We start from the raw sequence: 144,179 nt of genomic DNA on the forward strand, positions 1-144,179 counted from the left end.
CAGAAACCCAAGTTCCTGATAGCTTACAGACACTTTCAACCTGACAGTGATGCTGAGTACTAGCTACGGAAAACATCTGACATGAAAAGCAGCAAAAGGTCTTGAGCTACATGGGCAGAGGGTTGAGGGTTGCACAGGCAGAACAGGGCCACAAGAGCAGCGTCAGCTCTTGGGGGTTCTCCTCTCATCACATGGCCAATCCCACCACTTCAATGCACTGGCCAATGCTCGAGCAGTGGGATCAGTCGAGGATGGTTTCCTATAAGCTGTGAAGACAACATTCTCCTTGGGTGGCTCTGCTGTGACTGCTCTTAGACCCTCACTGCAGGCAGAATTAAAATTAGTTTGCAAAGTCAACCATAAATTAACATTTTTTCTATCTATCTATCTCAAATACATGTAGATGTCCGAGAGCATCTCCCTGTTACACTAGGCAGGTCTTGCTCACCTTCTGCAAATGGGGAAGCAACACCACTACCTACAAGGGGCTAAAACCCACCAGCAGCTTTGCCTGAAGAACAACAACAAACTTGTAAGTGCTCCAAAAAACAGCCTGGAGCTAATGTTCAGCCAGCAGCTCCATCCACCAGCCACTGCCTCTCCTAGGAGTGACGTTAAGGCAGCTAAGCCAAGCTCCAGGTTTTGTCGCCTTCAAACAGCTCGATATAAACCCTGAACTGTAGCTTCCAAGGGAGGCTAAGAACGGTTAAACGTACCCCATTAAATGCTGCAAGGGTGCAGAGTGCTGGGTTTTCCGCCTCCTGCTCTGGTTTTGGGAAGGATCCGTCAACCGCTCTTGCCAGCTATGGACACTCCCTCCTGCCTCCAAACCCACTCTGCGAAGTACATACGATTTCTGCAGGATATAAGATACTATAGTGCAAATGGGATTGACACTGATGGCTTGTGCTAGGAGCTGTCACACAAAGCAAGAGCAGGAGGACAAGAGAAAGGAGCATTAAGACTTTGCTTACTTGGTTGTATATTTTGGAATAACTTGCATCTACCCTGCCTCTGCCACGGGCTATGCTTTGGCCTCAGTATGAGGCTGGATGCACTCAGAGGTCATGAAAAGCTGAGAAATACAAGCCCATTTCCAGTACAGTCATCCCTTCGTTGGGTTAAAAATTTGAAGTGAATCAGAAACCAAAGACACTTATAAAAATGCTGTGATGTGAATTTCCTTATCTCTGCAAAGTTCCTACTAAAGGCAAGTAGAAGGTAAGTAGCTCTTTTTTTTTTTTTTATGTCACCCATTTAAAGTTTTGGTATCCAAATGGATACACAACTACGTCAAGTTTTGCAAGAAAAAGAGAGGGGAAAAAAGCCCGTATCAGCTCTCCTAGAGAAACAGATGACACACAGGAAAACCAGGATCCCCTTCCTTGTTTCCAGCCACAAAGTCCTTCTCTTCCCTCATTCTTCACAGACAACACCCCAGCTCTTTTATATCTTTAATAACTCTCAACTGAACCACCAGAAGTTGCTCCTACTGACACCAAAGACCTATGCAGCTCATCGGGTTGAAACTGGCTGGGTGGGACCAGCCTCTTACTGACTGGGATGTCTCCAGTTTGGTGCAGGTTCCATCCCCATCCAGCCACCACGTCCTGCCCCACTGCTGCTCACTCACACCACCGCACCATCCCAACAGCTCATTCCCGCAGCCGCCTCGCCAAAACTTCCTATTCAGAAGATAAACAACAATGGAGGTGTTCCTTTGGCATCTGCAGTTCAGCTGTTTGCTCCCCCCTCCCCTTTTTTATGGTTTTTTTTTGGATGTCAAATACAGGAGCAGATGCTCCAGGCTGATGGGAGCTGGCTGGGAGAGCCTTTCTGGCTGGAGGGAAGACAAGAGTGAGGCAGGACAAAGCTGATAACTATGGCCCCTCTCTATTAAGGATGAGCCTTTAATCCTTTTATTCACCCTCCTGCCACCTACAGCTTTTTCTGGCTGCTTCTAAAAAGACCTTTTTTTTTTTTTTCTTAAATAATAATCAGCTCATTTTAGGCAGTGGCACTTAGTCAGCCTAAAGCCCACCCAAGGACACTTTCATTGCAATTTTAAAAGAAAAGGGCAAAGCCACAAGCATAATTAGTGCCGTAATTTTGCTTCTTACATACAAATGAGAAAACAAAAAGCCCATCATAACATAGAAATGAGAACAGGAATAAGATGGGGCTAAAGGAAGGCGCTTGCTGCATCCACCTTCATCTTCGACAAAAAAAACCCCACCACCCTACATTCTGGAGGAGGCTGCAGCATGAAAAAACAAAGTTTCTCCTCTTCCAATTCTCAACATTGAAATTACTACTTTTCTTGGCCTATTACCCTGTTTTAAGCTGAAGGGGGACAGTTTGTACGAGTCCCTCTTTGGATCAAATCAGTTCAAGAAGAGCAAAGCATTTTCCATACCCTACACTAACGCAAGGTCTGGACTAACTCTTCCTGCAGTAACACCAGAGCCAAGGGTTTCAGTGGGAACTGGATGGGACCAGAGTGAAACACACCATTACCCACAAAACACGTAAGAAACTGCCAAGAGATTAGAAGAATATTAGAAATAGCCAACAACTCACAGAATACTGAGCCACCACGATGTCGTCACCAAACCATCGGCACCAAAATACTGCTAGAATAAATCCTACATTTCACATCCATTCAGATGACGTATTTTTACACCAATGCCATTAGTTAGTAAAAAGCATGACAATTTCAAAATAAGAAGGCAAATCATATATTATATATGTACATGTTTTAATTAATTTTAAAAATGGTCTACATTTAAGGATAGATTTCAAGGGTTCCCTTGTATTTTTTTCTGTTACATTAGATTATACCTGAATAATCTGCATAGTAACTTTAACATTTCCGTTTTCTTCCTTTTTTTTTGTTTCACTGTGAAAATATCAGTTGCAGGTAGCAATGTTAACATCTCAACGACAATCACAATACGTGCAGGATGTCCAGCCAGAAGCATTTCTCAGTTGACTTGCAGTAGCATGGCACTTTATAATTTGTATATCAATACTCTTTTATTGTTATTGTTTAAACTTTAATTCAGATGTGGCTCAAGAAGCAAAAACAAACTTTCTTTACTCAGTCTCAAGAGTGGGGTCAGCTCCTCAGCTGGCTACAATCTGCACCACTGGAGTTAGTCCAGTTTATACCAGCTTGAGGTTCTGGGCTCCCCCCCCAAACACACCTGTATTGCCTTCATGGTTTCCTTAACATGAGTGCAAGCTTCAGGAATGTGGTTTAAGTCCCTTAGTTAAAGGATCTTAATGATGTCTGTGCAACAGCTCTGTCCCCCAGCCCCGCTCCCTGCACAGACTTGAACACAGAGGGCTGAACGCTGCCAAGAACGGCACACTGAGGAGGTAAGAGTACCTTAGAGGGAGGAGGAAAAAAGGAAGAATAAAAAAAACCAGCTGATTTTGCCCCCAATATTAAATTTTGACATGTGAAGCATTTCTGTTTCCAGATGATCAGCCCAGGTGCTTAAGAAGGTATTCATATCACCTACTGCCACAGACAGACCCCTAAAGTCAGATGCTCCGAGTCCTCTTACAGAGACAGCTATATTAAAGCCTAACCTTAACGTGTGTGCCTCCATGTGCATCCACGATCAGGTGTTGTGAATACCATCTCTTGCCTCCCATAACCTTACCTCACCCTTAGAAAAAAAGTGCTTTTGCTTTTTCTACCTGATAGGTACTTGGGCTGCTCGATCCTGTCCCCTATCCCATATGCTTGTACTGAGATCTGTCCCGAGGAATTTGCACTTGGTTGGCTGTCAGCTTGTGGTGGATATGATAAACACAGAGGGTTATCACGATAACCAACCCCAGTATCAGGCCCAAAATTAGAGGCAGGGTTTCTTCTAACTGCTCCCTCTGGTCCACTGGGCACTTGTGTTCTGCAGGGAAAGAAAGACAAGGGAGAAAGAGAGAAATGAGTGAGACATTGAAAATCCGAACTCTTGCTGCAGTAGCAAACCAACTTCCCCGGAGTCACGGCTCTGCGCCGGGGGTCCCTGTGCAGCAAAAATAGCTGCAGCCGCAAGGAGAGACAGCAACTGTCATCGGAGTCCCGGACAGAAAATCAATTGCTTTGGAGGAAAGTGAAATCACAGTCACAACACGGGGTCTGGAGGGAGAAGTAACATCTACCAAACCAGCCAACGTGGTGGGAGAAAACTTTCATGCCCATAAGCTCCCCTTCAGGCCTCTGGCAGACCAACGGCCTTGTTGGGAATGGGACAAGCCAAAGTACAAGTTTCCTGACCATGGCTGAGCACCTGTTTTGTTTATTTAGTCACAGAGTCTACAAATATGGTATGACAAGACCTCAACATCAGTAAGTCTGCATCACACTTACCCTGCTCATCGTTAAAAGATTTTTCCCCCTCTATCTGCAAGTTGACAGAGATCTAACAGCATCTCTCTCTGTTCTCTCTCAGCTCCCCACAGGGAGTTTACCAGCACTGGCAGAGCACACATGTGTGTTTGATCAAACAGCATCCTGGCACTCCACATTTTTTGTCAAATATGGCAAAGGATGAGCAGAAGCAACATGAGCCTCTCCGGTGTTTTTTTCTCTGGCCTACAAGTCTCTTATCATAGTCTAATAAACCATTAGAAAATTAACAGCCACCACACAATGGGAAAACACTTTTCTATCCAGCTTGCAAAGGCACAGTCACCAAGATTAGGAAACACATTATGCTGGTAATACCGGCTCAGCTCCCTTACACTTCCAGAGTCTACTGCAGGCCTGAATGACAGGATCACAATTTACTTCTTCCCCCTCCACAGGACTGTTGCTTATCCATGCTGATGGACAGGCAGAGCTGATGCTGCCGAGATGGGGCTGTCAGACCAAAAAGAAGAAAAATGCCAACTCTGGGGAAAAAAAAAAAGGTTATGGGGTACAGGAAGGACAGTGCTCTGGCCCCTGGATCATCATCTTCACTACTAGAATTGTGCTGAAAACAATGAAAACAGCAATTACTTAAAACAACAACAACAAAAAAAAAAGGCTGCATGTTAGATGAGCAGATACAAAGGACACCGCTAATTCTTCCCATCGCTGAAGACTGTCCAGATGGGTTCCCCAGGCAGCTTGACTGCAAGACGCAGAGATCTGTAATAACCACAAATGGCAAACGCTCTGCAAATCTAATGGCATGTGGCAAAGAGCCGGAAAAACCCAGCGACCCCCCCAGGCCCAGGCAGGAGGTGACAGCAGGGACATATCTCCAGCAGTGCCAGCACCTCTGGGAGCTCCGTCGGGTCCCGGCGCAGAGCCATCCTCCCAGAACCAGGCTCACAGCAGTGCCATCAGGAAACATTTCAAGCTGTAAATGAAGTGAAACAAAAGAGAAAAAGTGAAATGTAGTCTTACAAACATGTCCTTTTCGGTTGCAGTTGCTCACCGTTTCACCAGAGGAGCGATTAATCACCAGGACTGTGTTACAGGCAATTCAGCAATTGCTGCAATGCAGGGGTTTTGTTTGTTTGTATTAAGGAGAAAGGGGGGAAAAAAACCCCACCCTAATTACTATTTAGCTCCCAAAATTGGGTTTCTAGAGCTTTATGAAATTCTTCCTGGTTTAGGATGCTAAGGCCTGACCCGACTCTCAGTGCCAAGGCAGAGACACAGCGGCAGGTTGGCATCCCCGGACCTGACTGCAGGAAAAATCCATGCATGGGGTAGTGCCAGGGGTGCTCTGACCCCTCGGCCCACTGCCCATGGGCCGGCACAAAGCAGCACCCCTCCTACAGGAAGGATCCGTGCTAGAGGAGCTCACCATGCAGCCGCGGACAGCCCGACGGGACAGGGCGTGCTGATGCGCCAAATAGCGTTTTAGTCCAGCCGCTGCAATCTCTTCCTGCGGGCACAAATTTTTACCTTGAAAGTCATTCAGCTTAAACCCTACAGAAAATGTAAACAAGTCTGCTGTAAACCCAGCGGAAGGCGTTCACCTCAAACTTGGCAGGTTTGCCCGCGCACCTTTCCTTACACAAGAATGTTGCCGTGTTTGTAGGGAATGGGGTGAAGGCAGAGCGGTTTGCAGCCAGCGAGGGCGGCAAAGCTAAAAGCCCCAGTGCTGCGATGCAGAGGACTAACCCAACTCTACAGCACTCGTTTGCAATATTTGAATTCCCAGCTTTTGCCAAAGCAAACTGGCTGCAGAGCACAAAATGTGCCAGAGGACATGGCCAAAGCTCTCTGGTGTCCACAAGGATTGAAGTGTCAGAGTCACAACTCAAAAAGGTGTCAATTCTTACAAGCAGCCAAGGAAGGTAGTTCTTTATCCTGACAATTTTAAAGAGGATAAAAAAAAAAAAAAATCAAAGCAAAGCTTGCAGTCTCCAGCAGCACACCTACAAACCCTGCTGCTCTCGCCAGCTGGACCCTGCCGCACTTCCCTGGGCAGAAAGCACTCTGCCTCTGCAGCAAAGGCACCCTTGCACAGCAGCCCCTCCGGCCTTAGCAACACCTTCTTCCCAGACACATCCATTTTCTCCTGTTGGAGCAGATCGCCAAAGTCTGGGCTCTTTGGAGAGCGTAGGGTGAATGGGAATGGGGCTGTGGGGGACCCAGCATGGAGGCACAGGCCAGTCCTAAGCACAAACACATCTGCAGCAGAACTAAGGCTCTCCAGATGCTGACTGCTAGGAGGCTGAAATTTTGTATTTTAACATTATACTAATGTTAAAAATTAATTAAAAATATAATGATAAATACATAATTTTACAACAAATAAAAATATTTTCACATTTATAACAACGTACGTTAACATTTATACAGCATTTTTCACCCCGAGTTCAAAGCACTGCATAGGTATTGACGTCCACAACACTATGAGGAGGTAGGTAACAGGTATCATTCCTGGTCTACCGGCAAAGGAAAATGCAAAGGGGGAGCGGGAGGGGAGAAGGGTTTGCATCAAGTCCACAACAGACGCAAATTCAGACACTCGACCCCATCAAGCACAGTGCAGGCAGGTGGGCTGGTTGATGCACAACAAATGAAACGCTATCACACTGGGAACTGCTATGTATTTCAAATCAATGCCTTCTGCAGGAGAACAGCCCTTTCCATCAAATTTTCCTGAGTATTTTGTTTCGGGTCACAGGCATCTCAGCATTTGCCCAAATCGCTGGGTTTTACCCTCAGTCCAGGAAAGCATAAAGGTCCCTGGCAAATTTTAACTATGTGAAAAGCTCAAGTGATGCCGGGAGTTTTCCTGCATCCCGCACGCAGTGGGGTGACCCCTCTGCCAGAGAGGTGCCACCCCGCAGCCCCAGTCCTGGCCTCGTCGAACAAAGACTGTGGGTGGATATAAAGGAGGCATTTAGGTACGATCCCCATTGTTCTTTTGTGCCTCCGACACTGCGCAGCACCCAAGCTCACGTACTGCCACGGTTTCTATGGTGAGTGCTCGTCCAATTTCAGTACTAGGCTACGAAACCACCCAACAGGCCCATTTTCTTGTTTCAGCATCTTTCTGCAGACCAAATAGCAGCGAGGCAAAAACACCAAAACAAACAAACAAAAAAGCCCCACCCACTTGTTTCCTACAGTCACGACCGCAAGCCTGAGGACCAGTTGGCAGGGACTGTTGGAAAGGATGGAAAGGATAGAAAAACAGCACAGTTGTCTGGCACAACAGGATCGATCTTTGAGATTTTGAGAAGAGTGTTTGTAAGTTAGCTTAAAAAAAAGAAAAAAAAGAAAAAAAAAGCCTGAATACCTTGCAAAGAGGAGCTACTTGGTGCCAAAGACCCTTAAGAAAATACGGCCCTTGCTTGGGGCTGCTCAGAGGGTGATGAGACGTCCCAGGATCCCGGTCCCTAATTCTCAGGTTTTGTATCCCTTTGTACTAGTATTCTGCATTATTGTGATTAAAAAAAAAAAAGACATTACAATTTCTTTGGGGGTCTTTATCCAATTTAAATGTTCTCCTCTCCCCTTCTTGATCCAGCTCTTTTTACTGATCTTTTAAGCCGAAAAACATACACACGCTTTCCTTATTAAAAAAAATTAAATTTCCCAAGCTCAGAATGAAAAAAATATTCTGCTGCTTCTGTACTGAAAAAGGTAAATATATATTTATTTATCGATCCATATGTATACGTAGGTAATTGTGAGGGCTGGAAGCAGTATCTTAAAAAAAAAGAAAAAAATATATATTCTAGCACATGAGTTTAAGCATTCAGAAAATAAAAGCAGCCCAATCACCCCTTACAAGCTTTTTAATCTATTCCAGACAGGACAGCGTTAGGACAAATGACAAAATCTTTCCCCCCATTTCTTTGTGGTAAAAGGGCCCTGACCCTCCCACGTCTCGGCAATTCTTCTGCTCTAGCAGGTCTCTTTCGCTATTCTAAAATATTTTAAAATGTTCTGTGGCTTGTTCATAATTAATACGAATTTTACCTAATGGGAAATTAATGAACCAAAAAGGAGAAGGCTAATTACTGTAATTTAAGATTGGCAGCGATTCTCAGACCCCACAAAGGATCATGTTTTGCCATGCATGTGCCGAGGACATGCTGGTCTGCAGGGCTGGTGGGGACATGCCGCTGGGAGAAGTGGCAGAGCCCCATGTGAAGCTTCCCTGACAAATACCTCACGGGCATTTATGACCATCCTCTCCAGGTGCTCTTTGCTAGTTTACTTCCAATGGAATTCAACAAAAAGACGTGTCATTGAATAATGACAGCAGCAACAAAAAAACCCAGAAAGCTTGACAAAGAAAGAAATGATGCTTTCCTCAGAAGAAAAAATTCCCCATGTATGTTTAAAGATTGCTAAACCTACCAGGGTCTCCTCACATCCTGGAGAAAAAAAAAACCCTGAACTACAACAACAAAGGAAAAAACCCAAAACCAACCAACCACATTTACTACCTGATATGAAAGAGCATATAATGAAAAGGTAAGTATTTCCCTTTGGCAATGAACCCCGAGTTTGGTTCTTTTAACTGTGAGCTCTTGGACTTGTCAAGTTTGGTATCCAGAGACAGAGCAGCTAAAACCGAGTCCAGACTAGCATAGTTTAAATACGCTTTTCTCAGCCTCCACGGTCTGCCCAGCCAAACCCCGAGTTCAGGAAGCTTAGATCCACAGGAGGAGAGAGAGGATGAAGAAAAGTGCCAACAAAAAAATGACAGGAAACTATTACATTCTACCTTTTTCTCCCTGTAACCTATGCAAAACATCATATTGCTTTGGGGGGGGGGGGGGGGCAAGATTTATTTGTGCCCACGGATAAAACCTACTCCATACTACACTGGCCTTGCCATGAGTAATTCAGCCACGCAGAGCTCTGCCAGAGCCAGCATACATAATAGCATATATTTACTACATCAGTTAGAGGACTGTGAGTCATGAGCGTAAGCGCTTGGCTCTGGAGTCAGTGCTGTTTTTTTGTTGTGTTCTAAAATATTTCCCACACACAAAATAAAGCCTGACATTTTTAATGCTAGGCTTGAAAATAACACCATCATTTTCTAGCTCGTTATTAAAAGATGTGGCTATTACAAATTTTATTTGCATCTTGTTATAATAATGGAGTTAACTAATTTGCTAAGATGGCACCATGAAACGGGGACTAGTCTCAAAGCCCTAATTCAGGTGAGCATGTTTACACTCCCTCACCCAACCGGATGGGAAAGGCAGGGGGAAGTCAGGGAAGATGAGCACCACGGGTTCCTCACGATGCAGGCAGGCAAAATCTGCAGGAATCCTGCCCCACGGCAGCATTGCTGCCGACTACAGTACAACCCTTTGATATGAACAGCATGCCTTAACTCCCATTTTCTTTTATCCACAATTAATGTTAAAAGACACCCAGGAAGAGGAACAGCGTCCCGTGTTTGGTGCACAAGGCGTCTCACTGAAGTCCCCGTTACGCTTCCTTCACTCTTGCAATGAGCGTTAATCAAACTGAAGCCGGCAACATGCGAGTATTTCCTCCCACTGCAGCCCCAAGATTTCCTCAATGCGCAGTGGCCCTAAAAAGCTCCTGGAGCTGTACTGAAGCACCTTCCATGCTGCAGAGGAGACACCTAAGCCTTGCAGGGCTCCCCAGGGAGCAGGCAGTTCTGGGGCTTGCTGGCAATCCAGACAGATGAGTCCTTAGAGAACTCATGTTGCCAACGTACATGCAACGACAGCCCATGTTCTGGCCAAATAACAGCTAGACTGAATTTGTGGAAGCTTTTGGGAGACCACACAGGGATGGGATGGGTTGGAGGGACTGCAGGGAGCATTAACAACCCGCTGGAGGGAGGGGAAGGTGCTCTGATAAAGGTGGGACCCAAATTCTTTCAGTACATTGCGACATCCCCAAAGGGCACGGCAGCGTCAGCATCTCAGCGATGCAGGACATGCCTTCGCCCTGCACCTTACCTTCACTGAAGACAAAATCCGCGGTGATGTCAAAGGGCTGGATGCGCACTTCCGACAGCAAGAGCTGCACAGATTTCTGGTGGTCGCTGGAGATGAGGGAGATGGTCTGCTGTGCCTGGCACTCGTAGGACCTCCCAGCCGGGGTGACCAGGGCAGATAGCTGGTGCGAGCTGGCCGTGTGCTTCCCGGCTGGCCAAGGTCAGAAACAGCAAAGATCAGGTCCTGTCTCTGGAGGACTGACGTGACTTTATTAACAAAGCTAATGAATGGAACACAAGGGTATGCAGGTGGTACGCGATGCGGCAGCCACACGCTCCGCTACTCTTAAAGCGGCATTTCCTCCTAGGGTGGGATCGTGCTTTTGGCACGACACCCCCACATAGCCAATTCTGTTCCCACGCTGGGGTCTCCTGACTGCGAGCAGGAACGGACGGCTGCAGCGCGGGGTCCTGCCGGCACAAAAGGGAGAGCTGGCTCTGCTGCTGCCAGCTACACTCATGTCACTTTGGACAAAAGTCCAAAAAGTCAGAGGAATGGTTTCCTTTGTTCCATCCTCAGACTGTGCTCTCATACTCCCCACGTTTGGGAAACAGCAATTCCTGAGGCTGCGCTTGGGCTCCAAATCCAGGTGGGAAGGAGCAATGAAGTCTGGGGATCTCACTACAAAGCAAAACAGGCCATAACACCCTTCCTGAAAATAGAACATGACCATTTCACTCAAGTATAGATTACAAGCAAATACCTTCCCACTGCACCAAGCTTGTTCTATACATGAATGCCAAATGAGGCTTAGCAAGGTGGAAGGAGGGATGCCTTCCACCTCCCGCTCTTCTGCAGCCCTTTGTTCCCCTCCAGCAGTACAGAAAGGCAATCACTGTTTTGCACGTGCAGAGGGTGACGAGGCATGGCCACCACTGTGTTTTGGGCACACAAACAGTAAAACTACCAGTGGGAAAAATAGCTCCGCATCCAGTGTGTCTTACGCCGCAAACTCTTAACGCACCATTCACCAGAGTTTGAAAATCTTGCGGAAGAACAACTTGCAAATGACAGTATTTCAATTTTCAATACAAGACAACTAATTTTTGAGCAGAAAGGAGATAAAAACAAACTGAAAGCCAAAAGAAAGGAAACACAGTGGAAAAAAAAGCAGGCTGTTGGCTACAGAGGCATGTAGGGGTATGGATTTTGATGCCTATCTCATCACTGTCTTGGGAAACCACTTAATTCAACCATCATCAGACCCGAGGAGATAATTAACTTTAAAAAACATCTCCCGCAGGAAAGGAGACAAGATTTTCCCGACCAGGCAGACCCCTGCCCCGCTGCCCACCCCCTCGGGCTCCTGGGTCCGCCGGGAGGGCCAGGGGCAGCACAGCAAAGGGGCAGAGGTTGGGCTCTCCCTCCCGCTGCAACTGCGGGGCATCAAAAACAAGATACGCGAATAAAAACGAAATAAATGAATACGCGGTTAAAACTGGCCCCTAGTTCCGGTTTTGTCGGGCGGGCTCGGGGTTTATTTTTTTCCTTGTTAAAGAGTATTTAGCCGCAGATCCTTATTTTCAAGGATCTGCTTGAAATCCCGTGCCCCCGGGGCGCTTACGGCTGACGGCGTCCTTGAAGTAGGTGCGCTCGGCGGTGTCGTAGGTGAACTGGATCCGGCTAAGCCTCCAAAAAGTCTCCTGCCCCCGGGAGGTGTTGTGCCCCTCCTGCCGAGACAGCGCCGGTCAGGACCCCAGCAATACCTCCGTGCACCCCCCAGCTCCCGGGAGTGCGGGGGCAGCCCCGTACCTTCAGGAAGAAGAGTTTGACGGTGTACGCCTCCTCCAGCCAGGAGACCTCCAGCTCCGACTCGTTAGTACCACACCTGCCCTTCACCTCGGCGCCCCGCGACAGCGGGATACCGGCTTGCTCCGTGATCAGCTGCAAACGGGGAGCGCGGGACTCAGAGGGGCGGCCCCGAGGCACCCCCGGGAGCCCACAGCCCACCCACCACCAGCCCCAGCTTAATATCCTCGGAGGGAGGAGAAAAACGACTTTCCAAAACTACCGGGGATTCCCCCCCGGCCCCCCTCCGCGTCCTGCCGTGACAACGTGCGGCGGCTCCGCGGCTGCAGCACTGCAAACGCCAGCTCCGGCCGCCCCCCGGGCCCGGACCCCCACTTACATCCACGTGGTTGCTAGCCCACACGTCGTAGGGGACGGTGAACTTGGCAGCGAATTCCGCCATGAGACAAGTCGTCCGGTTTTCCCGCACCACGAAAATGTCCTTTTCAGGGTTAGGCGAGAGCCCGGAGAGATTTTCAACTTCTTGCTCGGCAGCCAGGCGAGCCGCAGCGTCTGCGGGCAGAGAGGGGCTGAACGACGGCAGCGCCCAGACCGCTTCCCCACAGCCGCCCGCTTTGGCGCCCCTGAGCCTCCGCGGTGGGCTCCCCTGTCGCGACAGGGCGGGCGGCGGAGCCGGGGCAGCGAAGCAGGACCGGTACTCTTGGCAGCGCGGGCTTGGGCTCAGCGCCAGCCGCTGCCTCATCGCGATGGGGTTTCGTGTCGCGACTCGCGACTGCAGTACTCACGCAAGAGGAAAAGTAGTCCCGGGAGGCACCCCGCGGCCATACTCCCTGCTCGGCCCCGGCGTGTCCGCGGCTGCTGCTGCTCCGAAAGGGACCGCTCCGGCGGAGAGAAAGAAAAAAAAAGAAAAGAAAAAGAAATTAAAAAAAAAAAAAAGGCAAAAAAAAAAAAAAAAGCTGAAACACCTCCTTTCCCAGGAGCTGCACTGGCTGCAAAAGCACTCTGCTGCGGAGTGGCGGGGAGGAGGGACGGGGAAGAATGCGTGGGGGTGTGGGGAGGAGGAGAAGGAGGGGAGATGCCGGCAGAGCTGATGGAGGCGCCCACGCTGAGCGAGGGGGGCGTTCGCGGAGGCAGAGCGGGGAGGAGGGATGCCCCCTCCTCCGGCGCTGGGAGTCCTGCCGACCCCCGCGGAGGGTCTCTCGCGAATACCCTCAGAGGAGGGAGCTAGGGGAGCCCCTGGCCAGCCAGACAGCCCCGACGTGCCGCTGGAGCGGGACTGAACCCCAGCGAGCGGCCCCCGCTCCCCCGGGTGAGCCTTACACCGGCCTGGAGCCGGCTCCCCCTTCCCCCGGGGTCCTGCCACCCACCCTTCCCGCTCGGTGCCGCACCGGGCAGCCCTTCCCACGGGGCGAACGGAGCACCAAAACGGGACAGCGACGGGCGTGGAGGAGGGGTTATCTAGTCCAGCGCCGGCTGCTCACCGAGCGTCAGTAATTTCGGTACAGGCGAACAGCTGCTTCGTGTTTTAATTTAGAACGAAACGTGCAGCTATTTTTGTGTCGCAAGGTCAGAAGCAAACCCAGCACCCTTTTGTAAACGGCCATCAACACACCTGAGCTCTATTGTGACACACCATAAAAAGTACCATCACTTAGCAAGGGGAGCAATCCCGACGGCACCTAGCAGGTGTGTTAAAACAACCCAGGCTGTGCCTATGGGGAAGTGTTATTGGGGAGGATTGGGCACACCTGGGGATGTCTCAGATGTGCGAGACAGGTGCCGAGAAGAGTTTGTCCCTGCCAGGCTCGAGGCCATGGTGTGTGGAGGTGTCGCGGCCCATTGCCGAAGGAAGAAGGGGCTGCAACGCAGTGCGACCCTAAAATATTATTTCTGCCTCTCATTGGGAGCTTTTACGGTCCTTTAAAGTGCTGCCACCCGCACCCTGGTACAAAGAGCATAGCCGAGTATTTACAACTTCAAGATGTGAGTCCCAGGAGCGACAGGGAACAGAAACCTACCATCAAGGATTTTTGATTTTTTTTTTTTTAAAGCCAAAAGGGCAGTAGCTATTTGGAGCGTGTGGCTTTACAAGAGTTCGCTAGCGATTCACATTTCTAGTTCAGGAAAAGGAGGCTGGAGGGAAAGAGCCCAGGGTTTTTCGAAACAAGGTATTACAAGGCAAGTCTTGATTGTGGGCAGCTGCCCTTCTCTGCCAGGGCACACCTGTGGAGAGGGGGTTTCTTGCTGGGAATCAGCTCTTTAAAAATAAAACCCGATATTGAAGGAACATATAGATTTCTGTAACTATTCTGCTGAAATTCCTTTTTTTCTTGCTGTATGTGTTAAAAATTATATTCTGGCCATTTCCTCTCTCTCCTGTTTCATGATAAAGAGTCATTCCCGCCCCTCAAAATAGAGCCAGACCTGTGTCAGTCGTAATATAGGATTAACCTACAGATAACAGTTTCAAGGGACTAATACAAAGGGAAAAAAATATAATTTCTGTATGAGGCTCTTCGACTGCAACAGACTGTATCTCTGTGGTGATTTTAGTGCCCGGCTTCCTTAGGTTTTTCACTGATGACCTCAGTATTTAACTAGCCTCTATTTCCTCATCTAGCCCCCTATTTAATTTCCAATTTTTTTGAGGTTTCCAGGTAGCTTCTAAGCCTCTGAATAAATACATGATCCTGAGCAGCTGCCCTTGCATCCAGCCTGGGTACGAGGCTACCACAGAGAGGAGCTGCATTGGAGACCTGAGCAAAGCCTGACCCACAGCCGCCCGAGCCCCACGGCACTGAACTGTGCTCTCCCGGGCCCAACCAGCTGCACAGCACAACAAAAAAGCCTTTGGCTTCAGTCACAATCCCCCCTCCCAGCCTGCAGATCTGCATTTATCTCATTCTCCATGGCAAAAAAGGGAAAGCCCCAAAACACTGACAGAGCAGAAGGGTCTCACCTTGGGGAGCCAGTGCAGCATTAGCTGACCTGAAATTCTATGACCAGGGCCAATTTATGGTCACAGATTGGATCCCTCGGAACCAACCCTGCAACCTGCCCTTATCCCCAGCTGTGGAGACCACCTGTATATCTCTGAAGGCTGAAACTCCTTTTCTACCCCCTACCAGGCAGCAATAACTCTTACTGGCTTCCTCACAGGGAGCACGCAGCACGGCGACAGCGGGGCTCCAGTGCTGGGACCACTGCGGGTGCATCCCCGGCAGTGGGCTTTTCCGGCCGAGCGGCTGTGGGATGTGTCTGCCACTGGTAACCGGTTTTACAGGCAGTCTGTGGGCGATGACATGTGGAGCCTGCAAGGAAATCAGCCCCTGAGGGGTATTTTGGATCTCCACAATGCAATTTGACTGCAGCCAAGTGGGCGGGGTTACACAGACCCCCACTTGGAAACAGTCAAGACAATGACCAGCCCCCAAATTACTGGAAGTGAAAGAATAGCGGGCTGCCTGTGAGGCGAGGGTGTCATGACCTTCCCCATCACAGCTGTGCTGAATTTGTCTGAAGAGGTTCAGAGAGGGAGAATCTGCCACTTCCCTCGATGAAATTTCACTGAAGTGGAATCCATCACCCCGGCAGGGAGTGACATTTTAAACCGCTTTAACTCAGTATCAATGTTCAAATTGATCAGCCTATTTCATCTCAATGGAAATTCTCACCTCATTACATTAGCGGCCAAACTTCAAATAATTTTTGAATCAAATACTACTCAAACAGTATTTCAAAATACTTAGCTGACAAAATCCATCACTTAATTTCAAATTACTGTCTGTGTTTTATGCTAAATTGTCAATGGATGAAATACGTAACAGTTCTGGCAGCTGAGCCTGGAAGCTGAGGCTACCCAGCTCCACAGTTTCACAGAACCACATTTTCTCTCCGACTTGATAAACGTCTCGCTCCTGGCTGAGCAGCGAGCACAGGCTCCAAAGGAGGCTGTGGACAGTATTTTCTAGCCTTCCAAAACCTATTCCGTGATGCATAGGATACTCGCCAGGGAATTAAGAGAGGCAGGTTTGATTTTCCTCAGATAGGAACGTGAGCTGAACCCAAGTCCTCCATTTCCAGTTATTTCTTTAACAGATAGGGCAGTGGTTTCCAGCCAGGCTGTAAGTGGGCCTAAGAAAACTAGAGACATTCAATGCTTCACCATCTGGTTCCCTGTGTATCTGGTCTGTCATCTGCTTACTGGCTAGAAACCACTGCAGTAGGCAGCAGCAAAAAATTCCAGCTCACAGCACTGTCTCCACCAGCTGTGTTTTAGAAGACATTTTTAATTTAAAAAAAGAATAATAAAAAATCACTGCCTTGTTTGAGATGCCAGATCCTGTCCAGCATGCTCTGAAAACACTGCTGCTCCCAGCTCCCTCCGGCACTCAAGTCAAGCTTAGAAAGCAGGGAGAGCTGCTCCCAGTACACAACTTGTCTTTAAAACATGATGGATTATAAGAAGCAGGAGGTGCCTCCGTAAGTTAAGTGGCATCAGAATGGGAATTCTGTAATAGTCATCACAAGTTTGTTTAAATCCTGCCTTAAACCCCTAAAGACTTCACTGACCTCTGTCTCAGTTGCATTCTCAAGGTAGAGCTGCTACACTGTACTCAGGGTGCTGCATCTCAAGGTAGTGCTGCTACACTGTACTCGGGTAGTTCTGTAGTGCTGCAAGGACCAACGCTGCACAATTCTTCTATCACTTAAAAGAAATAAGACTCCTTTGAATAAATAAGCTGTGATAGAAATATATTTACACTATGCACATTTTTACAAGGAAATACAACTTACTAAAAATATGTAAGTAATAATACCACCAACCTACAATTCACTACAGTCAAAACTAAACATTTTGAATTTTTAAGTTTTTTATTAGAGAAGTTGAAAGTTTCATCTCAGGACTGACAATAACATAATTATCTCTTTTCATTTATTTTGTTTATAGGAATATGTAGAATTTGTTTGTACAAGCATATACAACAAAGTAATTGGTGCTTAGTACGTTGAAATCAGGAATCTGATTTGTTCTAAACTACCAGTTTCCATGCAGTCATCTTTGAATTGGCAGCATGGACAAATTCCAAGCGGAATGCTTACATGCATTGTTTTGCAATATAACTACAGCAAGCTCTGGAAACATGCAAATTATCACATTAGCAAATTGTTTTTGTATCTAATGGACATAAAAAGGTTATTCCTGATATGAAATTCTGAAAATCTGCATAAATACTTCTGTGTAAAATTAAATTAGTTATGTACTTTTCTTTTACTGTATCAAGAATGCCCACGTAATTAATATACACACGTATATATAGAGACCTTGTTATGCTAAAAGTCTTTGTAATTAATCAAACAATATTCTGTGCCATACATTTATTCAGTATTTACCAGCTAGTAGAATGACTGTGGTCATATAGTAGGCATTGCAGTCTTAGTAGCATTTGTATCACATGCAAACATACTCTTAGCATTTCTGTTTACTAACTTTATCACGTGGCAACATGTATGTGATTTTCTACAATGCTGTGATTCTGAAGTGTATAAATACTTTTTACATTTTCACAGTTACAAACTTTTTGCCAAAAGCCATTTAAACAATCTTTAAGTTACAATGAACTGTAGTATCTGGGATCTGCAGCAACAGGATCAAAATGCAATTTCTATACAAGCAATGTAGGATGTAAACTTTTCTTAAAGTGCCTAATACATAATTCCCTAAAGCACTGATCAGTTTTGGCACAAATACACTGTATTTCCCTCACGCTAACCACTGCAGTAACTTCTACAGGATATCAGCTTCTTTCAGACGTGATAAGAGTTGATATGGCACTTGTGAATGACATCACTGGACTGCAGAAATATCCTGTGAAGTTACTGTTACAGTTGATGAATTTGGTCGATGACTTTGTACATATTGTACTTTCGAATATACACAGTTACCTTTCAACTGCCTGCTGTCTCCCGCCTGAAAAACACTTTGAAATAGAATTTAAAATTGCCCAAACTCAGCTCCTTACTACACTGATTATTACGGTGACTTAGCAGAAGATTCAGTTCAGTAGGCTCCGTGACATCAGGTGCTGAGCATCTGACGAGTTGTTGCTTGTCGGGATCTGGCAGCATGGGGTTTCTACACAATATATCACACATGAGAACACAAATGGTAAATAACATGACTTGACTACAGTTTTGTTGCCACTTGAGATGATGTTAAAAATATCTGTTGTGTTTCAAGGCTTTGATTGTGTAATGCTGATGCAGGCAAGCTGCCTGTTGAGATACAGAAAGGAATACAGGACTGAGTTTAAAAAAAACTGTCTTCATCTTCCGGTTAGTGTTTTTCTGAACAAAGGAAAATGGAAATCCAACAAAGGAAATTCAGTGCCCAGTGTTAAAAAAGAAATAATGCAAACCTTAAGACTTGGTGGTCCGTAGCTACGCTTTATATATTAAAAACAAGAAAACACACAAACTGCCCCCAAACAAAACAAAATAAAATGAAACAAAACAAAGCCCACTTTTCAACCTCAGCAACGTTATTTTGAATTTTGCTCTCATTTTAAGGATGCTGTGTTCTCCAACTTCAATTTGCTTGTTGAGGCTTTAGACCACTGTTGCTGGCCTGCGATCCATCTCTGCTTCCAGCTTCACCATCTGCTGCATCTCCTTTGCCTGTAATCCAAAAGCACCGCATGAAGCATTGCGTTAGACCTTTTGTTCAAAATGAAGCACATGTTTTATATGATAGTGTCTGGGTGAAATACAGGCAGAACACACTGAAGATATATGTAATAACATTATGTTTACCCCCCCAGTGTCATTCTGTTTTCAAAATCAGATGTTTTTCTCATGTCTACAAATCTTTGGGAAATACTTTTGATCCTATTCCAAGACTCATGGATTGACTTTCTGAAGATGTGTATGGTAAAATGCAGAAGCTCCAATTTTGGAGGAGAAAATTAGGCAGATCCCGATTCGACTGTTTCTCCTGATAGGAAATGTCTTCGGGAATGTATGCTTCACCGCTGTTGTGTGAGTACTGCGATGTGTTACTTCCCGAAACGTTTAGAGAGTTCATCTATGATCTGGACTTGTTTCTTTCATAAAGACAAGGAATGACAAAAACCCACTGATATAACATCTTCCTTGCAGTAGGCAAGATTTTTAAGTACTAATTTCTTAAATAATAATTTTTAAAAAATAATCTCCATCTGACCAGGAGATTCTTACGATTATAGACATGGTGTTTTTCACCTCAGGATTAGACTACTGCTATATGCTCCATGGGATTATACACACGAATCCACCTGAAACTGTACCCAAATGCGCTGTGCAGAATACAGCAATGATCGTATGCCAGATCTCACTATAAACTCTGCAAGACTCGGGCTTTGCAAGCAGAGTTAAAGAACCATATATAAACGGTAGCTGGCCTGGGAATCCCCTCCTTAGAGGGAAATTCCCTTCCTCTCCTCTCCCCTCTCTCTCACACACAGATAAGCACAAACGTACACTTACTCCTCCTGTGGCTCAGTTACAGATTAGAAGTTCTGCTTTCGTTTGAAACTCTGCAGTTTAAAGGAACTGGGAGTCACCATCTCTTCATTTTCTCTGAGGGCTCTCAATCCGGGAAGTTATTTAAAGCCATAACCCAAAGGACTCGGAATAAATTGACCCAGAGGGCAAGCTAACCCATCTATGTTTACAACCAAGCTCCCGAGGATTAGGACAGGTTTAGGAAGAAACAAACCAAGCTAATATTTTCTTTGGTGTAACTGCTTTGTGTATGTCATGCAGGGAAGAATGGTTACTGGACTTGATTTACATGAACTATGTTCCTCAAAAAGTTGTAAACGTTGCTTAGACAGGGAACTTTGCTACACAAGCTCCTACTTAAGGAGTCACCTATTCTGGATGTGCAAACATGTATTTGCATATGTAAAAATGGGCAGATGTAGATCTAAAGTAATGAGATGCACAGCTAGTAATTTTGCAAGGTATATGTGGGTTTGTGCAGCTGTGATGTATGTGCCGCCTTGAAAAATCTAGCCCTGGACTTTCATAGTCATCATCATCATCTTGGGGAAAAAAGGAATTATGATAATGGCAAAGCAACTGTCATAAATATGATTAAAAATTAATCAATGCTCTCCATTTAAATGAGTTGAAAGCTTGAAAGTAATGAAGAAATAATTTTAACATGAAAATATGGAAACATAATAATAAATCAGTATGTACAACCTCTTCTGAAATGTTGGCTGGATTTTGCCTGTGTGTGAAATGAAATTCCAGATAAAACAAACCCCTGTGTTTCATTCTTAGTGACTCACGCATTTCACATTTTTAAGCTTGTGACTTAACTACTGGCACAGAGTGTCCTATAAATATTCTGCATGCCAATATATGGCGTACGGAATTATTTTAGTGATAACTTGGTTTCAAAGAACACATTAGCATAGGAACAGGACGCCCGTTTTTGCTAGTCTGAGGCTGGTTCAGACGGTGCATTCTGACGTGAACACACAAGCACGATACTCGAAGACGAGCCTTCTGGAAGGCAGTGTTGAAACTGCAGTGAATTCATGAAGTAAGTGGCAGCTAATGGACTCTGCTTTCAACATGCTTGCTCTCTAGTGAGATCTAAGACAGGCTAAGAACCATATACAGTAAAAGAAGAATAAAGGTATTTTCTTCCTAGCCTAATGAATGCTTTTTTTCCTCATTATATGTCCATAAATAAATGTTGTTAAAGCGGGTGCTGCCAGATTCACTGCAAGATACAAGTATGGTATCAATTCAAGAAAATAATTCTGATCAGGCAATGCTGTACAACTGGACGTTCAAGCCTAACACAACTACTTCCCTTGGTTAGACAGGGGTTAATAGACATTTCTTGAGAGTAACAATTACTTAAGGAAGCCACAGCAGCACAGCCATTTGGTAAGTATAATTACCATACCTTGTAATGTGTTGGATTTTGAAGTGAATTTTAAAGCGCTGGAAGCGTCTCTTCTTTAGACACTAAAAAGCTGTTTCTAACCATTTATTCTATATTTTGCTATTCTTAGCATGGAATTACTTATTTTATTACCATACTAATATATGTGGATAACCTTTGTCTGACTATCAGCACTAGCACTTAATCATATGTATGTTAACACTAAAAGAGTTTTCTTAGATCAATAGACACTTCCCACAGACAACAGTTTAGAACTCTAAGCGCACCTTTCAGTAACGACAGGTAACGTACAATACAAGTTACTCTCTAAATATTTCCTCTGCACATCACTGTTCATATGCATCTGACTTTGAGATGCTAAAGCACAAAAATATACTGTTAATATTGTGTCAGGCTCAAATATCTGTGTGCAAACAAGATTAACATTGTGTTCACTATGTCAATGGTACTTCCCAATGGTTGCATTTACAAGGAGGGCTCCAATGATAATGATTTAATTTAGAAGGAAAGCACACTGAAATAATAGTTGGCTTATTATACGTCCATCCTACCTTGTGTTTGAGACACTGCATGACAGGATTTCAAAAGCTGTTTGTACAAAAATAATAATGTCAAAATTGAGTAATACAACAAGAAGCAAATTAAATGAATGAAAACTGAAGTGAGATTGAAAAATTAATGCAAGAAAAACATACATAAACCAAAACAAATTTAAATTCATAACAGTTTGTATTGAAGGCTGTTTCCACCCATAATTCTGCTTTTCTACATTGTATATTTGTATGAAAAATCTCTTCTCTTGTTTGATCCGGAAAAAAAAAATCACGTTTTGAAATGCTCATTAAACAAATACCACCTTTATCTTGATCCAACTAGTTTTCATGCATCAACGTGTATAACAACAAAACCAGATCCAGCTGGGGGCTTGCACTGGTGCACTTTTGGGGCTAAAAAGGAAGTGGTCAAAACAGCAGGTATGAAAATATATGTTCTGATGGATCAAATCAGAGTGAATTAAAAAGCTGTTAAGAACTATCCCTCTGGTGGAGGCTACCACATGCCCACACAAAAGTGATAACCAGCACGTGAATGATCTTACTCCATTTAATCACTGATGATTTAAGCTGACTTAATCTCTGCACTGAAATGGAGTATGAGCAAGCTCATGTGGGCTGTAACCATCTCTCAGTGGCGGAAGGTGTAACCTCAGGTGAGGGAAGTTTCTAATTGCTGCAAAACGTGACTCCTTTAATGACTCACACTTATTTCCTAGCAACCTTGCTCTCTTATACATAACGTGTTTATTGCATTGTGGTTAAAAGCACAACTATAATAATTCCCTCTTGTCCTTATGTTTTTAAAAAATGGATCCAAAGCCCCCTGAAGCCACTGGAAAGAAACTACTGGTAACACCTATCTCTGGATCAAGCCCATCATTTTTTGTCAACTAGGGAGCATTCTGTCGCGCTCTCTACAGTGACGTTACAGATCTGCTGTAGCCCAGTTGCCTCCCCCGGGTGCCTGCCTCTCCTGCCTTTTGATTATATGCAGATATTGCTCAAGAACAGACTGACTGACAGATCCATTCACGCTGGATGATAGAGATGGCACCTACACAAACCCTGTGAGGGAACAGACTAGGAATTTTGGTTGTTGTCCAAAAGGGAGGTGGAGCAATCAGAAGTCAGAGCCATGGTGGCTGGGGCTTGGTGGTGCCAGCTGCCTGCGATCCTACATTGCTATCACTCCCCTAAAAGTTATCCAGGCTGCAGCTTTTGGGGCTGTAGGACTCTCTCCTGACAGTGGATTGCATGTACTTGATTTGCATGTACTCTTCACTTCACGCCGACTCTGCAAAATGGCTTTAATTCAGACTATAACATCTGCCACAGAGTTCAAGTCCTAAACATTTAATAATAAAGAAGTGAGTACATAACCCTTGAAAGTAATGGTTATTAAATGCACCCTTTCTCTCTCACCTCATTAAACGGCTGGGTATAGTCCCCTTGCAGTTCCCATTTGTGTAAGTGCAGTACTGCAAGGCCATGCAATAATTACAGCTCTGCTGGCTCAACCAAGGGAACTGCTCAAAACATAGCATTGCTTCTACCAGAAATAAGATTAGAATTTTCCTTTCCTTGCCAAGTAGTTTTTCAATTAAAAAAAAAAAAGAGCTTATAAACTAGAAGAAAATAATAAGGTATTTTAATTAGGAAAGGATGTACTTGTACAGATAAAACTCCCTCTGCTACAATACATCTCTACAATTCAGTCCAAACTGTCTCTTAGAGTTCAGAGATGCTCTGTGCACGTTTCACCTCTATTTTCCAACCAGCACTAGAAATGTAAGTTCCAAAATGAAACAAACAGATTCGCTTGAGGTACTTCTTGGGAGTAATTAAAATGGATATGCTGGGCCTTTTATGACTGTCATATCTAGCTAACAAGTATCAACGTGCCTGAACAGCTGAAAGGACAGACCCTGGCTAAGCAGTCAAGTTTTCACATGCTTATCTGAAACAAATCTGGTTCTGTATCATTATTTAATTCACCTCACCTCTTCATTTTAACTCCCCAAGTAGGTGAGTGACCGCAAAGAAAGTAATTTTCACACATTTGGTAATGACTTACATTTAGAAGCATTCTACTCAGCCTGATTCTGGTTATTGTTTTCACTAGCTTGCTTTTCTTTTAAGACTTTAAAATAAGATACCTGCTCATTCTGCTTCTCCAAGACTTCTAAATGCTCAAGTTGAACTTTTTTCAACTGATCCATTTCCTTTGACTGCTTCATTGCCAGCTGTAAGCAAGAGAAAATAATGGGGGGGGAAATGCAACACATTATTAACAAGCAAAATAAAAACTTACTTGAAACATATACGTGTATATATGCCACATTGCCCCACTTGGGTGGCACAATACATCACAGGAAGCCTATTACATCACCCAGCCTTAAGAAGAGCTATTACTACAATAATTACACAATATTACACATATTACATATATAATATATAACATAAAAGTAGAAAATACACAACAATGAATAGTAATTTTGTTAATTTAAAATAGCTTTCTCTTAAATTATGCTAGGTCTTTTATACTACAACTATGTAGAACAAAGCAAGGACCAACACCTGCTTGTTTACTAGAGCTAGAGTCTCAACACAGAAATGAAAATAAATATCCAGAAATAGTGCCCAGTGACTTTGTCAAGGTTATAGTTACCCGTTTTCTCTCTTCCAGGAACTTTTTTGTGTTGCTGCTGTTCAGTTCTCTGACTCGTCTAAAAAAAATGCAAATGTTGTCCATGAAGACTCATTGGAAAAAAAGAAACCCCAAAGCTACAATAGAGAGAATCACAAACTCGTAAGGTATTATTTTGGTTTCTGACTATCTGTAGCAAATTGTACACTCCTCTGGCTACATACCTGTACACTTAAAGTGACAGTATGATTGAAGACTTGGGAAAAAAAAAAGAGCAAGACTGTTGTGAATGAAGTTTGCTTTTTCCCTTACTCAAGAGTGGTGGACAGAACTTTAAAAAAATGTTTAATTCATTTGTGTATCCCTTACTGCACTCTGCTCTCAACTTATTTTGGTATATAAAATGTGCTACATCTCCTAACAGTGCTAATGGAAAAATCATCTGATGATCATAAGTAAAGTTATAGGTTATCAATGCTGTAAGGTTCTTAAAGCTGTTCTTTAAGCAAAAGGGTAAGTATTCAATTCATATTTACATAAAATACCTAACTGCAAAGTGTCTCTTCCTAAGATTTCCATCATGAAATATACCAAAAATAGTTCAAAGAGCCAAATCAGACTAACCGCAAAGCCTAAAAACCATAACTGCATTCAGAATGCTTTCAACTTTGAGAACAGATTTATCTCAAGAGCCATTAGTGGAGGTCTTGCATTAACTAAGCACACAGTTACCAAGGGGCCTGACAACTCATCCTCCTGATGAGCTAGGAGTCTGTAACACTCAAGTGACTTAGTTCAGTGGGAACAAGTTCAAGCCTTTTGACCAAAACAGCCCAGTGCCAAGGCGGGAATGTAAAAGAGGAAAGAATGATCCAGATGGCAAGCCCAAAGTGAAGGGGAAACCCCAAAGGCTTATGAGACATCATCATGTGGACTCTGTTTTTATCTATTTATTTGGAAACTTTTATGATAAATAAAAGAAACTTAAAATAGCCACAATGCAGATCAATCCTCCAAAAATTCTCAGCAGTCGGTACTGGCAAGTGTCTCTCTAGTCTCTCAAGTCAATTACGGCTGTCATCCCCAAACGTGCTGTGAATAACCCACTTTTGCAAGTGCAGCAGTGCCCTTGGTTTGCTGAGCCTGGATGCTGGCCAGGTCTCCAACACTAGCATGTAACGAGGCAGAAAGCTGCAGTTCAGTTCAGGAATGGAGAAGCAACATGTGTGCTGCTGGGGAGTACATCTGCTGCTTCTTCACTCCTGTCTTCCATTGCCCTCTCCGCCGATTATCATCACTTTTAGCACTCCTTCCTTCTGTTCCACCTCTCCGCCATGTTACCAGTAGATGAGGGAGAAAGGCTTTCACTGCCACCAGCTCCTGTGTTTTTAGTAATGCTGCCTCTCCAGTTACTCTAACTCCAGCTAGAACCAAACCTCAGACTCTCTTTTCAGTATAGCCCTCATTTCATTTAAGAAGCAACAACAAAAAAGTATAATGCATTTTAAGCACAATGATTAAAACTCTTACAGATGTGTTTCAAACTAATAGTGTGATTAGGCCTACAGCAGTCAGTCATAGCTGGTAAATATAAAGAACTTTTTATTTACCTAATCAGAGCATTACATTTATTAAAAGGATAAATATGAGAAAAGCAAAATTTTTCCTAAAATAGTAATATAAAATATATTCAGCACAATCATTAGACATTGTTTCCATACAAAAAAGCATGGTGTTAATAGAATTAATCCATGAGGTCACCTGTCAGCCTTCGACAGCGTTCGTCTCTTCTCAAGAAGGGAGATCTGATACTTACCTCTCTCTTTCAGCTTTATTTTTGATAGATTTGTCTTGGCTTATGGCTTTGCTGTTCTCCATAGATATTTTAGCCTGGTTGGCACGCATTTCCTTGCTTTCCCTAGGCAAAACCAAAGTTGTTAATGCCTAAGATGCAATTGTTGTTGAGGTTCATTTCCTTTACACTGTAGCTAATTTTGTCCTTGAAGCATTAAGGAAGAGGAAAGAACAAACCATATCAAAATTGTCTTCCTTTGGATAGACTTTATACAATTTGAGCAAGCATTCAGAAATCTCCATTTGTTCCAGAGAATATAATCTGAAAGATCAGTTTAATGCATTTTTACACTTTGAAAGTTACAAGAGGGTATACAATACTCTCTTTTCTCCCTAGTATATGAGTTGTCTGAGTATGAACTACTATCAGCCATTTAGAAAATTCGATTTTGTCTTTTAAAACTACCTAAAAAATTTACAAATCCTGCACTGAACATGACTGCAATATGAGTAGTAACAATATTTGCTAGCTGTGGTATGAGCTGACAGACTTCCTCTTAAGACTTCTACTTTGGGCCTGAAAAGAGTCCTGTGGTTCAGACCATGGTCAGACTTCTTTTTGGTTTCTCCTTCTTGCCCTATGAACCTTGTAGCCTTGTAGCTCTTCAGTGTTTCAGCCAGTGTAGTAGAAAAACAGAAAATAAGTAAATAAATATCCTGTTGTTTTAAAAAGATAACGATTGCGATTCTTTGTTGGGAGTAACAGCACAGATGCTGACTTTCAGCAATGGCTTATGAGGTGTGAGTGAGCGTAAGGCTTTTCGTCACTCTGGGTAAGCCAGCCAAGCTCCAAAAAGGCCGTCCCTGAAGGCTAGCTCTTGCTTTCCGCCTGCTCAGCATTCCAGCACTTGCACCTCCTGATCTTAGAGTGTTTAAATAAACACGAATTATATATGGAAATAAGGCAGCAAATAATGGATTGCAAAGTCCCCAGTAGTGCATAGAAATCTAAAAGTTACTCGTCACAAGCCAAGGCAATGCCTTAGTCTCTTTTTCTGAACGTGATCTTAAGCAGAGTGCTAGACAATTATTGTACTTATTAAGCCAAAATTCTAAGTATTCTGTATGCACAGAAGAGGAGGGGTGTGGCACATAACAGAGTGCTTAATTTAATGAAAAGTTGTCACTGAATCTTTTTTAGCTTGCTTTCATCTCTAAAGGACGTTAATCATTAAACGGCATGAAGAAACTTCGCTCCATGACTTAGATTTTCCACAGTTTAAAATTTTCATTAAAGAAATGCAATGCTTTTTTTTCCCCTCCAAGAGTTCATAAGGTGAAACATTTCCTGAATACAGATTTAAAAGCAGTGGTATCACAGCAAAAATTAGACTGGGTTCTAAAAAATGTTGTCTCGAGAGCACATTTATTTCCAACAGTCCTTTCTCCAAATAAAAGCTTTTATTTTCTATACTGAATTTGAAGCAATTTTCAAGCACACTATCTTAAGAGCAGTACTGAAATAATTTATTTTTATTCCTGTGCTCAAGGATATGAAAAAAAGGTAAGTGTAGGTGTTCAATTTGATTTAGCTTGTTTGCATCAGATATAATTTTAGCGTGAAAGAAGTTAAGAAGATTAGAGGACTACTGTGCATAACCGATGATTTAAAAATGAGACTTTGGCCATGGATATGGCTGAAAGAGCCAACACATCTATATGCAACTCTTTCTCTGTTCTGCAAACTATAATTAGCTTTGAGTTCTGCTGCTGCTGAGTCTTTCTAGGTGTGTTGGGTTTTCATTGCTTGCAAGAAATAAAAAGTGTTATTAACAGAAGAAATTAGAAAGCTCATCTTCCTTTTAAAATCGCCAAGAAGCACTTGTAGGGACCGTTCCTTGTTTCTAAAATAGTGCTTCTCAAAGATGGGGCCAAAGTTCTAATGTCCGTTTACTGCTCAACCGCCTGGCATGGCGCTTCACCTTGGGTCTCAAGTTCACCCCGTGCTGCCCTGGCTGGCAGCACTATGGCACCATTAAAGAACTCCCTCCTGCTCACAAGTGGCGGTGATGCCTGTAGCCAGAGTCAACTGGGAGAAGTAGATAGGGCAGGTTGGTAAAGAAAAGAAGGATTCTGAAAAACGTGGCACATGAACAGCAAGATTTAACTGCCGATTTCCTACTCTATCATACTGACTGCAACTCTGAAATTTATACAAACATGTCTTTTAAAGGGATACTTAATTTTTAGCATGTGACTCTACCCTTAGAATTTATACATATATTTAGATGACATTAAAGTGCATTAACATGTTATTTGATGTCACGAGTATTGTCTGAATGATGAGAAATCTCCTCTTCTATAAAAAAACCCCACAAACCCAAATACAGATAATTTTTCTTTGTCTCTCATCTTATTTTATCTGGAGCACATAATGCTTGTGAATAACAGCTTCACCTCCCCAGTTTCTGAAATGCTGCAAGCTCACTACATCCAAGTCAATAAAGCTAACCCAATCTGGGGAGGCAGGGGGCACAGCACGCCCCCGAGTTCAATAAGCTTCAAATTTTTAGGAGTATCTGCTGTCTTCTGCTTTGTTTTTAAATGAGCTCAAAGCTCAAACTGTAATTGCTTTTTATACTGCACATGGAGGGAAAGTATCTACGCTACAGCAGATAACTACATCACTTCAGATTACTGATCTTGCCTACTACCCCTGTGTCCTCTGTTGTGATAGCTAACTCATTACCTCAGCTCACAGAGAGGGAAGCGGAGAGAACAGCATGCAGACAGCATGATGCACCTCCCACACTGCTCTCAGATAGATTTTTTTTTTTTCCTCTGGTTACCTGAGTTGCCTCTTGCCTATTGCATACACCTATACAGATAAATGCATACATATTCCTACACACAATGTATTCTATAAAAAAGTTTACTAATGATTACAAGTGTAGAGTCCCTTTGGGGCACTATTATTCACATTTCAGCATTTCACATTCCAAATTCTTCTGAAATATTCATAGATTCAGACACAGTCTTAAATTTGTTTTAAACAGGAAAGTCCCCAGTCTGCACATCTGGGGGTTACACAAATTCCCAAAGAAGCAGAAACACACTAATTGCAAAGAATAAAGCAGAAAGAATTTTGAAGGTTGTCACTCGTAGGACAGCTGAGAAGAAAAAGTTCTCAGTATCTATCAGGACGTAGATTTTGAGGTCTGGTTCTTAGTAGCTCTGAAAATAGAATACATGGGGTTGAAAATAGAGCAATACATGGACTGAACACGAATGATTTCTAGTAAGAGAGCAAGATCCATTAATAAGAATATTAGAGCCATTTACAAGAAATTATATAGGGCTGTTTAAACAATGTAGAGATATAGAAAAGCTAAACCCAAAGGCAAAAACTATGAGAAAAAAAGCTTAAAAAACCCAAAACCTTGTCCTAGTGTAGATATAATAGCTGCCCACAATGACAGACTTTATCAAAGTTACAAGAATACGAAAATACGTACAGAAAAGTAACCAAAAACTTACTTTCAAAAAGATGAGGGGAAAAAAGTCGTACTCCACAAACAGGCTATACATTAGTAAATTATCTTCTAAGCACTGTAGTGAATTTCAAATAGGACAGAAAAGAGGACTCTTAAAAACAAAGTGATGAGATTTCTCTGGGCTGATGCAGTCAGGTATGATTTAGAGATACAGTACGAAGGACTGCACCTTCCTCTGGCTACTACCTTTTGAATGATGCATTTGTATTATAATTTAACAATCTTTGGACTTCATTTTTGACTGGGTATTTATTGCAGGACAGCTTGAATACATAAGTTAACACAGAGATTAACATAAAGATGAGCTCACTAAAAGCCTTTTGCTGGGACAATTCTCTGTTGGATGGAAAGCTTGCAGGTCACAGCATGTGCTCTCTGATGCAAAGATATGCTGTTTTTTCACTCAGGAATTTAAGAAATCATTTCAATTCCTTCTTCAAATGTGATTCATTTATTCCCTTTTCCCCATGCTTTTTATGTGAAAGATGCTGAAGACAATTACATATGAATATATATATATAAGTATGAACATATATATGTATGTACACACACATTTTGCATTCATATGCTTTTAGGCTGCTTTGCTTAATAGATCACAGCATTAAAAAAATCGTTACTCTACTTACTGTTATTTCTAACACTCTGGATACGTTGTGTATTTCATTTTATTTAATTTCAAATGGGCAGGATGGTTAATTACAAAAGCAACAAGACAGCAGTGCCATGCAGTATCTTCTGTATTCCCAGTGATTACAATAGGATATTGTAAGCAGATAATACATCAGTCTAATGTAGCTTATCCTGCTACCCGTTGTTTTTATGATCTCACTTTTCATGGATCTTATAACCACCAATGCCATAAATACACATGTCCGCAACTGCTAGCAACTCCAAAGGATATTTCCATATTTGATACTTCTCAGTTTCCAGCCTCTGAACTGAAGTTCCTGGGTAAAGTCTAAGCATTCACAGTTTTACAAACTATTACCACTTCATCGCATCTGCTACCTTTAATGAAGTTCAGATAATCTAAACCAGTTAATCCCATTCCTGCATCTATCTAAACCTTGTACGATCGCTTCTTTTACTTCTACCGTGCATACAGCCCAGGACCCTTGTCAGCAGACATAAACCAATCCTTATTATCAAGTAGCACTGCCCTGCTCACCTGTCATGTGAAAATTTTAGCTGCTGGGTTTGTTGTTCATGAGCGTTAATCAGCAGTTTCTTCAGTAGTTCACACTGTTGGTTCAAGTGTAAATCACGGATTTCTTGCTCTTCGGCACTGTGTGTATTGATCATCTCAGACCACTCTTTAGTGTGCTGTGCCACAATCTCTTTGACCTGTAGAAAAGTAACAACAACTTTGCTGGAAGTTCTCAGCTAGGCTAGGACACCAGCTGTTACTGCTACTGCAGATGATGTAAAGACAATCATAAAAAAGATTACAAAGAATGCAGCTAAATTGTGAAAAATTAAGTTAAACAAATGAAGTTGCTTCACAGAGTAACAAAGCCGCTGAGGACACTATGGTATATTACAAAAACAGATATAAAACAACCACTACTATTAGGACTCCATTATCTAAAGTGCTCTGAATAAATTGGCTGCATTTATGTTCTTAACCGTATTACTGTTATTTTAAAACCTTCTCTAACACTGAGTTCGTAATAAAATGGTTTCACATTTTTTGTTACCAAGAAAAAAAAATGTATTAAAAGCATTGAAATTAACAACAGAAAAAACCTAGCGAGTGGGATTTCTCTGAGGGCTTAAATACAGTCTTTGATTTTTGTGGAGACAGTTTTACAAACACAGTCAGTTTACAGAGAAATCCAGTATTTAATACAACATGAATGTGAAGATGGGCTATGTATCTTTGTTTTATATTCATTAAGTCAGCAGGGAATCTGACAAGTATTCTTCTCTTGCTTATCTCCCAAGACTCATAAGAATAATGAGATTAAAGTTTTGGAAAGCTCCCAAGAGACAATATAAGAAGTCTAAATCACCAGAGTTGTTATTGTAAGAATGTATTGCAGTCAATGATTTAGAAAAGAAGCTAATAGAAGGATGTATTTTATTATCCTTTAATAATTATCTTTGGCTATTTTGACAAGATATCCTACTTTTCCATAAATGGCATGCAAAATACATCTCACAATAAACCTATGTTCAAGTAGTCATTTCAACTGCTACTATGGTACCTAATAGCATCTGGGTCATCTTCTATGAAAGCCAAACCTTATTCTTCAAATAAAAAATTGCCACCATATTGCTCAGCAAGTGAGAGACTGATGCCAGTATTTTAGGTGTGGGCCCACGTGTGAGCTTTGCATAATGCGGAACAGACTCTCCCGCACAGACCGACGATGGTGAAAGGAGACCTTAACAGCCTCGGTCTCCGTCTGCCCTGGAGAGGCTCCTCTGAAGGCCCTCCTGCACAAAGCTCATGTTGTGTAATAAAGCTGGACTCCTAATGAAAAAAAAGAAGTGAGTAACTTTGTAACAGATGACTACCACTACCTGAAACCTAGACTTGCATTTAGCTTTAGTTAAATAATGGTCCCATATCAAAACAGGTAAGATTGCAGGCAGAAGCAGCTGATAGGGAGCTACCCGGAGTTTTCTGCAGCTGTCAGAAAAAAAAAAAGAGGCATTTTGAGGCAGGATATCGGTACGACTAATACAGGCCTAATTCATCAAGGTGTTTAAGTGTGAGTGTACTTCCAGCAAAACGAGCCATGCTTATTTTTGTGCATGTGGGTAAGTGCACTACTAAGCCAGAGCCTATCAACTATGAAATGATAAATACACTGAAGGATGTGGAGCAGTTAGTGGGTGTAGTATCTTTAACATGATGTCTGTAAGGCAGTACTGCTGTCAGAGCCAGAAAAACATGAGGATTCAGTTTTAAAATGGGTCAAAATAAATGCTTGGATGTTGGTAAAGAAACTCACTTTTCAGATGGAGTTTTTGAAAGATTGAGAGGCACACACTCCAGCTCACCTCTAGCACCCACCTAAGGCACTTAAGCTAGGACCAAGTTTAGTCCAAGCTCCTTGTATCGCTGATGTGAAAAGGTGAGCAGTTTCAAGCAGGATTTATCACACCTAAACACTGCCTGGAGATGCCTCTCATATCTACAGGCCTCAAGCAACTGGATGCTTCAGTTAGGTTTTATGAATCTCCTCTCAATAGTGATCTCGCTTGGCTTATCAACGCCCCAGGGAGACCTAGAGTGGACTTCAGGGAGCTAAAAGTAAGCAACGGCTGAAGTTCTTGGGAAAATCCATTCCTTATTTATTCTCAATGCAGAGTTTCCAGATGGAGTCAGCTCCATCCACGATTTGGAGAAAAAAGGTACAGGTAGATCCAAAGTCCTGAGTAACCGGGTGTAATTTGGATCACAGCAGAAGAGGGATCACATACTCAGAAAAATTCTGTGGTTACAATGTTAGAAAGTATTAATATTTTAAAAAGACAAGTGCTATCATGTGACCCAGGAAGCAGGCAGAGCCTGCAAATCACACCTGTGTACCACACGTCTTGGCACAGGAGCCAACACATGGTTCCTTACACAGATTTGCGATTCAAACTGCCTTCCTGCAGAGAATGCTCTGACTGGGCTCTGTCCCCTTTCAAACATCAATAAAATTGTAGCGGGAACTGTGACAGAGCTGGCCAAGTATTCTCCTCCACCGCTTGCTGCTGTGCGACTCTTCCATACAGCCCGCCACTTAGGACTGGGTTTCAGACTAGTTTGAAGTATTAGCAAGTGCAAGGGATATTACCATAAGAGATCTGACTCCTAGTCACAGTAAGAGCGTTTTACATTGCCCTAGATGGACAGGCAGGCATTTCAGTAAACAAAAAAAGAGTTGGTTTTTATTTAAAGTCCCCTTACACTGTAGAGGAAATGCAAAACAATCTTTGAATGAAATTCAATTATTATGACTTCATAAAACAGTGAAACAAGTAAGTGTAGAAATAGCAGAAGCTATGGTGAAAGCAAGTATTTTGTGACTTAACTGCAAAGAGCGAGAAACAAAGACTCAAGGGCCCACTGCAAATGAATTATGTGATCATTGTTTTTAAATGCATAATGTTAGAGACAGTACACAGGAACATGAAGGCAGGAATCCTATATCTCAGGTACTCTGATACCAAAGAATCATAGAATCCTAGATTATATCGAGTTGGAAGGGACTCGTAAAGATCATTGATTCCAACTCCCAAAGAAGAAACCTGCAAGGAGACTTAAGCATGGCAGTACTTTAAGTATTCAATCTGAGAAGACAGGAAATAAGAATCATAAAAAAAAATGCACGTGTTCATGGGCAGATGTGCTAGTGATGTGCTACTAATTTCAAAGTAATAATTTCAAAGCATGCTGACTAAGGAGCAGCTACAGCTCCTTGTAAAACAAGTTTTTGTCTAAGGGTGGGAGAGAAAGGTAAGATTTCTTTTCTTAAATATCCTGCCACCCAGAAGTCTCATTTCAGGCAGAGCAAAATATAACCTGATGAGACGGACGTAAGGGATTTGCCAAACACCAGTTACAGGACTTGAAATAGCCAATTTGACTCAGATGCAGATGACCTGGAACAGGCTGCCCCAGGGAGGCGGTGGAGTCACCATCACTGGAAGTATTCAAAAAAACGTGTAGACGTGGCACTTCAGGATAAGGTTTAGTGGGCATGGTGGTGGTGGGTTAATGGTCGGACTTGATGATCTTAAAGGTCTTTTCCAACCTTAATGATTCTGTGATTCTGACCTTAGAACTCAAGACCATTAAATCATCTGAAATCCAGTTTTGCTGCAGCTATGTGATACAATTCAAAGTTCAGTGTAGTAAACTCAGTGTACATCCCTGCTTTTCTCCAATTTATTAGCATCATAGTTAAAACATCTATTTCATTTGCACTGGGCTGTGCTCTTGTCCTACTTTGCACTAGTAAGGTAGTTGCTTATCCAAAAGGATAAGCAAAATAGCCATTAGCTAACTTCTCTCTTTCCTGCTCTATAGACTGTGTTTGCAAGCCTGTCCTTTCATCTGTTCCTACACTGGGCCTAAGAGACTAATCAAAATCTCGATAAGGAACTTTCTTTTACACAGCATATATGCAAGATGTTTGTTTAGTCACTAAGTTCAAGCAGCAATAACCTTTGAAGTAATCTATCCTTTTTTCTTTTCATCCTCTGCCTGTTTGATATTGGGACCTACTTTTCTAATGCAGGGGAGTAATTTGCATCTGCTAGGTTAATTGTGTGTGAAGTACACATCGGGACATTCAGGTCTAATTTAAATATTTTATGCCAAACTTGGGCTGGATGTTTCTTCATGACAGGAAGACTTTTGTAGATGAAAAGGTCTCTTTGGTGCTAAAAGTGTACATGCACATAGCGACACAGAGCTGCACTGGAGGACATGAGCTGTAATTAAAGCTGAATTATGGTACAATCTGATTTCAAAATTAGTGGGCCAAATGCTGAGAAATGCTGAACAACTGTTAATTAATCAAACTCCCACTGTATCAGTGTAATGCATTCAGCATCTCAGAGTTTAATCTGATTTAATTGCACCTACCTTCATCTAGGAGAAAAGTTAATTTCCCTATGGTCTTGAGCACTGTTTTCCAACCTGTTGCTTGCAAACCTTTGAATGATCTCCAGGAATAATTCAAGGGCCCATACTCAGCAAGTGAAACAAAAGAAGTCTGTGGGAATACTAGAATCGGTACCTAATCTGCACGACTTTGATGGAACCACAATGAGCAAGATATTGAAAATCACTGACCTAGAGAAAACCACAGAAGTAGTGGTAGACTTGCAGAGGAGTTCTTCAAGAATTATCTAACACACAGAGGCTTGGTATTTCAAAGGAGCTTACATTTAAGTCTACTTTGAAAATGTCATCCTAAAAGCTGACATGGGAGTGGGCAAAAATCAATCTATTTTCCAAGTATGGATTAAATTGAAGGGAATCAGTTTGAAAGCATGATTTTAAAAGGAACAGAGCTCAGAAACTGCATATATTTGTGGAAAGGGAAAACATGAGTCACATTTATTGGATTTGCAAGATTAATGAACACTTGGATGTCCCTTGTGTACAAATCACACCTCTTAACTCCAGACTGTGAATGACACAGGTGAGAAGCAGAGATCACAGCAAAGAATTTTCTACACGATATAATTTCAAATTAATTTTGGAACTTCTGTCTGGATGACAGGGAGCTAGTGCTCCTCAGAGTTTATTTCACTAAGAAATGAATGAATTATCCTTTTTTTGAAGTTGTCAACAAATTTGCTTTTATTTAAAGAAATGGTTCTGGACTTTTCATAGAAGAAGGAGATAGGTAGGTAAGACAGTTCAATGGGATTTATTCCTGGGGATTTTCTTACATCTTTGGCTGAGCAGGCAGCAACAAGAAAGAAATCTGGTTTAGAAAGCCAGGATCTTCCACACATGAAATAGTAATACCAAAGCGTAAATCATGAGAAGAAAAGGTGGAAACGACCTTATTCTAGTCACAAACAAAAGCAGACACATCTTTGCATGTCTGATTCTTTTAACAGGTTTCAGCTTTTCGAGTAACTCTCCCGTACTGCAGTCAAGTCTCCTTGACTCTCTTTTACCTCCAGATCATTTTGTACATGGATGTGTCTTCTAGTGTACCTGCCACCCTCTAGTTCGGGTATCTTTCAGAAACTTGAAAGCATGTCAACAGGTGGTAGGTAAAACTTTCAAAGGAAATATGAAGTCGGTGAGCATAGTAGCGGTATAGAAGCATAGAGGAAGCAGCTCTAAGCAACTCAATGTGGGCCATGAATCGCAGCTTGAGAACAGCTTTTTCAAATGAACAGAGGTTGAGCCTCAGACCACTTTTATTCTCTAGCACCTTGGCAAAGACAATGCAACTAAGCAATGGAGGGAAAAAAAATATTAGAAATAAGAAGGCACTTTGTTCAAGAGCAACTTGGACTCCTCATTCCCTAAGAGACAGACTAGCAAGTGTGACTAGCATGGTGACAATGAGGGAAAATGAAAAAGGAACTTCTGTATGTCTGTATTTTGAGAAAGTACTTAGCATCCAAATTCCATACGAAATATATTTGTCTCTTTGTTTAGCTAGAACTGACACAAATGACCAGTTTAGTTTCATGAGACATGAATATGGCATTTTCTTCAATAATTTTAAAAGGGCAGGAAATTGACGGTGCTTTTTAAAATTTTGTTAAGAAACACTTTTAGACATTCAATTACTCCCATTCTTTTCAACACGTCATTATTGCTGAAAATCATTCATATGTTTCCAAGAAAATTAACTACCACTTGGGTCTCAAAATCTCTCTTTCAGATGTTGCATGTGTTAAAATTGGCTGTTTGCTTACCTTAGATTTGTGATCTGATGTTAGTGTCTGAATTTTAATTTCCGTTTCTTTCTTCAATTCAAGACAATTACTTCCTCTAAAAAAAGGAAAATTGCAAATGCGTGCCACAAGTTAAACATCTCCCCACTCAGTCAGCTCTTACTAATTAAAATGTTAATCAAAGTTGAAGTGCTGCAGCGTATTGGAATGAAATTATTTCTTCTGGCAATTTATTCACAACTTACAAAATATTGTTGGATTAATGATCATTCAATTCAAACACCACACGATTAATTCTAGATTGGCCCAGCAATCATTCTGTTGCTGAGGATATGTCAAGCATTTCCATTTATGGTACTCAGTTCCTTTTCCAGGCTTAAAATACCTTATGAAGAGAAACCAGTTTCTGCCTGAAAACTTACAGGCATTTTCATTGCCTTGCCATGACTTGATCCCCTGTTTTAAAGGTAATTTTTTTGCTACTTTTTTTAGTTTGAGGCAGAGAAAAAAAAGTCATTTGAATAATTACCTTGCAGGGCAATTTGGGCATACTAAATTTGATCACCTATTGAATGCATGTGCCTAAGTGCCCCTCTGTGAGAAAACAGAAGTGAATGGGTTGCAAAGAAGGGGGCCTCATTACCCTTGCAGACCACACCAACCCATGTAGATGAACCCAAGCCATTAGATACCTTGTATGACTTGGAAAGTAACAGATCGTGAAGACAGCCCTCACTCCTGCAATAAACTGAATAGAGCATGGCCTTTGTGTTTGGGTAAAGTTAATGGGGCTGAATGCAAGTTGCAAAGCTTGTTTAATGCAGGAGGAGTGCATGATTCCAAGGAACAGGCTGGTAAAATGCCTGCAGAGGGCCCATGCTGAAGCTCCTCTGATGTGCCTGTGGGGTAGGAGATGGATGACTCCTCTCACCCACACAATTTCCTTCCCTAAGCCCAATTACTTGGGCTGTGCACTGGGTGCAACATATGTACAGAAAAACTATTCCATTGCAGCTACAACAGGAATTTCAATTACTGTCTCACCAAAGTCAATACATTTTTGAAGGCTGACAAGCTCCATAAGTTTACCAATCTTCTTGTTCCTTTTTTTGCAGTGAAGGGTTTTTACAACAGAATACAAATTCACACATTGGAAGTCTCTGGTTTTTTGTCTGGAATAATACAATATATTGAGAGGAGCCTATTTTACCAGCACTGTAATATTTCTGTGTCGGATCATCCACTAATGAAAACTGGTGTGACTCCACTGAGTGGATAGAGCCACATTCATTTTATCATCTGAAGCTGTCCTAATAAGAATGGTTATTGCTTGACTGCAGTAACATTAATTAACCCATGTTTGCTCTAGAAAAGGAGATTTATGAAACTCTTAACAAGTTTAAATCCTATTTTAATATCAAAGTACTGCTAAACTTACAGAAATTAGCAGAAAATTTTATCATTAAACATGAGCAGGAAAGTCCTTACTGAAAATATCAGTGTTTTCACTACTAAAATGTGCCTTGTGTTCTCAAGGGCCACCAGAAGAACTAGTAATTTATTTTCTAGTCATAGCATGGAAATTTTTGTAGGGATTTCTAACAGTCATTTGACACTTCGGAAGCAATATAAAGGCATAGAGACAGGTTCTGACCACTGTTAAGTCTGCCTGGAAAAAAAAAAAAACCCAGCTGGAAAGAAAGTGTCTTTGATTATATGTGGATAGCTACTATCAGAGTCTGGCTATAATTCATATACGATTTGTCATACACTACAAAAGAGACTGCTTCTTAGGTGAATCAAACATATTTTATGCCAAATTAGTCTAATTAGTTCAATCACTGGACTTTGCAAAATCCCAGACATCAAAACCAACAGATGATCCCTTCTCTGGAAATGCAGCTTTCATTATATCCCAAGGTAACTTCCATCCAGGCTGGACATTGAGAGTTGTCCCCAGCTGCAGTGGCACAGTCCATGGTTAAACCACTGAGTCACAGCTGGGAACAAATACCTAGGGACAGCCCAACCCAATGTCACATGTCCATGCTCACGCACACACATACACTTGAATTTCTGGACAGTCTCAATAAATCATACATATCCCCATAAGCCTCTCTGAAATTTGTAAGCATTTGAAGTGTTCAACAGAAATAGCACAGGGAGCAAAATCCTGCCCATCTGTCAGTGAATTAGCATGTGATTAAAAAATTCTACTTTGCTGAACAATATGCCGTTGACATTTGTCACACCATGTGGCCGAAATGGACCACGAAAAACTGCACAACAAAATCAGAAGAGAAAGTCTTCCATACACCTATCAAAAAGCTTTTTTTCCAGGAAGTATCTGATAATTTCAATATGAATGCCTTGAAAACACATTTTACATGTTCTTTTACAACTTTTATTGCTTGTAAAAGTTCCAAAATGATAGCCAAGGAAATGCAGCATGTCCTGTACTCACTGAACCCAAGACCCCTTATTCCTCAGATCATTTCAATTCAATAAAGTCTTTCAATGTGTTCATTTTTAAGCATGTCCTTAAATATACTGCACAGGTGGGGTGAAGAGAAGCGTATGCTTAAGTACCTTGCTGAATGGGCTTTCAGGGCTGCATACACAATGACCCCAAAGGAAGCCCTTAAAACACTTTGATTTAAGTGTTTTCAGAATTCAGAATTAAAAAGTGTTTTCACAGGAAGTCTGCGCTGATACTGGATTTGATCTGGCTGTTAATTGGATACTAATAGTTATTCTTGAAACACTGAAGAGACCGAGAGCTCCGGAGTCCATGGGAAATATAGTCATGGCGAGGAACAGTGTTTGGCTGTGTATTGGATCTGCTTCTGGAGTAGTCGTTTCCAACTTTTTTTTTTGTTTTAAAAATTTTTATGATAATATAAAACCATCATAAAGGCTTTGGCATCCACGAGAGGAGTGTTATAAAATTAAAAAAAAAGACACTGCAAGCAGCCAATGAAGTGATCTCAAACTGGGAATCAAATTATCAACTACTTTTATACTTGTCCCATTTGGGGTTACTGTGGAAAGCATTGTTACCAGCGTTTTCCAGTATTTACTGCACAGAGACAGCCATTAGCATCCTTAAAACTTTCTGACGCACCCTCATTTGCTGTTTTGCCTAGACAGGCAGAGGCACTGGCTTCTTCTCAGGCCAACAGGAATACTGATTCATGACTCTTCTGATAGGAGATTCTAAAATACCAGAACATGGGGAAGCCTTTCTCCCCCCACGGTGCAATGTCCAGGGCTTAGTTCACTGCCACTGTACTAAATACCCTGATTGTAATTATAAATCCAGCTATATCAATAACATTCTTCTGTGTTATATTCAGTGGAAATTGAAGCAAAGCCACATTAAATTAATCAGTCCTGTAGCTGTTCCCTCTCTGTTTGGAGAAGTAGTAATTTTCTGGAAGGAAATACTTGTATTAGAAGTATGTGGGTGCTTACAGTTCTCCTTCCTTGGACAAAAAACCCAACATGAGCTTTTTAAAGAGTTTGTGAGCTTTTGGTAGTTTTGTGAGAATTCTCCTTACCTTGTTTACTTCTGATAGTTCTATTTTGTTCCACTGCAAGTTTATAACATGCACACTCTAAAACCACTACCATTCCAAAACGTATTTGTGGAAGAATCCAACGCCAAAGAGGCATCTATGTTCAGTATTCAGTGAATGAGTTTGTTGCCAATTGTTGTTGCCAGATGAAAACAATATGAAATTAAGGCTATTAGCATAGCTTGATAATAGAACTAAATAAGTAATTCCTGCTTTAGGTCACAGTATTATAGTATAAACTGCTGTTTCGATGAAATGTCAGTTATAGGGTGAAAGGTGAAGAGGAGAAACCGCTGCCAGATTACACAACAGCAGCAAAGCAAGAGCAGGTCTGCTATGTAATTCCAAATGGGACTGTAAGAGGGACATTTTATTAAAGTCACCAGTATCTTCCAGGAACTTTTTTGCGACAATTAAGAGATTCACACGGATAACGTCCCAGGCCATCAGCTACTGCAAACCAGAATGGCTTCACTCAAGTCAAAGGAGTAATACTGATTCATCCCAGCTGAGGATCTGAAGGGTTTTTTCGTTAAAAAGAAACATCAACTTGACACAACAGCAAAAATCTGTTATTCTAAAATGTTCAGGATTTAGAAGCCAACTTTTTCCCCCAGATCAAATCACTGCTACTTTCTGGTTATTAGAACTTTTGAGCACATTAGTCTGCTCTCACTGAACACAACAGTGGCATTCCCTGGGGAATGCAGTGAGACCAGTACAGATCACAGAAATAAAAATTTGAGGCAACTCCTTCACTTTTACAACTCTGATAGTAGAAGACTAGAGAAAGGCAAAGTGAGTACATTTATGGACCATTGCTGGAGATTTCAAGCAGCTCATACTCAGTTTGATGCAGGATGCTGGTTCAAGCTGCAACTCATTCATATGAATGACCTTTTTATGAATGTTTTATTCCAGCCCACAAAAGCATAGAATTTATTTTAAGTCTAAAGAAAATTTTAAAATAATATCTTACCCCTTCTTCTTGATTGCCTTCTCTAACATTTTCTCGTATGATACCTTTTCTTTATCATATTGTGCCACTATTTTGTCAATTTGTGTGCAGTGCAACTTCTGCATAGCGCTGTGCTCCTGGAAAACAGTAGGACCTTACAATTAGGTTGCTGGATTTTTAATGTTTAGTTTTCTTACAGTGTAAAAATATCAGTGTACGAACAGATAATTTTGCCAACGGAATTTAATCTGGTTTAGCCATCTGGTATTAAAGGTCCCAGATACTCCACCGCAAGTGCTAAAACAGTTCTTCTGTTTGAAAAATGAAAATCTGTAGCGGACCTTAAAAATATGGTATACCTTAAAATAAAAGAATGATGGGGAAAAAAAAAATCATCTTTTTGAATAAGCGTCCATTTAAGTACAATGTAAAAAAATGAGATTTACAAGCTCAGATCATATCATTCAAAGTTTCTGAATGCAGAGGAGAACAAAACTCAACCCAGTCCCCCCTTCTTCTGCGTACCTCATACTGAATACAGTGCTAGCCCCTTGGCCACTGCAAATCAAATAGCTTCAAGTCCAAACATTAGCTAAAAATCAAATCATTAACAACTGACATTCTGAAGATCTGTCCCGTGACCCCTAATGACAGCTGCAATCTTATCATTACGATATTCTGCCTTGTTGCAGAGCATCTCCTTCTGCAAGCGATAGTAAGCTGTGCAATATGACTTTCAACTACACATGCAGACTGCAAATAACCATTGCTCCTTGTTTTCCGCCCCCAAACAATACGGCATATGCCAATAAACAGGACATACAGAGCTACCTGTGGAGTATTACACATCACTGCTAACACGCTATCACTAGTATAGTTATGTGACTTACGCTGGTGAAGTGGCAGAGGAGGTTATCTATGGAAGAGGAGGAAAAAACTTGCCACGATGAAAAGATGAATCACTAACGCATGTTACATACTTGGATCTAGCTTACAGACAGTTCCTTTCCTCTACAAGAGTGTACCAGAAACAACACACTTCACTTAGTGCTTACATGTGTAGACTTCATTATTGAACTTGACTTCATATTCTGCTTTATCAGAACAGCTGCTCATAATGATGCAAATATTTCACTACCACAGAGAGCACTATATATTGAATTTGCATTACAATAGGAAAAATAGTTGTTTGTTAATTTACGTTATTTTATTAATATCCAATTGCTCCACATTTTATCTAATCGTGACAAAAAGCTTTGCATTAATTAACATGGCCTCTTCTAGGACTTTATTTCTTTTTATAGTTCATTTTGCATTTACTCTACCCTCGCTATTCTACTGCTCTTTATTATTTTCTACACACCTGTGTTTGCCTTATCACTGTTTCTTCCTCCAAAAATACTAATTAAAGACTTTCACATTCGCTTTTACCAAAACATTAATACAAATGTTGTGACGCTTTTAAAAATCTAGCCCTGGCCTGTATCCAAGCACTCCAACATCTGCCAAGCACTGCCCTGGGGAATGCGTACAGCTTCCAAATTTTGTATTTAGAGTGGGAAACTGAATTCTCTGCTCTACAGAGGATTTAAAGAGAAACAAATAGACTCCATCAACATTAAAACATGCCAGCTTCACCAGGGAGTATTTACACTGACTAACCAGGTAGGAAAAACTATGGACAGTGAAAAGAATGACATAAGCTTGACAGCGCCAGCCAGCCACAGGTGAAGTGACTGAAAGCATCTCTCAAACTACTCACTCTCCCCTAGATGAACAGAACAATACAATTCTTGCTATAAAAGACTAAGCGCAAACATGGCAAAGCATGTGACACTCCTCCATAATCTGGGAGGGCACATCACATGGAACTGCATTTTTTTCTATATACTTTTGCCTCAGGACAACCATGATTTAAGCCTTCTCTCTCTATCACAAACCCACTGTAATCTTTTGCTGACTTCCCTCTACTGCTACTTACTGTTCATGCACAACTCTATCTTGTATCTGAAACAGATATATTGGGGACCATAACCCCCTCATTTCCTTCCCTGGTCCTCTCCCCCATCCAGTTCATGGAACATGCATTTGTTTGTGCACAATATAAACAGAGCTGGCAGAGGAAGATGGGCTACTAACAGCTCCTGCATCAAGGCACAAAGAGTACTAGGAATCAACTCCCTATCAGAGGTTCCTTGAATTATGTGACTTTAACCCTTGGAAGACTATTTAAAATGGGTTAGCTGATGTGAGTTTGATTTTCTGTCTATGCTCAAAGGGAAATTCATCACAAACTTCTGCATCCCAAACTTTTGTCAAGATTCTAAGAAATATGAGTGATTTCGCAGCACCTTAAAACACTCTCAGTACTTTTTGTTTTCAGATGCAAACAAAGTTTCAGGTGGTAACATGTTCTAGATTGATTGAGAATATGTTTGAAGACAAAAGTCTCCTCAGCTAGGTCTCTCATGATTTCCTCAAGTCCACTGAATTTGCAGTTTGAATCCACACGCGTTTTAGATGAATATATTCACAAATTACATTTAATGTTTATATTACAAACTGAAGCCACAGTTCAGCCAGGGTTCTGAAAGGCCACCTAACTGATTACAGCAAAACTCTCCCTTGAAAAAAAGTAACGTTCTTATTTAGTTCCAGTAAACAGGGGAAGCCTTATAGCCCATCTACCTGTCATGCCATTCCAGATCACTTACCTAAATAGTACTGAAGATCTAACTTGGTAAAAAAAGATATAAACCAATGGACACCATTCAGATACATCAGCCGTTCTGCAGCTGCACAGTAATATCCATACTGTGAGACTGAAGTTGCTTCAGGGAATGTAGGCAGGAAATACTTCATTTCAAAAGCTGCCCAGTGTAGGTGTATTTATGAACACATTGTTTAAAGAAAAACATTCTGCAATATGCAGAAGTAGCTGGAGATATTACCTTAAAATCACCAAAAGCACAGGTTACCAGACCTAAGATTCAAGAGACAGTTATTCCTAACGTGGAATGTTTAAAAAATGGTGATCATGACATTGAATATATGTATTTGTGCCACTACAAAAGTATTCGGTTTTGCTTGTTGGCAGTCCTGTCTACCAGTGTCAAAAAGGTGCATTTCACACATGTGGATTTTACACAGACCCATGAAGGATAGAATATCTCTGTTGCTTTCCGTATTTTTGAAGATCTTGCTGCAACTCCCTTACTGCCCCTTAAATAATGGCGGTATTACAGATGATGTAAAAGAACACAAACCACACATGGGCCAACAGTTTCAAACTCCTCGCAGCACCTGCTAATCTACTTTAAAGTGACAGAACATGACTATGATGAAATCTGTCATGCAGACAGAATCACAGGGGCTTGGCCTTTCTGGTACCAGCTTCTCAGATTTCACTGGTTCTTGTGGCACCTCAATAATCTCAGGCAGTAAGATAATGCTGACAGTTGTTTCTTTACAAGTAACGCTTTTTCCAAATTTCCTTTGTGAATGTGAGGATTCTTGAGAAAACTCACTCATTTCTTGACAGGGACACTTACTCATTTTTTCCTCTCCCAGCCTATAGGACCAGTTTTGCTCACTGTCCAACAGATGACAAAGAATCTGCCTGAAGAGTTAACTACAAAGATTTACATACAATCCTTGCAAAATGTTACCCCCTAAAAATGCTGTATTTCTCATGCTATCGTAAAAGAAGTCTGTGTTATCTTCCCACTCCTGGCTTCTTCCCCCCCCTTTTCAAAAAACTATGTCCCACACTCTTTGCATATCTGGCAGACCTACACTGTTTTCTCATGGTGACCTGTCTCCCTCCAGATTCAGAATGCCCTGTTAGGTGAAACTAGTTCACAATGCAAGTTAATGGCTGAGGTTTGGATCATGTTCTTTGCTCACAAGATCAATCATCTGTTCTTTAGCAATCCCAACAGCAGCATAATGCTACCTCAGTCATACTCATGCAGGCTTACCTTTTCAGAGGCTAAACCAGCCTGGAGAATATTCACTCTCCCCGCTTCAACTCTCTCTTCCTTCACAGCCAGGCCACAAACTAACCAAAGGATTGGGTTCCAAAACTAGAGGCAACAGCTCTGTTGCATAACTGAACAGGTTCTTCTGAAGTGGAGAAACTATACTTGCACACTGACTCTGAAATTAAACTTGCTGTGAAAATACTGCCACTCTCAGTATTGACTACAGTTTGTCCTGCCTTTAATTTCTACGCGCTCTATTATTCCCTTACAATCTTTTGGGATTTCTTTAAAAGCACTGTCCTGTCTTGGCAGAGCTTTATACATGTACCTTTTACATCATTCTCAATCCTGAGTAAAATCTCAACTCTTAACTATTCACAGAATTTGTGAAATGCAAAATTCTGCATTTTTTTGCAAGCCATGAATCTGACATTAGGGAATAGGAAAATTTAATTTAATCAGTCACAGACTGGCTGCCTAGTAATGGTGATACTAAGAACAGTGACTCTTCTGCAAATCTAATGATCTCTACCCTACTTAGACTAGATTTCTTATTTTTCCTACACAAAAGTGAACAAAGGAACAGTGAAGATTGTATCTCCACCTGCCCAAACACCCTTGTCTTAAAAACAACAGATTAATAACAACATCATCATAAAGTGAAGCCTCAATATGTGACATCTGTGTGTGTATTACAGTTGTAAGGACCTATGCCATGTAGGAAAAACAAATTAGTGGTAATATGCAGAGGAATGTTAGGAGAATTTTATTGTGCCACTGGAGTCAAAATGGCTGAAACACTGAACAGAAGTAAATAAATATAGTATCAAAGAAGTACACAGACAGAGAGCATTGCATCCTGAAAAGACTCGCACCAGTTAATTTTTGTATTAATCTGGAAATGTTGTCTCTCTAATAGTCCTATACCCTAAGAAAACAGAGACTGACATTTTTTCATACAGAGCAACCAAGCTCTGCCAGCCAGCATTTCAGTGGAGCTGCCAATACTTCTCTACACTGAGTGGATGCTGTCAGTAAAAGGGACCCTTACTGCTGTCGTCTTCCTCAGCTAGCTCTGTCCAGGGCTGCCAGATTAGCTCCTACACCTTCGCCTGCTCTGTCTTCCACACTTGCATGCATTCGTTTTCCATAACACATTTTCCAAGGCCAACTTTAGATGGAAAAGTATTGGACTTTTACCTCCTTAAACAACACAAACAATTCCCTTCTGTTTACTTATTTCTCCAGATTTCTGGACTGTCTATGGTTAAATGAGAGCCAACCTATTTCTGGAACTTTTAAGTTCAGTCTGCTTAATACACAGGCTTCCTCAAGCTGATCATGGGTAACTAAGCGCATAGCTCTCCCGCTCCATCCCAGCTGATAAAATGCATTAAAAACAGTGATGAGTACACCAAGCACTTCCCTAAGATCATCTGTGAGTTAATATGGCCACACTTTCCTGCTCAGACTCTCCTCTCCAAATTCAAGAAGTTGCCCTTACTGGAGCCTTCAGCAAGACATGCTGTAGACAGGCACTTTCTTGTTAGCACAGGCTTGCACTCTGTACTTAAGACCAGCAGGACACAGGCTGGCTCAGACATAAAATAGCTGTGCTTGAGCTAATGCTGAAAGCCCTTGTGAGTGCACAGCACTTTCAGACTGTGGCTGGCAATTTTTTCCTCAGATTAGAGGAAGCAAGTGCAAGCCTGAACAGATGGATCAATTTTTTTAACATTAGCAAGTTGCAGTCTTGGCTAAGGTATCCTTACACTTCTGTGGGTCACATGTATAAGGGACATAGATCATTGAGTATGGCTGTTTTCTACGTAACCATGGTACCATTTTCATTTGCTATATTTGCTATATTTCATCTGCTGCTATAGCAAACTGCTGGATGTTGCCCACTGAATGACAAAGTAGTGTTTAAAAATAAGAAGCCGCCTAAAAGATCAACGCTATGAAAGTCTAGAAACTGTTCATGCCCATAAGTGTGAATGACAGACACTTTCACTTCAGCATGGGCTTTACACATAACACTAAAATGGAGAAATCACTCATTTCCCTTCCGCACAGAGTCAGTAAGGTGTCCGAAATGTAACTAATTTTCTTATACTATTAATACTATACTACTAAGAGCCCCATAAAAGTGCCAATTATTGAAAGTAATTTCTTCATACTTCATTGTACAGACACAGAGACCCACACCCAAACAACAGTCATGAAAATAAACACAAAGACTGATATTAAAAATGCCCAGGCAACTATATTACGTCACATCTGCAATGAAACCTGCAATCCAAGAGAGCAAGGGAATAACTGCCCCAAAAGCCCAGAATGGATTTGTATATATTGCCAAAATTCAGAACTTCAGATACTTTCTTCACTTGTTATGCCTCTTTCTGTAACAAGAGCAACGGTTTTCTAATGATAAAGGGCAGGAGAAAATTGGCTGTGATTTTCTAATGTGTACTTGTGGTAGTGTTGTACGTATTTGGGACATCACTGCCAGCAGTACCAAGCAAAAAGCTGACTATAAAGTGGTTACCATAGACATAAATGAGGAGGAATAGGACATTTCAGTTTTCAATTACACATTCCAGTACTCTTTGGCAATTTTGCAGTTTCTCCAGTGCCTTCCTTTGATGCAGCACTCGTCTCATATCATTACTGCCTTTTTTTCCAAGCTGCCTGTCAATATGTCATGCAAGAGTGACCTAGATAAAATCATTACCTGAAAAAGGTGAGCTTTGGATGCTTATGTGGGTCAAACAAATGTGTGCTGAAGCTCAGGGAGACATACAAAGGGTTGCTAAAGGGAAAATTTGCTCACTGGAGCGTACTTCAGAACATTTAAAACACATATGCCTTTCTTGGTGGTTCAACTGCTGTTCCTTAGTTATTCCCTACAATTGAATTAGAAGCTGCTGTACTAGTAAATGCAGTAACTTTTTTCAATTAGAGTGTGCCGCTCAGAGAGCTCTTAATGATCATACCTTTGCATGTTTCTTCTTTAAGGCATTCAGCTCTTTCTGCTGTTTCTTTAAATGCTTTATATAAGCCTACAAAAAGAGAAGTCGGATCAATTTTTCTGTGATCATATTGACTTTAATCAGATAAAATCCTGGCTACTTAAAACAAATAATTAGAAACACATCTTGAAAAGCTTCTGTCCATACTTACCTTCATTTGCTTTAAATCTTCTATCTTCACTTGAGGAATAAGGTCTATACCTAGGAAGGTATTGATACAGTTTATCTAAAACTTCATACATGCTAGTATGTCTTATACTTTCAAATTTGAGTTTTACCACAGGAACCTACATTTAAGTTTGCAATTAATTAATGTTTTTCACCACATAAAAAACAATCGTGGGTTAATGAGAAAACTGTTCATCAATATATAGCTAAGGTACAGTTAATTTCTTTTTCAAATGCAGTGCTCAATTGATTGCCTTGTAAAAAAAAAAAAAACAACAACAAAAAACCCCCCAATGACTGTATTTTAATCTCTTACAGTTCTGGACTGAAGTGTCAAAACACAGCAATCTAAGAATTGAAAAAGCTCCTTTTCTGAAAACACAGCAAACCATTTATGTACATTAAAATTGAACCATGTAAACTTCAGAATTCTGGTCCATAGCTGGTGATTGCTCTGACGCAATCTTTTTCAGGGAGGAGGCATCTTGGGTAAGGTTCTGCATGACTATATAAAGGATTAACTGAGGTTAGGTACACTTCTTCCCCTCAATTCAAAACACAAAAATCGTAGGAGTGAAAATTTACCTTCAGTCTGTATGTTAAAAAGGTAAAATTTGCATGTTGGTTAATAACAGGCTATGGGAGCTACAATACACTAAGGAAATCTATCATACAAGACTAACAGTACTATTTAGATGAATGAAAATATATTTTGATCACCTTAACTATCATGCAAACAAAAAACAATTTAATTTCATGTTTATGCTTTAATAAATGTTTCGTGACAGACTATGATTTTTTTAAACTACTAAGCACATCCTATAATATCATTAATAAAAATGTCAACGCAATGCCATGAGAGTTGTAATGCATAGGTTTTTTCCAGACTTTTTATACAAAAAAGTTTGCCTGTACATAGATATACTGCAAACATATTTAGTTAACTGCTTTTAATAGTGTCTGTGGACTGTAAGATTTCCCCTGCCTTGAAAAGGACTTTCTGCCTTTTAAGGTGAATTTAACTGGAAAATATTCTTTGTAAAGGAAATTTTACAAATTTCTTTGTAAAAGAAAAAAAAAAAAAACGGGGGGAGGGGAGTAGGCAATCTCCTTAGGGAACACAATTTTTTTATTTTCTTAGAAGCATAAGATTCTGCTCAATTATATGGTATTAACATTAGCCTAGTAAATGACACTGGAACAGATTTAGGCACAGATAGAGGCTGAAGTTTTCAAAAACACAAGTCACTTAACTATTACTGGAAGTCAGAGAACAAAACCCCCAACATTCTTGTGCATTTGAATGCCTTCCCCAGACACCTTATCTTGCTGGATACGTAATTTCTAATAGCGAGGTGAGTTGTATATTGTAATAATGGTAGAATTATTCAGATCTTAAAAGATCATAGAGATAAGTAATACAAAATAAGGATTGTTACATGGGATGTAAGAACGAACAGCTCTATTTTAACATGTGAGAATATGGATTTAAATAGTTGCAGACAAGAATGTGTAAGTACTGACATCTCAGTTTAAGACCAGGGCTGCATCAGGCGTGCTGTGTTCTAAACAAATTTCCCCAGGATTTTATTTTAAAATGCAGACTAATTTACTTTGTTCACCAGGTCTGACTCCATGGCAACCAGGAATTAGTTGCCAACCCCAGAAAATTTCATGCTTAATTAATGCACAATAAAACTAATACTTGTGCATCTTGGTGATGATACATGAAATACGAAAACACCTCACTGCATAAAATAATCTGGGTTTTACGCCAGAGAAGAGCTGAAAGAGTTCAGGTGCCAGAAAAAAACTGTTTTATTGCCAAAAGTGACTCCAGAGAAATGGCATCTTGTTTCTCAAGAGATCCCTTCACATGTGTGTATTCAGCCATGTCTGCTTCAGTTTAAGAACAAGAGCAGTCAGTGCTCCTTTTCACTCCTATCAATCCCTTTGGGCCAAGGTGAATGAGAGAGAGTGAACCAGATTCTAATTCTTGTGGCCCACAAACAGAAATATTTATTGTGTTTCATTCAGTTGTACAAATTTGTTTTCTCATTTAATCTTCATTACCTGTCATGATATGTGACAAACAAATAATCCCATTTCACTCTTCAAGATGATTTTGTAGAGTGAACGGTGACTAGTGACAAACAAATACTTATTCTCTTATAAATGAGCCCATTTAATATGGATTTTTTTTACAATAAACATGCCATTTCCATAATCACTATTCAGAGTAGAACCACACATAGAAAACATTTTTAATTGTTGGGAAATCTCTACAGAATCCAATGAATTCTAAATACCTTTAATTACTTAAATCTGCAACTCTGCCAAGGGATTTGTGGAGGGAGGAAAAAAGCAGAAGAGTTTCTGTGGAGTATAGCAGAAATCAGTCATTCCTATTGGCATTCCTCCACAAGATCTTTAGTAAACAACACTCCCAGAGTCATGCAGCTTACTACTATGAGTAGTTAGTATACAGCTACACAAAGAGGTCATTTCATAAAATAAAGCTGTATTGGCTTTATACAGCCATTTTAGCAATATACAAAATTTATTTGCAATTAGACAAAGACCACTCTCAATGGCAGAAGAAGTTACCTTCTAAGAGGGTAAGAATGAATAGAACTGTAAAACTAAAATTGAGTAATGAGTAATTCTCTGTGACTTTCTGGATCACTTCAGAACTGAGAGGGTGGCACATGATTTTTGTCTACCTTTTTTAGCATCGGTCCCCGATCCAAAGCCTGCGGTGGTACTGGGTCGAAGTTCAGAGCTACTCTGAGGTGTTACGTTGGCTTTGGCGTTATTGGCTTTTCCTTTTCTATCATTCTTTGAAGTGTCATTTGGTACATCAGCTATATCACTCTGAAAGAAACATTTACATCATAATAAATTAATTGTTGTTTTACCTGTAGTATAAACATTGGGGTATGGGAAATTTCTGAACTTGCTTACTTCAAACATAATTGAGAAAACTGCAACATACTTTCAAACAACACTATACTCAGTAAAGTATTTGTAACCTATTTTAAATGGCTACCTACTGAAATATGACTCCTTTCTCATTTCTTAAAATTTCTATTTCCAAGGGCTGCATTAGTATGATCCGTGAAAAGTCAGTGAATGGTATTTCAGTACATATTAACTAACATAAGTCAATATATTTCAGAGCAGGACAAAGAGGCTTATATTTGAAAACAAGAAATGATACGGTAACATGCATCCATTGGAGAAGGACCAGTTTACTTTAAAAAAAGAACATAGCATGTTCTTTGGGCTGTGCTTGTTCATTAAGTTCTACTTACAGTTTCAATACCCATAGCTCTCATTTGGTCTGCTCTTTTTTCTGTGATAGACAAAAACTTCTTTGGATCTGATAAAGCATCTACAATATCTGTAAAAAAAAAATAATCAACTTTTTATGATCTTCTGAGGCATTTGGAAATTAATCTTTTACAAAAGCTCTGTTCTACCCATTAGGAGCCATGGCTTGCAACAATAGTCCAACCTTCCATAGCGAACTTGGCGAGACTGAAATCGCTCATCACCACAGCGCTCGAAGACACTAGGAATGTGAATCAGTTTATAATGTACCAAGGGAGTGGTATTAATCCAGGTAGCTTATGTAGGAAAAACACACTGACTCCATGAGACCGAAGTTATCCTAACTTACTCCCAGCTCATGACATTAGAATTTGAGACCAGAATGGGAGCTCCTGAGCCACAAAGCACTAGCAAATTTGTCTCTCTGTTATTTGAGGGGGTGTTGACTGACTTGGGACTGCAGGGAACTGCAGAAAACACTGTTGTATTTCCCAGCCTAAATAGCAGTTTCAGATGGGTGGTTAAAGCAATAGGGGAACTCTGTTCTCACTCGCCTTTGTGATGCTCCATATCTGGAACATGACAAGCTGTGAAATGGCTTTTCTATGAACCATAATGATCAATATTGAGTCTTGCATGTGACACAGTACCACCAGTGGTATCACAGCACTACGCAGCACTAGATACCGTATAGATTATTGAATTTGTTTTCCATATGCAGTGGTAAATGTGCGAGCACAGGTTTAGAGGAAGACAAAGACGCATGAATCTTTACTCGCACATTGAATAACCCCTTTCCATGCTTAATTTCAACAGTCAAAGAATTCACCAATGGCAAAGGAGGCCCGCCACAGCAAGAAACTATTTTACAAATTCAACTGATTCAGTACCTGCAATAATAATGCATTCAGAAACCACAGCAGTCATCTGTTTTGATGATCCCTCTGAAACTTTATCTTCAGCATTATGGATAAAAGGGCCACTGGTCTCAGTTAATAAGCCTTCCTTGTCAGAGCAGTAACTTAAGAAAGGAAGTTTGAATGCTGCAGCCTGACTCATCATTCACTACAAAATATTGTCATTTAATTAACTCAGGGGTTTTTTCACGACTGGTAGGACGACCATGGACAGAGCTTCACTTGCAAGGAAGCTGTTCCTTTGCAGGATGCTGCAAAGCCCTATTTTTGGCTGCTCATGAGTAAGCGATAAATGTATCCTTGTATTCTAGATGGTCTCACTAGCATAACAGGCCATTATTTCTTCAATGACAGTTCTCACACTCACGGTTTTCATCATCATTTGAATTTTGCCCAGGTTTCATGTCATCTCTTCAGCTATTTTCCATGTTAGCTTACAATGATGCTAGAAAAAGAAGCCGGTCCACTGACCAGGTCTGTAAAAATATCCAATACATCAAAAGCTTTGGGAAGAAACTTGATATCCTTCTTGTGCAAACTAGGGGCTGGACTGTATCATCTCCCTTCCAACCTAAGTTGTTCTACAAAATGTTCTTCTGAAGTCACCAGATGCACTTCTTCAGCAAGAAAAGCACAGACAGGGCTCCCATTCCAATAAAAGTTGTATTAAACACATAGCATTACCCTTAACAGCTCTGTTTATCTACACAAATAGGTTGTCCCCAATAACTGTTGTGACCCAACAATGTCTTCTGAACCTTACTGCATATACACAAAAACCATGCAGAATTTATTTTCAACCTTAAGAATGCCCTTGTAGCTCAGGACTGACTGTTTCCCCTTTCCCTAAGTTAGTAAGCATGTCTTTTTGCCCTTGGCAGTCACTCCTTAATGAAAATCCAGGACTACTCTACTAATATGATGTGTCATTTGAAAATGGAACTTGATTATCACAAGCTTCAAGGTAAAACTGACTAACATGTTTGGGAGAGCGAAACCTTTGTAAATTGTATTACTAACCGCACAAAGCACATCACCAAAGGCTCAGCATTTCTACAAGGGGGATGTGACTCATCACTGCTTCTCACATTATCATTTGTCCGCTGCTTACGTTTTTCTTTCTCCCCCGTGAGGTAAGGTGGGGGTGGGGAATAGCATTTTATAGAAGAATCGCAATTAAATATAAAACTAGGAAAATCACTGGAAAAGTACATTACAGAGGACACTAACTGCTAACCTAAGTAGCCATGCTTACTTTCAAACAGACTTCTATTATAGAAGCTTCTCTTTGGAGAAAGCTACTTCTATTTGCATTAATTTGTGCCAGTATTGTGTTTTACTGGGAACAGAGTAACTGATGCAAATAAACCACAAGAAATTACTAAGTTACATGAAAAATAAAATTATGCTTCTTTTAAAGCCTACACTGCATTACCCATTCTAGTTATTATTCAGTGCAAGTTTTTAAATCTTACTCATACAGGTTAAAAAATAAAGAAATAAAAAAGTAGGCAGCTATTGAATTGAGCTATACCCTCCTACGGGTTTGCTAAAACAACTATGGAGATCCTAATGATAGCTCATAAAACAACGAGAGGTTCACTGCAGATGATAAGTAATTAAAAAACACATGCCAACTGAATACTAATGACTCCACCCGAGTGTCAAAAGTTACTTCCCAGTTGTTCATCATGCTGTTGTTCTACATCAATGAGAAAAATACAGGAGACACATCAAGACTTATCTAGGAAGGGAGAGGAGAACTAATCATTGAACTCATTTAGTTCATATTAATATGGAGTTTGTTTTTCCCAACACTGACAGTAAGCTATGACAACTAGTTCTCTCATTCTACTAGCATTTTACCGTTACTTAGCGGTAGTAATGTTTTTCTATGTCCTCACCTCTACCAGAAAAAAACAACTGTACCAATGCTGACAATGTAGTACATCAACCAGTACTGAACTGCACACAATTTGCAAAGTCTAAACTGGTGTTCAAATTCTCTTTGAAAAACAAGCGTGCCACTTCTGAATTTGTATAATACAGTTTAAAAAAGACAGTTAAAAATATTTTCTCCCTATGTGACCAGCACACTCAGCAGCTTGAGCCACATCAAACTCTGCTAAGTTTAAATTCTACTCTTAGAATGATACTCTGGGGTATCATTCAGAAAAACAACAGTCCCAAATCAGAAGTATGTCTCTAGTTTAGAAAATATTTTAACTGAGTCATTCACTGTCAAAAGCTTAAGTTCAGGAAAGAATTAAAGCACATGCTTAAATGCGTCTCTTAGATTCACAGTTCAGTTACTGCCTCGAGAATCTAAAGCTTAAGCAGAAGCTTACATTTGTCTTGAGACAAAGTTCCTTAAGTTAAATACTGTAGATGAAACATAAAGGCATGCTCCAAGACCTGTGGCAAAACTCCAGCTGACTTGCCAGCAACCAGGATTTCACATATGAACACCACAAAGACTTCTGTACATGCTTAACTTTTTCCATGAAATATTGTTGCTGAAATCTAGGCATGTTCATTTTTTTAAAGCCTGGATAAATACCAGCAAGCAGAGTCTTGAAAATACATTATCTAATATATTTAAGTGAGTCTTCTCTTTCTCCAGTTTGTATTATGGAAATTACAGTCAGAGAAGTGGTAGTAATTCTTTGCATAGACATCAGGTTTGAAATAATTTACACAAAGAGCAAAACATCATTTTTATCAATAAAGTTTCACCAATCAACTCTAAGGTAAACTTCATTTTGCTGCAGAGTCAGAGCACTAACGTTTAACGCAATTTCTATTTTAGAGTTTTAAATGGTTTACATATTGTCTAATATACAAGTGGATTACATCTGCAGTGAAGAAAACATTTCCCAGGGGTATACTCTCAGGCTGAACTTACACATTACACTGGTTTAAGTGTTGTAATGATTATTCTCAGCTGTTTGTTCCTATCCATATGTGGCAATGTGCCACCACTCAGTATAAATGACCATGGCCCTGCCAACCTGATCATGGAAATAGCTCACATTGAAAAGAACTTCCCCGAAAAACCAAAAATATTTAAAATACGCCAAAACCATGTAAAATTGGGAGAGAAAAATGCAGAGAGGTTTTGGATGCTAAATTCTTTCACATTTTTAACAATATGGCAACATTCTCAAGCACACAAAAGTCATTTGGTTTGAAAAAACACGTCTAGATTCTGCATCAATTGTTTATACCTATAAGCCAAACAATGCAGCTAAAATACATGATAAACTTACAAATATTTATGTCAGAAAAAATGTAATTAAAAAAAAAAAAATCAAAAGAAGAATCTTCCTAAAATGTCAACAGAGAAAATCAAATTGAGCCAACTCTAGTATCAGCTTCTTTTCCATACTATTTTTTCACTTAACAGATACATTTCATTAACACTGAGGCAGGCACTTAGTCTAAAAGCTTATTTTTTAACTGAATATGCAGGGTTTCTAAGGAGTTAAAATACTTAATCTTTAAAATCCTCCAGCATTGTGTGTCTGCTTCTGGCTGACATACTGACATCACAGTATTTCAGTACTTCCACACCAACACTCAAGATCTACAGCGCACTGAGATACAAGTTTATCTCACCTCCGAAACCATCAGGCACATATGTTTTAAGCACAATGTTGCAGAAAACCGTTGGAAGAGAGAGTGGTTTGTTGCCCTCATTCCGAAGGGAAATGTGTCTGTAACCTGCTTGCAGACCATCCAGAGGCAGGATCCTCTGACCAATCAACTTATTATTGTCATCATACACTGCTATTCTCAGGACAGCAAGATCAGGGAGAATAACCTGGGAAGCCATAAAAGGAAGAAATTCAGTGACTCTAATACAGTAGCACCCTCCCCGCCTCCCATGTTTGAACCATTTACTTTGAATGTCAGAAACAGACTATCACCACTTTAAGACAATGTCAGTCCCTGCAAACTGCACACTTTAAGATTAATCTTTCCTAGAATAGCTTTTTTTCACCCTAAATGGGTAGATTTCAGAATATGCAAATCCTGCAGCTTACAGTTACACTAGCTAAACATTCTGCATATTTTTTTCGTTACTGAAGACTGGTGACATCGATAAGAAGGCAGGTAATTACTACATGGGAAATGACAGATACAGTGGCAATCAAAGGGTAGATAGTGCTGAATCAGGAGAAATTATGATAGAAAGATGGGATTTGGGATGTATCCAAAAGAGCAATGAAGAATGGAAAGAGTGCAAGCACAAGCTGATGGGGATGTATGCTGAACTATGGGTTCTGTGAAGGGGAGAAGTAGGCAGAGGAGGGCAGGACAGGGTGACAGACCTGCTGAAATGGCGTGCTGTCAGCAGAATTGTGCGCGCTGTACTCATGACGTGAAGGGTACAAGGTATGCATGGTGGGTGGGGATGCTGCCAGCTATCTGCATCCGTCAGCCCCCATCTGGACTGACCGAAACAGGAACAAAAAAAGTCCCCTGCCTTCCCTGGAACAAAGGTGCTGCCTCTGTGCACGGAACAGACAGCCTAACCGAGAGGTGCACCCTCTCTGCCAGCTCAGAAAAGTCTTCCCACTCCTTCTCTACCTGGCTCTATTCATTGATGCTTACAAGACAAAAAGAAAGACCTAAGTAAAACTGCATCTACTATCTCCCTTAGACTTTCTCCCTGCCACTTTCATTTTCAGCCTTAGAGGACACAAAATAAAGTATGCTTTTGGTCCTAGCACGGGTTAGCACTCACACCATCCTCCCCCTTACACAACAGAGTGACAACACGGAACTTGGGTTAGAATGACTGAAGCTTTAACTAAAATAAAAACAAGAAAACGCGACAGAAGAACAATCAAACACATTACCTGAGAGCAACTGTGTAAGATTAAGCATCAGCTTGAGGAGGACACTGTAACCCAAATAAGTTGGGTAAAATCTCTCCTCTACAGGCCACAGATCAGGACATCTTTCATTACATGATGGGCTCAGATACAGATTTGCTAGGGAGCAGGAGTGGGGACTAAGAATGTTATCGTTCCCTCTCCATTAATTTGTTCTGTGGCAGAACATTAATTGTGACAGACACTTTGACCCTCACGACATTTTAGGACTGTACAGCCCACGTCTTCATTTCCTCCAACAAGAGGAATTGTTCCTGCTGTGTTATGTCACTCATCTGCTTGGTCACCATTATACGTCTTGATTACAATGCTAAGCCTGATATGATAAGGGCCTGAGATGAAGAAAAATAATCTCTTGGTTGACTTACAGTATGAGTTATTCAAGCAAATGTGTGACCATGTAATTTTTCATTGCAGAATAGAGCAGAAAGTCTGAGGAACAGTGGCATTAACCACTGTACCCATGCCACGATACACAGGTACTCCCCTTTTAGACTGAAGCTGTGTGCACCCTGTAGTTTATGGGCCTTTTGATTTCAGAAATCAGAAAGCAGCAGATACTGGCCATATGGCCAGCAAGCCATGAGCAGCGTGATTGCCTGTCATAGTATCTAAGCATCTTCCCTGTGCCTCCTCACATACAGAGAAAAGACCTTGAAGTCACATTCATTCCAGAATATATTTGAGTCCAGAAAAACCTCTTGCATTAACTACGTTTCTATTAAAAACTAGTTATACTGTTAAAAAAGCAGATGTGTGTAATATACTCAAGTGTGAAGTGTGTTATCACCACTTGGCAAAGTCTGTCACTTTGGAATAAAAGAGCAACAATTTTGCATGACAACAAAACAGGTGTAAGCAAAACGGATGTTATCAAAGACAGCACTGCTAACACATGTAGTCTGGATGAAACTCCAGTCGACAGGAAAAAAAGTAAAAATAAAAATATGTATATATATGTGTGTGTATCATATATAGAAAGACTGAGAGATAAAAAATGAACACAGATGACTGATCTCTCTTTAAATCCCCCATACCAAGAAAAAAAGGTTTGTTTTTCTTTTGTTATTAAAAAAAAAGAAAAAGGTACATGATACACATGGACTACTGAAGGAGGGAGCTGGCAACACGTCTGAGGAACACAGCACCCTTCCAACTTTTCCATGTAATAACATTGACCTTAGCTTTGGATGCAGCATCTCACCTGCCCTCTGGGCTGAAGGAACAGTGCAAGATAGCAGCCACTGCCAGGGCAGGGAAGAAATCTCCAAGGAATGATGGTGTCCACCAGCGGGGGCTCATTCTGAGCAGACTGCATACCTTGAACACAGGCATGGCCACGGAGGAGGTGGCTACCTCCAAGTGGGAGGAGGACGCAAAGGGGAGGGAAAAGCCAAACAGAAACAAAAAAAAAAATCATGTGACAGCTACCAAGGTTATCCATTAGAAAAATAAAACAAAGCAAAAGAAATTAAAAAACAAACAAACAACCTCTTGAAAGCTTATTTTAGCTTTAGATTGTTCACTGTAGTAAACAGGAACCCTACAAACCCTTTTTCATGGGAGCAGTATTTATTCATGTGAGCAGTCAGACTGAAGCAGGGAGGAGTGGCTCAAGTGAGCAAGGATGCTCATGTGCAAAAGGGCTGGCAACCACAAACTGTGGCTTCCAAATATCCTACCTTTCGAAATACGAATGATTCTTCATTGTAAACAGGGTTCAGACCATTGTTCATCACCATGCGTGTTCGAAATTCTTTACGTATGGTGTCCGTCGGTAAACCATACATATCCACTTCTACATACGTACCAATTTTTTTATCTGACAAGAACTGACCAGATATTACCTGCAACATAATAACAGAGCAGTAAGGAAAAGCAATACAAAGTACACAGCATTTTATGAATACTGGAAATACTGGTATTTTTTTATTGACAGCAGTCTGAAAAATGCTTTATACAGAACAGATATATTTATTTCATCATATGAAAATGGTATATTTAGTCCTAAAATTGCAATCCTTTAGAAAAGCTTTTGTGATAAGACCTTAAATATATCCTTAATTTGAAATGATTGTGCTCATTGTGCTATGGTATTAAGAGTTGTAAGTCGGTCAGCCTAATTAGCTGATGTGTTCACTGTATTACTGAAAAACATTGAATCAAACAACCAGATTTGGCACTGCTATTCGCAACTTTACAATTTCTGTCTGGAACCACTGTCATCTATTATATGTCCTGACTACAAAAAGGTGAAAGGAAGCTATTGCTCTGCTTTCACTTAGGTAAAGGTTTTAAACTAATTAGATGGCAGTCTATTTATTATGTGTCTGGGAAGTGTAGGATGCTTGAAAAGCCAACAAACAAAAAATCCACACGACTCCTGTATATTGTTATGTATATGAAGATTTGTTGCAATCTTACTCCAAGTCAAGATTAATCTAGCCACAAATTTTTAGAAAATTTAATTCTGAATTAATTTAATCTAGATCTAATTTAATTTAGAAATCTAGAAAATTTTTTTCTATCAAGATGATCTACTACTTAAAAATATAGATAATGTTTTCATTACTATGATCAAGGAAGGAAGAAAAAAATTGAAACATGATTTCACAGACCTAAGTTAATTTTGAGTCTTTTTCTTTTAATGATATTCTACCAAGGAACACGCTGGATAACAAATCTGAAAAGTTATGTTGCTGAGGGGTAGCATCACCAGCTTTGGTCCACTCTTTTAAAACAGCATTTATCCAGAATTTTATACTAGTTTTAGTCACACAAGAGGAGCAAGTGACAAAATATGTGATCTAAGAACTCTCCTCTAGTGATACTTATGTTTTCACCACCAGACCCTACTTCCTTTTTGGAGGGATTGTACTGTCATTAACATTATAGAAAAACAACATTAATGAAAAGGTTTTGTTCTTCTGGAGGTACAAATAAAACTTAGTTAAATGTCTAGAATGCACAATGAACCCTTGGTCGGACAGAGTTTGAAATTTCCATGCTGTACATAGAAAGTGATAGTTCAAAGCTTGTCTTTTGTTAAGCTGCACATAGGGTATCTGAGCAAAGAGAATAGACTGCCAAGTCACAGAACAGGTTTTACAGATGTCAGTCTCCTTCCAAAACATGATAGCTAACCATGCTTTGGAACTACAACAGACGTTTTATGGACTTTGTTACTGATAGGTAACTCCAAAGTAAGGACCTCCATCACAAGAACAATTTTTCTTTACTTATTTTGAAAATAACCTGTCCATGTGTGCCCATATTCCTCCTTGCTCTACGGTTGTTTGTATAATTTCATACTGTCTGCAGAAATGAACTTCACTCATTCATTCATTTGTGAGGCAGATATAATTCAAAAAGAGCACAAAGGGGTTTAAAATTCAGTGATAACATATAATAACAAACCATTTCTAATTCTATAATGTTCCACTAAGATCAAGTAAACACAGAAGTCTTAGCCAGCAATAAAAAAACCCAATGGAAACAATTTGAAGAAATCCACACAATCCAAACTCATTTTCTGTAGATACGCTATTTCTGTTGCCATTTAAACGTGATTTTGGAGGTGATAACAGAAGTTTCTCTATTGCAGTTTTACCTGTACAGAACATGTTGCAGCAATTACACCATCTACAGGAGTTTCAGAGAAAGGGTCAAACGTTCGATCTGGTCGTCGCATGAAATCTGGTTTAAGTAGATACCTTATTTCAAGAAAAAGAAGAAGAAAATTAATCTTGTGTGAAAATTAAAAATTGTACTAAATACAAATAAAATGGATGTTCTAGCTTTAAACAATGAACTCTCCTAAAGCATTGTAAAATACAGACTATCGTTCTAGTCGCAAGTACGAGGTAATAAAAGGAAATATGGTTGTCTAGAATACAGATAAATGTTAATCTTCATTTTGAATTATCAGCTACTGAGAGGTGACACCAACCCTGGATTTCAAGCTGAGAATAAAGGTAATATAATCAAGGACATTTCAAAATAATTTAGTAACACATTTTAAAAACACAGTGAGTTATCATATAGTAAAAAGTAGATGCTTCTGTTTGTTTTAATTCTTTAACTCTTTGGAAAAATACAGAGGGTTTATTCAATTTTATTTTTTTAAATGACTCCATAGAGTCAAGACTCATACTTGAAGATAATTTTTTCATCTCTGTCCTAAAACCTTGGGGGAAACAGCTGATAATGTCAGTGCTGACAGATTGTTAATTATAGTAGCATGAAAGGTACTACTGTAATAAGACTTACAATACATCCCTGAGGACTATACACTGGATCAACATATCAATGAAGCTGATATGTGCTTTGATGAATCAAAACCCAAGGATTCTGCCATCAAAATGAAATAGCAGCTGATCACAGAAATGCTGCGCTACACATGACAGGTGTTCTCCTCCACTGATGGAAGAAAACGTGTAACTGGAGTCATCTTGCTAATTCTGCAGCCCCGACAGACAACAGCTGCTACAAGATTTTTTTTATTCACCCATAGTCCCCCTAGTGAATCACTAGTACACAATGTTATAAAGGCCTAGATAGAATTCAGAATTAAAAAATGCTGGAAAAATTCCCATGGAAAGAATGTCAGTGTTTTCTCCCACTTTTTTATAACACGGCTTCTGCTTAGGAAAGTTAATATTCCTCATTTTTCTTACATTATAAATGTGTGTGATTTCATAATACGTTATTAATTTGAAGTAGGTTATGGGAAGAAGGGAACTATCAGAACTACCCTTAGCCTCTGCTTCAGGCCTGCTGAAATAAAACATGCTGAAGCTAGAGTGACTCCATCTTGTTGTACCAGCATGAAAACTGTAAATCAGAGAAAAAGGAGTACAGACAGAAGGAAATGTAATTTTTTATTTTCATTGCCTTGTGTGTTTTCTGTGACTGAAACAGCGCCACATTTATAATGCATATCAAAATATTACCGCTATTACTGTAATACCAGAATATTGACATAAGAATCAAGTAGTTCAGTTTATAATGATGCCTGTCCTTTAGAGAATTTGGCAAGAGTGAATACGTGCTCTTTTACTAGGCTTGTGGGTCAAACAAGAAAAGAATCATACTCTACCATAAAAAAAGCTTTGTTCTTCTTATAATTCTGTTATTCTGACTGAAATTACTAGAGACTGCACCTTAGTCAAACCCAACAGCCTCTATCTGGAGAGTTTACAACTGAAATGAGGTTTAGATTAGCTATTAGGAAAAATTTCTTTACGGAGAGAGTGGTCAAGCATTGGAACAGGCTGTCCAGGGAGGTGGTGGCGTCACCATCAATGGAAGTGTTCAAAAAACGTGTGGACGTGGCACTTTGGGACATAGTTTAGTGGGCATGGTGGTGTTGGGTTAATGGTTGGACTTGATGATCCTGAAGGTCTTTTTAAACCTTAATGATTCTGTGATTCTGTGAAATAAAGGCATGGAGTGGCAAAGCACTATGTTGCCCATTCTACAGATGAGGTATTTTACCAAGCTTCATCTACTCATATTTTCTTTCTGAATAAGATCTGCATTAGTAAAGAGTTGTTTCTTCCCAGGATGAGTTTGCAGATTTTAATGCATTTCTGGAAAGCTTATTTTAGCTTTAGATTGTTCACTGTAGTAAACAGGAACCCTACAAACCCTTTTTCATGGGAGCAGTATTTATTCATGTGAGCAGTCAGACTGAAGCAGGGAGGAGTGGCTCAAGTGAGCAAGGATACTCATGTGCAAAAGGGCTGGCAACCACAAATTTCTGGACTGTCATTTCCTATAATTCAAACTTCTCTTTTTTCCTGATGTTAACGATTAAGGTATAAACTCAACATTTGAGAAAAATCTATCAACATCACTTGAGCATCCTTTTTTTATGCAAAAGTCATGAGCAAGAACTTAGCGAGATGAAACACTTCAGTATTCTCTGTGAAATCTGCTCTCCAACTAAAGTACACAGGTTAAAAAAGTGTTTCCCATGTATTAAGACTCAATCTGTCCATGTAAATATCACAGTTCTGTGAACTGCGCAATGAATCTCCATTCTGAGGCATATTTTCAATGAAAGATTGAGAACAGAAGCTGAAGATGTATTTAAATAACTGTGTATGGTATTCATGATCTTCTTCGTAATTTGCACACAAAGTCTCTTCTATCTCATCTTTAAAAACTGGGCATAATTAAGAAGCATATACATCAGAATACCTCCTTACAGGGGATAATTCTCCCTGAATTCTGCTAATTTCTACTCTTCACCTAGCATCCAATTTTTTTTTGGAACGCATAATTAATAGTGACAAAATTTTATTAAAACCATAGTAAACGACTCTGATACACAGTGATAAGTTTAAATCATATCACTCACCCACATGATCCATTATATTCAAATTTTCCTTGATTCAACTGCATTGCTAAATCTGTCACGAGAGAAAAAAATTACTATCTTTCCTACTGAAAAATGCAGATGATGAACCCTTTTCAGAAAAGAAAATAAGCATGTTTTTCCAGAATAATCAGTTTAAATGAAAATTAAATGTAATGCATATAAAACACACATCTAAGAACTAAAATGAAGCAACAGGGAAACTTCAGATTTCTTCACAGTAGTAACAACTTTATGAACCAAGCTGAAGTCTACGGTGTGCTCAGAAAACAGTCTCTCCCTGAATTAAAACACACCCGGTGGGCAGAGAAGCATCAGACTGTGGTCATGTTAAGCACCTGGGATGGGATTTCCATCATCTAACTTTTGGTATCTACAGTATAGGTGTCTCCATTTCTGCTAGTAATCTAAAATCACTTTGAATAAGGCACTTTAACAGTGCAATTACCCTCAGTCTAAGGCAGATATATAATAGATTCTAGATGAAACATCCTAGATGTATATATTTCTCTACAATGACCATAGACAACTACCTCCAAGGAAGCTATCTGTATCCTGATGTCTTAAAGAAGGCGAGATGAATATCACACTGGGTTTCTATAGACTTAATTGAATAAAATACCAAAAAAAACCCCAAAAAGATCACAGCAGCATTGCTTAGTTTCAACATTTAAAGCATCTGAGTTTTATGCAATGCATTATTACAGTACTTGTATATAAAGATAGACAGTTAACATACAACCAACCCTCTCCCAAACTTTGTAAAAAATAGTATGTTTTCCTGCAGGTTTCCAATTGCACTAGAATACAATATCCTTGTTTAGCGAGAACACGGGTATTCTCTTGCCCAATGGACTCTGCCTTCAATAGGGAACAAAATCTCTGCTGCATGTTCTGTGTTACACAAAATACAAGATTCTCATGCTCATACCAGTTATTATTTGCTTTACTGGGCAGCCTTAACTTGTATTTTGTCAATTATTCTTCAGCCTGACAGTACAGTTGGATCATAGAAGACTAATACAGGAAAGTTGCTCACTTCCAATTACACAATACCACTCTTTATTTCGCAATATAAAAGGGTTCAGCATGACACGCAGTAGGCAGAAGCAATGTTGGGAGCAGAGTAAAGCTTGCATATCTGCTCCAACCTCCATATCATGTCCAGTGGAATGCTTTACAAGCAGTGTATTCCAGTACAGCTTTTTATTGCTTCCTCAGCTAGTGAAATCAGTGCAAAGCTTTGCAGGACAGAACTCGGGGCATGGTAATTAGGAGTGCCTGCAGTACTAAAGACACCATTCAGGGTGGGGGGAAGCAAGCACAAAAGCACTATCACAGTTAGAAAAAGAAAATGGAAAAACTGGTCTGTTACATTTATGACTGAAGACATTCCTACATTAAAACAAACAAACAAACAAACAAAACAACAAAACCCCCTACCCTGTTAGTTATACTCACACCTGCATTGAACAGGAACAATACATCTCCTCTCAGTTTATGCTGTGTAGAGGCATTTACATTCCCTGGCATCATTCTCTCAGCTGGGATCTCAGATCCCATTCTCTGATGCTGACTCTTTAACATCTCACAGTAACTGGTCTAGAAATGCATTTGGCACACAGTCATTACTTTCTACCATCTTAATTTGTACACTCCTTCATCTTTACTTTGCAGACATGCACCCAACTGTGCCAAAGCTGTGTTTTGTGAAAACAGTGATTTCCCTATAATTAGTACTTTTTATTAATAAAACATTTATGTGAGAAGTTACAGTACTCTATTATTTTTCCATGAAAGGGGACTGAATTTTCCTTCCATCTATTGCTTCTTTATTGCTCCTTGTCTTACGCTTCCATAATTCCACCACACTGTATTATTTAGCCATATGTCTGTTTCCTCAAAAAATGCTGGAAGCAAATCCGTGGCATCTGTTTGAGAGTTACTGCTCAAGCCATTCTTTAGGATTGAGGTTCACTGGTTGGTGCTGCCTACCTGGGGTCTGATAGTTCAGTGAGACCATCTGGCAGCCAGCGTTCCAGAAAATTTGAGGCATGTAATTACTGGAATCCACGCGGCCTCCCTTTGGGTATATCCGACTCATTTGTCGTTTATTATAACTGTATAATTCATCAAGGAAAATGAAATAAAAATATCATAGAAGTGTATCGTCATATCGCAGTATCTCCAATATTTATTACATTAATCTTACTATTTCTCATCCTATGAGCTACGTTCCCTTATCCTTTATAGACGTGGAACGCTGTACATCTAGAAAGGTACATTTGTCGTTTATCTGTAGCATTAGTAGAGAAGTGGTATGACAAGGTGAAAGGATACTTCACAAACTCAATGGCATGGGTCTTTAAATACCCCAGTCCAACTGATTCATTGAAGGAGGACATATTATGATGAATATTACGTTCTAGAAAGAAAAGAGAAGACATTTAAAACCACTTCTGTAATGACAAATTGAAATTCAAAATCATGCACTATACATAATAGCAGGATGTAGCAAATTCTGGTCTGTTTCTCCATTATCTGTCACTCATAGAATCAAACTATACTGAAGAGAAATTTCATAATATTTCTGACTTGCCTTTTTCTTTAACTTCCTGGGAAATCAACAAAACTTTCATTTTTGTTTCAGACAAAACTATTATTCAGAGACTGTGTTTTGTGGCTAGATAAGGCAAGACAACATGATAAATGGTCTAGTGTGCAATATGAAAGCATCAGTTAACTGCTGACCACTGTGACAATCATGGTCACCTTATTTTATGGAAAGATGAACTAAAAAAAGCACTTTAGTTGGAAAGGCCTATAGAATATAATCAACCTCAACAGCTTCATATTCTCCCAGTAATTTAGTGACTCCGTGTGGATGACCAACGGAATAACATGCTAACTTTACATTCAAGGATACCGAGATTTGAAAATATACCAATGACGGTCATTGAACTATGAAAGTCTTACACAATTTCTAAACTCAGGATATGCAGAGATTAAAAAACTACCTAGAATAAGCAGACAAATACTTTTATTTCATTCAACCTTTTATGTTACCTTCTGCTACATCGAAACCTTGAAATTTTACAGGCTGAGCATAGTTGACCATTGTTGATAAATATGGATGTATATTGGTTGTGGCACCTACATATTTGTAAGATGCCATCCATGCTTGTTCGTCTTCAACAGTTACTAAACCCTGCAAACACATTAAAAAGAATAATCACTATTTGTGTGCACAAACACTATTGCTGGAATTTTCAAATGTGATACAAAATTATACCCAAATCTGCAGAAAGTTAAAGAAAGTGCAAATTAATATGAGAAAAGTGGAAATTTAATGTCACAAATTAATATTTGTTTTCTTACTGATATAGGTACGAAACACTCCAAATGCTGCAGAATGCATGCAAGAAGATTGATGATAGCAAAGCTCCTAAGTAGTGGGTAAATATTACATGATGTTAGTAGGATAACTTTGGGATAAAAGATAAATATTACAACAGACTGAACAATGGTGGGAGATAGTAATCTATCTTTGTCAAATAAATGCCTAAGAATTGTGATTCAATATACATTTTCCCACAGCAACTGTAGTGGGGTACTGCATACTTGATACAGAGTAGAACTTCCTCAACATCAAAACACAAATAGGTTCAATTACTAATCTTTACAAATAAAAGCAGACCAAAATATAGGGATTACAACCTTCGTTGGACAAACAGATGTCACGAGACCAACAAGAGACACAGTACCAAGCTCATATTCCTGACCACTTAAAATGCTAAAAATCTGAATCCATTATTCATAACAAAGATGTACTATATTTATAACAGAACTTCAAAAGTTTTCTACAAGTATCTCATCTTCTAGAAACACACAATAGGAAGCATGGATCCCCATCTGGATCTCCCTATCCAACTTTTTCCTCTCCCAAAACCAGTTTGAAACACATTCTTTTCACTGAAAAAGTAAAGAAAAATAAATTATCTCTGTCAATCTAAGCAAACTCCACAACGCTTACTGTTCATGACACCTTTCCCACAAACATTTTTGTTCTCCTACCAGTGAACCAGTTACAAAAAAAACTAACCTACTGTAGACTGACAGTGAACTTCTGCAAGGCAGTACTAAGTAAATCCAAAAATTCTTACAGTATACCTTTTTATTTTCAGAATGCAACCCGTGTTTGTCAGAAAGTTCTCCTCCATTATTGTATCAGGAAATAGTGAATAACAGGAAGCGCTGCAAAGTCCTTGCTTGGGCAGTAAGTCTCAGCATGTCTAACAGCATTAAAGCATGGAAGAAGAATGCAGTTCACAATACCTACAGTGCTGCAACTCATTTACTTAGGAGGTGGGAGAGTAAAGGAAATGTGAAACTACTTGATGGTATTATGGGCATGTACCTGTAGGTATAGTGTGGGCACATTTCAAAAAATTAATTCCATGTGAAGTGAAATAATTTATGCCTTGATGTGATAAGACAATTACAGTCACAAGCAATGCCATTTGCTGACTGCATAGAATAGCTGAGTTATCAGAATGAGCCCAGGTGCATGTGGTTTTATGGGCATTTTAGATTGAATTAAACTTCCAGTGGCCCATGAAATCGAACCGATACCTTATTTTAATGCTGATCACCAGGGCTCAACCCAACTGCTTTTCAGGAATACACACAATGAGGGTTCACAGATCTGTTATCTAAATATGCCAAATGGTGCATCCCTTCATTAGTACAATACAGGCATCTTTTTGTTACTAGGTCAATACTTGTTAATAGAGTTTAGAAAAAATTATGGCCAAAGCAACTAGTCCTCTTCAGTGTCTTAATTTCTGGAAGGCAAATAATTCAGGAAGAACTGACCACCCATCTTCTAAAAACCATGCTCCTTTCAATGTGCCTCTTGCTGACTGTTCAGAATTGTTAATCTTATTTTACTATCTTGATCCATAAACGTCTAAGTAATGAACCATAGGGTAAAGGAAGTCAAAGAGGATTGTGCATGCCTTAGTGCCAAGGCAATGGTACCCTGCAGACTATAGCTGTATGAATGCGTTACTGACACACGAGCTCCAAGACAATGTTGTAAGACAATCTACTGGTCATTGATTTTATCTTATTTACTTGCAAACCCACAATTTTTAGAGTAAATGGGCTATACTCCGCAGTGTTCACAACTCTAAAATTATGAAACAGAAAGGAGTAAGGATGCAATGTTTCTTAAAGCCTAAAGAATGGTTACAACAACACATGACCCTTTTAGGGACTAGAGAAAACAATGAGGGAAAGTTGATCTCTCTAGGTTATTTGCATTTCCCCAGCCCTCAAGAAAAGAAGCAGAACCCACTTAGAAAAAAACATAGATTGAAATAAAGTGTGGTTATGGACAGGAGCAGCTTTCATGAGAGAAGAGAAGGAAAGAGAACACTGGAAGGAGGTGGGAAGAGTCTTACAAAAGGGATTCCTAGAAGATAAATGCAGAAGTCCCAAGGGAAAGCAAAAGGAGGAAAAAGAGAGAGGAAAACAAAGTGCAGTCAGGGTAAGGAAAGAAGAAAAAAAAAAAAGAAGCAGGGATGATGCATCTCAACACCATTCAAAGAACTCCTGTTTCCCAGTGCATGACATTTGAGACTGAGATAAGACACTTCTAAGCAGGCAAAAGTCATGCACTCCTGTCTGTCCTGAAATTTTCTGACAGCCCTGACCCCAGTATAAACGTACAGCAGAAGAAACCCTAGAGGAGAAAAGGAGGTAAAGTCAGTTTCAAAAATACCCTGTAGGTGCAATGAAACCGTGCATAAAATTGTTAAACTGCTAAGAATGCATGGTAAGTAATATGTATGTTATATATAAAGCGATAAAACAAACTACATAACATCCTATGTGTCACCTTTTTATTGTTTTCTTGATCAGAATCTTCAACAGCCTAAGGGAAAAAAATATATATATATATTACCCAAAGAAAAAGCATGTATGAAACACTCACAGTAAGGAAAAAACCAAAAGCCTCAAAAAGTTAATGCATTTACCAAAAAGTATACCCTCTTCCACCTTCCTGTATGGCTCATCTGTCTCATACGCTTGCAAAAATTTGCAGTTTCTTTCAAAGCTTGATACAGTTGGCTAGCAATGAGAATAGGAGGGAGTATGCCAGACAGTTAAGCCGAAACCGATGCTATCACTAGGTCCCAGGGATAGGAAGTTTCAGAGAAGAATGACACACCCAGACAACACAAAAGATCATCTGATGTGGATACGCAAACCACCCAGGGTCTAAAAACTTGAGGGTTAAGACTGCTGTAAACTGTGCTTTAAATGTCCACATTTGGAAAAGGCCTATCTCAAGACATTATTTGCAATGGGACAGTCTGTTGTGTGTCTTCAATTACAAGATGACACTACCAAGAATCTCGGACAGAGAAATGTTGACTTGGCACTGAATGTACATTCCTAAAGAATAAGGATCAAGTCACTGATCAGCAAAGAAGCAGAGAAGTTGCCCAAGGGCATATGCTGAGGATGAGTGACTAATCTGAAAAAAAAAACCCAAACAAAAAAACAAACCAAAACCCCAAAACACTCAGGTAGTTAAGGACCAGCTGTCTCAGTAAGTGAAACCAGCCCTAGAGCAAAAAAGTTAAACAATACTTCAGTGGGAAGATTCAAAAAAGTCCTGAAGAAGCCAAGATGTTGACTTGAAGAGATACCAAGAAGGCAGGCCTGATGTCTCGGTGATACTGCTAGAGATGTACTGCCAAGGGCAATCTATGCTGTGAAAGATCTTCCATACCTATACTTCTATCTGGAGTAAGATCCAAAGGTAGCCAGGCAGGAGAGAAGTGGCCAAAATACTTGAATGACAGAAGAGTATGATCTGATAAGGTACCTTAGCGCTCATGTGAGCTTTTTTTTGGTAGCAGCAGCAAAACCGCCTTCAGTGCCAGAGCAGCCTTAGTTTTGAAATCCAATATTCTGTATCTAATTACTGTTAAGTAATATTCAAGTTACTGAGCACAGGCTGATAAACTGTACTAAAGTCAGGTGTGAGCAGAAGAAAGGGGACTCTAATCCTTGTCTGCCAGCTGTCTCTCTGGTATAGCCCCACTGCCATATCTGGGGAACGACTGTTCTATTTTGTCTCCATTGCTGCAAGTGGAAAGGAGAATCTACCCTAAGAGTTAACAATAAAAAATGACCCAGGGAATCCCTGTAACGAAGACACAGGATGCAGCCTTGCAAAAAAAACATTGTTGAGTGAGGAAGCTGATATTCCACCTTATATTTAGGGCTCTGCAACTGAGACATAAAGTAAAATAGGCAGGAACAGGAAACTGCTTGCTGCCTTTAATTAGTATTTTTGATCAAATCCTCCACTTGTACACTGTTTCGCTACATACTGATTCTGTTTCCTCAATGAATATTCTACCTGAACAAGTAGAGAGTATTTTCAGCTACAAAATTTTGTCTTCTCATGAACCTAAAGGTTAGGAATCTGGTCAAGATCTTGGGTTTGACTCTTCTGACAACACGTGCTGTGACGCTTCTGCAAAACAGAGTGTCTTTTACACCCACTTCCACAGAAGGCTTCCAAAGAAATATATATATAAGAAGCAATCCCACCTTTTTGACACTGATGGCAACAGCTTCTTTTTGACTGTAATCATCTACAGTAAGGTCACTTCCAAATTTGTACTCTGGATGAGCTTCTTCTTCCTGGTCAGCTGCACAGAAAAGAAAAAGGATCAATGCAAAAAACACAGCAAAAAAACACAGCAACTGCTGGTTTTGTGTGAGACATGAAACATGACATTTGAATACACAGGTTTGGTTTCGGCATTTTTTAAAAACAGAAATAAAATCCAGGGTATTATATTTCCAAGCATTAGTAGTAAATTACAGCTAAGGCCTGAGACTCTTACAGCTTTGACATGGTTAGTAAGAGAAATTTTATTTACTGTTATTTTGGAAGGAATCAATAATTTGCTTAGCAAAAGTGTAGAAAAACAACACAATAGGCTTGGGGAAACAACAAGAAATGAAGACAGAGTTCTTCAAACAAAGATTTTAAAAGTTGCTGGTGTCCAAGCTTCTCATGTGCATTGTTAGAGTCTCCTTATGTGGCTCTACTATAGGGAATAATTTTCATTTGCTTTTAAGGCGATTTTCCATTAGAACCTAGTGTACTCAAAGAAGCTAAAAAGGCCTCTTACAAACACAAACCCATTAATCACATTATTCATATGGATTTAAAGAATAATTTTAGAAAATACTTATTTGAGCCTCTTGGTAATCTAGCACATAATTAATAACACAGCACAATAAGAACACTATTAGAAATAAACATTCCAGTGGAAATCAGCCTGCAAAGCAACAGCATCTCATCTGTGCCCCTTGATCACCTGAAGAAAGATACTGAGAGGCCTGTCCAAAAAAATTGGACAGTCTTTTTTAGCATTGCAAGATATCAAGATTTGGATCACAAAGAATATCTTTCACAAGGACCTCTACTGACTACAACAGCAATGCCTTTGTGCTAGCAAAAAAAAAATACAGAAAAAAATCAAGGAGAGGACCAAGAGGTTGGCTAAAGCTGGGATGTTCAGTATGACACAGGCCACAGGCCAGTACTTCGTTTCAGATACTTGCAGGCAATGCATGATTTACCTCTTCTGAAGGTAGAACATTTAAAACCAACAAGGTGAATCACACCCTAGATATGTCTGTTCTTCTCTGTTGGCCATAACACATTCCGCATCACTGGCTCAGATCTAGACGTTTACACTGAAGATATCTGAAGTTTGGCAAAAAAAATCCCATCCCTCATTTTATACATGTATTGTATGTATATATATAGATATGTATAATGCAATAATCCAATCTGACATTGACACAAATATTAAAAATAGTGACAAAATCTGTTTTCAAAGGAAATCTTCCTGGAATCTTCCCAGTCTCTTTCTCACACACACAGTGAAAATCTGACTTGGTTGCTGCTCCAATATGACTTCTGAACAGTAAGTGGAAGTTAAAATTACCACTAGTACCACCAACTGAGTTCACGTTCCTACCACAGCCTGCCACAGAGCCAGAAGCAGCTGTGGTATGTATCCAAGATGAGATGGTAAAGCTAGAGGTCTGTATAAATGGTCCTGCACTGAGCCCAGACTCACTACTGCTACCACAGACCACAGGCATGTGGGTAACGTGCATACTAGCTGCTCATGCTGGCCTACTGATTTACCACAGGCAATGTTTGAGAGCCCTTCTCTATGAAGTCCTCACCACTTTCTATTTCTTCTTCATTATCATCCTCTAGGATATTTACAGGAGCAGCAGTTTCTCCAGCCTCCATCATCTTTTTCAGAGCATCAAGCTGTTCTGTTAATAAGAAAAATAAATTAGTCATGACATGAACAGTTTGTAGCACAAAGAAATAATAGTGACACAAAGAAATACAGCACAATAGCACAAAGAAATACATAAGAACAATCATAAATTATTCTCTGATCCCAAGAGCTACTTTTACTTAATGGGTTCTCTAAGTTTTCAGTTAGCGATAAAATTTTACAGAGTAAGAGCATCGTTAGATGTACACTGTTGTTAGACCTCAAAAGTGGTCAGTAAGGGCTGTATCCAAAGCTCACTGAAGTTAAGAAAAGTATTTCCAGAGACTTCAAAGGTCTTTGGAGCAAGCATATTACTTCTTCAAAGATTAAATAGCCATCTATCTCTTTGGTGCTTGCTATGCAAATGGAGGCAAAATGCTTGGATTTCCAATTGTGTTCCCATGTGCATTTCAGTTAGACAGGATGAACACAGTCATGTATGACTGAAGTCAGTGGAAGGTCTGCATGCTTATCTTTGAATGAGGAAGGACCAGGGTTTATCACTACAGCCATACTGGAAACTAATATAGCAACATTATTATGACTAAAAGATGATAAATATCAGAACTGGCAGCAATAGAAAAAGCAGCAATTTGAAATTTCATTTCATTTTATGCTTATCCTGGAAAAACACAGCAATACAAACATACCAGTGTAGGCAGAATTTACAAGAGATTCTATCCGCGTTTTATGTTAGCTCAACCAGCAATCTGGTTGATAAAAGTCCCAGCATTACATTTCTAGGTCTATCTATGCCTATGCTACATGCTGATATCAAGGCTTAGGCTCTGGCACTCCTATGAAACACAAAGGCAAACAAAGTGTCATTTACATATAATTCATATTCTTCCAACACTAAAGTACAAGCGCTTTGGTAACTTTAGCAACAAAGTCTATTCGTACCTATCTGGGCTTTTGTTTAGTTTAATACTTGAAAAGCTTTACTTACTTTTTTCTACTTCAGGTTTCAGCCTTTTATTCTTTATGAGAATTTTTCTTTTAAGGTCATTAGGAGAAGGTAAGGCTTTGCCTGGATCAAGCTGTAAAATAATTTAAAGAAAAGGCTTGATAACAGTTATTTAGCATCTCTGTATCTCTGTTTGGGATTTTGACTTTAGGGCAGTGTACAAGCAGTGCCACCTCAGGCACAACCCTGGGAGCTAGTGTGACTGCAGTTATATTGTCTCCTCTGCTTCTTCCCTATCCCATGGGAAAGCTGTGCTCAGGTAAACGTTGCTGGCTGAAGTCAGCACATTGGTCTCCAGCCTATGCCACCCTCAGCTGCACTGGTCAAAATGTGCTCCTCCTCTCTCCTGCCTAGCAGTGGGCATGGATGTGACCTACAACTCTTCATCAGAGGACTTCCTAGTTTCCCTCTCTCCCTGTGGTTCACACACAGTCCAAGTCACAGTTTAGCCCATTATCATTTTACCTCTAAATAAGTCACCTTTTATGGTCCCTTCAAGCTGTAATAATGCAAGTGAGGCAGCCCACACATACTTACAGGGTAGAAATGGGTTGGCACTGGTGAATGGAAAACTACCCAGTCCTTAGCTAGGTAATGAGGACTATTTTTGCCAGTAGGGCTACAAGGTCATATCTTCGGTATTTATGAAAGGCAAATGGCAAGTTTCATATACACAAGGAAGTACTACCAAAAGGTTCGTTCCAGTTTGGGAAGGGAGACAAAATAATATTGAGAAAAGAGAAAAAGTACAAAATCCTCTGATTTAAGCCCCATCACATCATTGACGCTAAGAAACAAGAGATTTGGGGATGGTAATTAGCACCCTTTCCACCTCAGGCTTGCTAAGAATATTATGCAGGGAGATGCTAGTATAATGGACTGTGGTTTCCAGCGAACTATAAGTGATACAGGAGTGGTAGGTATTTCCAGGACTAGTAAAAATTCTTAGAAGAAATATTCAGATATTCTTATCCTTAAATCCAGCTCTGAGCTACATGGAAGCAGTATTCCAGATGAATTACAAAAGAACAAAGCACCACGACTTGAAACCAAATAAAAGCAGCAGAGGTGACAAATAACAACCCAGCAAAAAACCCCCAAATCAACCCAACCCAACCTCACAAGAATGGGAGCAAACCTCCTTGCAGGAGGGTAATGATTATCCACAACCACCAGCCTATCTCAGTCATGGGAGTTTCAGCATGTGGGGTGAAGAGAAAACACAACTGTTCCTGAGTGCTTGGGTTGTACTTCCACTAGATGTCAGTGCCGCAAAGCTCATTTATCCCCAGGCTTCCAGGATGCCAGTCTGCATCCCCATGCGCAGGGCACAGCTGGATGCCCATTTGGACAAATATTTACTTTTACTTAAAACGAAATCTGCTTCAGCCAGTGCCATGTCTCTCGCAAGCCTGCTCTCCTCAGTCAGTCAAGGTATCAGAAACTGAGCGCTCATAAAATACATGTCTCGCGTTCCTCCAGCCATTTCTGCAACAGTTGCTTTCTGAACAGCTGGGGACTGAATTCACCCATGAGGAGGAATGGACACAAAATACAGAAGGGCTACAGAGCATGGGCAGCTGAGGCTTAATACTGGGCCAGGGGTTGCAGCATGGCAGCCTTTGGCTAGCTCTATTTTAGGCTTCCCTGGAAGCTGCTGGAAGCTGTCATCTGTGAGGAATGTGGCAAGGTGCTACATATATTACAGGGGAACACTACAGATTTAGTTCTCTGGAATGCACTTTGCAGAGCAACAACCTATTATTCACCAGGCCTTGTGTGTTGCTGTCCCTGCAACATGCAAGGAAAGCCAAGAAAAGCACAGCTCTAGAGGTGATAATGCCAGGAGGCCCCTCTGCAAGGGGTCGCATAGACAGGAGCTGAAAGGTAAGGCAGAATCATCTTTGCTGTGGTCCCCCACAGCACTAAAGAGCATCTGCAGGTTCTGGGTGGCTGCTGGCAGAGAGTCAGCATGTTGCTCAGGAGAGTAAGGAAGGCCTGGAGGAGTAGCTGGGTAACAAGCTATTAAAGTCTCAAATATTGTGCTTGTGAAGGAGTGGCTGTTATTATCCCCTGCCATGCACGAGAGTGAAGTGCATGCAGATTACAGAGCACTTGACAGTCCAAATGAGACTGCAGGGAACATTTTGTGCTTAATTTAATTCTTAATGCAGTAGTTGGGGGCCACCTAGGCTGCAGGACCTGATCTGGAGCATGAAGCATGCAAAGTGCAGCTGAAAGTAGAGGTTTCCTCAGCTAAGACCATGCAATTTATAATTAATTGGTTTTCAACAGTGACTGGCAATTTCAGAGTTATGTATGACCCACAAATACAATGTATACGGTGTATTTTATGTGGGTGCTGATATTACATCACATGTCAAGGGGATGGATTTCCCCAGGCTACTCACCAGAGCCCTGTACAGAAGAGATTAAACAAATCAGATAAGGACAAGTTTGTACCAAAAAGCGTAGATGCCCAAAATCACTAGTCATTTTTGAAAGCACAGATCTGGCAGTGAACAGCACTATAGATGTTATGATCCCAGTTTATCACCTCTTTTAAATACAGCTAATTTAAAAAAACAGAAAGAGTGGCAGAATATAACATACTGGATGTGTTTCTAGAGGCTGCTTCAACAGGAGATCTCCAAAAAGATCTTCACAGTATTTTGACATCTTGTACTGTTGGTATTTGCTGGAAAAGATGATGTTAGTTAATTTTTAAATATAAAAAGAAATCACTATTACTTGGCAAAACAGAATAATACTAAGTAATGTAGATATCCCAAATTATATACTGCCCACTTTCTCTCAACTGAGAAGTATGACTTTACTGTAATTAAACTGTCAATAAAAGTCTATTATCCAACACAGATGAACTTAGTAAGACCAAAAAAGTAGGTCAACTGAATCCCACACAACTAATGGAACATCCAAATATATTTCACAGCCATACCACAGATAAAAATATTGCCATTGTTAAGCTAGATAAAGACTGACTAGTATATTAAAGTACAAGTCTCTTCCAAGTGTCATTCAGTATACCTGCATATCCCTACACAGTTTTCAAGTACACTCCAATTATAGTATGTTTGAGCTGTATAATCTCTCATACACTGTACTATAAAAAAAAAAATAAAAACGGGCACTATGTACCTGCAGTGATTTTCAAATGAAAGAATAACAGGATACTCTGATGTAACAAATGCTGTTTCCTTAATGGCTTGAATTACATCCTTTAAAATGCAATAATAGGATTCAAATTAGAACAGATCAAATTACAATCATAATGAAAGAGATTTTTTTGTTCTCCGGCCCACCCTGAGAAAGACAGAGCTGAGTCTCGAATGTGCCAAGTGAAGTCAGAACTAGAACAAACTGTATGCTCATTCTTCTCTGTTTCCCCACAACAACCCAGACACAACAGGTTCCTCACTGCATCTGCAGCAGTGCCAGCAGCTTCACCCAGAACCCATCAATGCTATCCCTCGGATCTGCTGCCATCTTCTCTTGCCAGGGAGAATTCATACTCCCCCAATAGCCCCTGCATCTTCAGGCCGTTTCCACAGCTAAGGAACTTCTCGGACAATGCAGCAGATATTTATCCTGTGGTGCAAAGAGCCACAGGACATGCAAATATGGGGCAAAAGAAGAAAGCCTGCTTCCTGCAGTTTCTGTGGAAAGGCAGTCATAACAAAGGGGGTGACGATGCAAGTCTGAAATGAGCCCCAAGACTGGGGACAAGAAACTGTGCCTATGCGATTTGTTAAGCCTGTCACAAGGGAGCAGTATCTGGGTGCTGAGGAGAGGAGGGTGCCCTGCATGGATTCTTGTCCGGACATTCTACTGGGGCTTACTGCCAGGTGTAGAGGTCAGGCTTTACCTTGAAAAGAATATCTGTACACATTGCTTTTCCATGCGTTATTATTGGTTCTTGATCTTCACCTTTGCCATCCCAACAGTCCAGCTCAACACACCTGAAGACCCAAGAAAAATGATGTCAGCTTCTTTAGTGTTTCAGTACAGGCAAGCTACTTGGGACAAGTTCTGAGCAATGTTGTTGAGAGAGAAATTACAAAGTAGTTTTGGGCATTACACAATTCCTTTTAAGCTGTGTGCATGTAATTTCAGACTGCTTTTATAACTTTGGGTATATTACCTTAAATATACTATGCGTGGATCAACATATTTACATCCGAACAATAGTGTTTTTAGCACTGTAACACTCTTCTAATTTACTCTCTTACTCAGTTAACTGTGACACATTCCACTACATTAAGGAATTAAGCAAGAAATCATAAACTGATTCTCACTTACATATAAACTTCTTAATTACAAAGCAGAAAGTCGTCTGAAATTCTTCAGTTGTCATTTTGAGATCAAACTTCTTTTATCTTCCTTACAACCTGTCTCCTGACATCAATTTCTACATTTCACTGCCTTTTAATGTTTTTTGTGAGAAAAATAGGATCTTAAATATGTATATTTTAATTTACCACACTAATATATTTATACATTCAATTATGCAATGTATCACCACTAAGATATACTATGTAGGTTTAAAGTATTAGATTCACAAATATTAAAGGCTGTTATCCCCCGCTTCCAACCTGCATCCAGCCAAAAGCACTTGTCTGTACATCTCCACGGAAGACTTGCCACCAAACTGCCTGCCTGTTAAATATGTATTGTGAGAGGAACTGATGAAATAATGAGCCAAAGGATGGTCCATTTCTTGATATAATTCCAAGCGGTCTAGGAAAACTGGGGCATTTTCATCTGACATCAAGTATCTGCAAAACCCATCACTTGATATGACACCTAGAAGGAAGAAGAAAGCATGGCAGATTACTACTAGAAATTTATAATGGGCAAGAATCAAACTGTCTTACAGAGCAGGAACCCTAGCACAAAAGTTATGTTTACACAAGCTTCTGCAAGCAAACAGAAGCTCCCCGCTTCCAGTGCTCCAAGCTGACCAGCAACTGTGTCCCTGGTGCAAAATCTGCCGCTGTGTTCCCAGATAACAAAAGAAAATCATCAGGTGCCCACATAGCTCAATATTCTATGTCCAGCACTCACCACAGTAGACCTAAGGCATCAGGAGGATGTGAAAGCAGGCAAATAAGTAGTGACATCTACTCAGAATACTCCCAACAATTTTGAGCTCTGGGACTCTGAGCCAGAAACTGTGAGCTTGCATGTACCAATCTTCTATAGAACTTTTGTTCCCTCTTTCATATTTAGTCCTGCCCTGACTGTGCTACATCCCTGTTAATCAGCTTGGCAGCGTGTGCAGAGACTATTCTCCACTGACAAAAACAAGTGGAGGTGTACCTGAAAACGTTTGCACGTGTTCATTTGCAAAGCATTATGAAAATCTAAGATACCTTCAAATTTACTATCTGAAATACAGGATTATTCCTTTATAATGAAAAGCAAGCCATTTGCATGAACATGGGATGCACAGGAATTCAGAGGACAGAATTCGTAACACTTTTTTCTTATTTCTCTGCTCCTATATGCTTCATACAGTATACAAAATACAAACCAAGGGATACATTTTAACAAAACCAAGGTAATAATAATCAGTACTGCAATATCAGTTTTAAAGAGGTCAAGAGACTGAAAAATGACCTGGAGTAGGGAAGGAGGGATTACTCACAAGGAGTCATTGCAGAGAATGGTTATCTGGCACTAATTTGGAGACTGTTTTCCCTAAAGTCATGTACGAACACTCAGCTATTGTTAAGGCACAGGTTGAAGCAGTCCTATTTTTATTTCGTTTAAGACAACTTTTCTCTTATACCAGGAACTCCAGTAATCCTGCTTTTCATTCTGCTCCTAGCTTTCCGAAAAAATCCTCTAGTGGAGCTTAAATTTTCTGTGCTTGGTGTCAGCCAGAGATGAACTGTTCTGGAATGTCTTATTCAAATCCTCTCAGCTGATTCTGACTTTTAGAAAGGGCGGGGGGAAAGGGGAAAAAATGGAATTTTCAAATTTTTAAATCTTTTCATTTTGTTGATCACTCAGAACTTAAAAGCAGCAGCACAAAACATCTCGGATGATATGCACTTCTAGTGCATCATCTAGTGGAAAAACGTCACAGCTGAGTGGGCATTCTAGACAAACAACGGCAGAGACTTCAGGAACTTGACAGAGCTCTATGTGCTCAACAGACTGGCCTTTGTATTTTTGACATGCACTGACCAGGCGAGAATTTGCCTCTGTAGTGTTCCTGCGCAGACTCGGGTTACTAAACTGCACAGCATTAACCTGTTCAGCTTTACTCTTTCTGTTACTGAAACGTAACTGAGGAAGAGTCAGCTCCCTATTGACATTCCCTTGTTGTATATCAGCCTCGTTTCTTAAACTAAGTGATTTAGCAAAAAAAGGTGTTGAGCTTAATTATTTTGCTCAACAGCACAGTTATATCGAAGAAGAAAGGGTAAGAGACTGCAGAGAACAACCACTGCTGAGATAAATTCTTGCCTTCTTTACATGCTAAGGTTCAACATATTAATATATGAAATCATCTCTCTACCCTACTGATTGCATTGGGATAAAATCTGCGTCAGTGAAATATGATCAATGGAAGAACACTGTAAGAGGACACTGCTGTTTTGTTGTTACTCTCCATAACCCTATCCCTGCAGGAGGTTTACCACATTCATTTAAAACCTGTTAGAAATATAAATCAAAGAAAGAGCTAAATAATTAGCCACAGTTAAATTACTGGCTAAAAGAATAAGCCAATATCATTCCCTTTTTACAGCAAAATCATCTTCTTCGTGAATTACTGAACATTCTTTTCCAGTTCTAGATTAATTTCTACCTTCATAAAACATGTTTTAACATCTTCCATCCTAAACAGGTGGCAGCTACATTAGTACCTTCCTCATTTTGGAAAATATGTAAAATACACTGACACCAAGAGGAATCACAGATTAGTGCCTTTAAAAAAAAATAAAAAAGGATTGAGTTGACCAAAATCAAGTAATTAATACTTGGAGAATCCTACTTCATGTAGAGAGGAAACGAAACAAGCTGCGCTGCTTGTGAGTAGAAAATCCTCATAACATTTATAAATGACTCCTAGGCAAGAGAAGTATCTCCCTCTCTCCCAGGTGATTCCTGGAAAGTTAATATTTTCACAGAACTAAAAAAGCAATCTATTAACCCGGTGTACAACACAGTGTCCGGAGTAGCATATACAGTCCAAGCTCCTCCTCTAGCAGTTCGGTCAAAAGGACTAAAGTACTATAAGGAATGGTCAAAGCTACACATCCAGCTACAGAAGGATTCCATAAGTTTATAGACTGCAGAAGACAAAGTAAACTCTTCCCAACCACTGGCCCAAAGAAGGTGAAAGGGGCAGGTGTTGCTGTGGAAGGCACTGCTGGTGTCAACACTTCCAGACACACTTGTCGACACTTGTCGACATAAAGCAATATAAAGGCACACAGGGAACCCAACAAGGCTGCAGCACTGAGCGAGATCTGCCTCAGGCTTTACTGAAGAAGTGTAAGATATTGCCTCCTTCTGTTGTCTGCTTTGCACATCCTTCATCAGCAGGGCACTAGTGGACGTGTAAAAGCTATTCAGCTTCTCCAGTGCTAGCTTGGTACATCAGCCTGTCTAATGAAAGTGGCTTCCCGTTAGGATGCCTCAAGGTCCATGGGCTTTGCAAGGCTGCAGGCTCCTCCTCTGCATGCTACAATGACAGTAACTTCCAACAAAAGGGCAGGGAAGACAGATGGGGGTAGCAACATTTTTAATTTCTGTGGTTGATCCCAACACAGCTATTTCAGCAGAATGGATAAGAACTGGGAGCTAAGTTCAACCACTGACACCTCCAACACCCACAGCAGCTCAAGGACATGAGCAGTCCGAGAACAGCTTGGAGACACTTCCTGCAACCTTTTTGCTCAGAGAGAACATTCTTCAATGCAGCCATGCAAAATATCCTGTTCTAAGCTAGGCTGCTGCCCTCAAGCACTATACAGATTATATTGCAAGAAGGTAGATTCATATCCAATGGTGCACATGGTAATTTATTTTTTATTTTTACACCATATCTGTACAGCTTTGTAGTCTCCCTGAGACCTTGGCTGTAGCCACATGCATGTTGCCTTGTTGCTAGAAGGAGTCTCCATGTTGTTCCCCATTTACTCAGTCCTAGCCTTTCCCATTTTCTATCAGGATGTCTGTCTTTGTAGCCACACTGTAACCTGGATCACAGAAATAATCCTTCTAAAAAATCACTGGTTTTGTAAGGGGAGATATTTTTCAGCAGATCAGTTTCCTGATCTAGTTCACTGCGTGGCCACGCAAGTGCTTGCCCCCTGACCACAAGGACTGTAAGCGCCCTTTTAAAAGTTTGGATGCTTCGGAACAAATTCCCCAAATGCCTAAAACCAGTGAATACTGAAATCCCTCCCACATTTACCTTTACTCTTCAAGTCTTCATCTGGCTCATATGTCTCAATTATCTGCATTGCTCTTTTTGTGTCATAAAAGGGAAATAAAATTTCATTGAGCCGAGGATCTCGTTGATGCTAAGGTTAGAAAACAACGGAATTCAGCAAAACAATATAGTGCATACCTATCATCCAAGAGCATTTCATTACTGCAGATGAGAAAGAAAGAAGTGGACATTTAAAGGAGAAGAAAAAAAAAAAAAAGAGCCCTAAAACTTAAAGACTATTCAACAGTAAGTTTAGCTTTAGACAGAATACGAACCTTATCTTTCATACGAAACTTAGGCAGTTTGATTATAAACATATTTCAAAAAAACAATCCAGTGCAATCATGTAACTGGTCTTACTCTTGCTTGTTCATGAAAATAATGACTGCACGTGGTATATGTGCAAACGAAATGTTGAAAATAAATAGCTACATCTCTCTTCTTTATAAATTCTCTCTCTTCCTAATCTCTTTTGTAGGTCATGTAAACTTGAATGATGGCACTGTAATCACCTCTGCAAAAATGTATGTCTTCAGCAATATGTACAGCTAAACTAAAAATTAAAAGTAAAATAAAGCTTTACTATAAATACAGAATTTGAAAGGCAAATTTAAAAATATGCAACTATTGATGATTATTTGTGCGTCATGGAAACATTGTGTTATTAACTATTCAAAAAACAGCGTAGGTTTTTAGAACAAACGTACAACTTAAAAGAGCTTCACAGTATTATCTCGTCAATTTACAGTAATTTGCAATATTGGGATTTCTTAATATTTAGATACAATTTAGCAGTGATTTCTCATAGACTACTAAAACTCAGAGTTTTTAAGTTTTCACTTAATAGTGTGCTAAGTAACTTGTTTTTCTCCATTCCGGATTACAGCTGCACACTGTGTGCCTGATTCTCCATTAAAAGAAAATTTAAAACAGAATTGAACAGAGTAGTGGCATGTAAGCAGATGTAATAAAGAAATAAATATGACTGTGAAAACACTCTTTTACCCCAGTAGGTGCACAGTTTTCAAGCTCTAGTTTAAGCAGAATTCAGAAATGTAACAGGCCACCCCCATATCGGTGATCAATAATTTGGAGTGGACAGGATGGTGTTGATATGGCTTGGCACAGCACTATCAGCATTTGCTGTAATTCCTTATGTGTAAACTTTTTGACATTTTTTCCTGAAAAAAGCAATATCCAATCAAAAAAAAAGCACTTCATCTCTTCTTACAATCAATACATTGGTGCATGTGCTTAATTAATTCCAGGAAATTACAACCAATGCCAATTTAATCATGCAATTAAGGAGGGATCTTTCAAGTAATGCTACTGACAGTCTGCAGCATCTGAAATACAGCAGTTTCATTCACTACAGATCGGCTGCCTGGATATCTAAGTAAAACTCAGATGAAATATGATATGAGAGCAGATGGATGCAGGACATAACTTGCTAAGCAGCACACAACAGCAACACAACACTGGCATGCAACAGTACAGTCTACTGTGACAAATGACAAGCTTTATACCATTAGTGACAATAGACCACTTCAAAAAATTTTAAGAAATAGTAGGGAAGGTTCTTAAGAAAAGCGCTCTTCCCCACTTTCTTTCTTCTACAGTTAGTCATAAGCAAACAGAAGAAAATAAATGGGATAAAGCAAAAAGTCTCCTCTTGAAAAAGAGTCACAGAGTTATTGGAAGGAGCTAAGAGCAAAATGTTCTTCTTGTAGCAATGACCATCACTCATTATCAATTTTCCATTTGAACAAAAGCACGTCTTCATGTTTACGTGATTTAAAAAATACAGTCAAATTGACAACTGATTAAGTTTTACTTTAAAAAAGGAAAAATGTTTACTAGTGTCTCTCAGGGAAACGTTCTGCACTACTGAGGTTGCTGGCACAGGAAAGTCATAAGACAAAAGCTGAGCAAAACTAAAAGCATGAAGTTTAATCTAGAAAGACAACATGCCCCAGGACTAATTGTGTATGTCTCACAAAGTTGCATTTGATTGTTCTAGTTACCATATTAGACAGGACACCCTTATACTAGACTTTCTTAATCATATGAGGGTGAACCATCTAAAAGCACGGGGAGAAAGAATGTCTGTATGGCTCTGCAAAGAGAGAAAGATCATTTAGCCTCCCCAGCCTGGCCTCCAGTCTCATCTGAGTGGATACAAACTGAGATGCACAGTAGTTAATGTGTCTTGCCTCTTGATTTTGTCCTGTGCAGTGGTAAGAAGGGTGTCCTTTTGTGGAGGTGAAAAACAGAGGAAGACAGAAAGAGCAAGCGAGCGAGTGGGAAGGAGGGAAGAAGAGCGAGCAAATGAGTGGAAAGGAGGGAGGGAGGAAGAGCAAAGAAGTGGGAAAGAGAGAGGACAGTGGGAAAGAGAGGCATAGACAAGGATCTCCTCATATCTCCTTCCCAGGAGAAAGGATGAGTCCTGGTCAGACTACTGAATTTTGACATTGTCCATTTTGACAGTTACTTGGCTTATTAATTTATTGCTGCAAATGAATGGCAGGAGCACATCTTAATAGTAGTGATTTCAGTTCTTTTTCTACTACATTTTCTTTTTTCAAAATTTGACTTTAAAAAAAGACGACCTAGACAAAATACTCAGTGTCTGACAATAATTAAATTTCTAAAAACTTCCCAGAAGCTTTAATACTGATACACAATTAAATCAGCTGTCAGCCATCAGCATTTAAAAGTCAAATAGAGGCAGCAGTTTGGAAGAACTCCAGGAAAACAGCTCATTCTCCACTCATACCCAGCAACGTATCTTCATGCTCCCTTAAAATCCCCTAACACTTAGAGGTTCTGCAGCATGCCTTGGAGGTTAATGAATTCAAAATAACTTAGGTTAAAGATTCTCATGAAGAATTGTTCTGCCAAGTAACTCCCCTCTCTTATATAATGATAATAATCTTTTTGTGTTTTTCCAGCATTAAACACCACTGGTAATTGCAGTGTTGGCCAGCTGTCAAGGGGACAGAAATGATCACTTCAGGAGGGAGATTTTGGGTCATTTAGTGCCTTTCAAATCATGACCAAAACTTTAAACTCTATTTGGAGACCAAAAGGCCTGCAGCACAGCACCAAAGGCATTAGTTTCAGTCATTAGAACGAATGTCCTACTCTATAAAACCACTTGACTAATTTTTCCCAGCTCTGGTCACCAGCTAAAGGGCCAACTACAAAATTTCCAATTGCAAAATGTGTTGTGTCAATAAAATGTAGGAAGCAAGATACACCTTTCTCCAATACTGCCCATAAAATAAGGCTTCCAGTTCTGTAAAAAGAACTGCTGAAACAATACAAAACACAACAATTCAATTTTAATTTTTTCATCAGTTACTGGAGATAGCCAGGAAATTCTTACAATTGCTGGCAGCTCTTCTTCAAAAGTTTGGGCTTCAAGGAAGTACACTTTAAACTAAAACAATTAGAAAGATCAATTTTAAAATAATGATAAAACAGTAATTTACTGAAAAATGAGGATTAACACAAAAAAAAAGTAATCAGAAGCTAATATGGTTTGAGGCGGGGACACAGCAGTGTGCTTCAAGCAGTGAAGTGTATCACTACAAGTGAATTGGGGCACTGAGGTACTTTAAGGGCATAATTTATAATTTAAATCATTGCTTCTCTCTTCAATGTAGAAGCAAAAATTACATGCCTTAGCTATGATGCCAGTCCTGCAAACATTTAGACACTGAACTTTGTAAATAGCTGTGAAAAAAGAAAATCTCAGACTAGTAAGATTAAGCATGCGCTCCAATTTGCTAATAGAGACACCTATGTGGATATGAACTAAGGCCCCAAGTATGTAACCATTAGTCCTGAAGCTGTTAATCTTCTCACTATCTTTTCTTTTTGAATATTCTTTCTACATATAATTCAGGTTTGGTGAAGAGTAAGGCATGCATTTCCTTCTGGAAAAGAAAATTACATTCTAAATTTGACATATGGGGAACTTACTGCTTGAATCTTCATATAGCAGTATCAGATATATAAATAAACAAATACATATATATAAAAAAATATTTATAACTAGTAAAATAATTTTAGATTAAGAGATTTTTGGTAATGCAGCCAGCCCCTAAAAGATCATGCAGAGGGGTAAAACAGCTATCCATGTTCCAGATGACAAGAATCTACTGGTACAAAAATACTAATAGAATGTGCCTATTTTCCCCGTGTACATTCTTGTCAAATCTACATAGTGTATTTATTGTTGCAATTCTGGATGAGTCAGTCTTCTGTAACTTACTGTGCTTTAAGAACAGAAAAAAACCCCAAGCCCACACTGTTTATTGAATACTTTGCACACTCACGATGTTTTTAAGAAGTACTAAAATACTCCTGCCAACAACTGTATTCTGGAAATACAGCAATAAAAATATTTCCTCTTATTCTGCACACATAGTATTTTAAAAATCATATACAAACTCTTAAAATATCTTCTTAGCTCTTAGGTTCGCAATAGATTGAAATAAGGCTGCCCAGAAGAATCAAACCACTGTTTATAAAAGCCTACTTCATTTTTTCTATTATTCAGAAGGATTAGCAGATATATTTAGCTATGGCCTACAGGTAAAGTAATTGCTTATAATAAAATACTAGGTGTATTTTAGTTGAAACTGCATTGAATGTAAGAGTATAAAATGTATAAAACATACATAACACACAACGTAACACAACAGTAAGTAATCAACAGATGCAATCTGCAAAGCCAACATGTAGAAAGCGCAACAACATACAAGGTTGGAGCTGATTTTTGCACCTGGATGTTACCATAATGGAAAGATCAGCGTATCAAAAGCACAGCAAATAATGGCATGATTCATGCAATGGAAAGATTGGAAGAAGCAAGCCACTGCAGACAGACTTGTATGGTAGTTAATGTATGAAAAAGCTTACTTCATTTAGAAAGCTCACTAATTGGTCTACCGTTAAATAATCAGTTTTGTCTCCATTGCTGAAAAGAAATTTATTAGAGAATGTAAGTTTTTATATACGATGCTACAGTAGGTATGATTTACATGTTGACATTGTTGATACTTTTAAAACCACCTACTTTTCTACCTGAAGTAGCTCTACAATCTCAAAATGAACAGTCATAGAAAACATACTAACTGTCTATGCTTGGCACAGTATATCTCCCACACTTCCATAACTTAACAAACATTACTTCATAAAACAACATGTAAGTCCTCCAGGTGAGAATAAATTGAGTGAAGAAACTTTTTAAACTTCAAATTTCTTACTTAATTAGTTCACATACTGTGTTAATCACCTAAAGGAGCAAGTTAAAATTACAGTAGTTAGTAAAGCCAATGCAAAAAAAAAAGCTCCAGGTGCTTCCTCTAACTCATGTAAAAGTTGCTCTAAAATACAGAGGAACTTTTACATTAACAATCTGAGAGGGAAAGAAGGGGAAACCATACACTTGAGTTTGTCTTAAAATACTGATGATGCTACTAGAATTCAAGGTTAGATAATCTTTAGTGTTCTGTCACTATTAGATATGGACTAAAAATGTAACAAAATAAGCTTAAAGCAAGATTATCTTAAATTTGAACTTACATCTTCTTAAAGAGGTCCTCTATGTCAGTTCGGGGACATATCTTTTGGGTGAGCTCATAAAATTTCTCATAAGTAAATGCTGTAGGCTCAATTTCATCATTCTGCAACAAAAGGCAAAGGTATCTTCATTCAGCAAAAGAGAGCTTATTTGCTATTTTCCCAAGAGCATATCTTATATTAGAAAAAGCAACTGTTTTAAAAGCAACTGTTTTAAAAGAAAAAGAACTGTTTTAGCTCTTTACCTGGTATACACTTACCTAGTCTCTTTTGTATTTTCTGAAAACAGTTCTTAATACATCTTTATCATAGATGTGTCTGATGTGCTTATATTTTGACCGCACAGTAACATTAATTCTACATAAACACAGAACTGGAAAACAGATTTTTTTTTTTTCTTCTGAAGCTTCAAAAAACCCCAGAAGTCCTAAATAGCATCCAAACTTCAGGATACTTATACCAAAGTCAAGGGACATAACAGAAAAAGTCCCAGGTTTGGTGCAACGGTTGTAAAAGCAAAGCAACTCTAATACAGGGGAAGGTAAAACTTCCATGAGGGAGGGAACAGATGGCTAACACATTCAGTATCATGTCCTCCTCTGAACAAGATGACAACTGCAGCAGTGAGGAAAAATTTCACCTCAGGTGCCAGGCACTGCTACAGCTGGGGACTCATGCCTTTCCCCACGCCCTCTCCCCAGCTGGAGATAGCAAGCTGCTGAGCCTGCAGGGCTGCCCCTCACCAGGCGCTTGCTGCAGTCAGGCCAAGAACCAAGGCCTGGAGTCTCCAAAACGAAAGGGAAACCAGGCAGGAAGTAAAGCCAAAAAAAAACCCTAGCTGCAACTGTAACCAGCTGCCACCTCTCTTAAGCTTGCTGGCAGAGGCTTCTGCTGTGAGTGGGACAAAGCTGGACAGCAGTTCTCCAATGGAATGGAGCAAAGAGCAGGAGTCCAAGAAATGCAACGGAGAGGACAGCATGCAACAAAAAAAAGTATTACATGCATAGTCTGTGCTCAGATACTTTGTATAAACGAAAGAAAGGTAGTCTGTTACAGAAAAGAAGGGAAGCCTCATCTAAGAGGTTTAAGGTCCACTATGTCATACAGATTTAATTACATTTTGATTTTAGTAAACAACCTGCAGTGATTAATAAGTTACGCATGAACAATAGGCATGTTTTCATGTGAGGCAAATTACTTAGATCACAGCCACAAACGTGAATGACTCATCAATTCATTAGTATACAAAAAGGTTATTCAAAACTACTAAATACCTTTCCACTGGGAAGGCCTAACTCCTTAAGTGCCTGAAAGATCACTTTTTCTGTTTTACCTGAGGCAAAGGTTCTGGTAATGCTAAAACAAAAAAGAGCGGGGAAACAAAGGAAAAATGTTAGTCACTTTTTAAACAGTCAGTTCTCTCTCTCTTGCTTTTACTGCCAATATTTTCCTCTGGCTTCAACTGATGAATGTAAGCATCTTTCAAGTAATAGTGCAGTTGAAAAAGTGCTCTAAGCTTCACAGAGCAGCACTGCTCTGCCTGCAAGCTACCCATCAGAAAGTATATCAAAATAATGAACTGCAAAAAGACCAAAAGAGGGGTTTTTTCCAATATGCTGGGATACAGAGCCATGAAAAGCACTGTTCTGTTGGCTCTTCTGAACTATGCATAGCTAAATGACTGTGTTTAAAAAGTAGCACGTGCTACAAGTGAGGAGACTCATGTCTCCAGCTATTCCTGATTATGGTGACTTCCCTTCCTTTCCAAGCATTAACCTATACCTCCCAGGTCACCCATAAGGTAGGCATGAACCATTTCCAAACGCAGCTTCCTTCCTCTTTGCTTTTCAAGCAGTTGCTGCTTGCAAGCAACTCCCAGCTGCGTGCCAAATCTCATTCCCGGCTCCCTCACCAGCTGCAGTGCTCATTCCTCCCTTTGAATGCTCCCTCACCTTACAGCCATTATGAATATGCCCATTCTAGACATCCTATGCACAACTCATTCCTCTGCAAAACAGGGGTGATTTCACCACACATGCCACTGACAAACTGGTTTCACGTGAAATGAAATAAATCCAACTGAAGCTTAGCTATTTGGTATGATTACTGTGAAAGCGTTTGGGCTATTTCCGTTTCCATTTGAGATGAGTTTGAATAACCTCTGTGGAAAAGTAGATTCAAACTTGACAGCTCTCCTTCCTTCTGTTTAGGGTCTAAACTAAAACAACGTGACCCACAGTCCCTTGATTTTGGTGTCTCAATCTGGGGAGAAAAACTGAAGTCGCTACCCGATATCTCTTTCTTTTGCTCACAAAAGCTGTACATGGGGAAGGGCACTCTAGTCGCCTGATAAGAACATGTTGCTCTTGATCATCAAGCGAGACAAACATTTGCTGAGATGTTTTGTTAATCTCATGCATACTAAATAATTTCACATGGTGAAGGATGTGAAGCAAACTGTTGCTGTTATTTGTTGCCATAGCAATTCACAGTTGTTTTACTCTCCAAAACAGTTTAAAGCTCTATGTAAATATTTTCGTAGTAATAAAATTATGATCAGGAAGTGAAAAATCTAAATGACGAAATAATATTTTAACAAATCTTCACCAATTTTTTTTTTACTGAGTTCTAACAACAGTTAGATTTCTGTGTCCCTATTTAGACACCTAAACAAGTTAGTTGATTTTCCAAAGCTGGTAAGTACCAACATGTTTTCACTAAAATATAGACTGAGTTTAACTTTAGGCACTTGTTTCTTAAAAACACCTCAGGTGCTTATTTTTCAACTAATTCTAAAACACAGAATAATGTTAGCTTTACAATTTAGAACCTATCTCCAGCACTGTAAAAAATTCTATGTCTGTTCTAATGAATCGGACCCCAATAGTAAATGTCATGTAAAATGTGTAATATTGGTGTAATTAATCAGAAACTGTGAGCCGAGATCCCATGGCTGCAGGGAACTTATTTTTGATGCCCAACTATTTTTTGTTTCACCAAAGGTGATAGCAAACACATCAGTAATTTGTAATGAGAGCAGCAGTCTAGAAAAGATTGCATGAATCAAAAAAGATTGTAAAAATACAGCATGACACTTTCATTTTGCTAAGGATATTGTAAATAAAACTACTTTTCCCTGTATCAGAAAAGACTTCATCCTAGCAGATTTACATTCACCTTGTTGTATGCCTTGGAAGAAAACTGGGCTACTTCAGATGCAGGCAAGTTATGGGTCAACAAATACCTACAGGTATTTACTCCTCATGTTCTACAGTGGTTTGGGGCTTTTTATGGTAATATGTCAATGTACTTCCTCATAAATACTTAAAATACATCCCAAATCTGGGACTGATGGGTATGACACTGTGACTTGGTTACTTCAGACCTTCACCACTTTCTAACCATTGCTTCAAAAATCAAGCCAACACATAAAGTGTTCAATTCAGTCTTTTATCATGGCTCCTCTGAATTTATCAGTTTGGCTAGAACTGGAAGTAACACTGCCTACACTGTACAAGAAATTATCTAAAAATTATCATCTAAGTATTGAAACAGATTTCTTCCAGGCACTCTGGAGTAGCTGATACAAAACATATTTACTAAAAAAGTGTAATTTCAAATTAACTTTAAACTACTGTAAAACAGATTTAAGCCTCATTTGTCATAGTTTAGCTTTTTCTTTTTTTATATGTATTTCCATAGTTAGAGCTAAATGAGCTTAAATCCTTTTAAATGCAGTTATACAAGGGATAAGCATAGAGTGAGCAAAGTTGATCTCTAAACAGGCTCTAGCTCAACAGGCACAACTTGTACATGTAGAAAATCAATTTTCTACCAACAGAAAGTAGAATTTTTTTTTAAACAAATGCTGACCTTTTTAGTCATCGTTTACAGTAGTATTAAAATCTGAGACTGCAAAGTATCTTACCAAATGCCCTGTCCTTGTAAGATCTGTAGACGTAGTTCTAGACTCAGACTGCTGAATTTTATTAAAACCCAGAAAAGAAATCTGCTGCTCTCCTAAGGTTTTCACACTACTAACTGCCAGAATTTCTTCTCTCCCAAACACAGCAGGTTAATAGTAATAGATACATGCCCCAGAGTACATTAAAATCTGAAAGCAGTTGAGAAGAACCTTCATGACTCTGCAACCCCCAACTGTATTAACGAGTCAGGAATATTTATGCTATTTACTACCAACAGCCTAAGGAGTTTCACCTTCTCAAGGCTCATCATTCCCTAGACCATGTGCTAGCTGCAAAGATCTGCCTTAAACTTGAAAAGAAATGCAAGGAGCTCTGATTTCCCAGGTGAGATTTTTTTCCCCTCAGTGTTTTACTGCACTTCAGTGCAATAATGAAATAAAGGTGATCTTGTGATACACATTTGTACAGCTTAACAGATCTGCTGGGTATTCTGAGAGAGTGAGTTTCCTACCTGTATCCCTAGAGCTACAGCAATTGGTATAGCAGTCCCTGAGCAGCAGGAGGCGGCGGAGGTTTGATTAAGCCGGGCTGACTAAGTAACATTGTATTTAAAAACAGGTATATGGGAGGGGCTGACCATAGCAATCTGGAGATCAGTTGAAGGGGAAGTATCAGTGGTTTAAACCAGCAGAGAGTTACTGGGGGAAGGCTTGCGTAAACAATGTGACACTTGGTGCATCTTGCATAGCAAAGCCATTCTGTCCCCATTTCCCAGTGCTTCCTGGGCTGCCTTCCTCATACACATATCCTTTTTCTTATGCATCTATCACCTTTTGTTCCCTCTTTTATCTCTCCACGCTCCTTCTCTGCTCTAAGTGTTCATGGGAGAAGGGAAGCAACGAAGTGCCCCACATCCCAGGCTGCCCAGTGCTGAGACACCTGGGTGCCTGTGTCCCACTTCATGGCAAGTAACTGTTGCTGGATCAGGCTACTCTCATGATCTTGTCCTCCATCAGGGCTCCGATGCATCCTCTTTTCCAATGTAGGTCTACAGAGCAGTCTGATTTTTTCCCCTTCATCATTCACATTCCTCCCCTACACCTTTCCTCCAGCCTCTCACTCACATCTCTCCTAGTCCTTTCGGTGGGTGATACAGTGCTTCCCAGATGAGCCCCCCAGAAGTTGCCACATTTCACCCACACCGACAGAGCGCATTCCTTGGAGCATTCAGAAGATTCAGCTTCCTTCTGCACAGCATGGAATAGTAGATCCCTTACAAATTTATACTGCAAACTACTTTTGCAGTAAATAAAGCTGCTAGAGACCGATTTATGTCAACCTGGAAATAGTGCAAATTTGAAAAAACAAACCTTGGAACTGGAAACATTTTTAAGAAAAATGATTCAGCTTTAAGAGACCATTTAAGTCCTCTAAAACCAAAACTGCAGATCCAGTAGGAAAATTTAATACACTGGAACCAGTGGACTGGACTCTTTTCAGCAAGAGGCGGGCTTGTCTGCATGCACAAATTGATGTGCTGTAGCACGATGGAGAGAATTTACACCTCACTAAATGCAAGGTAAAATATTTTAAGGGAGAAACAGTTTCAGACAAGCTAGCACACTATAAATTCATCCTAAGGAATAAAGCTCTATGTACAAACACAGGCATAAAGCTCTAAAGTCTTGAAAATTAATTTGCCCCTGTAGTATCGTACCCTCTTTACCCTTCAGTTGATATTCCTCATGGGACTTCTGCCCAGAAGATGCCTCATGGCAGCTTAGTTCAAGTTTGAGAAATAAGCAGGTGCTTGGCAATGAGAAAGTTGAAAGACTAATACACTGAAGCAGCCTTAACACTGGTTATCTTACAAAGGCCTCCTTCTTGCTCCCTTCTCCGAGTTTCTATTCATGAAAAAACAGCAAGTCCCAAAAGTGTGGTTTTCACATAATTGCCTGAAGAGGAAAGAAGCTCAATGTATCAGCAAGAATTAATTTCTAGTGCAGGAAGGGGGAGAATTACTGCCTAGCCAGAGAGGACTGAAAATCAGTAACTTGTAATATTTAATAGCTGTACAGAAAGAAATACACTGTACTAGCTTTTCTGTTACTGACAATTAACCCAATGATTCATTCACTGTGTGGAGAAAACCAAGTATTATCCTGGGGGTTCCTATAAAAGCAGAAGTATTTTGGGCAGAGATGTATCTTGTCTCTTTTACAAGGAACTACATTTTAAAACGTACCCTTTTGTCCTCTACTTAACTGGCCTGCAAGTTTTTATTGTTCTTTTGAGAAGTATTTTATGAAGTTTTACAACTGCAAAACCCATCCCAGAGTTTGAGTTTTAAGCTGAGAAAACTGATGCTCCTAACTCCAAGTGACTTTGAAAACAATTACAAGCACTCATATCTTCATTACAGTAGACTAAGAAAAAAATTAGTAGGCTGATAAGAAGTCTTGCCTAGTTTTCCAAGGAGGTACGGAACTCAGCTAAGTATGGCTAGTTCTGTACTTATCTTTACATATTACTAATCTATAAGTATTATTTTATTACTAGTATTTATCACTAATACATATGTATTAGTAATAAAATCAACATTATATTTCATGATTAAGCCACAGAATTTTATTAACATTATACAACCAGTACCTGATAAAAACTTGAACTCCCAACTGTGCTTACCTCCTAACTGGAATTTTCCCATTTGTGTTTGTTAGAAAGGCCAGCTTCATCCAGCTGAAATTAAGAATGAAATATTTTTAAAATACTCTTTATTAAAATTGCGATCTAGATATTTATATTTAGATTAAGATTATTGCCCTGTCTGTGAAATGAATACAAAGAAATAATTGTTCTGTAATAAAAGCATTTTTCTGTAATCTTTCAGTGCTTGAGGCAGAGCAGTTCTGTAACTGTAAAGGCAAAAAACAGCCCAAAAGACTCAGTACATCAACTAAAACAAGTGTGAAGACAAGAAAGACTCATGGGGTTTTGTTTGCATGTGCATCAATGAAAGAACAAACCAGACAATAATTAAAACATATGATATCAATAAATCAAATAAACAGTTATAAATTCTCTTATAATTTCTCCTGGACAGGTACCAGATACAGACTTGAGACCTCTTCTAGTCACAATGAAAGATAAACTCTAAATTAACAGCTTTTTTTTTTATTACACTGTTTTGTAATTGCAAATGTTGAACTATGAAAAGCAAAATAGTATTTTTTTTAAATTCCAAGAAGGAAAATACAAGGACAGAAAAATAAAGGAAAAGGGGAGGAAAGAAAGAAACTTACTGTTTCTTGAGACACGTCATTGGACTGACATTGTTAGCTCTGAAGTTATGTATGATGGATCCAAGCCCTTCTACCCATTGCTGAAAAACACGAAAATACAGAAACACAAAATTATGAAAACTGGTGAGGGGTAAAAGTAGGAAAGTTTGTCGTGGGGGGAAGGCTCTTCTTCCTTGCAGCTATGGACAATGTTAATAACCTGAGTTGAGGACAAAAACCACCCACTTCACAGCCTATAACACTACGGAAAAGTCCAGCCACATTTTACCCATTACTATTTCATCTTGCACTAAACAAAGTGATTGTGCTTTCCATTCTTCCAAGTACTACATGTAGCATCAGCAGTGCTATTAAAACAGTTCATTGCCAGCAAAGGCAAGTAGTCCATTGATTGATTTATTAAGCCTTCTATTTATAACCTGTATAAATATATGCCTCCTTTTCAGTCGTGGCTGGCAATATTAGCTATTACTAAGCAACATTATACAACATGTGATGACGTATTTAACTGGTCCAGTTTTAGAAAAGGAATGAATCTAAATATTAATAAGCTAAAGCAAACCACAGGGAGGCACAACAATTGTTCTGTGATGCTGACCTCATTTAACACCCTGTTAGATATCAAAGTCCTGCTTGCTTTCTTGCTCTCATGCTTAAAAAGCAAAACATTCCAGTAATCGTTGGGATAACTTTCAGCCAGCAGCAGCATTACAGCACTTACTTACATAATTCCTTTTCATGCATATATTTTTCTACTACAGCTTGTTCCTACACTTTGCAGTACTATACAGAAGAACCTTAAGGATTAGGCCCTAACAGGAACACTCATTGATTTCAGCAGGAATCCTGGCAGGATAAAGCTATAGGAAGAGAAAAAAATGACAGCACTACAAGCCAAGTTTGACCTCAGTTATGCCATTGTAATGCTAGCATTACTCAACAGATAATTTACACTGGTGGAACTGAGACGGGATTTGGTCCATTGCTTAACATTAACCTTATGAATAAAGAAGCTTCTTGCTTCTGGCCAAATTCTGTGCATGTAGCTTGAACTGACTTGGGCAGGATCCAGGATTTAACACTTATAAATAGATGCAGATGAGTATATTTTTCTTTTCATGAATGAGTGCTGTACATCTGCAAAACAGGTGAAAAAGTCATTTATATAGGAGGAATACTAACATCTTTGGAAAATGGCATATTGTAAACTGCAGGGAGTAAATCCCTATGGGCTAAAACAAGGTCTAAGGTGTCAATTCAGCAGATAAACACACTTAAGTAGACCCTTGTACTCATGACACATTACAAGCACATCACAAACTTCTGTTTAAACCAGAAATTGTTACTCAGACTTCCTTAAAAATGGATCTTATAAATCTATTTTGCTTCAAGAAAAGTAGCCATTTATTAAGACATTTATTAATATTTAAATATTTCCTTTTGAATTATCTTTTTTAAGAAGTACTGCATAAAAATATGTATACAATAGAATAAGCATGTATCTGAGAATCACTTGAAAATAGCGGTCTGACTTATGAGAAAAGCTAGCATTTGGGGTTTTCTCAGGTGTGTTTTTGTGCTTGACAACAACCTACCAGTAACAATCTGCCCTCCCATTTCTCTTTTCCCAACTGCATGAATTAAGTCATAGTATGGATGTACCATCTAGGGATATAAAGAAAGCAAGGTTCATGGGGAGAGACAATATTATTTATTACAACTGATACAACTGGAAGCCACTGACAGGCGTAGGGAACACTTGAGTTTTCCTACAAATGTTCACTCACCTAAGATCATATAGGAGTAGGGCTTGTGACAACTTCAGGATAAATGCCTGCACAAGTCTTGTGTATATTGCAATCTCCTAGAACTGTTGAAATTCAACTATCATTATTCAACTATCACCAAGTATCTATGCTTGTTTTTTTGTCATTTGTTTGGGTTTGTGGGTTTTTTTACAAAGTAAAATGTAACATTACTGCTGCATTAACACTGCCACAGCTATACAAAAATTTACCCTCATATGATCTAGGTTAGTGTGTAGTCCCTTAAAAGCTCCTCGACCTTTCAACACTGACCCATAAAGTAAAATGGCATATGCACTGCAAACAAAAAAACCCTTGCAAAATTAAATTATGCAAAAAGCATGCTATGAATAAGCTTCAGTCTTACAAAACTCGCATTTTTTTCTGCTAAAAAACTACATTGGTGCAGTACTGGCAATGCCACCGTTTCAACAGGAAATAAACACACAGAGATCCATTTTAATTTGAAGGCAACAGATTGCAACTACACCAGGTATAACAATATCTAACATTTAAAAGTAAAGTTACCCAGGACTCAGTTCTGAAGCTATTTCTGTACATCAAGAACAGGTGCCAAAAAGGAACACTGCTAGAAAAAATAAACAAGTGTATAGAGAAATCAATACACTAACCACTTACGAAGTAATTTCTTTGCAGGAATTGTCCTGATGATTCCCACTTTAAAGGACTTCCTAATCTTTTTTCAATGATAATGCCCTTTCCTGATACATGCCAAATCAGGAACTGCATTCTCGTACACCAAAAGAGCACAGAACTACAGTCAAACACTGATAAACCACAAAAGCATCACATCTCTGCTGGCACCAAGCACGAGGGTAACCTAAGAGTCTGTCCGTATATGAATCATTTTTACATTGGCATAATGTCCCCTGGGCAAGACATGGCAGTTTGAGAGACACATTTGCCTATCTATTCCACACCACACAGCTGCACTACAATATAGCATCTGGATCCCTGTACTTCAGTTTGGGGCCAAAGCAGCTTCTGGAGCGTTTCAACAGATATTCCCCATGGTTACCAGCTGGCCCCAAATTGACTAAGAATAAGTCAACTAAGGAATAAGAGAGTTGAAGGGAAAAAAAAAATGCTTCTGGATTGTGAAGATACCATACAGAAGCAGAATGACACATGATGAAAAAACTTCCTTATCCCTAGATTAATATAGAGGCTCAGTGCAACACATTCAAACTCTTTGTCCTTCTGAGCCAGAATAGTGTCCAAATAACAACTATCTTCATAACCACTTTTAAGACACTGTGATCCAGTGCACAGATATTCACAAAATAGCCAAAGTCTGAATACTCTGACAAATGCCAAGCTGGCAATATATTGCTTTCCTGACAATAAACCATTCCCAGATTCAATGTACACTTGTTTGATGACGTTGTGGGGAGGATGAGTGAAGAGCTCAGATTTTTCTCAGCTAACATGCTACAAAGAACATCGCAGCAGCCTTGCTGGTATGCTATGACAGCACTCCTTATTCTACAGATGAAGCTGAAAGACCTGTAAACCTGTGTAAGTAAACAGGGATAAAGATCCTCAGTTCTCTTTTCGTGGTCAGCAATTCCAAATTGGTACCTCTCCAAAGAAGGAAAATCCTGTAAGATGAAATTCTGAAATGAGGCAAACAGGTTAACACTTCACTTGGGTCTTACGGTAAGCAAAGTTACAAAATATTTTTGATAGAAATGCAGGATACGTTTGATTCTTACTGATGCTAGTGCTAAATATGTTCAGATTTTCAAAATATGGCTCAGTACCTTTAATCTGTCTATGCAACTCCTGAATGGCTCTCTATATACCAATAATTACTCTAGATTCATGTAAAAGAAGAATATGGGCCCTACTTTCTAATCCTAAGAAACAAAAACAAAGCCAAGTACACCTTCAACATGGACCCTTAGAGGCCAGAATCTAAGTACACGGCAGGCTGGAATAAGCAGACTGTATTGTTTTTCTCTAACAAGATCTAACATTGTCAAATAGCTCTATAAGGAGAAGGTGCAAGAAAAAATGATCAAACTGCAGCTTTTGCTGTAGTACTCAAATGCTTCTGAGGCACTTAGTGACCTTGCGTTAGCTGGGGTTCACCGATGAAACACAGGCAGCAGTGGCAGGGCGCACAGATAAGTTTGACCTTTCAGTTCTCTTTTAGACATCAACCTTTCATTTAGAGGGTTAAAAAGGACAAAAATTATGAAAGCCTAAAAAACACTGTAGCCTACAGCTCACAAAATTCTAGACAAGGTCATGCATGACTTATTTATAGACGAGGTCAGTATTACCCAGACCTCTGCACATGATTTTACCTTTACTTTTTCAGTACAGTCTCTCCACAGTTGCACTCTACTTAATTCAAGCACTGGGAACACTGGAGAGGCAAGGCGGCATTGCCCTCTGATTTTGGTATTCAATGCCTGTGACTGGCTGTCAGAGTCAAGGGCTTGATAGCTTGAAGGTTCAGGGAAATCAAAAGTGAATAGAACCATGTTTCCCAATTCTTACCAAGACAGAGATGGCCTGGAAGGATTCCCTGGTATTTTGCCCTCATTCAGCGATGCTGTGACCAGTAGATGTCCCTCTCCTCTCAACGCAGATGTCTCAGAAGTAACTTCTGTTCTATGAAAATTACGATACCTCTAACGTATGAGACAGCAAAAGCAAGGAGACTAGTCTAGTGACAGTGTAAAACCTATCCCCTACCTAACCAACTGCAGCACAGACTTGCAGGATATTGCTGTGAAAATTCTGTTACAAAGATAAAAGGGACTTTTGGGACTTTCAAGTATTTCATCTGGAAAGCTAATGCTCACATACTGGGAGTTGCCTCATGTATCCAGCCTGCTTCCATTCTTCAGCAAAGCTTTCCATCCTGGAACGACTTTTCCAGCACTGGAGGGGACTACTCTGAAAATGGCTGGAAAACTCACTTTGGCTGCTTTTGTAATACAGACTAAGACAAACATAGTGGAGATCTACACAGTGAAATCAACTTCCTGGCTATGGAGGACCAGGGCTGAAGTTTTCAGTTTGCTGATAACTCCAAGTGGCATATCCAAGAAAGAACACAAAAATGCAGAAAGCAAGCACATTGAAATCACAGATACTTAACTGCAGACTGGCTAGGGTATGAAGATTTCTCTACAGAATGTGGTACTACATACTTGGCTACCTGAACATGTAAGCAGTGGTCATATATTTAAGACAGTCATAGTTTAGAAATGTTTGTCCACATACTAACATAATGGGACAGAGAACAGCAGCAGACTTGGAGAGGTCTCTTCAAGTATGTACCGTTTCTTGGAAAGTTGTGCTTTGAAACATCAAAACAAACCAAAGCTATGGGAAAACAGGACTTTGCTGTAACTTGACTGTGGGATATCCCTGTGGGAATCTTCTGCTACCTTCTAGTTGTCCTCCTAGCAATACAATTTGGGCAAATAATTAATAGCTTGTTTCATGCAAAAAAAAAAAAAAAATCAGGGTCAAACAGAACTTTTTTGTAAGTCAAAAACAGCCAGCAGAAACAGCAACAAAAACGATCAGTCTGAAGTGCTTCATCTTACCAAAAACGTGGTGGTCCATTTAACCATTCAAAACAAACTGACATAAATTTAAAAATGAAAAATACTATTCCACTGAAAAGCTAAGAAGTTTAAGAACATCAAAATTAAATGCTTTCAACTGCAGTCATCTTCAACACCATATTATTAGCTGTATGATAAAGCTTGCATTTTACCTTTATGTTGCTCGTCAGCATATGAGTAATAAAGCATTTCAGCATGTGCTTTTCATTCTGGTGCCTCACAGGTTAGCCACTGACATATGATTCACTGTCTCAGTGAATCACACATGTAGAAAATATCTATTTTCTATCAAATCCAACTATGCCAGTATAAAAGGTTACTCCACTCTCCTCCTCACCCTGTCTCGCCAGTGGCTGCTCCCATCCCTACCTACCATCAGTGGAATAATGTGCGTTGGGTTATCCTGAACACTGGTGTGAGCTTTGCCCCTAAACACATGATGTGACAGCTCTTCCTTGAAGTGAATTAGGAGGGTTCACCACTAATAAAGTTCACATAAAGTCCTCTACCAGCAGGGCAGTGGGAACAGTACTTTCTGGCAGAAAGGCAGCAACTATCAGCTGGAGAGATGGTCCTTCCCAGCAACACAGCTGGATCGTGGAAAGAACAGCTGTCAGGACAAATTTACCCCTGGTATGCAGTAATATTAAAGAATGTAAGAAGAGCTGACTTGACTTAGGTTAATCTTTTAAGTTAAACTCCTTAATGCATTGCAGAAGCGGATGAGCAAAGAAGACAGAAAGTCCAGATTTTGGGTTGCTAAACTACAACAGCTTTATTGGACTTACGCGAACTTTGAATAGGCAGCCTACATGCCATGCACTAAGGCCTCACATCAGCACTGCATTGCTTCTGCACTAAAGAAAATTGCCCCCAAATACTCACTGGCCTTTTCAAATGACCTAGACTGAAGAAAGCAGATTATCAGATTACTAGGTCACAGAAAGTCCATCTGGAAAGTAAAAAAGAAAAATACACACATACACTAACACCTCTAATGTGTATGAGCATGTTTTAATTTTAGTTCACAGTAATTTAGATAACCCGATTTAATCAGGATTCCAAAACATTAGATTTTAAATTCCACCTTTTACAGTCACTCTTTACTATCACAGTGGAGTTTCTTTAGGAGTGGACCATGACAGCTGCTTGCAATCAGAGACAGAGTACACTCTATTTTGTGGTTGTTTTGTTTTAAGAGTGGAAATAAAAACCAATTTCTCAGCTGAAAACACCAATAAAATTTAAGTAGACAGAATGTAAATACCAGAGTTGGAGCTTGGAGACAAGTGGAGAGATAATAAACACACTCCTGTTGTTGGAATAGCTATACTTGGAGCTCAATGATGACTTGGCCAGACCTGCTGAGCACATCGCCACAAGAGGCCAAGGAACGTGGGCCTGTCTCAGTGCAGAGATGATGATAGATCATAACGGACAGCCCGTGACAAGCCCTGCCTGGAAGGGAGAGTTCATCACTGCCCAGAGTGGGCAGGAGCTCTGCACATGCTCACCTGCACAGCCGGGGCACCCCTTAGGGACTTCCCTCCAACTCCGCCACCCTGTCCTATCCACATGGCAGCATGTGTCTCCCATCGATACCACTCCTTACATGGGTAGACTGAAGAAGCCAGGAACTTGCATTAATTTTCTTCTTTGTCCTGGTTACTCAGTCCCATTATAATACAGCCTTTAGTAAGTAAAAATTATTTCTTGTCCAACTGTAAAATATTATCTACAGAAGTAGAATACTTTTTTGCCCTCTTTCTGGGCAGAAAGGTTTGGGGCTTTTGTATCTGGATCTGTCACCAAATTCCCTTGTTTTAAAGTATCCCAACCAGGTGCCAAGCAATCCTGACCTTGGTTTATCTGAGGAAGGAACAAAAGACCTACAGCAAGTAATGTTCGCTTTCCGCATGGCAACAGGGGGGTACAGATGCATCTCCCTTACACATACCTAGGCTGCTTATGCTACAAGTAATTTCCTGGTTTTCTCCAAACTCTTGTTTCTGTCATTTCACAAGGGTAGCTTACTTCTGAAGATGAATTAAATCAAGGCCCATTTTAAACTGCAGTTAGTAGCTGCATAGCTACTTAATGCCACACAAAGTCTCACTTCTTCTAGAGAAGATCTACTATGTCCCAGAAGACAGATGTCTTCTCATGAGCAAAACAGAAAGAATTAAGCAGGAACAGCACCATGTGCAGATAACTCCTAGAAAATTTTATTTTAGCATAGAAGTATAGTAGCAAGTTGATGTACTTACCATATATGAAAGGCCAATACAGTACAGGCCAAATTACTTGTGCCCATATTCCCAGCAAAGGCAACTTGGAAAGCTCTACATTGTTTTTGGCTTTATCTACTCTACCCTCTCCCTTGTGTCTCAAACATACCAGATCAGGTGGATCATCATTGTTGACAAGTTCTGAATATGTATTTTGGTGGAAAGACTCCCAAATGCAGGACTCTCACATCTACAGGCCTCTCAGAGCCTACCCACAAGCTGACTGCAGCATGACACACCATTTTTGGTAAGCATCTTGGTAGTTAATGAAGCAGTAGATCTTTTAGACAGTAAAATTAGCTCACCTATTGTGATAGTCTACGTAACTGGCCGACATACTCCTCACAAACCAATTAGTCTAATACAACTTACTGAGATCTAAAGCAGCTAAGAAACTTGACTCCAGCTTTCTGTCTTCAGGATAAATCAGAGACACTGTTGGGTTAAGTATAAAAGTGAATGCTGCCAGCATCTCCTTTTCTTTGCTTCTTAAATGTTTTCAAAAAATAACCGTGGCACATTATTTCCCCGAAAGCCTGCCGAAAATACACACAGTAGAATTAATTTAGTGTACCCATGTAAGTTATACAAGTATTTCTCCTATAATGGAATTTACTCAGTGCTGCCAGTGTTTTAAGAGGTATGGATCCCAAGCAATGAAAAATCAACCAGTTCTGCCACGAGATTTAGTGATGCTGCATTCAGCAAACAGATACTCAATTTTAAAGGAGGGGATTTAGCAGGTGTGTGTTACTGATGGCTATTCAATGTTTATCTTGCAGGCAAAACAGGTTACAATACATCGTTAAGTACACACAATCAGAAAAGAAAAGCAAAAAATGTGTATTTTTTAAATCCCTTGAATCTCTGGACCTAAGCTAGTAGCACACTATCTGTAGTCTGGATCAAGTTTCTCAGAGCAGTTTACACCAGACAGATTGAGTACCAGGCCTTGGTGGAGCCACAGAACTTGCATTGTGAACTGCAATCTTAAGCTCTCAGGAAAGACGACATGTAAAAAAGTACCATTGTTTTCTTAAGATTGTTCCATATCAATGGGAAACAGAAGAGAACCTGGGTACACTGGAATCCCCTTAACTGTAGAGAATTTTCTTTCCTGCTTTTGTCTTTTCAAATAATATGAACCACACAATGCAACTAGGTTATCGCAGAACAAAATTTTGGAGGGCTGAGCTCCACCCACCAGGAAAATGAAAGTAATTGCACTTCCCTTCAGCATCCCTGTGTGTTACAGATCCATTGCATAACCGCCCCATAGTCTGCTATGCAAGCGCCATGCAGAGATACTGAACAGTTGAGGGAATGCTGTGTCCTGTATTTAATGGTCTCAGTATCTACTTTTGATAAATCACCATGCACACAGAGGGTGATAAAGTCACTATTTCCTTTCACCATGGCACACAGACATGTTACAGAATGCTCCAACTGGATGTTTGCTGTCCTTTTGTAGAGTGCGGCAGCAGACATTAAAAGAGGTATTTCGGTCAGCGAGGAGGCTGACTTACTCAGGAAAAACAATCAAGTACTGCTGAGGACCTCTCCCTTTTTTTTAACTCCCACACACTGTTTAATTGTGAAATACCTTGGCTATTTCTGTGTTTTCCGCTACCATGAAAGTGAAGCTGATGTTCACCAGATCTGTGCCACTGCAAACACACACTATCCGTCCTTCCAACTCATTTTCTGATTTTCCAACAGCCTCCAGTGCAGTTAGTATTTTGGGATCCTGTTAAACAGAATAAATAACTTGTTACCTTTGCAATACTTTTGTTATGCAATGCACTATGGTAAAGATGCATTTCCACCTCTGCATACATTAACACCTTTAAACCTTTGCCAATCGTCTTAAATAAGTACTTTCACCTAGAATTATTGTGTGTAAACCTGAAAAACAATATATTCTAACAACTCGAAACACGACTCTGAGAACTCAGAATTAAAATGAAGTATTTTAAATATATATTAGAACATCAAATTAGAAATTACATATATTTTCATCGCGAAAAAGAAAAATTAATCACTCCAAGGACTGGAAATAGAGGAACAGTATTAATCTCTAAGCAAATTATTGCAATCTAGTTAAGTCCATAGTTATTGAGAGTTATCTGTGTGAATTTTTGGCTGTCTCTTAACAACACATTGTATACAAGCTGGTATCACTGCTGAGGGTCAAGGGCTATAGTTTTAATGGGCATAAAGAGCAAATTACTTATGTAAAGACAGAGGTGAAGTCTGTAGCATATTGGTATGGTTGTCGGCACAAGAAGCATGGGGTTGTTTGCATCATCACTTCTCATGCCCTTCTCTATGGGGGAAAGATTTTAGTCTATGGATTCCGAAGAGAACTACTAAGAGATAGTTATCTATACTTAACACAGAAACATTTAACACATGAAAGTGGAAATGCAGAGGTGTTAACAGATATCTTGCTTCACGACAAATCTTCTAAACTAAAGGCTGGAGGAAGGAGGCACACAATTCACTTGAGAAAATTCTACATATTCTTTCTGAAGAATACCACTGAAAATATTTCCAAAGTTTTGGGTTTCTCCAGGACTCCTAGCTAGTACTTCTGTTGATATTTTTCAAAATGGAGACCAGCTGACCTCTCTGACCATCTATAAAGAGGGATGCAAATAAAACTTTCTACGTTTTATGTCAATGGAGCAAGGAGATACAACAAATTTTAAAGAGATAGGAACAAAATTTAGAATATGAAATATTTTTTTCCAGATCCATAAAACAAGTATCATAATATGCTGTTACAAAATAATTAAAAACTCCTGATATGTGCTCTTAATGTCTGTTGTTCAGCTTTTACTGCATCCTGAAAGCTGAGCACCGTACTACATCAGGAAGACCAGATGACAGAACCTTCCCACTGCAATCACACCAAATTACTTGACTTTAAAACTTAGTATTTTAGACTGTCATTGCAAAATAAAAGCTGTGTTGCTGGTATTTTTTAAAGAAATGAACTTCATTCTGCATTTCACCATCAGTTTAAATGTTCTTTTTTTAAAGAAAAAGTATAAACTAACTATAGAGTACCTTTGGTACAGCTCCAAAACGAACACTGTTGATCAGGGAGCATTCTAATACCTGTCCTTCCTGAAATGGAAAAAAAAGGTACAAGTTCAAACGTCTATCGACACATGGCTCTGTTAGGAATTGCAGCAAAAACATTCAATGAATCTTATTTGCAAACACTGTTAATTAACATCAAACAGTATAGTTCCCTTTTATAGCAGTTAATTCCCTCTTAAATACTTCATTTCTGTCAATTCTAAAAGAATAGGACGAAGGCTAGTTTTGTAAATAAACTAATGCAGTATTTTACATTTTTAAAAACCAACTAGAATATAAACCAAGTGCAATAATATCTAATATATATTCCTGACATAATTGTAATATACCTTTCCTTCACTTTTCCAGCTCAGAAAAAAGCCAAATTCATCCACTTGGAAAATACAGTTGCTTTCAAAGACAAAAGATTCCTACAGAAAAGAAAATACAGACCATTATTTTAGTCAGTTTGACAAATGTAATTAATTTATTCACTGTTCAAAAATAAAAGATTGTTACATTTCTCCCCAAATACCTTCCTGGAAAATTTGCTATTCCCAAAGCAATCGGAAATGAGGGAGGCAGGCTTTTAAAAAATTATCATTTTTTAAATGATTTGTCTTTTTGCTGCCATTTCAGACACTGGGATGCACCTAATTAGAATTTTTCTACTTCTTTGCAACTATGAAGATTTGTTTTGTTTAATAAAAGCAGTGATTCTTACCTAATCAAAATCTTAATTAAATGGAACTTCAAAAAAATTATTGAAAATTAAATGCTTCAAACTACGTAAAGGTTAAAAATATGTAATCTGCTAATACTACCTTCAGGATCAAATGACCACATTTCATTATTCAGAATTTGAGAAGCACTCTTCTGTTAAGACTATGACAGTATGCATACCGCAAGTATTTTGTAGTCAGAGTATCTGGCAAGCAGAGTTTGAAGGATATTGATTTGTAGAAAAATCAAGAAAGAATGGCATACCAAAGAGACTAGACAAGGCAAAAAATCAGATTAGCTGAATTAAAAAAGACATTTCCTCCACACACCTCCAGCCTCAATTAATGTACCATAAATTAAGCTAAAATGCAGGATAAGACTGTGCAGAATCAATCACTTTTTAAAGAAAAAAGGGATCCAGGACTTCCTGACTTCTTAACTGAAAACCAACAAGCATGTGTGCAGGCTATAGCACGGCTTACTGTTTCAGACATCAGTGCTTTGTTCTACGGTAAAGACTGAGGTACCTTTCTGAAATGCCATGTCCTCTCCTGTTGCACATAGCAAGGGTAGCAAGTACACGACTTTACACAGCTGTTTTCAGAGCAAAAGGTCTTGCACACAGGACAATTTGAATTTAGGTAACAAAACCAGGTAAAAACTCCAATGCTCTCAATCCATGGAGTCAGTGAGTCTATCCAGGACAGTTTGCTCTCACTGGGTTACTCTGAGGCAGGCCCCCAGCCCAACCCGGGATGCAGGACATCGTGGGGCAACCACAGGTACGTTTTTGGCCTCTGCCATGGAACAAAGGCATTGGGTGGCCTATGGAATTGACACTTTCCGGTTAGGTCTTATCCTGACTTGACACTGGGCATGAAGTCAAGCAAGTCTCTGGATCCACAGTTCGGTCATGTCCTTGAGCCCTCCTAGATGAACACAGCCAAAGGAAATACGATGCGTTTGGGATAATTGCTCCTTTTCCCTGGACACATTAATTACTGAATGGTGTCTACACTTCTGGACAGCATTTTAGCTGCTCAAATGAGACTTACAGGTTTTAAGGACTGACATACTGCTGTTTTACATCCAAGTAGCAATGAACTATATTAATTTTACAGGCAGGGGAGCTGAGATAGAAAGCATAAGGTTGCTGCAGCTCAGTCTAAGCCAACACGACTATGCATGAGTTTCCAGCATGCACTGCTCTGCCCACCTTTCTCCACCATAACTTCTATGTTCCTGCCTTCAGCCTAGCACTCATCCCTCATGAAACCTACTTGTTGCTAGACACCTCAGATTTACTAGTTTTACAGCCCTTGGAGAGTCCTGCTTCACATAAAAATGCAGCTAGCTACCAATCAAACTGAGTGTCTCTTGCGTTTCCCAGAAAGATTACTCACACAATAAAAGGCAGGCAATTTTTTGTCATTTATTGTGTTCTCATCTACCAAAAACCTCTTGATATACCAAAAATATTGTTTTCACAATATGTAAACTGCACTCGTGTGGATGTTCTACCCTAGCCTTGACTCTATTCATCAAATTACTTTTTCAGCAATTTGTCTTCCTGTATGGTAAAAAACCACCTACCATCAGACCACGCACATGCAACATGACCAGTAAGATTCCTAATCATGTCTGATTTTTATTTCCTGTATTCTGCTGAGATAACCCTGTTCTAGACTCAGACTTTTCAGCAGTCAAACATGCTAATGCTTGGCTCAAAAATATACTTCCATAATTTTGTAATCCTTCTGGTTAAGGGACTCACCTATCAGCAAAAGATGGATCAAGACACTGCTCCACATGACAACAGCCCAGATTTTTCTAGCCACTCAATGAAACTTGGGTACATAAAAGACCTCTCATGCTGTACCAGAGCTGTTCAGTCACCCAGACCCTGTACCAGGATTCCTGAGCCCCAGTTCTGCATTGACCTGCTGTATGACATCAGTTCACTTACTATTTCTCTTTTCTCCAACATGACCTTTCTGTCAGAGTGGGGAATTAAGCACAGAATTTCCATGAAAATTAGAACCCTAGATCTGAAACATTTTTCTTGAAAATTGCAAGCCCTATAGTATAGGGATTAGATCTTGCTATGTTTGCATCACGTTTCTAAAACAATGGTCTCTCTCTTGGGTAGGCTTAGTTACTATCACAACACAGTGGTTTATTTAATAACAACAGCCTATGTGTATCATAAATCTGATAACATCAAACAGCCACACCATCAAGTGCTCACTGTTTACAGGCTACAGATCTTAACTTCTGAGCGACTGGTTTTTTTACAGCCCTTGATGATTCCTGTAAAATTGCAGATAAAATATACAGTTAGTTATGTAAGTGAAAGTGTTTTAATACTTCCAGAAGAGTCCCCTTGAAGAAAACAGGCCAGCCTTCCAACTGTACCATAGCAAACCTGGAGTAAACTGTAGCAAAACTTGCAGCAAGCAACACAACTAGAGAATATCATGTGGATGGACAAACAACATTTTGTTCCACATGTGGCAAGTAGGACCCCCTTTCTACAGGGTTTTGGAGGCAGTAAATTCAGCTGCAAGGAGCAAGACTTCCAGTGCTACCACCTCACCCCATGTCTGCCCAGCATTATCTAGTCTCACACGGGTGCCTGCTGGGTACACCAACCCACAGTGCAAAAGCATGACTTTTTGAGATGTCTCATTCTCCCCATCACTACACCAAGGACCCAGGTGCCTCACCTAGCATTCTTGGTCTCACAGCAAAATTTGAGCACTTAAACTCTTTTCTGTATCTGCCCATTCTCTGTTTCTTATCTAAGGTGCAAGAGAACAACCATAGGTCATACCCCCTCACTTGGATCATCACAGACCAAGTTTCTGGAGCAGTGTTTGCTGAAAAAAAATAGAACTTTTATGAACCTCTTTTCTAAGGAATTCAACGTCCACTAGTATCTTCTTAGTTTATTTGTCACCAAGAACTGAAAACACAGGGTAAAACAAGTATCCCTATCTTGGCAGTCCTCATGATAAAAAATACCTTTTACTTACATTTCAAAAGATAAGAGGAAAATACTAATATCCCTGAAGGCACTTACTGAGATACCTTCAACTTTTATAGATTTCCTGTCCAAACAAGATTAAAAATAGACCCTAACACAATTATCCTCATAAGCATATCAATGCTGAATATAAGGTAAATGTCTCAGCACTTTATTTCGGCTGTCTGTATAAAATGTCCTGCTTTGCATTCCTCTAATAGATTTGGATTAAAGCACAGCTGAAAGTGGCATCATAGTAATCATATTTCAGATAGAGTACAGGTTGATCTTCTAAAGGAGATAAAACCACTCCAGATCTCAAATGATGTATTTGAATCATAATATAAATGTTTTGTGTTCTCTTACTTTCCCTTCTGATATGCAGGTTTTCAGTTTATATATTAATAAAAGAGGTACCCTCCCCCAACTTGATAGACGTACAACAAATGAAAGGATTCACTTTGTTCAGTAATGTGCTTTATGAATCTGCAAAGATGGGAGCTTTATGAACATTACAGATATTTTGATCCAAATCTCCCTTTCTCTTGCTCAGGGCTGATTTGAAATCAGAGGGATTAAATATGTTTTCAAGTTATTTATTTTAAAAGTAAAAATCTGTATAGCAATAAAATGTGTTGGTATCTCCTCTCTACACACATTTCTGGAGTTATTTGAAAGTTTATTTGTGTCTAATGAAAGCAAAACATGAAATATTGTGTAACATCTACGCATTTAAAAGACAAGAACACATGAAATACAACTGGCCTCTTACCTCTTCATATCTATCAAACACAGCTCCATCTTGCATAAAAGAGGGAACTGGCTTCTGCCAGTTAAATTCATAAGGTTTTGCCATGATTATAGAAGAAAAACCTGAAATGGAATGAAAAAGCAGAGTTCAATTACTGTCTTTAAAAGGAGTATTTCAAAGTCTAAAAAGGAAAAAAAGTGACTTTTAGCTTTTCCTTTCACACAGAAGTATTAAAAAGTCACAGTGCATTTCCATATCAAGAGTTTTCCTCATAAAAGTATTTTTGTTTCATAACTTTAAAATGAAAAATACTTGTAAAATGCGTGTCTGAACTTAATCATTTGAAAAAACACTCGCACTGTAACATTGCCTTAGCTTAAATATCTGCTACACCACTTCTAGAGTAGAATGAGACTGGGATTAATGCAGCCCTAAGTGACACAGAATACCACAACCTGTAATATACACAAGTGCTTCTTTTTTACAGGGAAACATCAGATCCTACATAGACAGATTTTTTTTTTAACATTCTAAATTGTATACTACGTAGGCAAAACACATTTTTCCTCTATGTTTTGTATTTTAAAATCCATTTATATTAAATAAAGTCTTTTCAGTGGTATTTTATACATAACTCAAGATAAGGATAACACAGGTCAAAATTCATAGGGCAAAAACTGGTTAGGGATATAGGGCTACAAAAGCAGCAAGTAGCATTGTGCATTTCTGCAAGTTTAGGAATGTGAACAAAACTGTTAATTTAGAATATAATACGGAAGTCATAACATATGGACCTTAGAATAAAGACTATTGAATTATTCACTATCCTTTCCAACACCTTAGTGCCTTCTAAGTTATGCTGCTTTACACCAGAAAATGTCCCAACTACATACTCTGAGATACTGAAGTTCATTTTATCTGAAGTAAAGTGCATCTGCATTGCTCCTGCTTATTAATGCCATCTACGACACACAGTACCTTGGTTATTCCTTTATACACTGGACCAGAAATTCTTGCATGAGAGGGAATACACTTGGCAACAGTGAGATAAGACCGACTCACAGATGTCAGCAAATTGTTCTGTGAAACGGTATATTGAGGATGAATACCGCACAAGGTCACAATAATCTGACCCCAAAGCTACTGCCCATCTCACAGGCGAATGCCACCTTACCCTGTTCTTGTCTGCTTGCCCTAGTCCTCCTCTGACAACTGACGGTGTTCATCTACCATTGATGATCTGAATGAGGGGATCGAGTACTCCCTCAGTAAGTTTGCAGATGACACCAAGTTGGGTGGGAGTGTTGATCTGCTGGAGGGTAGGAGGGCTCTGCAGAGGGATCTGGACAGGCTGGATCAATGGGCAGAGGTCAACTGTATGAGGTTTAATAAGGCCAAGTGCCGGGTCCTGCACTTTGGCCACAACAACCCCATGCAACGCTACAGGCTTGGGGAGGAGTGGCTGGAGAGCTGCCCGGCAGAAAAGGACCTGGGGGTGCTGGTTGACAGCCGGCTGAATATGAGCTGGCAGTGTGCCCAGGTGGCCAAGAAGGCCAACAGCATCCTGGCCTGTATCAGAAATAGCGTGGCCAGCAGGAGTAGGGAAGTGATTGTGCCCCTGTACTCGGCACTGGTGAGGCCGCACCTCGAATCCTGTGTTCAGTTTTGGGCCCCTCACTACAAGAAAGATGTTGAGGTGCTGGAGCGTGTCCAGAGAAGGGCAACGAAGCTGGTGAGGGGGCTGGAGCACAAGTCTTATGGGAAGCAGCTGAGGGAACTGGAGTTGTTTAGTCTGGAGAAGAGGAGGCTGAGGGGAGACCTTATCGCTCTCTACAGCTACCTGAAAGGGGGTTGTGGCGACAAGGGTGTTGGTCTCTTCTCCCAAGTAACCAGCGATAGGACGAGAGGAAATGGCCTCAAGTTGCGCCAGGGGAGGTTTAGATTGGATATTAGGAAAAACTTCTTCACCAAGAGGGTGGTCAAGCATTGGAACAGGCTGCCCAGGGAGGTGGTGGAGTTGCCATCTCTGGAAGTGTTCAAAAAATGTGTGGATGTGGCGCTTCAGGACATGGTTTAGGGAACATGGTGGTGCTGGATTAATGGTTGGACTTGATGATCTTGAAGGTCCTTTACAACCTTAGTGATTCTGTGATTCTGTGACCGTCTCTGGCAGCACGATACAGGGCTAAGCGTAACCAGTGCAGTTCTTACTCCGTTACAATGCAGGCACCCAACCCAAGCAAAGTTGGTCTAAGTGCAAGGAATGAAAAGTGTACATAAAATTCAAGGGAGCGTCGGTGTAATCTATGCTATGCAAACCATCTTTGTACTGTTTTTGTATGCCAACACTCTGAATAGCAGACTAAAATATAACCAGTTAGGTAACAATGCTTCCACAACATTCCTAGACATAAATGGCTACTTTGACTGATTTTTAAACCCAGAATAGATGCAAGTGTTTAAAAAAAAAAAAAAAGATTTCTGTAGTATCCTCCTTCTCTGTCTTGTTTTCATTCATATCAAAAATGTTCTAACAAGAAAAAGAACAAGAACAAAAGAACTCAGAGGATACTGCTAGAAGACCGTCCAACACCAGCTTTAAGAACAGTTATTTTTCACAGTTTTCTACCAAAAAAACATCCTTGCTACTAAAAAAATGCAAAATACATTTTAATGCTGCCTATCTCTATCTCCTGCCCTTTTCTGGTCACTGATACAGGAATATAAAAAATAACATATGACATTTCCAAAGCCTTAGGAATAAGATCAATTAACTCATTCTCCATAACTATCAAAAATACAATTTGACAGATAGAGAGAGAGAGAGAGAGAGAGAGCTCTCCTCATTAAGTGTTCACTTGTGTTGAAAATGGGATGAAAACTCAAAAATAACCTATTTGTACATGCCAATTAAAAATTAGAGGCTAAACAATATTTAAGGCTACGCATCTGCACTCCCCCCCCGCCCCCCCGATGAAGAGATGCTTTGAACAAAATAGAAGACAAGGAACTAGGGCCAAGAAGCAATCAGATACATTTAGTATCTTATCAAAAGCACCCCTTTCTTTTTGCCAGCCCTGGGCATTTGGCTCTTACCATCCTGTAAAAGAGTATTAATATCTGTTTTCAGATCCTTTCAGGGAATGTGCCAAATTACTGAATTTTTATTATATTTAGAATACGCTTATAATTTTAGGGTGTCTTCCACTATAGATCAGCATAGAGCTGCTTTTTCCTCATTCCATAGAGGAAGCTGCGTAACAGGATAGCCATCCCATTGCAGTAGCGTGATGGCATCTTGTTCTATACAGCTTACAGACTTCACACAGTAGCTCACAATAAGCACACCACCTTGAAAACTTAGTGCTTGTTCTTACAGCAAAGAGAAACAGCTGTAGAGAAACACACCTTCAGAAAGCTGTTTTCTGACTTCACAGGCTTTGTTAACAGCAAAGTTGAAAACAGAACCAGCAAAACCCCTTACTATACAACAGATCCTCAAAGATCTTGGAAAAATATCCCTTAGATTTAAAGGAAACTTAAAATATATACACCTGAAGTGACAAACACTCCATTTTTATGGCACATTGACCATTCCCTTATCTGTTTAAATGACTTTTATTATCACAATGTTCCCAGGAAGAAAAGTTGTTTCAAATACAAAAAGTAGTGCTTGCAGCAATACATGCTGCCAGCATGTGAAGTCTGGGAACAGCAGATGCATTCTATACTACATCACAAGAAATGTGATGACACTTTAAGACAGTTGAAAATACTCTTCCACAGTCCCTAGCCTATATACATGGCCTTTACCCTTCTGTACTGACATTGAACCCCATACAGACACAGATTTTAAAACTTACAAGCCCTGCAAATGCTCTGAACTCCTGTATAAGACATGCCATAACATTCTGACCAGCATCTGGTACTCTGAATCCTGGAGGTAAAGAGTGCTTGAACAGACACTTATCCTTCAGAAAGACCAATTACCTTAGCACTACAAACATGCACTTTAGTATCAATTTCAACTTTGCTGAGTTCATCATCCAGTCACAGAAATACAGCTCTGTAAAAAATCCCTCCTTTACAGCTATCTTCTCCTTGTCTGGGTACTCACACAGTATGATGAAGTAGTCTCGTTACTTCATTGCTGATAAATTAAATAGATTGAGCTCTTCGGTTTCTGCTGCAATCTACATTTTTCAAATCTTGGAGTCAGCCTGAGCCCTCTCCACCTTTCTAGCTGCCTTTCTGAAGTCTGGGGTCTGGACCAGGACACAGTAGCCCAGCATAGCCCTCTGTCATACAGATCAGAATTACAGTCTTTCTCCTTATTTGCATAACGTTGCACTTAGTGGCAAGAAAACATGCTTGATTGCTCATAATTTACCAAGCAATCAAGTTCCATCTCAGGGACTCAAGTTCATTGTTATTTACCATCTCACCAATCTCTTCACTAACTCTGCTCTCTGAGAGGTCAATACAGTTTACAGATGAACTGAGACAGATGAAGTGTGAGGGAAAGATGGCTTGAGTACATGTAGCAGGGAGTCAGATGAATTGTAATAAACACTATTTTTAAGCCATATGCTTTGGCAGCTGTGCAGTAAGGAGAAGAAAATTTTCTCTGCCATTACAAAAGCTCTTTTTAGTCTCTCACATTTCTTACACTCGTCTCAAAAAGCCATTTGTCTATAACCCTGTTAGCTTTTAAGATCACCAAAATAAAATTCCCCTGTCACTCTTTGGAGCTCTGTTAGCCTTCATCAATTTTTGAACAGTTCAAAGAAAGTAAAAAATAAAAACAACTCCACCCACTCACCAAACCCGAACAAACACGACATTCTAACATTCATATGGTTGCAAATATATGTATGCATATATCCTCACTATGATGAGAATCAAGAATTACACTCTTTAAAGAAATTTAATAACAGTGAAATGTGTGAAGATTCAACTGGGAGAGATAGAAGATTTAGGAACTACATTTAAAGACAGTAAAGTTTTAATTTTAAAACTTTTAAGCAGCCTTTAAAAATTAAAATCAAAATCTTCTCACTTATTTAGGATTCTTAAAGTATAAAAATGCCTCTGAATACATACCATTCACAAAAGCAGAAAGAACACTCACATAAAATACACCTCAGGACTTAATGACCACAAGGGAGAAGTAGGTGAAGTCTCTCAAGTGCAGTAGTTAAATGCCTTTTGAGCTATCTCCCTTTCTTGGAACACTGATTTATGCCTGAAGACATGATTTGGATCACATGAAAAAAAGCATCTTTTGATTCACCTGGATTACCCAAAGAGTGAGGACACAAAATTTACCGTATGCAGAATAACATGAACACAGAAGTCCTCCTCTTTTGTAAGCTTGGGTAGACTGAGCTAAATCTGGGGTACGGGGAGTGGAAGGGCTATAAATCCTGTGTTTTTTTATTCTTTGACCAAAAGAAGGACAAGGTGTGGCTGAACAGGAGGAGGAAAGGATTCTGTTAATACAAAGCAGACAAATGTTTGGGGAAAGAGGTGATATTTTAAACTAACCCACAGGGCTGGCTAGCATGATGGATAGGATACTCCTTGGATCCCATAAACATCCTGTCAATGTTGAGACACTGCTGGAAAGGAAAGCAGTGTTCCTTAGAGCTGATCCCCCGCCTCCGCCAGTCTAGAAGACAGTAACTCACGATTTTTGCAGTTTGCTCAGCCCTGAATACTATAACAATACTTGTAAATTTTTTTAGTAATTATTATTTTTGCCTCTGGAATGAATCACTATTTGACGAGTGAAAAGCAAGGAGGCTCCACACTCTGTTTGCCGTTTCACCACGTACCTCTTTGAATCACAACACCTAAACCTGCACCAGCTACTGTCTGTGTGGGTTTCAAGGGCAAAGTATAAGCACCCACAGAATACTATGCTGAGTTTAGTAATCTTGCTGGGCATATATATATTTTTCTTACGGATACAAGGAAGCAATTTAAAAAAATAAAACTAATGTATTTCCCACTCTTTCCCCCCTTGAAGTACATATATCCTTCACCACCGCTCCTCTTTGATAAACAAAATTCTTCATAACAAAGACAACCAGATCTATATCAGCAGATCTCTATACTTCTGGGGTTTTTTATGGAGTTCATCCCAGTCCAGAAAGTCTACCTGCAGTGTTGTGGATTAGAGTGAGAAACTAGCTGTCCAAGGCTAAACAGGCAGTGCAACACTGAAATTCTTATAAAAATGCCCCCTTCATTTTTTAACAAGGCTCTGAATTACTTTCACATTCAAATACTACAGTTGTTTCTAGAGATTTACAGGAAGAATACTCAAATCTTCATACATTTACAACCAAATAAATTTGTCACTGAGGAGCAAAGATCTGAGAAAACTCAGATCTTCATACATTTACTCCTCAGTGTAAAATTCATTTAGTTGTAAATGTACCAGCAATACCCCATGCAAAATGCAGAGACAGGGTGTTTTTTAAACACAAAACTTTGGTTTCTACACTAGAACTTAAAATTCAGAGTAAGTCCTAAGAAAATTCAGAAAACAAAAGCCACTATAGTGTGAGTTCTATGTAAGAAGTAATGGTGAGAGCCACACTGATGAATTCCTGGAGTATCCACACTATACTGTAAAGCAATTCCAAGATTTCACAGCTCTCCAGGCTCTTCCATGGTCAAATTTTGTATGTTTGTGGGGTTTGTTTTGTTTTTTTTTTCTAAAAGAGTGCTTTTTTTAGCAGGTTATTTTTAAACGTGTTATTCCCACAGCTAGTGCAAGCAACTTAAAACAGTTCTCCCAAAAACAAGGTCCAGAAGCAACAAAAGACATACAACAGAGCTCAGGCGCCTGAACATGTATTGTCTAGTAATGGTCTCAATTCCCATTTTGTCTTATTTTCCATTTTGTTGTAATTGCTGGAATGCATTGGCATGCAGAGGGAGCTAAGAGGTTAGACCAAAACAAGAAGTTGCCTGTTCTTAACTAACTTCGAAGTTGCCTGTTCTTAACTAACCTCCTCTTCAGCATTTTTCGCAAGTTCAGTGAGGCTGCCCACTGCAGAGCTCTGCTGCAGGCTAAGAAATGAGTGTGTCTGTTGCTGACAGCAAAAAACAACAAATACTTTTGGCATAGTGCTGAAAATGAGACAGTCCTGCCTTAACTTAAGGTCGGAACTGTGCTTCAGTCATCACCTCTGATGACAGCCATTATCTCTAACAAGTACAAGTTCTAGGATAGACCATAGGACTCAAACATTACCTCCCAGCTTCCTTAGATATTTTCCTTTCTGTCTTAAGGCCTTCCTAGTTTGTTAGTGTCTACAGTTTTTCCCAGCCTTCCCATTAATTCTAAAACTCTCATCTGCCGTAAGTGCTTACCAGCCACCTGGGGGCACGGGGGGCATTCCACTTTCCAAGAAGTGAATGGTACATAAAGAGACGTACTGGTTATGTAAATAAACTTATCCTGTTATGTTTGCAATAGTGTAAGAAGAGTATGTTCTGACAATTAGAAATATATTTAGATCAAGCCATTACAGAAAGCTTCTCAGTCAGATTACTCACTCAGGTCTAACTCCTCACAGACTTCCAAGTTAATTGATTTATGGGAGCCTAACAGGGACAGAGGCAAAAAATGAGGAGTATGTATCAGCTTGGCTTATGCAGCGCAGACCAACAACTTAACCCTGCACAGACACACAAATCTCATAAAAAACAATCTTAAACAAGTGTTTACTGTAGCATCAGGAGTATTTAAACAAAAAGAAATTTTTAAAATTCTCCAATAGAAGATATTTCCATAGAAGTCACTATAATCTCAAAGTTCATTACTTCTTAACAACAAATGTGATGCAACAGACATTACCTATTTAATAAATTCAATGCAAGAAATAGAATATTTATCCCTTAGAAATTAATTAATTCTTTATGTTTTACAGAAAAAATCAAAAGTATTGATTAAAAGACAGCTTAATCAGACTAAGAAAAGTTACAATTAGCATTAGATTTTTAGATATGTAATGGCGTAACTACCAAATTCCTGAAAAAATAGAAAACGAACCAGTACCAGTAACAACAAAATCATCTAATTTTGTCACCTACCCTAATACTAATCCTACTGATCATGGTTGCCTTTATCATCAACGGAGATGAATCATCTGAACCTAAATTAAGGGACTGACTTTCCATTCCATTAAGGAGACTAAAGTTTGATGGCATGAATATTACTCCACTGAAAAACGTAAAGACAACTAACCTATCTCATCCTTAGAGCAAATACTTGTAGTCCTGAGAAGCCAAATTATTTCTACGCTCAGCAGTAAGACAGTCACTGGAGTAGATTTTCTTTTGAATTGATCCAAATTGACCATTGAAGTTATATGAACTTGTCACATGGCTTCTGATAGGATTGGGACTGGTCCTTGTGTGCCACCATTGTAAACTAACGCTATTAGCTTCACTTGCTGACCAAAATGAGCCTTTAGATAGGCACCACTTAAAATGCGTAGAAAAACAAAAGAAGCTGGGCAATTTCAAGAACAAAGTGTTAAAATAAAAAGGTAGGTTTTAGTCGTAGTCCATAAGGAAATCCCTACAGCAATAACAGAAGCTCATCTACACACATTCCTAGGAAAAGTATGATTTGAACAGTAAGGCAAAATGCAGAGCTATCATACATAGAAGTTAGCGAAAACGTTAAGTGTTAAAAAACAGTGAACCATACATACAAAACCATAAACTTTACTGAATAAAGTTATTTTTATTGCTTTTTCCTTCTGGTGATAGAATAGTTGGTGTTCACATTTTCAATTTTCTAACAGTAAAGGTGAAAGGCAAAGGGCAAGGCATGGAACTTCCCAAGGGATGATTTCAGGAGATGTGCTCATAATGCTGTCAATTGTACAGAGAATTTAGCAATCTCTCTCATCAAAAAATACACTAAATGACAATTTATTTTCATTTACATGTTTTATTCAGTATCTAACAGCCACATTTTCCTTTTGACCTGTCAAGTGAACTTCATTTCATAACGTGAACATATGATGAACTTTTCCCTATAACTTTCCCTGTCTTGTCTCATTCCAATAAAAAACATATACGAAATTGTCTAAAAATGTGGAAGATGCTACAGTTTTATCTTTAGTTAAGCAGAAGTGTTGGAGGTATTCAGAATTTATTTACAGTATAATGTCAAGCATTCCATTTCCTGGAAGCCATCTCCTCCCTAGGTAGTAATAGAGAACGAATTGGACTTTGATGAAAGCAATGGTTTGTGTAATAGTTTTCAAGATCTTTCTGAATTGCTACAGCATGCGACGTATGTATACAGCGTATCTTGATTTAACCAGCAGTGACTTTTATTAAGTTTAATTACTTCACTCTGTGGCTTTCAATTGAACACAGAACAAAGGCTGCTTCATGGAATAATCAAAAAAAATTACAAATATGTGGCACTTGCAAAACTTCTCAAGTATTTTCTGAATTACTTTAAGCCCAAATTCTCTCTTTACAGTCTTGTAAAATCTGACACATTGTGTAGTCATAGCAATGAGCCCTAAAGGAAAGGGACTTGTCAGATTTATTAAAAAGACTTCAATATGTTCTTTGAGCAATGAATATCGTACTTAATTTCTACTGCTGTTGTTTAATCTGTAGCGGACAGATAATACATCTTTTAAATCAGTAAGTAGTGTTTCTCCCTTTTAGGTACACCTGTATGAAGTATTTGTGTCAATTATTTTAATTAAAACCATGAGTAATTTTGACATTTAGAACTTCAGTTTCTTCTTTTTAGCCTCCTTCTGGGGCTTAGTGCTCTAAAAGATCTCAAGCAGAAGTGATTCCTGTACTTGAATGTGATAGTAAGACATAAATGAATGTTTGAAATTAAAATTCTAAGAATTCACGTGGAAGTACAGATAAACACCAAATAACCTTAAGTGAGCATCATTCCTGTTATGAATGCAAGAGTTTGGAGATCCCAGGACATAAAATGACTGCAGAACTCGAAGATCAAATTATTAACTACAAATACCATAGAAAAGGCAACACAAACTTCCAAACCAGATTAATATAAGCAGCCTTTCATTTTTAAGTCCAAAGACAAGTTTTGAAAATGACGCAAGGTACTACCTCAAACAAAAATAAAACAAACTACAAATATCAGCTGCTCCATAACCACATGCTGAGAACACAGTTGTCTGTTTCCAAACAATGACACAGACTCAGAGTTTGTATTAATAAAATGTAATGAAAGGTCAAGATCACATTTTTGTAATAACTTCTAAATCTCTGTGTGTTTGAAATAATCCCTTCTATGGTCAGGTACTTTAGTTCAAATCAAACTTTAATAAAAGTTTTGACATGACTTATTATGAGTTTGTTCAAAACATACAGATATTTTAAAAACTAATGAACTGTGAGGAACATAGACGTTGCTTTAAAATCTAAAATTAAGAAAGTGACATTATAATTTTCAGGTTCAATTCTGACCAGTTTTCTAGATGATTTCTGAAAAAACAGGTGTAAGCCACATTCCTGGCTTAACATTTCAGACAAAGCTAAGATGATCTTCTTTTGTAATTGTTGGACTTGATGATCTTAAAGGTTTTTTCCAACCTTAATGATTCTGTGATTCTGTGAATATCAAAAAGCTGCATTCATTATTTGACAGTTGGGAGTGTGTTAAAAGTAGGTATTTGTTGCAAGTTCAAATTAATTACAAATTTATTTGTCCCCTTGTATAAAGTCTACAAACTCATGCCCTGAATCAAGTCTCAACTAGGAGGTAGGGGAATGCAGGCACGGCATTATCAGCTGGTTGGACTGGAAATTATCACCTTTCTGACCACCCAGCCCCAGTAGCTGCAGTAAATCCAAATCCTGGGTAGCAGAGGTTTGTAGGTGCAGCCTTTCTTCCTTCCTCAGTCCTGTGACACTTGAGCGCAAGTAAGAGCAGCAGCAGAGCAGTTGTAACTTACCCTAGCTAATGCGTGGCTGGAGCAGAGTGCAGCTCCCTCAGAGCTTTAGTGTTAACGGTTGGTTGGTTTAATTTTATTTTTCTGCCAAGATTTCAGGTTCAAATCACAGGAAAAACAGAAAGAAACAGAACATACTAATTGTCTTTAATAAAGGTTCTTTCTCTGATTCCTCCCAGTCAGTATCAGGAAAAGAAATACATATGGTGCTCGGGTTTGCACTTCAACATCACTGCAAAAAGCAAATCTATGAATCAGGATGACATTTAACAGATGGGGAAAAAAACAACCATAAACTCTCTGGCCTAAACACTGTTGTATAGGCTCAACTTGTCTATTTTCCTCAGTCCCAAACACTCTACCTGTTGCACGCCAAAACAACATTTATTACCAATTGTTCAGGAAAAATATTGCCCCTTTGGGCTAGTGGGGAGTGAAGGGATTTGGGTTTCCAATGATTTTTAGCCAGACTGCTCTGGAATCCTGGAAGGACACTTCGGCACTTCCCATTTTCCCCCCTCTAAAAAATAAGGCTAGCAAGACTTGTCTTAATTACACACTTAGTGGTGCTAATTATTTATCTATCTATCTAGAGCGTGTGAAAGCACTGACAGCAAGGTGTCACAAAACTAAAAGTTATTAATGTTATACACCTTTTATCACCAATAATATCCAGTATTAACTCATTAATAAACAATTGGTCGTTTTTCTGAAGATGAGATTGCCACAGTTCTAAACACAATGTACCATAACTAGGCAAAGCTAAAAATAAAATGCTGCCTAGAATTTGGAAATCTAAAAGCCCTCTTTCCAGCAGGACAGCTGTGCAAATATGGATAGCCATGTTTGATATACACCAGGTTATCAGCTATTTATAGCTTTAATTTCCTAGAAATCAAAAGGAAAAACAACTGGTTCTGAACTTTAAATTATTATTATCATCACTTCATTACCATAGGTAGGTGGCAGAGTAAGCACTTCTTGAAAATTTGTTTCAGCCAGATTTCTTTTTAAAGAAAATTTCTTTTTAAATCCGACTATTGTGCCACTGTCCAGAAGCTCTAAAAGCAATGGAGACAGAGTAGGAAAGATTGTGCAGGTAATGGGACCAAGGATAAAAAAAAATAAATGTCACCAATCCTTCAGCTGATAAGTTCATAGTTAGCTATAAACAGAAGATGGGGATGCATAAAACATGGAATCACAGTCTCTTTCAGTAATCTCTGCCTCAGAGAAACAATGCAATCTGCATATATGTTTCTACTAATCAAATATTGAATCAACCCTCTTGACATTGTGCTATCCTTCCTTGTCACAGCAGTCATTATCAAATTGACAGTTGTCTCTTTGAGGTGAAACGAGACTGTGTGAGATATGAGAGAAGTTTATCTGATAAATTAGTTCAGAGTGCTAACACACGCATTACTGAGATACTCAGTTGTTTGATTACTTGAGAACAATGTCCCTAAAATGTCTTTCTGAAAATTAATGTACCTCTTGTTTAAAACCAGACATGCCAACTATTAAAGAGAGGGGTGGGAGAGCGTTCCAAGTCAGCAGCCTCTCCAAATCTTCCTGCTGGGTGCATTTTGGCTTGTTCAATTATTCATAATATATATGTAATTTCCTGGAGGAAAGGCCTTTCAATTTTTGTATTGCTCCAAATGGATGATTTGACACAGTATTCCAAAAGGGACAAAAATAAAAGTGTTGGTATGTAACGTGTTTGTCCAGTATGGAGACAAAAAGGAGAGCCAGTCTGCCAGTCAGGAGTGCTGGTATGACATGCTCGCATACACAGCCCATTTTGAACACTTATTTGACATCTCATAATAAACAGAAGGCTTTACAGCACGCTGAGAGGTTCAATTTATTCAGATTTTTTCTGGACCAACTGGAGACACCAGAGTCAGGGAACTTACTTTCTTTAAATTCCTAACATTAAGACGAGGTTCAGTGTTGAACAGCAGGAAACAAAAGGGGGAGCTGTTACTTCTCCACGCCTCCTCATCACTGTTCTCTACTGTCATCTGCTGCTGGGACCTCCACTTCTACTGAGGTGGAAAGGAACACGTATAGTAAAAGTGGAGGATACCTTTGCCCACATGCTGAGACAGGTATATAATAGAACATGCTCACATAGGCAGGAAGATAAGCTGTGCTTTCCCTTCTCTCCCTGGAAAAGTGAGAGTATGCACATCATGCTGCAATATGAAGACATTCTTGATTCTGGACAACCATTAGGGGAGAAAGAAATGAAACGTGTGGGGAACAGCACAAAAATTGAAAAGAGGAGGAGGGAACTAACAAGAGAAAAAAAATGCAGAAAGCAAGGATGAGATGTTTGACACTGATGTGGGCTTCAACAGAACGGTGAAGTACCTGAGCAGACCAATGCAGCTAAAATGAGCAGGGAAAGTGGCAGCATTTTCACAATGCTAGAAAAGAACAGTGGGTACTGTGGAATAGCTGAAATGGAAATGGTTTGGGGTAGCAGAAGCAAGGCTATTTTTAGAGATTATTCCAAGTATGAAGCTAGGTTTCTGCAATAAGGTTGGAAAGGAAGGAACAGCGTGAAATATACACTAAGGAAGACCAACATAACAAAATGCTGGTGTCTATGTGCGTGAGGTAAAGAATAAAGAAGTGGCAAGAACAGTGCCAACATTCCAGGCAATAGCAGAGTGTGTTTATTTATTGTGACAGCTCAGGAGTAGGGATGGCAGGGCTCCCGGAGACGAGGAGTTCAGCATTCCCCTGTGCTGCAGACAAACCAAGGGACGCATGGACAAAATGCCTGGGAAGGTGAAAGAACTGATTCTAGATGAGAGGATGGAGGTCAAAGGCAGAGGAGTTGATCTGGAAGCCATCAGATGCAATGGAAGTCAACAGATCCAACTTGTTACACCATAAAAATTTATAAAGGGACCCTAACAGAGACAGAAAGAAAATTTTTTCCTGCTTGCACTGGCTGCACACACTGAAGTGTTCTGTGGTGCTTAACTAATGCTGCCGCTATCCACTCTGGCCTCCTACAACTTAGGAACAAGTGACACACACACTCATCTAGTGTCCATCAAAATCAAGAGCAGTGTCTGTCACACACAAAGCACAGCAGACCCCATAGAAAGTGAGGGTAACATTTTTACATGTCTAAAAACAGCTTTGCTTCATATATCACCATTAAGCATTTCCAGCATGATAATTACCATTGCAAAAAACAAAAACTTGCGCCCAGCACGCTTTTCCCATAAGAAAACTGATCAGCTAGTTCAGGCTTCTTTTCTTCCTGTCACATACCCATTAAATGCTCCAGACTGTTTAATGTGATAAAAATGTCTAGACTGTTTTTTGACTGAAAGCTTAGAGTTCTTTGCCCTTGGCTAGCAACCCCCTTTGCTCCTTCTTGGTAAGCACAATAATGTGCATGCTGTACTTCTGCAGACCGCACTTTCTGCACACGTGCAATAACTTAATTTCTGTATCTTTATAAATCTGCTGAGATTTTAGAGATGAACCCAGGGAAATGCAAAAAATATACACACGGTATATATATACACAATACTGTGTAGTGTTGCTTTGCAAGGAAAAATCTGGAGTTTATAATCAAAGTGCAAATGTTGTTGAGGAAAAGAAGATGAAAGAGCACCTCTCACAGTCAAGTGAACAAGAAAAGCAGAAAAATGACAGAAATTCTGTTAAGATTGATAAAGCGCAAGATGCTTTGCTGAAGCAGGCAGTAAAGGTAGAGTTTAGGCAAGAAATCCCAATGGGCACATCAGAAAAAGTGTTACCACATGTGAATCAGTGCATTCAATACTTTGTGGTCCCTAGTTGTCCTCAGTCTTTAGCAGCTGCTTTTTTTGTATAACAAAACTTCCGACATAATTACAATCACTCTAAACTTAGATGCAAGTACACAATTCACACTCAAAATATCTCTTGCAGTGAAATTACCCAGCTCAACTGGTACACACCCTTCAGCCCTTTCTTTTTAGGCTCTATAAATCTGCATCTGTGGAGTGGGTCATTGTCAAGGAACAGGTGCATCTGATTCTTGCCAGCATGTGCAGCTCGCACATTGGAAACTAAGCTGCCTGCCATGGAAAAAGCTTGAGAAGAAACACTATCCCTGAACACCACACATCATAGCCGACTCCTGTAGGAAATACAACTTGTCAAAAGAATTAATGGACAATGTGACAGAGACATCGCTTTGGCAGAGTTACAACTGGATTGTCAAATCATATATCAAAGTCCCACTTCCCATCTTCCTGTACCCCATTTGTTCCCAGAGCAGTCTTAACATCCTGAGGATAATTTTTTGTTTAAAACGCTCTTCATCCTCATCCAAGACCCTACTTGTTCTCTGTGATCAGACCATAAAGTGCACTGCTGGTCAGAGGAGCTGAAGAAGAGACAACTGACCACTCCACAGGAAAACAGCTAAGGGCTTGGGAATATCTACAGGAAGGTTGTTTCAAGGGAAGAAAATGTCACCTTTAAAAAAACTGTGTGCAGAAAGACCTGTACAGTAAAGTTACTGGCCCACCACTGAGCACTTTTGTTTTCCATTCTCCTTACGATACTATTTTTCCTCAGCAAGTCATCATGTTCCCCTCTGCTAAAAGCAAGAATGGGGTTTTTCAGCATTTCCAGGGAAGGTGATTTTATTGTTTTTGAAGCACTCAGATACTATACAACTACACTGTACAATGGAGAACAGACTGAGCAAGGTGCCAATGCCTAAAGTCTTCACCTACACACACAAATTGAAAGCTTGGATCAGGAAGGTTGCACATCGGGGGTTTTTTGTCTGCTTGTTTCTTAAAATAAATATTAATATAGGTTTTAGATCAATAAATCTTTCTTTTTGGCAGCACGCTCTCCTGCAATCTTTGTTTTTGTACAGTTCCCATCCATGTCAGAGGGTGCTTTACATAATCATGGCACTGCTGAATTAAATCCCTTTGCTCCCTATATGCACAGTTCCTTTGGGCATCTGAGTGAAATGGCACATGTAGGGAAAAGGGAATAGGCCCAGCTGGTGCTTCTCTGGAAAGCCCCTTGCCATCCCGAGTAATACTGAGAGTGGTCTGCAAGTTTTTTATGCTGAGCAGCTGGCAGAAGCCTCCTGAAGGCAAGCACCCAGGCTGTGCTTACTGAGATACCAGGTTGTTGGCAAGGCTTTTTTGGATGGGAGACAAAAGCAGCACAGGGCGTAAGAGACGCTACTGCTTCTCCCGAAACAAAAGTGTCTGGCACAGAAACAGAAAGAACAGATTTTTATAGTTATAGCTTTCCCTCCCAAAATTGCATTTCTGCTGTTTTCTCAAAAAATACTGGGTTTTTCGATAGCGTGGGCTAGGTAAGGGTTATGAATAATGTTGTTCACTGCAGTATGCAAACTAACATGTATAAAGATCTGTGTAAGATGTGTGTAAGACAGTGTGAACTGACTGTGCCCAAGTCAGAGTATCCTTGATTAAGCACATTAAGGGCACAGGTACCTATTAGCTTTATAAAGAGGCAGAGCAGTGTACAGCACTGTCCCCAAGTTAATTGTTACCAGCTTGTGCTGGAAAAAATCACTTATCAGAGGTAACCAGAGTAACTTAACTGCAGAAAAAACAGGCAAATGCAACACACAGCTGCTTGTTCAGAGTGCCAGCAAAAAACGAGCCCTTTTGGCGTGATCAGGGATGGTAAAAAGAGCTGATCCAACTCCCTCAACTGAAAAGAGCGGTCCTAACACCTCACTTCTGCCTCCTTTTGGATGATCCCATTCCTGCTAGCCCAAGTGATCCCAGCTTAGCCAGTTCATCTCTGTACGGTGGTGGAAAGTTACTCATTTGTTATTTTCTGCTAGCTTTGTACTCTACCTCCCGGTCACACAGGAGTTAAGTCATGACCAGAACCAGCAAAAAGGACAGATTGGCAGTGTGTGGCTGAGAGAAGCAAGAGCACCAACTTTTTTTGGTGGCAGCAAACGGCGATATTGGGCCAGCCAAGCTCATACCACACACAATACTGGGAAAGACCACTGTGATTTTGAAAACTGGCTGACTTTGAGTGTGCTTTCTCTCAGGATTGATTCTCTGCAGTCCATTTTTTCAGGACTGTTGCTCTGATCTACCAATTCTCAAACACGTTTGCTATTTCTTTAAGTTTTACAAACTGCAAACTCTGCTTTAAGTAGAAATTTACCTGCTTACAAGGGGGGTTAAGAACTTGTTTACTGTAATCTATAAAAGCTACCATAGCTGGTAAGTTGAAATATATTTTCAAGAGCTACATGTTGGGGTTTTTTAAATAAATCATGTGTGAACATAAAGAAGACAGCAGAACTATTAAGCAGAACAAAGACAGCCAAAATTTATTCTTAGTTTGTTTTTGAAGCTATGGTTAAAGAAAAACCTAATTTTAAAGTTCAAGATGGCAATACTTGAAAATCAGGTTGAATATAAGATCATGCAGGTGCTGGATGTGATAAGCAGAGAAAGTGCACTTTCCCTCAGAAATCCAAAGTCATACACAAGATAAGAAGGAATAAGTTATTCAGGCAAACCCATCACTGTGGCAGAACTATCAGGTCTAAGAAACAAAGGCCGCTCTTTTCAAGTTCCTATAATGGACAGTGCTCTGTTACAATTAAAGAAATCAGACTTCCTTTTGCTTTCAGACTAGGTCCTGATAGGCACAAGGTAATGCCATTTCTATCCAAACTTGCCTTTCTTAGAAGGTGTGGCTTTGCTTTGGAGTAGAAGTATGACACCAGAATATAAATCAGGATAAAAACTGCGACAAGACCCAAAAGCTAACAAAAAGGCATGGCTATAAATAAGAGCTCCAGCCTTGCTACCTGAACCCCTATGACTGTGGTCTCTGACATATGCCACAAATTGAACTCGAGGAACACAAAGTCTAATAAGCAATACTACACTGCAAAGCCGCCCACCCTGTAATCATACCTGTGGCTGAAATTAAGACATGTCCCCATAGACCTGCTTTAGAGATGACATGCCATAAGACCAGTTTACTCAGTGTTGTTTATAAAATATTCTTGAAAAATGTGTGCTACATCTTTAAAATTTCAGCCAACGTTAAACAAGCAAACAAAAAAACCTATGAAAATTATGTTCCTTTTTTTCCACACATGGGTATTAAGAGACATACTTCTTCCTGCATGAAAGGTACAGAGGATTCTTGGAGAATGTGATGCCTCAATCCACCATTTTGTTCACACACAATAATTTTCTGGCATGAATTAAGTGATGTTTCCAACTGGAACTAGGTGGTCCCTCAGTGGTAACACTGGTCAAAGATCAGGTATATCTGATCTGCAAGCTGGTAATAGAGAAAAAGCAGCTGAGACTACAACAGCACATGAATGTTTTAGTCAAGTCTTCAGTGAGCACATTATGCTGTGCTGTGCAATGTGTAGATGTGCGAGTCAGCTTTGAGCTGGCTGTGTGCTCCCACACTTTCTGGAGTGATAGAATCAGTCTCACTGCGCAGGTTAAATTAGTCTGCTGCTCAGCCACACAGAACTCCATGCTACTACAGCTAGGCTGCTTCCAGCTCATTTAGTGCTTGCCCAGGGATCTTGGGGATTTCCACCCATTATGGTATGTAGGGCAAACATACCTTGTGCTGCAACACTCTAGTATGAATGCCGTTTCACAGTACATTTACAGTCACTCAAAACAGGCTGGCTGAAAGCCTTAAAATATCACAAAGCAATCTTTGAAGCAATCAGAGATGATTTTAGACTGCAGTAATATTCTCAAAGACTCTTCAGTAACACTTGTCTTTGTTCAGAATAACAGCCTGCAGTTACTGAATCCTCCACAAATTACTTCGTACTAGTAGTATTGCTGTAATACTCATTTTCACAATGTATAAACAGTACCTGCTCCTATGTAATATATCAAGACCGTGAAAACACAGGTGTCTCTAATAGATTTCTTTCTTACAACTATGAGCCTCTCCAGGCAGGTGCACTACAAGGTAAGACTACTTCAGCAAAGCATGGGTGAAATCCAAACTCCAGGTTTGTATTCTAACCTTTAAAATTGAAAGTTTACTTCAATAAAACCATTGTTTAAGGATTAAATTGAAACTGAAACTCAGGAAACTGAAGCAAATTCAGCTGTGAAAAAGTATGTATTTTTCCCTACTGACTCCAACCTGTGTTCAGCTTACATACCACTCATGGGGTTTTCTTGGGTCCTTCCCCACAAGGCATTTGCAAGCAATGTTACAATGTAAGCATCCCACTTGCTAGATTCAAGTGACCCATCTCAAGAATATCTTGAATGGCATGTCAAACCTGTTTTTTTCTTATTCTGTAAAAGACATAAGCAAACAATTATAAATGGTAACAGTCAACACACAGGGATGAAATAAAACCGCTCAGTCAACTTCAGGGAAGAGGCCAGCACCTCTGTTACAAAAAACATGACAGAGAAGTGGGATGGTGGGACACCTGGGAGATACAAAGGATGCAAGTCCCGATTGTCCTGCTGGCAGAGAATCAGCCAGTACTACTCTGTGTGAGACACTGAGTTTCATAACAATTTTCACAAGATTTTCCACTTCTCTCAAAGGTCTTGACAGCACATGATTGAACAAGAATTTCTGCATCCATCTTCCACGTGGTTGCAAATAAAACTTGGAAATATGACTTGATTGTCCCTGAAATATCGTTCAGATAGAAACAAATAAATGAATGCGAACACACACACACAAATTTTAGTTACTCCTTTTGGATACTTCTTGAGCAGTTACTTTCCAGTTAGCTCTGGCTGCATAAAGAGTTTGAAGCTCTAGCAGTAACAGATGATCCTCCTCAGTATAATGTACTCTGAGGCACCTTGCATGTCTCAAGTGATACAAGCCACCTGAAGCATCAGCAGACTTCTATTTTATTTATCTTCTGATGGAGAAGGAATAAAAAAGTTTCTTGTCAAACATTTGAGATGGGCACAGAATGAATCTCACAGAAGACAGCTTATACGTTTCAAAAAAAAAAAAAAAAAAAAGAAAGAAGAACATAGATAGACCTAGTCAGAAGGACAGAGGGATGCTGGATCATCCTCTTAGTTAGTTAGAATCACTAGCATAGGAAATCTCCAGGTAAAGATTAGCCAATATCATTTGGTTTGGCAGTGAAAATTTTGCTCAACTCTTAATTAACATACCATTAAAGGTCTTTGCACAGTTTCAATGTAAATACAGTCAATTTTTTTTTTTTTTAAATAGTGTTCTGATGCTGAACTTAAGTATGACAAGAAAACACAGTTGTAAAAGGCACAGAGACTGAAAACCCAGTGGACATATACCTTGATGAAGAAACAGATGATCTTGATTTTCCTCCCAGGTCAGTGCCAGCTGCTTAATGAAATGGAATTTATGCCTTACTAGCAAGTCTTACTAAATTGCATTGCCTGTTTCATGTAGGATGAATACAATAGAGTGTTACTTCAAAACATACAGAACCTAGTTCTGTATACCAAATCATGGGGACTATTTTCTTGTACATAACCAATAATAAAAGAATAAGCAGCAGGAATAGATATTGTTCATATTACTATTAACCAGATGATATAAGCAGAAAAGCAGCCAACAGTGAGGAATATTCGTGGAATGAACCGAAACTGATAGTACTTAAGGAAGGTTTCTGTGCATTGTGAACAACATCAATACAAACTTGATTAAAGATAATTAATAACCTGACTACAGTCTTGGATACATTACATATTCACCCCCTTTTAACATCACAGAATCTTGTTTCTTTGTACCTTACAAAAGAAAAATGTTTTAAGATTAGAGAATGTAGTTAACATGCACTGAGAAATAATACTTTTTTTTTTTTTTTTTTAAGATTAGCAAGGTAATTTTATGTAACATCTTCATTTTACCTTGTTTTTCTTCCCGGTGATAAATTCTTGTTGTATACACCTGATGTGTACTCTTCATATATACAACGCCATAATTAATACTACTTCCCAGAAAGAATGGAGAAAAACTAAAGCTAACTTATTTCACTGCCTACTCTTGTGTAACAACATTCATCTGCTGCACAGCAATGTATAGTGACAAAATCTATCCTTAAGTCTTATTTATTGGAAACCACTGAAATAAATTTCTGATGGGCAGAAAATTGCGATAAATGGTAAAGTCAAAAAACAAAAAATAAATTGAAGAGAAAATATTAGGCAATGCTAGTGAATTTGAAGACATTTTCTCCACACAAATAAGTGGCACAATTTTACCTTTTTCACAGACTGCTAATCTTATTTTTTTAAGATCTGCTGACATATACTTAATCAGCTTCCTGAAGCTAAAATGTATGTATACAGCAGGAGGAATATCTTAAATTTAAAAAGCACCATTTAATATTTTTACTTTAATTTTCAGAATATTGTATATAAATTCCACTCTTCCTTCAAATAAAAACAAACCAGAAAGGAAGACGAAGAGGTAGAATGGAAAAATTCCTCTTTGAATCTTTTCAGGAGTTAAAAATCAAGTTCTAGCACACTAATAAACTTGAGTATACACAGCAGCATTCACCAGATGGTCAGAAAACTCCCCAGAAAAAGAGACCCTGTCACAGACAAGAAAAAGGCTACGAATGGCAGAAAACAGAGATGATCTAAGAGAATATTTTATCATCCACCAGATGTGTAATTGTATTAGTTTTATATACCAAAGGGCCTATTTTCACCAGAACACCTAATCTGACATTGCACAACTACTGCATTTGCGCTTTCAGGTAAGCGCCTACACTAACACAAGTTGCCAGCTGGGAGAGTTTGCTCATTTATATGTGTACAGCTACTTGATCTACAGGTTTGAAGACCATGCACTACACTTCCACAGGAGTACGGGGATGTAATAAAAATATTAATAAAAAAGAAGTTTAGTGAAATGGCCAGAATCACCTCTGAGACTCAGCTAACTCACACCCTTCTGTAAAGTCCAGTGAATCATTACTTGCATTACTACTTGTTTAAATACGCTTGCAAATCTGATCTCAGTAATGCATGAAATCAAAACCACAGCAAAGCAGAGCTAGGTCCCTGAAAGTCTGGTTCCCCTGAAAGTACTGAGGACATTGCCATTTTCTTCCTGGGGTCAGAATTTTACCTGGATCTCCCACATAGGGGGAACAATACAAATAAATTAGGCAGACTTAAAAGGACGGATTAAAATCAACATGAAGATGTCATCAAGTATAGCAGCATATCAAAGTGAGTGTCAGCTGCAAAAGGCTAATGGTGAACTACAATTATGAAGAATAAACACTAGCTTAATTTTAACCTGATTTTTTTCAGCATAACTCTTGCTGTCCTTGGAAAACTTAAAAAGTACAGCTTCTGCTACTATATAACATCTTAGCTTTTGGGTAGTTTTACTTCAAATTGTTTCTCTCAATAAAACAAGTAAGGTTTTCTAAATTCAACAGTTAGTGACTAAAAGGTCCAAAGAAATCAGGAAGATTTATCTTCTGATGTGCTGCCAACCATGTTCAAAATGGCCTGTGTCTTAACAGCAGGTTTTAGGATTTTATATATATACATGCATACATGTATATAAAGGCTTTATATATATAAAAAAATACAAAACTTGCATTATTCAATACACAGAGACTGTTTTGAGATACCTCATTATTTCATTAAACATATTAAAATTTTTGTGCAAAATTTAATTGTTTCTAAAGAATTTAGAAGATTTCAAGTCTTGGGCAAAGGGACACAGCTGTTAGTATTAATAAATGATCGACACACTAAATCACAGTAAGTTAGTAAATATCTGATTTCAGGCAGTTTTGCAGATCTCTGAATGTTAATGTAGAGTAACTTCAACATTTTTTGTTAAATTAAATAATGTCATTAGCTTCATCAAAGACTTTTTTAAAAGGTGTGTGTATCTTTTCAGATAGAAAGCCAGCAAATTCTGCAGTACTAAATTCATGGAAATGTACATCTTCAGAAGAAAGTTTTCATCAGAATACTTCTTCCTTCCAAAGAAAACCAAACCAAAACCCCAAACCCAAAACAACAACAATAAAAACATTAAGACCTTGTACTGGAGGAGACTCAGAAAGGTCATCTATTCCATTACTGGAAGGGCCAAATTCATCTATTCTCATGGACATGACTAACTTGTGTAAATGCCTTCAGTGCTCCAAAGGCAACAAGCTCCACCAGCAAACCATTCAAATGTTTCACTATCCTTTACCCTGGAAACATTTTTCCTAGTTTAAATAATCCTCACTTCAAAGATTTCTATATTTCTTACCTTAAACACCATGGTACATAGATTTTTTCTTTTCTCTTTGCAGAAACCTCTTGAGTATTTAAAACCAATAGTTAACCAATGATCAATTTTCCAGTTATCATTTTCAGAGACTGTAATCCATCTAAAGGTTATTCGACTGATAAAATGATCTAATGTTAGGGATGACTAATGAGAGAGACAGCTGACAACATGCTCACTCCACAGTGTTTAGGACAGGCAGCTTCATCTGCCTCATAGCCTGGCTGTCACTTTATGGAAAAAATAATGTCACAGCTTACAAAGACAATAACAATAATAATTATTATTATTATTTAAAAAAAGAGTTGGAATTGGAAGTATCTTGCAGAAAGCAGAGAAGCACACAGACAATGCCTCATAATGCTTTTAAGTACTCAGGGCAAGATACTGTAGTGAATTTTCATATCTGTGCTTTTTGTTGGCACCGAAACAATAAATGAACCTTTGGAGCCCCAGACAATCCCAGTCCAGATATTTGCTGGGAGGCAAGAAGGCAGAAAGTGGCATGCTGGAAATACACCTCCATACTGCTCGGAGAAGCACAGGTATTTTTACCTGTCTGATGCAATTCATCAAGTCTGCCTACAAGAGCTCCAGATGGCTGATGGAAGACAAAAATATTCCCATGGGAAATTTGTTCATGCATCTGCAGGAGAGACCTGCAGATCCCACTGGTACTACCCCAAAGTACAACAGATACCTGCACAACTCTAGCAACCTGCTGGGCTTACCTTACAGCACAGAGGGAGGTACCAAAACTGGACACGGTCTGTATGAGCTTGCAAAGATATGTCAAATGTCTGCTGCACAATATAACAAACAGAATGTCTCGGAGAGTTCTCAGGTAGGATAATACTCTGCAATTTCGGTGCAGAGTGAGCAATCATCACTTGTTCTCCCATGCACTACATCTGCAACAAGTGGCAGCAACGGACATCAGTAAAGTAAGTGTAAAGCTCATATCCAATGGATCAGTAGTTTTGCATCTAATGGCCATTGAGGAAATGAACAGTTATGAGGCAAGGCTCAAGGAAGAAAAACCTTAAAAAAAGAGCAAAACTTGGTGATACAGTACTTACAAGATACTATCTAATGGCTAATGACTACCTCACTTTTAGAATGGCGGGTATTTTTTGTTTTAAATTACATACATTTTTGAGTAACAAATTTGAAACAAACTGTCGAGGCAATGAAGCTTTTCAGTTTCCATCTAAAAGCCATTTCTGAATAGATGCACTGCTGGTTGGTCCTGCCCGTCAACACGAGTCACTCTGTAGATGTATAAGAGACTGAAAAGAGGCAATGAACACGGCTGCTTAGCGAATGTTTGCTGCTGCTCATTAGGTATTGACCCTTAGCAATCTCAGAGCACACACAAGTACTGTTAATGTCAAAAGACAAAAAGTAGCACTGGACACAGATAAGCTGCTACCAGTTTTTCTAAATGATGACTGGGTGCAATTAGAAATCCAACTAGCAAGCTGAATATGAAGACTTTATTGTTTCTGGGCTAAACAATCCCAGTTCATTCGATCTTTCCTCCTTTCTCATACCCTCTGTCCAGGGATCACAATTCCTCTGAGGTACTGTGCCCAACACTGGGTACTCCAATAAATCCTTCCTAGAATTTTTCTACCGTAATCAATTAGGAAGCACACAAACTCCAGTAATTACCATTCATTCAGAAGTCACAGGGAGGACTATAATAAAACAACACCAATCCAAAACAAAACAAAAAAAGAAAAAACAAACAAAAATAAAACCCACATGATTGTTAGCTTTAGTACTGGATTTGCATTAAGCCCTGTCTGAATTTCTTGGAAGACACCTAGAGAAGCTACGCTCCCTTCAGGCTCTTTGAAAACCCAGCAGTGGATATTAATTTAAGAATTCTGGCAATTTCACAGTACTTTAAATGATTTTTTTTTTCCCCCTGAAATACAAGAGGTAATTAAAAATACTGATTTCCAGTATGACCTATAATCAGGAATTCAGATGTGCAGGCTCTGTCAGAAATAACAACACACACATACTGCGACAGCTAAGATAGCAGCACATGCTGGGCCAGTGGACAGAAGTGATCGTGAAAGGCCAGCATCCCAGTTTATGCAACATGGCTGTGAATATTTTGCTTAAAGAATAAGCCATTACAAATTTGAAAGAAAACTGGTAAACGTTTTTGCTACATAGTTCCAGTTTACACAATTTAGAAATACTTTCCTTTTTAAGTTTAGTCTCTTTTGAAATTAATTATTATAAAAATAAGGGTGTCCAAAAAATAGGAACAGAATTCTTTAGGGGCTGCAAAATACAATTCATTTTAACTTACTACCAGACTGCTGCTTTTAGCTGTTAAAATAGAAAACGAAGTAGGGACCAAAGCAGTTTTCCATACAAACCTTATTATAATTTTTAGGTTACTAAAATAAATTATAGTACTTGCATTAGATTTACTACCTAAAATTCTCAATCCAGCTTCAGGCTCAATTAAAAAGATACCAGGAATTATGGAAGAAGGAGAACACATGAGCTTTTGTGACAGGTCTACATGTAGTCCCATCTAATCAAGGATGTGATTAGCAAGGTCCAACTATGACACAAATACTTACTTACTACCTATATCACAGCTAGTTTCACTTAGCAGGTACTCTGTGGTTTTTGGGCAGAGGGGTATTCTGTTTATGCTGGTATTTATGAGATTGATGCTGTTGAAATAAATTGAAATTAAGCCTTAATCCATGATTTTTGAAGGACACAAAAAAGGGAACTTCTACTAAGCAAAGAAATACATAAAATACACTGATCTTCTGAACTTCCAATGCATACTTTTGTTCTAAGTCTACCAGAGAACACTGTTGTTTAACTATTGGACACAATGAAAATTAAATCAATTTTCTCAATTTGAAATTGTGGTATCTGTAGTCATTGAAACACTGCAGTAAGATGACAGACAGACAACCAACAACATATAATTAGTTGATATACAACTTCCTCTCAATCGCCAAGGCTTATTATAAATAACATGTAGACACTAACTCCTTCCTGCCTGAGGCTCAAGTCATACTTTTTTTTTTTTAATGGTATCTAGACAGCTAAAGAATGCACCTACCATTAAAGGAACCTTCAATGACACCAGCATGCTTCAATTAATAGAACTAGCTGGCTAATATTTGCCAGTGCTCATGCCTATATTTAAATTTATTTGATAGTTGCAGTAAAATGAATGAGTTAACACATATTGAGAGTATTTCTAGGATTCGGACCCAACTACTGAGGAGAAACAGAATCTCTAGACCAAATTCCTTTTCCTCTTAGCTTAAATCTGGCCACATCCCAAAACTTTTTGTGATTTAAATAATTTACACTCAACCAGTCAAAATGTTCCCGTACACTACATACAAACTCTTTTGCAAGAATTTCAATGGGAAATTAAACACTACTACTGTCTCTGACAATGGTATGCATTTCAACATAAGCATAGTACCAAATTGAAAACCACAGTGGAAGACAATCAAACTCATTTACTAATGTAACCAAGAACTCTATATAGTCTTTTTTTTTCAGTGTAATGAATTTGCAAAAATTAAGATTCATATGATCACTTCACCTTGGTTTAATTACTGTCCCAAGAGAGTATCACATGCATAACCAGTGCCAGCTATACTCCCTGATTCACACTAGTTTAAACACTTACGTAAGATCATCTCTTTACTTCTGTGAGCGAAGAGGAAAGCCCACATTACAGATGGCAAAATTAAATTATGCGAGGAAGGTGACAAATCTAGGTTTACCAACTCTTGAATTGTGATGAATGGTTTTTAACTTGAACTCCTTTTGGAACACTGCCAAGGATCTATTATCAAGAGATACTTTAGAGCAACATATTCTGCATGCAAAAGTGCCAAGAGAATATGTTAGAGAAATGAAATCATTCTGTTCCACTATTGAGCACTCATGGAAGCCTGTGCAGAGGCTGGTAATTAGCTAATTTGCATGGACTCTGTACAGAACGGTATTTAAAAGAATTCCAGCAGTATAATCTTTAAGGGGCAAGATAGCCTGGCCCAACTGGCTAGCTAGCTTGCATATCTTGTCATCCCTCTGTCTGAGGCAAGACAAGCCATTTTTAGACATACAAGGATAGTACAAGGATACTCGGCTACAAGGGCGGGTAGATTTCTGAAAATAGTTACATCTGCAGTTTTACAGTTAAATATGTAATTTCCTCACAAAGAGTCTAATCAGACTCCCATTTAAGTGGACTGCAAAAGTTGGATCAAGGGAAGCAATGAATCCAACCCTAATTCCAATTTCGCTGTAGGAAAGTAGGCATTGTTCTTGGCTATCTTATCCAGCTATCTTTGTGATTGTGACCAGGGAAAGTACCAGGGCAGTCAAAGCTGAACTCAGGAGGAGATCTGTTTTAGGTCCTGGGGATCAGCACACAGCCTCTATGGATGCTGTGATAGCCCTTGAAAATGCCACAAACTACTTACCTATTAATGAGCAGTAAGCCCTAGCTGAATAATTCAGAATTATCGAGTACTAAGTACTGTTTGTTCATGACAGCCTCATTTTCAGAGACAATTTACATCCATACAGCGAACAGCATCTCCTGCAGGCAGAGCTGGAAGAAAGTGATGACAAGTCTACATGCAGGCCTGGGCCTGGGCCTCAGCAGCAGAGCTTCCAGCTTGCAGTGCTGGCGACCAGGCCTCACACCAAATTAGAGGCCTGGTAAAATCTGATCCTCAGGTCCCCATCGCTCTTCAACACAGTGCAAGTCTCCCAGCCAGTATTTTAACTACAAAGTGCTGGGTACTGTTGGCATTTGGTAGGCGCTGTGCTGAGCCACCCCAGAACAGATCTGTGCCCCAGAAGTTTTGCGTTCAAAAGAATAGAGCATTTTAACGCTCCTCCTCCCCTCTCCCCACTACCACCACCACTTTGCTTGACTCTAACTTAACCACCAACTGGAGGAGAAAGTGACCCTGCAATCCAAAGAACCTCTTACAGCCTATTTGTTGCTTTGATATTTTCTTTTAAAAGAAATGGGAGGTTGAAGTCAAAGCATTTCTTCAGTCAATTTTCTTAGAGAACTAGTATTTTGGAGTCATTTCCTACAGGTGGTAAATTACATTGCTACAGATTTTAAGATGTTGCAGGTGAGGGTTTTATTTTGAAATACAACAATTACCTTTCCTGTATATGATGTTTTATCTTCCCAAGCTCTAATTCTCCCGTTTTAGGCCATCTCCTTCCAGGGTTTGCAATGGTAAAATCATGATAAGTCAAGCATGAGACCTCAGCTATAACAGACCATATTTTACATAGCGAAGGAGAACACTTATAACTGCACATACCTCTGTTTTTACACTACTAATGTTCTACACATGGCTCTTCAATCACTGTGGTATACAATCTGTCTATAAGCTGATCAATTGTGTATATGCAACATGCATTTCAGAAGTAATACTCTTTCTGATGATACAGCTTCATATCCTGCTTATGAAACATCAGTCCAAAAGCTGATTTCAAAATTACAGAAATATTACATCTAATCTACTATGCAAACATCTATTTTGGAATCTTGACAACAAGGAACTAACTTTTAATGCTTCCATAACATTTGCAAGTTGGAAAAAAAATAAAGAAAGAAATGTTCTGCGTCAACAGGAACCTCCTCTTCATGGAAATTAAATGCCAAAAATAAATATGGAATTCCCTCATGTGGCCCTGCTGTTTTATTCACTGTTTTCCCATAGACTTCAAAAAAGAGAAGTCTACACTTGGATTTTAAAGAAATAAAAAACTTACAGTGCAGAAAGAAGAAAAAAAAATACATATTTCTACCAGTTTTTAAGGTTTCAAATTATCTCTATGAGGTACACTGATAAAGGTAGTACAGCACTTTAGGTGAGATTAATTTTACAGATCTTATCCAGTAATTTTTAAACTGAGAATAGCTGAAAAGAAAACAGACAAGCTTTGGACACAGAAGGCATATTTTTAGGACTGAAACAGAAATAGCAAAGTTGAAGCTAAATGCAGATTGTATTTGAGCTTTTTTTACCCTTGATCTTCTGCTGATCTTTCTGACAATGTTTGCAGCCACACCTCATGGTCCCTAGGAGGAAGGCAGCAATTCTCTAAAGCAACAATAACAGAGGCACAGAAGAATGTACTGGCTTAACTTCTGGGACTCTTCTATGATAAACCACAATTCCAACTTTACAGGAACTAATTTTCACTCATTATTATCAAACACCACTACGTAAGGCAGTTCTCCTCTCCTATTCCCAAGCTCTGTATGTATAAGCCCCTGGTGCCCTCTCTGCACCTTTCACCCCCCTCCAAACATCTCCCTTTTCTGCTTGTTCTCTCCTATGTTCAGACATTCCCCAGCTCTTCACAGACTCCTTGTTTTGCTGATTTGGTGGGTTCCTCTACTGTTATTCAAGCCACTTTGCCTCCTTTCCAAACTCTCATACCCCTCTCACTACTTCTCATTTATCATCATACTTTCTTCATCCCCTGTCTGCTTTCTCCAAGTAAAAGTTGCTCATGTTCTTCAAATTCTGACCTCATCATTTATTCCAATTTCTGCCCCCCTGATCTTTCATGAGCCATATGATACTTGTTTATCGAGCAGGGTGGCTCCCCTCACAGGCAATGCCTACCAAGATTCAGGTTAAACCCTGGTTCAACTTCCAATTTGACTGTGGGCCCTGTGCCACCTCAGACAGTTTGACAGCGGAAATAGAGGATTATCATTCTCCTGTAACAGTATTAGTGCTATGAGGATAAAGAAAGAGAGGGAGAGGCCATAGCATGCTCACCGCCCACTGATTCAAAATCTTTGGAGAATTTAGGTATAAAACTCTGAGTGTACAGGGAACAGTCTTTTAAAGTCTAAAACTTTGTCAAACTTGCATGATTTTCTATGCCAAAATGGACATTACTGACTCAACACTACTGACTATTTTATTGAGTACAAACTCTAAGAACCAGACACTGTTCATTCTGCAGACTTTAGAGCATCATCAAGGCTCTCAATATGGAACAGATTATAAAAGGTACCTTTTTTACTAACTTCATGGGTTTTTTTCCCTGTGAAAAAGAACAACAGTAGTTTTTATAAACTGAAGAACAAACAGGCACATCAGGGTTTTTTATGCTACTACCATGAAAACACAAATCAAACAATACTTAATTAAAAATGCTTCTTTCTTACGAGTATGTAGAGAACTGGTGACTTTTAGGTTTTTGGTATTCTTCATGACATAGGCAATGAAGAATACCTTCATATGCTGCTACATGAAAACACAAATCAACCAATACTTAAGTAAAAATGCTTCTTTCTTAAGTGTATGTAAAGAACTGATGACTTAGTTTTTTGGTATTCTTCATGACATAGGCAATATGAAAATCGTGGACTATGTGAATTACTTGATCCTGGAAGTGAAAACTCCTGCCGCAAAAAAACAGTATTATGGTGGCATAGCAAAGTTGATTAAAAAAACCGCAGAGTATCAGATACCAACTTACAGGGCCCTGTTCTAAAACGATGGGATGACTAAAGAGCGTGGGAAAAATGTTTGCGTGTTGGCTGCACCTGCAAAGTTCTGCACGCAAACATTCATGCTGAGGGTAAACAAGTAGTCAGCCATGCAGCTATTTACAGAGTGTGCACTTACAAACTTCCAAATTCCATAAATGCTGCACTTGAAGGACACAACATTCATGCCTCAAGTAAAAAATTGAAATTATGAGCCTCATACTGCAGAGTGTCCATGCAAGGCACCCAACACAATGTCCTACCTCTCTTTCCTATACAATTAGAGCCCCTCCTTATTCCTGCCAATGAAGCTCTGACTTGGCTACCGTCTAATACAGATGGTCTGATGTTCCTTTTTAGTTTGTGCTTTATGCATCTGCCTTCTCAGTACCAGTTTTGTGAGGTTCCTGTACAAAATAAACCCCTTCTTGCTTCTTGAGAGAAAGGGAAATCAGTTTTTAAAAACAACGACAAGCAGCATTGAAGGATTTGCTAAATGTGGCCTAGATGGAGGGTTCCCCCTCTTTACTTGTTTTTCTGTCCAAGATCAGTTGCTCCCAACAGGTGTGGTGCCTGCCACTACTGAACAGTCGACCAATAGAGGTGTGGAGGTCAGTACCTGTGAAAGGTTCTGTCATTGCCAAAGCCACTGGCGCAATGGGCAAAGAGAATAGAAAAAGTGACAGGTCAGGAGAAGATAAGAAGGTGGAAACAGACATCTGACTGTTCTTTTTTACAGCAAAATATTAAAAAAAGCAGTATTAAAAACATGCTATGCTCTGCTGCAAGCTTAGTGATTCTTATCTCTGTATTTGTCAGGACATTACTTGATATTTGGCTAAGTAAACTTTGTATTTTGGTCAAGTAAACTCAGCATACCAAAACATTGCCAAACATGGTATGCTAGTAACAGAATGGAGTCAAAAGGCATTGTCTGAAGGGAGAAATGTAGATGGATGGGAAGACACTTGCATATAAAATGTCAATCAATTATGCAACCATCTACATGACTCAGAAGATGTGAAAAATTACTTCTCCTGAGGGAACGTGCTTAAAAACATATGGAAAATAGTCTTTCTCCCTAACTTTCCTCTACTCTGCACTTGCTCTGTCCATTTAACAAACACAAAGGTGCTTCAACACTGTTAGAGATTACAGAACATTTCATTAAACCTTAATCTCTCATGGGAAATAACATGCCTTCAGCCTGTAGCTGTTTCACCCAGGCTTCACTTCCCACACTGAGGTAACTCCTGCTATCCAAGCATGAATCTCGCTAACCCGCTAAGCACAGACCTGCAAAAAGACTGTACTGCTTCATAGGATATAATCCCACAACAGATCTTCCCCTTTTTTTAAGTCAAGTAAGACACAAAAGCTTCAGCCCTCCACGTAATGGTCAGACACTTAAAACCGCGTTACTGCAAAAGAGTCATATAGCATACATTTGTATTACATATACAGGAACAGATTTTCAAAACAGCTCAATATTTAAGGCTTCAAAAGAATTTGACTCCTTTTTAGGCTCATGAGTGAAGTGTGTGAATTTTCAAGTGTTCAGCACCCAGTGAGAACAAACAGTCCTGTTAGTATCACTTGTATAGCAATTGGCTATTTCTCAGAGGACATTATCAAAAGCTGTTCCAGCTTTGTTCTTTTCAACAGCATTGCTGCCTAATGGCACCAAACATTTCCTGCAAAATAAAGATAGGCTTACTTAGCTTTTCAAAATAATCAGTTTGAAAAACTGGGGCAGAAAACATGTGGAATATATTAACTTGTCCTGATTTTTAGGAGGAATTATCAGTTGGTCTGTACGAGAGTAGGCCATTCTCTCACTGTGTAAGCTTTGCGTTTCAGGAATTTAGAAACTGGCCTTGGGGAAAAAATAATTCCTTTTCTGCTGAACTCAGATATAAAAGGATCTGAGCTCAGAGGTGCTTTGCCACTTTGCTTTCTAAACTAATTCTCTAAAATATGAGTACATTTTGATAACTTGTGCAAGTCG

At 39.4% G+C, this 144,179-nt stretch overlaps 2 protein-coding genes across 6 annotated transcripts; both read right to left on the bottom strand.

The window, feature by feature from the left end:
• Positions 1–3,741: 3,741 nt before the first annotated feature.
• LAMP5 (lysosomal associated membrane protein family member 5) lies at positions 3,742–13,730 on the bottom strand (the record flags this gene model as incomplete). The annotated part of the gene is made up of 6 exons (XM_081997302.1): positions 12,999–13,730; positions 12,593–12,765; positions 12,217–12,348; positions 12,029–12,134; positions 10,426–10,614; positions 3,742–3,920 (listed from the first exon to the last, which is right to left on the bottom strand). Exons 1-6 carry the CDS (start codon positions 13,036–13,038, stop codon positions 3,742–3,744), a joined length of 819 nt encoding a protein of 272 aa, XP_081853428.1. The 5' UTR covers positions 13,039–13,730.
• Positions 13,731–18,802: 5,072 nt separating this feature from the next.
• PLCB4 (phospholipase C beta 4) lies at positions 18,803–111,406 on the bottom strand (the record flags this gene model as incomplete). Of its 5 annotated transcripts, none has more annotated exons than XM_081998066.1 (37): positions 18,803–18,891; positions 21,730–21,766; positions 23,892–23,978; positions 24,404–24,461; positions 26,199–26,300; positions 30,899–31,074; positions 37,126–37,201; positions 41,662–41,777; positions 48,620–48,685; positions 48,807–48,856; positions 51,547–51,697; positions 52,138–52,226; positions 56,692–56,896; positions 59,657–59,821; positions 61,585–61,687; positions 64,339–64,390; positions 66,352–66,476; positions 66,697–66,781; positions 67,423–67,564; positions 70,259–70,294; positions 71,989–72,089; positions 73,651–73,746; positions 74,704–74,794; positions 77,335–77,419; positions 77,881–77,960; positions 78,608–78,701; positions 79,335–79,545; positions 83,174–83,282; positions 88,121–88,178; positions 88,787–88,887; positions 90,058–90,139; positions 95,395–95,448; positions 96,012–96,091; positions 105,319–105,462; positions 106,788–106,847; positions 107,153–107,233; positions 111,323–111,406. In XM_081998066.1, 37 exons carry the CDS (start codon positions 111,404–111,406, stop codon positions 18,803–18,805), a joined length of 3,621 nt encoding a protein of 1,206 aa, XP_081854192.1. The 5 variants fall into 5 exon arrangements, with proteins under 5 accessions (XP_081854192.1, XP_081854191.1, XP_081854193.1 ...); XM_081998065.1 differs by having other exon boundaries at positions 71,941–72,089; XM_081998067.1 differs by lacking the exon at positions 70,259–70,294.
• Positions 111,407–144,179: the final 32,773 nt, after the last annotated feature.

The sequence above is a fragment of the Phaethon aethereus genome, assembly GCF_964289735.1.
Source record: "Phaethon aethereus genome assembly, chromosome: 3".
NCBI classification, from domain to species: Eukaryota; Metazoa; Chordata; class Aves; order Phaethontiformes; family Phaethontidae; genus Phaethon; species Phaethon aethereus.